Source organism: Pelophylax lessonae, assembly GCF_965119305.1.
Source record: "Pelophylax lessonae genome assembly, chromosome: 10".
NCBI classification, from domain to species: domain Eukaryota; kingdom Metazoa; phylum Chordata; class Amphibia; order Anura; family Ranidae; genus Pelophylax; species Pelophylax lessonae.
In genome coordinates this window covers 236,325,325-236,469,503 of record NC_138777.1, presented here as the reverse complement: position 1 = coordinate 236,469,503, position 144,179 = coordinate 236,325,325, and the positions used below count along the sequence as shown (strand labels likewise).

Sequence of the window (144,179 nt, the reverse complement as noted above, 5' to 3'; positions counted from 1 at the left end):
AGTACATATATAGTCATAGTACATATATAATCATAGTACATATATAGTCATAGTACATATATAATCATAGTACATATATAGTCATAGTACATATATAGTCATAGTACATATATAATCATAGTACATATATAATCATAGTACATATATAATCATAGTACATATATAGTCATCATAGTACATATATAATCATCAGTGGCGGCTGGTGCTCAAAATTTTTGGGGGGGGGGCGCAAAAAGAAAAATGTAATAGGTATTGCTTCGCGTCAAAAAACGCAGTAAAAAATTGCGTGACTTTGAAGTCATGGTACAGGCATGGCACAGATATGGTATAGGCATGTCACAGGTCATGGTACAGGAGATGGTATATGCCCCCTTCAATGCAGTGACCAGCGTACATGCCCCCTTTCAATGCAGTGACCAGCGTACATGCCCCCTTTCAATGCAGTGACCAGCGTACATGCCCCCTTTCAATGCAGAGACCAGTGTACATGCCCCCTTCAATGCAGAGTTCAGCGTGCGTGCCCCCTTCAATGCAATAAACACTGTGCTGTGCCCCCTTCAATGCAATAAACACTGTGCTGTGCCCCCTTCAATGCAATAAACACTGTGCTGTGCCCCCTTCAATGCAATAAACACTGTGCTATGCCCCCTTCAATGCAATGAACACTGTGCTGTGCCCCAACAATGCAGAGTTCAGCGTGCATGCCCCCTTCAATGCAACACTGTGCTGTGCCCCCTTCAATGCAATAAACACTGTGCTGTGCCCCCTTCAATGCAATAAACACTGTGCTGTGCCCCCTTCAATGCAATAAACACTGTGCCCCCTTCAATGCAATGAACACTGTGCTGTGCCCCAACAATGCAGAGTTCAGCGTGCGTGCCCCCTTCAATGCAACTGTGCTGTGCCCCCTTCAATGCAATAAACACTGTGCAGAGTTCAGCGTGCGTGCCCCCTTCAATGCAACTGTTCCGTGCCCCCATCAATGCAGAGTTCAGCGTGCGAGCCCCTTTCAATGCAGAGCGCCACAGCATTGTCCCCAATCACTGCAGAGCGCCACAGCATTGTCCCCAATGATTGCAGAGTGCCACAGCATTGTCCCCCAATGATTGCAGAGCGCCACAGCTTTGTCCCCCAATGATTGCAGAGCGCCACAGCATTGTCCCCCAATGATTGCAGAGCGCCACAGCATTGTCCCCCAATGATTGCAGAGCGCCACAGCTTTGTCCCCCAATGATTGCAGAGTGCCACAGCATTGTCCCCCAATGATTGCAGAGCGCCAGCATTGTCCCCCAATGATTGCAGAGCGCCACAGCTTTGTCCCCCAATGATTGCAGAGCGCCACAGCATTGTCCCCCAATGACTGCAGAGCGCCACAGCATTGTCCCCCAATGATTGCAGAGCGCCACAGCATTGTCCCCCAATGATTGCAGAGCGCCACAGCATTGTCCCCCAATGATTGCAGAGCGCCAGCATTGTCCCCCAATGATTGCAGAGCGCCACAGCTTTGTCCCCCAATGATTGCAGAGCGCCACAGCATTGTCCCCCAATGACTGCAGAGTGCCACAGCATTGTCCCCCAATGATTGCAGAGCGCCACAGCATTGTCCCCCAATGATTGCAGAGCGCCAGCATTGTCCCCCAATGATTGCAGAGCGCCACAGCTTTGTCCCCCAATGATTGCAGAGCGCCAGCATTGTCCCCCAATGATTGCAGAGCGCCACAGCTTTGTCCCCCAATGATTGCAGAGCGCCACAGCATTGTCCCCCAATGACTGCAAAGCGCCACAGCATTGTCCCCCAATGATTGCAGAGCGCCACAGCATTGTCCCCCAATGATTGCAGAGCGCCACAGCATTGTCCCCCAATGATTGCAGAGCGCCACAGCATTGTCCCCCAATGATTGCAGAGCGCCACAGCATTGTCCCCCAATGATTGCAGAGTGCCACAGCATTGTCCCCCAATGATTGCAGAGCGCCAGCATTGTCCCCCAATGATTGCAGAGCGCCACAGCTTTGTCCCCCAATGATTGCAGAGCGCCACAGCATTGTCCCCCAATGACTGCAGAGTGCCACAGCATTGTCCCCCAATGATTGCAGAGCGCCACAGCATTGTCCCCCAATGATTGCAGAGCGCCACAGCATTGTCCCCCAATGATTGCAGAGCGCCACAGCATTGTCCCCCAATGATTGCAGAGCGCCACAGCTTTGTCCCCCAATGATTGCAGAGTGCCACAGCTTTGTCCCCCAATGATTGCAGAGCGCCACAGCATTGTCCCCCAATGATTGCAGAGCGCCAGCATTGTCCCCCAATGATTGCAGAGCGCCACAGCATTGTCCCTCAATGATTGCAGAGCGCCACAGCATTGTCCCCCAATGATTGCAGAGCGCCAGCATTGTCCCCCAATGATTGCAGAGTGCCAGCATTGTCCCCCAATGATTGCAGAGCACCAGCATTGTCCCCCAATGATTGCAGAGTGCCAGCATTGTCCCCCAATGATTGCAGAGTGCCAGCATTGTCCCCCAATGATTGCAGAGCGCCAGCATTGTCCCCCAATGATTGCAGAGCGCCAGCATTGTCCCCCAATGATTGCAGAGCGCCAGCATTGTCCCCCAATGATTGCAGAGTGCCACAGCATTGTCCCCCAATGATTGCAGAGTGCCAGCGTGCGTGCTCCCTTCAAACTTACCTGGCGGCGGGGCGGCTCAGCTTCTTCCTCTTCTGCGGCGGGTCCTTCTCCCTCGTCTCGGCGGCGGGAACCGGCGGGCGGCCTGCTCCCTTCAAACTTACCTGGCGGTGGCGCGGCTCAGCTTCTTCCTCCTCTTCTGCGGCGGGTCCTTCTCCCTCGTCGTCTCAGCGGCGGGAACCGGCGGGCGGCCTCTCCTCTTCTCTGAGCGGCGGTGACAGTGAGTGACTGACGCACGCACCGGCACCGCCCCCATTGCGACGTCAGCGATATCCTGGATGATGATTGGTCCAGGCTGTAGACTGGACCAATCACAGCCAGGATATCAGAAAGTGGGGGTGTCCAACCGCAAAGACTTGCGCCCAGGATACCCCCCTACCCCCCCAGAAGGCAGCCAATCGGCGCCTCTTCTGGGACGTAACCCCCCCCAGCCACCAGTTCCTTGGGTTCAGGCCGGCGAACCCAATTTTTTTTTTTTGAACAACTTTATTTGTTCATTTTGTTTTTTTTTTTTCTTGTTTTTTAGGGGTAGGGGGGCGGCGCCCTGGCGCCCCCTATGCACGGGCCGCCACTGATAATCATAGTACATATATAATCATAGTACATACAGTATATACACGGCTCAAATAAATTAAAGGAACACTTTGTAATCAGAGTATAGCATCAAGTCAATTAAACTCTTGGGATATTGATCTGCTCGGTTAAGTAGCAGAGGGGGTTGTTAATCAGTTCCAGCTGCTTTGGTGTTTATGAAAATAACAACAGGTGCACTAGATGGGCAATAATGAGGCAACCTCGAAAACAGTTTGGAGGCACTGACATTTTTTTCCCCTAGTCATCTTTTCTGACTGTTTGTCACTAGTTTTGCATTTGGCTGGGATCAGTGTCACTACTGGTAGCATGAGGCAACACCTGGACCCTATAGAGGGTGGTCAGTGTCCCTACTGGTAACATGAGGCCATACCTGGACCCTATAGAGGGGGTCAGTGTCACTACTGGTAGCATGAGGCAATACCTGGACCCTATAGAGGGGGGTCAGTGTCACTACTGGTAGCCTGAGGCCATACCTGGACCCTATAGAGGGGGTCAGTGTCACTACTGGTAGCATGAGGCAATACCTGGACCCTATAGAGGGGGTCAGTGTCACTACTGGTAGCATGAGGCCATACCTGGACCCTATAGAGGGGGTCAGTGTCACTACTGGTAGCATTAGGCAATACCTGGACCCTATAGAGGGGGGTCAGTGTCACTACTGGTAGCCTGAGGCCATACCTGGACCCTATAGAGGGGGTCAGTGTCACTACTGGTAGCATGAGGCAATACCTGGACCCTATAGAGGGGGTCAGTGTCACTACTGGTAGCATGAGGCCATACCTGGACCCTATAGAGGGGGTCAGTGTCACTACTGGTAGCATGAGGCCATACCTGGACCCTATAGAGGGGGTCAGTGTCACTACTGGTAGCATGAGGCCATACCTGGACCCTATAGAGGGGGTCAGTGTCACTACTGGTAGCATGAGGCCATACCTGGACCCTATAGAGGGGGGTCAGTGTCACTACTGGTAGTATGAGGCCATACCTGGACCCAATAGAGGGGGTCAGTGTCACTACTGGTAGTATGAGGCCATACCTGGACCCAATAGAGGGGGTCAGTGTCACTACTGGTAGTATGAGGCAACACCTGGACCCTATAGAGGGGGGTCAGTGTCACTACTGGTAGCCTGAGGCCATACCTGGACCCTATAGAGGGGGTCAGTGTCACTACTGGTAGCATGAGGCCATACCTGGACCCTATAGAGGGGGTCAGTGTCACTACTGGTAGCATGAGGCCATACCTGGACCCTATAGAGGGGGTCAGTGTCACTACTGGTAGCATGAGGCCATACCTGGACCCTATAGAGGGGGGTCAGTGTCACTACTGGTAGTATGAGGCCATACCTGGACCCAATAGAGGGGGTCAGTGTCACTACTGGTAGTATGAGGCAACACCTGGACCCTATAGAGGGGGGTCAGTGTCACTACTGGTAGCATGAGGCCATACCTGGACCCTATAGAGGTTGCACAGGCAGTCCAACTCCTCCAGGATGGCACATCCATACATGCCATTGCCAGGTTTGCTGTGTGTCCCAGCACAATCTCAAGAGCATGGAGGAGATTCCAGGAGACAGGCAGTTACTCTAGGAGAGCTGGACAGGGCCATAGAAGGTCCCCAACCCATCAGCAGGACCGGTATCTGCTCCTTTGTACAAGGAGGAACAGGATGAGCACCGCCAGAGCACTACAAAATGACCTCCAGCAGGACACTGGTGTGAATGTCTCTGACCAAACAACCAGAAACAGACTTCATGAGGGTGGCCTGAGGGCTCAATGTCCTCTAGGGAGCTTGATTGGCATTTGCCATTGACCACCAGAATTGGCAGCTCCACCACTGGCACCCTGTGCTTTTCACAGATGAGAGAAGGTTCACCCTGAGCACATGTGACAGATGTGAAAGGGTCTGGAGAAGCCGTGGAGAACATTATGCTGCCTGTAACATCGTTCAGCATGACCGGTTGGTGGTGGGTCAGTGATGGTCTGGGGAGGAATATCCATGGAGGGGAACACAGACCTCTACAGCCTAGACAATGGCACCCTGACTGCCATTAGGTATTGGGATGGAATCCTTGGACCCATTGTCAGATCCTACGCTGGTGCAGTGGGTCCTGGGTTCCTCCTGGTGCATGACAATGCCCGGCCTCATGTGGTGAGAGTATGCAGCCAGTTCCTGGAGGATGAAGGAATTGATACCATTGAATGGCCCCCATGCTTGCCTGACCTAAATCTATTAGAACACCTCTGGGACATTATTTTTCGGTCCATCCGACACCACCAGGGTGCACCTCAGTCTGTTCAGGACCGCAGTGATGTCCTGGTCCAGATCTGGGAGGAAATACCCCAGGACACCATCCGTTGTCTCAATAGGAGCATCCCCTGACGTTGTCAGTCATGCATACAAGCACATGGGGGACATACAAACGAATGAGGACCATTCTGAGGTCCTGCAATGACATTTCAGCAAAATGGACTCGCCTGCTGCATCATTTTTTCACTTCGATTTTCAGGGTGTCTTTGAATTCAGCCCTCTGTAGGGTGATAATTTTCATTTCCATCAAATGATGTGGCATCCTTTCCTTCCTAACACATTACCCAGTCCATACCAGTATAGATCCTAACACATCACCCAGTCCATACCAGTATAGATCCTAACACATTACCCAGTCCATACCAGTATAGATCCTAACACATTACCCAGTCCATACCAGTGTAGATCCTAACACATTACCCAATCCATACCAGTATAGATCCACACACATTACCCAGTCCATACCAGTATAGATCCTAACACATTACCCAGTCCATACCAGTGTAGATCCTAACACATTACCCAATCCATACCAGTATAGATCCACACACATTACCCAGTCCATACCAGTATAGATCCTAACAAATTACCCAGTCCATACCAGTATAGATCCTAACAAATTACCCAATCCATACCAGTATAGATCCTAACACATTACCCAGTCCATACCAGTATCGATCCTAACACATTACCCAGTCCATACCAGTATAGATCCTAACACATTACCCAGTCCATACCAGTATAGATCCTGACACATTACCCAGTTCATACCAGTATAGATCCTAACACATTACCCAGTCCATACCAGTATAGATCCTAACACATTACCCAGTCCATATCAGTATAGATCCACACACATTACCCAGTCCATACCAGTATCAATCCTAACACATTTGTATTTCTAAACTTTTTTACTCATAATGTCTCTATGGTCATTTCGCAAGTCCCTCCCCCCACAGTTAGAAAACACCCCCTAGGCTCACAATTAACCCTTTGATCGCCCCTAGGTTAACCCTTTCCCTGTCAGTGTCAGTAGTACAGTGACAGTGCAAATTTTTAGCACTGATTACTATAGTAATGTCACTGGTCCCCCCCCCAAAAGTGTAAAAAATATCAGTTAGGGGTCCGATCTGTCCACCGCAATGTCGCAGTCCAGCTAAAAATCGCTGATCTCAAAAAATAATAAACAAATAAATAAAAATGACATAAATCTTTCCCCTAGTTTGCAGACGCGATAACTTTTGCGCAAACCGATCAAAATACGCTTATTGCGATTTTTACATTTATTTTTATTGGGAATGTTATGTAGTAGAATGTGAAATATATTGTTTTTTTTTTTCAGAATTGTCACTCTTTTTTTGTTTATAGCGCAACAAATAAAAATTGCACAGGTGATCAAATACCACCAAAAGAAATCTCTATTTGTGGGAAAAAAAGGACATCAATTTTATTTGGGTACAGCGTCGCACGACCGTGCAATTGTCCGTTAGAATAATGCAGTGCTGAATCGCAAAAAAATGGCAAAAAAATGGCCTGGTCATTAAGGGGGAAGATCCTTCCGGTCCAGAAGTGGTTAAGGTAGATTTAAACCCAATCACTAAAATATCACACGAGTCTTCACACATTAAAATAGTTTTTAATATTTTCGAATCTATAGTTTCCATGAAAAAAATCCAAGGTGATCCTGCCATGAAGGTCCTCATTTAGGCACTTCCAGTTATAGGGTGACAACGGTCTCACAATTGGGCTCCCGAATTTGCACAGGGACAGTCCACTGTGGTCACTTTTAGGAAGCTGCATTATTGTCAGCTCCATCTAGTGGCTATAATGCAGTATTTTCCTGAAATACCTCAGTCAAAAAAAATAAAAAAAATAAAATACTGCTTATGGCCACTAGATGGAGCTGTTGATCATAGGTGAGAATCATATTACAAATAATACAGCAAACTATTGTGGTGCCCGTGAGAACGGATAAAAGCAGGGATTTTTCTTCCCCCTGAGAATAGGTGCAGGTGCCCCCCACCAAGTCACCCCTTGTCTCCGCCCCCTACCCACCTCTAAGCACTGTCCTTTGGTTCCACCCTCTTCCCTGTACCCCCCCCCCCCCCCCTTTACAGAATACAGAAGCAAGTATCATTTTTTGGTGCTAAGTAATTTGTATGGAATTAGCTAATGATACCAAGAAAAGAAGTAACATAGTTGCCCTGCAGACAGCAACAATAAATCTCCCATCAACAATAGATCACCCCAGCAACAATAGATCACCCCAGCAACAAAAGACCCTCACAATGAAATACCCTCTACAGCAACAATAGATCCACTCCAGCAACAATAGATCACCCCAGCAACAAAATACCCTATACAGCAACAATAGACCCCTCAATGTAACAACAGACCATCCCAGCAGCAAAAGACATGCACAATAAATACCCCCTCCAGCAACAATAGATTCACCCCAGCAAGAATAGATCAACACTGCAACAATAGCCTCCCCCCCCCACAACAACAGATCCCCCATCAACAATAAACCACCCCAGCAACAAAAGAACCTCACAATGAAATACCCTCTCCAGCAACAATAGATCCACTCCAGCAACAATAGACCCCTTATGCAACAATAGACCACCCTAGCAGCAAAAGACACGCACAAGAAATACCCCTCCCAGCAACAATAGATCAACCCTGCAACTACAGACCCCCCAGCAACAATAGATCCCCCATTAGCTATAGACCACCCCAGCAACAAAACACCCTTGCAATGAAATACCCTCTCCAGCAACAATAGATCCACTCCAGCAACAATTAAAACCCCCGATGTAACAATAGACCATCCCAGCAGCAAAAGACACGCACAAGAAAAAGCCCCGCCAGCAACAATAGATTAACCCTGCAACAATTCATGACCCTGAGCAACAATAGATCCCTCAACAGCAACAACAGCTCTCCCAGAAGCCAGCATCAAAAGACCCTCCAGCAGCCAGCTTAAAGAGGAAGTAAACCCTCATAAAAAAAAACGAGAAAAAAAAAACCCTGTAAACACAAAGGCATAATGAGCTAGTATGCATCGCATACTAGCTCATTATGAAATACTTACCTTAAAACGAAGCCCTCGTAGTGCGTCCCACTCAGCGACCGGGCGGCCGACATGTCCGGCCGTCCTGCTTCCTCGTTTGCGTCCTCCGGCCATCTGATTGGCCGAGGGCGCGATTACATCACTCCCGCACATGCGCACGGGAGCCGCCATTCACGGGATAGTGCTCTGAAGGAACGGCACGGGATGGGGGGATTTGAAAGTGTCCTGTATTTAAGTGGTTAAGGGGAAACCTATGACAGAATGTAAAAGAAAATGGCATGGGCTCCCCCCCCCCCCAAAATCCATGCGAGGCCCTTTGGGCCTGGAACAGATTTTAAGGTAAACTCCACGCCACAATTTAAAAAAAAAAAAGGCGTGCCACCCCCTCAAAATCCATACCAGACCCTTATCAAAGCATGCAGCCTGGCAGGCCAGGAAAGGGGGGACGGAGGAGCAAGCGCTCCCCCCCCTCCCTCCTGAACCATACCAGGCCGCTTTCCCTCAAAAATATATATTATTTTGCATTGATACATGTCCCCCAGGGCAGTACCCGGGTCCCCATACACTTTTTATGGCAATAACTTGAGGACTTTAGATTTTTCATGTTCGTGTCCCATAGACTTTAATAGAGTTTGCGTGTTCGCTAGAACTTTTTCCCTGTTCCAGATGTTCTGATGCGAATCGTACAGAGGGGTGTTTGGTACCCATCAATGAGATACATTCAGTACTGGAGGTTCGCCCCCCCCCCCATCATCCTGGTGAAAATAAGCCCTGGATAAGAGTCAGACCTCAGCACAAGGAATGTTTTATACATAGACCCCTAAGGCCCTTTTCACACTTGTGTGACTTGTCCTGCGACATGACAAGTCATACCAGTGCCTACAAGGCCCAGGTCTAGGGCGGCACTTTGCAGGGGGGCAGCAAAAAAGCTGAACCCCACACGAAAAAAAAAAAAAAACAGCCTCCTCCCAGATCCTGCACGAAAGGGGTCCCCGCCGGCTTTTGCTACACTTTTAGTATAGTGCCAGTCTTATGGGGCGAATTGGGCTGGAGGGCAGGGTCCAGGAGGCATATCACTAATAAGGCAGCACTGATGGGCACTGATGAGGCTGCACTGATGGGCACTGATGAGGCTGCACTGATGGGCACTGATGAGGCTGAACTCATGGGAACTGATGAGGCCGCACTGATGGGCACTGATGAGGCTGCACTGATGGGCACTGATGAGGCTGAACTCATGGGAACTGATGAGGCAGCACTGATGGGCACTGATAGACTGTGGTTGTGGTCTGTGGTTTACAGATGACAGGGCGGGTCATAAACAGGAAGGGGGTGTGGCCTTTACAGGAAGGGGCGGGTTATATTTAAATTTGGGGGTGCACAAGTTTAGTCAGGCCTAGGGCAGCAGAAAATCTAAATACACCACTGAGTCGTACCCCATGATTTCCAATGAGTACCGTTCATATCTGTGCAACTTCAAGTCACAGCGACTTCAAAGTAGTCCCTGCACTGCTTTGGTCCGACTTTGATGCAATTTGAGTTCCATAGACCCCAAGATTACACCGGCATTGCTTCAATTGGTGTCAAATTTGTGAGACTTTCAGGTCATACAAGTGTGAAAGGGGCCTAAGTGTTGATTGGTATGGGATGAAGTGGTTCAGCAAAGTAAACGTCCTCCAGTTAGGGGTTTGCATATTCTTGTCCTCATGGATTCGGGTTAGAGTTCTTCCTCAGGCTTGGACCGCAGAGGTCACATTTGGTGTCGGGATAATATTGGCGTTCTTCGTTTCTGCCGCGCCCTTGATGTGGGGACTGTGACTTGCTTTCTTTCTGTCCGGTAAGGGAAGGGTGAAAGCCTACAATCCGTCCCATGAATGGGACCCTTGTTGGACCGTCTGTGGGGGGAGGGGGGGTGCGGCTACTGTTTGGGGACAGTCACCAGATCGGGACAATGGACCCCCCAGTGAAGGAGAACCAGCTGTGACTTGCAGCACACACTGCGATTGTCCGCTCGCAACATTGGCCTATGTGTCTCACCCACTCTGTCTCTCTTCTGGGTGGGGGGGCGGAGGGGGGGGGTATCTGCTGAATTCACTGGAATGGAGCTTCAAGCACTGCGGCAGAAAACGACGCCAAACACAGAGGCTGTACGGCGCCAGTCATTGTGGAACTACAACTGCGTGCAAACAGGAGGCTCTGTACCCACCAAAGCATTTGTAATTCCGCCCGGCTACCTTTATACACCTCTGCCAGACAGTGCAGTCAGGAGGGTGACACCGCTTCCTTCTTTAGGGCTCCTTCACACCACTTGTGGGACATGAAATGTGTTGCCATGCGCATTTCTAACACCGCATGGGAATGTGCTCCCCTATTTTTATTGCATAGTACCGTGCGGTTTGCTGTGGCGTGGTTTAAAAACTTGCTCATGCTGTACTTTTTGTGTGTTCCCGCACATTGGGCAGCCTATTGAAATGAATGGGCTGTCAGGAATGTGACGTGCAAAAAGAAAAAAAAAGTGCATGCGTGTTCTGGTGTGAACTGGCCCATAGAGTTAAAGGAGGACCTCAACCTGGTGTGAATCTGGCCACGCCCCTACGTTTCTGCGTCACACAGATGTGCCGCAGGTCTTGGCCAGGTCCTTTTTGTCACATTTTGTTCACAAGTTAAAATCAGTATCTTTTTGCTAGAAAACTACTTAGAACCCCCAAACATTATATATATTTTTTAGCAAAGGCTCTGGAGAATAAAATGGCGGTCATTGCAATATTTTTTGTGATCCCTCTTTATGAAGGGATCCGGGGGAATGTGACAGTAATAGGCAGTGACAGGTACTCTTTATGGAGGGATCGGGGAGGATAGGAGTGACAGGTACTCTTTATGGAGGGATCGGGGGGAATGTGACAGTAATAGGAGTGACAGGTACTCTTTATGGAGGGATCGGGGGGGAATGTGACAGTAATAGGAGTGACAGGTACTCTTTATGGAGGGATCGGGGAGGAATGTGACAGTAATAGCAGTGACAGGTACTCTTTATGGAGGAATCGGGGGGGGGGGGGGGGGAACGTGACAGTAATAGGCAGTGACAGGTACTCTTTATGGAGGGATCGGGGGGGGGGAATGTGACATTAATAGGCAGTAACAGGTACACTTTATGGAGGGATCGGGGGGATGTGACAGTAATAGCAGTGACAGGTACTCTTTATGGAGGAATCGGGGGGGGGGGGGAACGTGACAGTAATAGGCAGTGACAGGTACTCTTTATGGAGGGATCGGGGGGGGGGGGGAATGTGACATTAATAGGCAGTAACAGGTACACTTTATGGAGGGATCGGGGAGATGTGACAGTAATAGGCAGTGACAGGTACTCTTTATGGAGGGATCGGGGGGAATGTGACAGTAATAGGCAGTGACAGGTACTCTTTATGGAGGGATCGGGGGGATGTGACAGTAATAGGCAGTGACAGGGACTCTTTATGGAGGGATCAGGGGGAATGTGACAGTAATAGGAGTGACAGGTACTCTTTATGGAGGGATCGGGGGGAATGTGACAGTAATAGGCAGTGACAGGTACTCTTTATGGAGGGATCGGGGGGATGTGACAGTAATATGCAGTGACAGGTACTCTTTATGGAGGGATCGGGGGGATGTGACAGTAATAGGCAGTGACAGGTACTCTTTATGGAGGGATTGGGGGGGATGTGACAGTAATAGCAGTGACAGGTACTCTTTATGGAGGGATCGGAGGGGATTTGACAGTAATAGCAGTGACAGGTACTCTTTATGGAGGGATCGGGGGGATGTGACAGTAATAGCAGTGACAGGTACTCTTTATGGAGGGATCGGGGGGAATGTGACAGTAATATGCAGTGACAGGTACTCTTTATGGAGGGATCGGGGGGAATGTGACAGTAATAGGCAGTGACAGGTACTCTTTATGGAGGGATCGGGGGGGGGGGGGAATGTGACAGTAATATGCAGTGACAGGTACTCTTTATGGAGGGATCGGGGGGATGTGACAGTAATAGGCAGTGACAGGTACTCTTTATGGAGGGATCGGGGGAATGTGACAGTAATATGTAGTGACAGGTACTCTTTATGGAGGGATCGGGGGGGATGTGACAGTAATAGCAGTGACAGGTACTCTTTATGGAGGGATCGGGGGGGATGTGACAGTAATAGCAGTGACAGGTACTCTTTATGGAGGGATCGGGGGGGATGTGACAGTAATAGCAGTGACAGGTACTCTTTATGGAGGGATCGGGGGGGGGGATGTGACAGTAATAGCAGTGACAGGTACTCTTTATGGAGGGATCGGGGGGGATGTGACAGTAATAGGCAGTGACAGGTATTCTTTATGGAGGGATCGGGGGGGATGTGACAGTAATAGGCAGTGACAGGTACTCTTTATGGAGGGATCGGGGGGAATGTGACAGTAATAGGAGTGACAGGTACTCTTTATGGAGGGATCGGGGGGAATGTGACAGTAATATGCAGTGACAGGTACTCTTTATGGAGGAATCGGGGGGATGTGACAGTAATAGGAGTGACAGGTACTCTTTAAGGAGGGATCGGGGGGAATGTGACAGTTATAGGAGTGACAGGTTCTCTTTATGGAGGGATCGGGGGGAATGTGACAGTAATAGGCAGTGACAGGTACTCTTTATGGAGGGATCGGGGGGAATGTGACAGTAATAGGAGTGACAGGTACTCTTTATGGAGGGATCGGGGGGAATGTGACAGTAATAGGCAGTGACAGGTACTCTTTATGGAGGGATCGGGGGAATGTGACAGTAATAGGAGTGACAGGTACTCTTTATGGAGGGATCGGGAGGAATGTGACAGTAATAGGAGTGACAGGTACTCTTTATGGAGGGATCGGGGGGATGTGACAGTAATAGGCAGTGACAGGTACTCTTTATGGAGGGATCGGGGGTCTAAAAGACACCAAACCCCTCCACTGCACTTCAAATATATTCAAAACGCCAAAAACGGCATTTTTTAATGCAGTCACTTTTTAAATCCGGCGCGCCCCAGCAGTACAACCACTTATTACAGCGGTTGTAAGTCTACGTGTACTGGCCGAAACGCGTTAGCACTCTGTATGCTGTGTTATTTTACATGTAGCCAATGAAGAGTACGCAGGGTTGCTTTATTTGCTGTGAATTAGATAGAAATCTTCTTTACAGTCAGTCTATCCTGTGACGGGAACCGAATATTTATTACTTATCGATATCTGGGAACTTTGTACCTGGAAACATTCTGGTGGCTTCCTGAGTCAATGCAAACACAAGGCGGTTGCGGGATGACGTCACGTCCCACCCAGGAATCTTGTATGGATTTTTCTGGGTATGGCTGCTTATCTGACTTTCTCCAATGTAGCTATGTATATATTTTTTAAAAACAGAATTGCTCTTTATCAACTTAATGACCGCCCGCCGCACTTATACGGCGGCAGGCAGCGACTCCTGGGGGAATTGCCGTAGCTGTACGTCGCTCGCTCTCAGGAGGCTAGGGAGCAAGCGTGCGCCGCTGCTGGCGCGCTCCCGCGCCCGCTCATCAGCAGCAGCAGGCAGACGTCTCCGAATGCCGCTTTGCACCCGCGATCGTTCCCCGCTGAGAGAGAAGGACGGTCGGATGTTGTAAACACAGCTGACCGTCCTTCTCTCTGGAATGATCACAGAGCTTCTGTGATCCTTCTATATAGGAACACAGGTCTCTATGATCATTTCACAAGCCACGCCCCCCCCACAGTTTGAATCACTCCCCTAGGGTCACATTTAACCCCTTGATCACTCAGTGTGTTAACCCCTTCCCTGCCAGTGTCATTATTACAGTAACAATGAATATTTTTATCACTGATTACTGTAGTAATGTCACTGGTCCCCCAAAAGTGTCAAAAATGTCAGTTAGGGGTCCGATCTGTCTGTCGCAATGTCGCAGTCCCACTAAAAATCGCAGATCGCCGCCATTACTAGTAAAAAAAAAAAAAAAAAAATAAAAATGACATTTTGAAATTGAAATTGAACATGACATTGAAAACTCTGAAGACGTCACCGGATGTGACGAAACTCGTCAGTTTGGAACGCATGAGCGTCATCACGTTGAGTCAGCTGAAACGCAAGCCAGAAGTATTGCTCGCCACTCTGCAAAGGGGACGCGCAGCCCGCACAAGCCGACCGCTGACCACCACGGATGTATTTTTATATAAACTCCTTGCCTTTTAACCCATTGTAGTGGGTAATAAACTTCTTATAAACTTACTACACTATATGGAGCCTTTTGTTTCCTTCACAAATTGCCATACTTCCCTGATGTGAGGAGGACCCAGTTTACTAATCCAGGCCAGCCTATAGAAAGTAAGGGGGAATCCATTCCAGCCCAGGTGGCCACCTAAGCGCGAAAGGTCCTAGTGCTGTCAAGCACATTGGACCCACTGGTTCTGGTAAGAGATTTTATCTAGCCACAAATCACAGCAAAACGGATTGATGTCACAGAATATTAACCACTTGCCGACCGCTGCACGACTATTTACGTCGGCAGTCAGCCCCTCACAGGCAGAGTGACGTAGATCTACGTCGCTAGCCTGTGAGGGTCTAGGGAGCGAGAGCGCGCCCCCGGAGGCGCGCTCCCGCTCCCGCATGGTCACGGACCCCCCCCCGCGCGTGTCCGCCGGTCACTCGGCGATCGTCGCTGCAGAGGGAGAAAGGCAGGCGGCTGATGTAAACAAGCCGCCTGTCATTCTCCCCTGTGTAGAAACACTGATCATACGGTTCTACTATGTAGGACCGTTGATCACTGTTCCTACAGCTCAAGCCACAGCCAATCACAGTTAGAATCACGCCCCTAGGGACACACACCACCCCTCCCTCTAAAAAAAAAAGTTAACCCCTTCACTGCCAGTGTAATTTTACAGTAACAGTGCATATTTATAGCACTGATTACTGTAGAAATGTCACTGGTAACCCCAAAAGTGTCAAAAATGTCAGTCAAGGGTCCGATCTGTCCATTGCAATGTCGCAATACCGCAAAAAAAATTGCAGATCGCCGCCATTACGCGTTAAAAAAAAAAACAACAAAAATGACAAAAATCTTTCCCTTTGTTAGTAAACGCAATAACTTTTGCGCAAACCAATCAAAATACGCTTTTTACGATTTTTTTTTACCAAACATATGTAGCATAAAACAAATTGGCCGAAAATGTTAAAAAATTTAGATTTTTACATTTTTTTGGGGGGGAATTTCATATAAAAAAGTTTGAAAAATATTGTTATTTTTGCAAAATTGTCGCTATTTTTTTGTTTATAGCGCATGATCAAAAAATCGCACAGGTGATCAAATACCACCAAAAGAAATCTCTGTTTGTGGGAAAAAAAGGACGTCAAATTCGTTTAGGTACGGCATCGCACGACCGCGCAATTGTCCGTTAAAGTCACGCAGTGCCGAATCGCAAAATAGGCCCTGGTCAGGAAGGGGGTAAAATCTTCCGGGGCTTAAGTGGTTAAGGACAATCACGTCCAAGCACCTGCACCTTGAATTCCATTTGAACTATATAAGGATTTTTTTGATCTTCTTGAGCACCAAGTCACTTTATATATATTGGACTTTTATATACCAACAGTCACGTTTATATATTTATTTAATTTATTTTATTTACCATTCTTCACACATTTATATACAATTTATGGTTTCTGATTGTTACAATACTGCTACATCTATTTACTGTATCTATTTATTCTTGTGATTACCTTTATCCTTGAGATATTCACTTGGCATTATCTATCCATCAGCAAGCGCTGTAGTTAGCTTATTTTTAAAGCTAATCCCATCCAATAAAAATGACATAAATCTTTCCCGTAGTTTGTAGATGCGATAACTTTTGCCCAAACCAATCAAAATACGTTTATTGCAATTTTTTTTTTTTTTTCACCAAAAATGTGTAGCAAAAAACAAATTGGCCTAAAATGTTAAAAAAATTTGATTTTTAAATTTTTTTTTTGGAGAATGTAATAAAGCAGAATGTGAAAAATATTGCTTTTTTATTTTTTTTCCAAAATTGTTGCTCTTTTTTGTTTATAGCGCAAAAAATAAAAATCGCAGAGGTGATCAAATACCACCAAAAGAAATCTCTATTTGTGGGAAAAAAAGGACATCAATTTTATTTGGGTACAGCGTCGCACGACCACGCAATTGTCCGTTAAAATAACGCAGTGCTGAATCGCAAAAAATGGCCTGGTCATTAAGGGGGCAAATCCTTCCGGTCTTAAAAGTCGTTAAAAACACAGATGACAAACACAGCAGGCATTCAGGGTTGCAGATACATGGATGAGGGAGGATGAGGGAGGATGAGGAAGGATGAGGAAGGATGAGGGAGGATGAGGAAGGATGTGGGAGGATGAGGGAGGATGAGGAAGGATGAGGGAGGATGAGGAAGGATGAGGGAGGAGAAGGGAGAATGAGGAAGGATGAGGGAGGATGAGGGAGGATGTGGGAGGATGAGGGAGGATGAGGGAGGATGAGGAAGGATGGGGGAGGATGAGATATGATGAGGGAGGATGAGGGAGGATGAGGAAGGATGAGGAAGGATGAGGGAGGATGAGGGAGGATGAGAAAGGATGAGGGAGGATGAGGAGGGATGAGGGAGGATGAGGGAGGATGAGGAAGGATGAGGAAGGATGAGGGAGGATGAGGAAGGATGAGGGAGGATGAGGGAGGATGAGGAAGGATGAGGGAGGATGAGGAAGGATGAGGAAGGATGAGGGAGGATGAGGAAGGATGAGGGAGGATGAGGGAGGATGAGGAAGGATGAGGGAGGATGAGGAAGGATGAGGGAGGATGAGGGAGGATGAGGGAGGATGAGGAAGGATGAGGGAGGATGAGGAAGGATGAGGGAGGATGAGGGAGGATGAGGAAGGATGAGGAAGGATGAGGGAGGATAAGGAAGGATGAGGAAGGATGTGGGAGGATGAGGGAGGATGAGGAAGGATGAGGAAGGATGAGGGAGGATGAGGAAGGATGAGGGAGGATGAGGGAGGATGAGGGAGGATGAGGAAGGATGAGGGAGGATGAGGGAGGATGAGGAAGGATGAGGGAGGATGAGGGAGGATGAGGAAGGATGAGGAAGGATGAGGGAGGATGAGGAAGGATGAGGAAGGATGAGGGAGGATGAGGAAGGATGAGGGAGGATGAGGGAGGATGAGGGAGGATGAGGGAGGATGAGGAAGGATGAGGGAGGATGAGGGAGGATGAGGAAGGATGAGGGAGGATGAGGAAGGATGAGGGAGGATGAGGGAGGATGAGGGAGGATGAGGGAGGATGAGGAAGGATGAGGGAGGATAAGGGAGGATGAGGGAGGATGAGGAAGGATGAGGGAGGATGAGGGAGGATGAGGAAGGATGAGGGAGGATGAGGGAGGATGAGGGAGGATGAGGAAGGATGAGGGAGGATGAGGGAGGATGAGAAAGGATAAGGGAGGATGAGGAAGGATGAGGGAGGAGATATCGCAGCAATTTAGAAGATGTGACAGAATATTATCTAAAGAACACGGCCATGTTGATTTTAATTTTGAGGCGCTTAGTGGTTTAGTGATGTAAAATTATGGTGCTTATAACATGAAAACATATAAACCTTAAGGCTCCATGCACATGTTATGTTATAAAAACGCCAGGAGTTTTGTAGTGAGTTTTTCAGCGTTTTTTTGCATTTTTTTGCATTGACGTTTTTCAGCGTTTTTTTGGCGTTTTTAGCTAAAAATCACCTCTTTGCTATGAGAGCGTGCACTCTGTCCTGGCTTTCCCTCCGGTGGTTGGGATCTTTCCAACGGTTTGGGCTCTTCTCCTCTTGGGACCCGCATGGTATCCGGCATGTATAACCAATGTTATGTCAAATATCCTGGATATTTATTATTATTTTCTTCTTTCATGTTTCATGTAGCATCATGACCACTGTTGTACCTCATTATACGCCCCTGAAGAAGCCTCCGGCGAAACATGTTGGGCGCTGAATGCTGCCACAGTGGAAGAACATTGGCATATTCACTTTTAGCAGCTATCTGCCTATTGTTGCTATATGGTCTTGTATACTTATACATGATTCATTCTACTATCTATGTACATTTATGTGTGTTTTGTCTTTTTTTGATTATGTTATTTTTGGTTTTCTGTATGTTACAACACTCATTACGCTCTTTAGCAAGATGAGTTTTTACTTATATGAATAAAGTTCAAATATTTTAATTTTTCATGCTCATATTCTTATTGGTACCGGTAAAATCCCATTCAAATTGGTTTGACCAAGCCCTCCCTCTTTTTCTCGTTTAGACGAGGACTCTGCATTTTCAGAGTTATACTTCTTTGCTATTTTAGTAACTCCGGCTTTCCCACAATGCAATGCTTGCCAGAATTGTGAACACCCATGTGATACGATTTAGGTGCGGGAGGAAAAAAGGGTCCTACAACATTTTAATGCAAATGTGGACCCTTTTTTCCCCGCATCAAAATCGCATTGCGGGGGTGTGAACACCCCCACAATGCGATTCTGTCAAGCTTACTGTATTTTGCAATCTGTTTCAGGGTGTCGTTCATGGAACATTAAACCCCCTGTTCACAGATTTGACATGCGATTTGACATGCGATTTGACATGCGATTTGACATGCCAAATTAGAACCTATTGCCGGCAGTGTCACTGTCCCAATTGGTGCAACCCTGACTTTGTGGCGCCGCACCGATTCCCAAAAGTAGTTCCTGCACTGCTTTTGGCGACTTCATGGCGACTTCAATAGACATGTGAGCATAAACCCATACAGACGTCTGTCAAATCACCCCCCAAAGTCGCACTGACATGCGAGTTTGAAATTGTGCGTGTTCAGCTGAATGATTTCGAACCCGCCCTCAGTGTGAACCAGTGTCTTTGCCGGCAATAGGCTCTGATTCGACATGCGATTTGACATGACAAATCGCATGCCAAATCAGCACAATGTCACTGGGGGCTTCATGTTCAATGGTTTTTTTTTTTTTTTTTTTCAAAACTGTTGTTTTTTTTTGTTTATAGTGTAAAAATAAAAATCACACAGAAAGAAAAAGAAATCTCTATTTGTGGGGAAAAAAGGACATCGATTTTTTTTTCGGGTACAGCGTTACATAACTGTGCAATTGTCAGTTAAAGTAATGCAGTGCTGTACTGCAAAAAACGAAGGGGGGTAAAACCTTCCGGGACTGAAGTGGTTAAATATATATATATGTGTATGGTGAACAAGATCGGCGCTAATTCAAAATAGAATCAAATGTATATAAATCCATGTTATATCAAACACAATATAACAATGATACTGTGAATAAATCTGCAACAATGAAAATAACTACAAATATGCTCAAATGTCCAAGAAATCGTGAACCAATGTTGCTTACAAAATAAATGACCAAAGTCAAACCATATAATATGCAGATTCATCTTGATAAAGTCACGTGCGTAGTGACGCAACGCGTCGGGAGGAGCCGGGTGACGTCACATTGAGCAGTGAGATCTTGTCTCTCTCTTCTTGTGCAGGGGGACTGGTCTTGTCTCCGCCCCCTCCTGTTGCTTTCTGTAGTGGGTGGAACTTGCTAGGCCCCTCCCACAGCTCTGCTCTCTCTCCTTGTGCAGGGGGACTGGTCTTGTCTCCGCCCCCTCCTGTAGTTTTCTGTAGTGGGAGGAGCCTTCTGGGCCCATCCCACAGCTCTGCTCTCTCTCCTTGTGCAGGGGGACTGGTCTTGTCTCCGTCCCCCTCCTGTTGTTTTCTGTAGTGGGAGGAGCCTGCTGGTCCCCTCCCACAGCTCTGCTCTCTCTTCTTGTACAGGGGGACTGGTCTTGTCTCCGTCCCCCTCCTGTTGTTTTCTGTAGTGGGAGGAGCCTGCTGGTCCCCCTCCCACAGCTCTGCTCTCTCTCCTTGTGCAGGGGGACTAGTCTTGTCTCCGCCCCCCTCCTGTAGTTTTCTGTAATGGGAGGAGCCTGCTGGGCCCCTCCCACAGCTCTGCTGTCTCTTCTTGTGCAGGGGGAATGGTCTTGTCTCCGCCCCCCTCCTGTAGTTTTCTGTAATGGGAGGAGCCTGCTGGGCCCCTCCCACAGCTCTGCTCTCTCTTCTTGTGCAGGGGGAATGGTCTTGTCTCCGCCCCCCTCCTGTAGTTTTCTGTAATGGGAGGAGCCTGCTGGGCCACTCCCACAGCTCTGCACTCTACACAGGCTATGTAGCGATGATGTCATTGCTATTTTTACAAGGTAATATCTGGGTTTGCAAAGGTATTTGATGCCTTTATGTCTATGAAATAATACAGTTCAGTGAAACTTTGTGTACCCAGAGGTCAGAGTTAGGTGAAGAGATGTCATCCAGGACACCAAGGATTCCTCGGAAGGGTCCAAAGCTTTATTCCGTGGTCACATGATAAATACACGGCACGCAGGGCCCTTCATCAGGCAGGAGATCAGCTCTGACACATCAGAAATGATGTCATATTTCAACCTTACCCCGAATTTCTTCTCAATGCGTTGAAGCGTCGCTCCATCGATCCGTGGAAAACATTTATAAGGCTCCATGCTGATTTTTTGGCCTTTGCGCTGTTCACTATTATAATCCGAAATAGTGGGGGAGGTGGGGGGGGGGGGGGTCTATGGTGCACCCGGCTTCAACATACTAACAAACAATACAAATCAGAACTGTGTGGAGCCTAATTTGTGCTTCTGGCAATATTTTATATATATATACAGTTTATTTATTAATATTATTTAAGTATGTAGGTATTATTATTTATTTATTTATTTATTATATATGTATTTTGTTTTTTATTATTATTTATTTATTATTATTATTTTTTTTATCATTTATTTACTATATACCTACAGTGTAGAAGAAACGTGGCTTTTGTTGTTTTTTCAGAGCTGCAAACAGGGATAAAGAAGCCTCTTTTCAGAGCCAAATTGCGGATCCAAAACCAAAATTCTCTTTCTGTTTGAATTACGGCTCGTAAGGGTTAGAACCCCTGCCAGGTTTTCATTGCTGTCGGAGATTCACCCCCCCCCCCTCTATTGGTTGATCATTGTGGGTGTGGTCCAGGATGAATACAAAAATGAGTGCGCAGACAAGGTGGCTCAGTGATTTGCAGGATTTCAGCAGGTCACCATCAGGACTGAAATTGTGGGAAAAATAAAAAAAATAAAAAAATAAAAAAAATTTTGAGTTGTCACCAGAACAAAAATTGAGGGGAAACTTTCCAGTAAGGACGGTGGTTTTAGCAAAACTAACAAGATATTTTCACTTAGAGAATTTTACTTGCACTTTCTTTTGTGTCTCCTAGACCAGAACCTAAGAGCCGGTCCACACTAGCGCGACTTGTCAGGCGACTTGTCAGCCTGACAAGTCGCGCTCCCTCGCGGTCCATTGACCGCTACAGGACCCGTTCTAATAGGAGCGACACAAGTTGCTCCGACTTAGAAAAAGGGTCCTGTACTCAGTGGTGTATTTTTGTTTTGTGCTGCCCTAGGCAAGACTAAAATTGGGCGCCCCCCCCCCCCTTATGTAAATTTGCCCCACTCCTTTTTAACAGATGTGACTCCCTCCAAAATTTAAGGAATACAAGTCCCAGCATTAACCCCCTGAGATCTCACGAGAGGGGGGGTGAGAGGGGGTGGGAGGGGGTGGGAGAGTGAGAGGGGGGTGGGTGAGGGAGAGAGAGGGGGGGTGGGTGAGGGAGAGAGAGGGGGGGGTGGGTGAGGGAAGGAGAGAAAGAGAGAGGGGGCAGGTGAGATAGAGGGGGGGGGATGAAAGAGAGAGGGGGGATGAGAGAGAGAGAGAGGGGGCAATCAAAGAGAGAGAGAGGGGGGATGAGAGAGAGAGGGGAGATGAGAGAGGGGGGATGAGAGAGAGAGGGGAGATGAGAGAGGGGGGATGAAAGAGAGAGAGAGGGGGATGAGAGAGAGAGAGGGGGATGAGAGAGTGGGGGGGTTGAGAGAGAGGGGGAATGAGAGAGAGGGGGGGATGAGAGAGAGAGAGTGAGAGAGAGAGAGAGAGAGGGGGGATGAGAGAGAGAGGGAGGACGAGAGAGAGAGGGGGGATGATAGAGAAAGAGAGAGGGGGTGAAAGAGAGAGAGGGAGTTGAGAGAGAGGGAGAGAGAGAGGAGGGGTGAGAGAGGGAGAGAAGGGGGTGAGTGAGAGAGAGAGGGGGTGAGGGAGAGAGGGGGGGTGAGAGAGGCGGTTCTAGCAACCAGTGGCCAATAGAGTCTCAGGTGGAGGGGGGTGGCTTTTTTGCTGCCCCCCTGCAAAGTGCCGCCCTAGGCCTGGGCCTTGTTGGCCTAGGCCAAAATACAGCACTGCCTGTACTACTTCGGGGCGTCCTCGGAGCGACTTGCATAGACTTCCATTATGTGAAGTCCCTGCAAGTGGCTCCGAAGTCGTGGTGCATGGTAATGCACAAGTCGCCCCCGAAGTAGTAAGGAGTCGTGTCGCCTCAGTGTGAACCGGCTCTAACTCTAAAATCTCCACAATGGGACACGAAGACATTCCCCACCTTATAAATAAAAAAATAAAAAAAGTTTTGGTCTTACATATACAATAAAAAAAGTTATGGTTTTAAGTATACAGTAAAAAGATTTGGTCTTACATATACACTAAAAAAAAGTTTTTATTTAAACTTTGCAGAAAAAAAAATGTCCTACATATACAGTAAAAGTTTTGCTCATGCGTGTACTGTATACAGTTTTTTTTTTTTCATTTCTTACACATACAGTAAAATTATTATTACTTTTATTACATATACAGTAATTGTTTTCTTACATATACAGTAAAAGTTTTCCTCATGTGTGTACAGTGTAAAATTTTTTTTTACACATACAGTAAAAAGTTTTTTATTCTTACATATAAAGTAATAGTTTTAGTCATGCATATACAGTTTAAAGTTTTTTTTTTTCTTAAATATACAGTAAAAAAAAAAAAAAAAAAAATAAAAGGCTTGATCTGGCATATACAGTGAAAAAAAAAAATTCTTACATATACAGTAAAAATTTTGCTAATGCGTGTACAGTATTTATATTTTTTTGTATACATACTCTAATAAGTTTTTTTTTCTTAAGTATACAGTAAAAAGTTTTTTTTTTTTACCTTACACATTGTCCTTTTTGTTGTTACATATACAGTAAACGTTTTGGTCATGCATTTGCAGTATAAAGTTTTTGTTGCTTACATATACAGTAAAAGAAAGTTTTGATATGACATTTACAGTAAAACTTTTTTCTTACACATATAATAAAATATTTATTTTTTTCTTAGACATATGGTAAAAACTTTTTTTTACTGTATATGTAAGAAAAAGAAACACTTTATTCTGTAAATGCATGACCAAATTTTTACTTACGTAAGTAACAAAAAAAAAATTGAAAACAACTTTTCATAGAATATGAAAGAAAAAAATAATTTTTACTGTATGTCAGATTAAAACTTTTTTTTTACTGTATCTGTAAGAACAAAAAAAACTTTATACTGTATATGCATGACCAAAACATACTTTATATGAAAAAAAAATTGTTTTTTAATGTATATGTTAGACCAAAACTTTTTTTTTTTTACTGTATATGTAAGGGGAAAAATATTACTGTATATGTAAGGGGAAAAATATTACTGTATATGTAAGAACATTTTTTTTTCTTTAGGGTATATGATAGGATGAAAAAAATATATTTTTTTTCTTTCATATACTATGAAAAGTTTTTTCTTTTGTTACTTATATAAGTAAAAGTTTTGGTCATGCATTTATAGAATAAAGTATTTATTTTTCTTACATATACAGTAAAAAAAAAAAAAAAAAGTTTTGTGCTGGCATATACAGTAAAAAAAATAAAAATATAATTCCCACATATACATGCATGTACAGTATAAAGTTTTTTCCTTTAAACATACATTTTTTTTGTTTTGTTTTTAGACATACGTAAAATGTTTTTTTTTACTGTATCTGTAAGAAAAAAAAAAACTTTATACTGTATATGCATGACCAAAACTTATACTTTATATGAAAACATTTTTTTTTAATGTATATGTTAGACCAAAACTTTTTTTTACTGTATATATATATATATATATATATATATATATATATATATATATATATATAAGGGTAAAAATATTACTGTATATGTAAAAAAAAAATTTTTCTTTAGGGTATATGTTAGGATGAAAAAAATTATTTTTTTCTTTCATATACTATAAAAAGTTTTTTTCTATTTTTTTTTTTTTTATTGTTACTTATATAAGTAAAAGTTTTGGTCATGTATTTACAGAATAAAGTGTTTCTTTTTCTTACATATACAGTAAAAGAAAGTTTTGATATGACATTTACAGTAAAACTTTTTTCTTACACATATAATAAACTATTTATTTTTTTCTTAGACATATGGTAAAAACTTTTTTTTACTGTATATGTAAGAAAAAGAAACACTTTATTCTGTAAATGCATGACCAAAACTTTTACTTATATAAGTAACAAAAAAAAAAAAAAAAAATTGAAAACAACTTTTCATAGAATATGAAAGAAAAAAATAATTTTTACTGTATGTCAGATTAAAACTTTTTTTTACTGTATCTGTAAGAACAAAAAAAACTTTATACTGTATATGCATGACCTAAACATACTTTATATGAAAAAAAAATTGTTTTTTAATGTATATGTTAGACCAAAACTTTTTTTTTTTTTACTGTATATGTAAGGGGAAAAATATTACTGTATATGTAAGAACATTTTTTTTTCTTTAGGGTATATGATAGGATGAAAAAAATATATTTTTTTCGTTCATATACTATGAAAAGTTTTTTCTTTTGTTACTTATATAAGTAAAAGTTTTGGTCATGCATTTATAGAATAAAGTATTTATTTTTCTTACATATACAGTAAAAAAAAAAAAAAAAAAAGTTTTGTGCTGGCATATACAGTAAAAAAAATAAAAATAAAATTCCCACATATACATGCATGTACAGTATAAAGTTTTTTCCTTTAAACATACATTTTTTTTGTTTTGTTTTTAGACATACGTAAAACGTTTTTTTTTACTGTATCTGTAAGAAAAAAAAAAAACTTTATACTGTATAAGCATGACCAAAACTTATACTGTATATGAAAACATTTTTTTTTAATGTATATGTTAGACCAAAACCTTTTTTTACTGTATATATATATATATATATATATATATATATATATAGGTAAAAATATTACTGTATATGTAAAAACATTTTTTTTTCTTTAGGGTATATGTTAGGATGAAAAAAATTATTTTTTTCTTTCATATACTATAAAAAGTTTTTTTCTATTTTTTTTTTTATTGTTACTTATATAAGTAAAAGTTTTGGTCATGTATTTACAGAATAAAGTGTTTCTTTTTCTTACATATACAGTAAAAAAAAAAAAAAAAAAAAAAAAGTTAAAAAAAAAAAAAAAGTTTTGTGCTGGCATATACAGTAAGAAAAAAAAAAAAAAAATCCCACATATACATGCATGTACAGTATAAAGTTTTTTACTTTAAACATACATTTTTTTGTTTTGTTTTTAGACATACGTAAAACGATTTAATGTATATGTCAGATCAAAACGTTTTTTTACTGTATCTATAAGAAAATAAACTTTATACTGTATATGCATGACCAAAACTTTTACTGTATTTGAAAAAAATGTTTTTACTGTATATGTGAGACCAAATCTTTTTTTTTTTTTTTTTTTTTTTTTTTTTCTGTAAGGGAAAGAAATGACTGGATATGTAAGGCAAAACGCTATTCACTGTATATGTAAGAATTTTTTTTTCCTTTACTATATATGTTATTATATATGAAAACTTTTTTTTTTTTTTTACTGTTTATGTAAGTAAAAACGTCATGCTGCACCCGTTTATGCATGACCAAAACTATTACAGTATATGTAAGACAAAATGTATTACTGTTCTTGTAAGAAAAAAACGTTTCCGTATGTCTAAAAAAATAAAAAAATAAAATGTACGTTTTGGGGAAAAAAACTTTATACTGTAAATGCATGTATATGTGGAGAATTTTTTTATTTTTATTTTTTTTTTCTGTATATCCTAGATCAAAACTTTTTTTTTTTTTTTGCTGTATATGTAAAAAAAAAAAAAACTACTGTATATGTAAGATAAAAAAAAAAAAACATTGTGCTGCGTAGGTAAGATTTTTTTCATTATTCTTACATGTGCAATAATACATTTTTGTCTTCTATGTACAGTATAAAGTTTGTGCATAGTTGGTGTAGTTAGTATCGTGTCCTGAGGGGGGCAGCGTTGCTCCGGGGCGCTCCTTAGTAGAGTAGTGGGCGGAGTTGGCTATGAATATGTAATGATATGTAGATGAGGTAGAGGCTGAGTGGCTGCTGGCCGCTTCTCCCCGGTACTCCGCTCTCTCTATGGCAGGACGCCGGGTGACAGCCGCTGAGCTCCGCGGACAGTGCTCCTCGGGCGCCTGCTGGCTCCTCCGGGGGCGGAAAGTATACGATGTGTCCTCCTTTGTCCGACTGCACCCCGGGGGGGAGAGGCTGCTACTGGACCGAGCCGGGACGGACATCCAGAGGGAACTGGACGGACCCCCCCACCGGCACTCCGACAATGCCCTGCGCTGGCTGGAGCAGTATTATGTGGGCGAGCTGGAGCCCGAGGAGCCCGGACAGCAGGTGAGGGGCCACTGTCTGCTCTATATATGTACAGGTGTATATAGGAGGAGAGTGTACAGGTGTATATAGGAGAAGAGAGTACAGGTGTATATAGGAGGGTGTACAGGTGTATATAGGAGGGTGTACAGGTGTATATAGCAGGAGGGTGTACAGGTGTATATAGGAGGGTGTACAGGTGTATATAGGAGGGTGTACAGGTGTATATAGGAGAAGAGTGTACAGGTGTATATAGGAGAAGAGAGTACAGGTGTATATAGGAGGGTGTACAGGTGTATATATGAGAAGGGTGTACAGGTGTATATATGAGAAGGGTGTACAGGTGTATATAGGAGAAGAGAGTACAGGTGCATATAGGAGAAGGGTGTACAGGTGTATATAGGAGGATGTACAGGTGTATATAGGAGAAGAGTGTACAGGTGTATATAGGAGGATGTACAGGTGTATATAGGAGAAGAGTGTACAGGTGTATATAGGAGGATGTACAGGTGTATATATGAGAAGGGTGTACAGGTGTATATAGGAGAAGAGAGTACAGGTGCATATAGGAGAAGGGTGTACAGGTGTATATAGGAGGATGTACAGGTGTATATAGGAGAAGAGTGTACAGGTGTATATAGGAGCATGTACAGGTGTATATAGGAAAAGAGAGTACAGGTGTATATAGGAGAAGAGAGTACAGGTGTATATAGAAGGGTGTACAGGTGTATATAGGAGAAGGGTGTACAGGTGTATATAGAAGGGTGTACAGGTGTATATAGGAGAAGAGAGTACAGGTGTATATAGGAGAAGAGTGTACAGGTGTATATAGGAAAAGAGAGTACAGGTGTATATAGGAGAAGAGAGTACAGGTGCATATAGGAGAAGAGAGTACAGGTGTATATAGGAGGGTGTACAGGTGTATATAGGAGGAGAGTGTACAGGTGTATATAGGAGAAGAGAGTACAGGTGTATATAGGAGGGTGTACAGGTGTATATAGGAGGAGAGTGTACAGGTGTATATAGGAGAAGAGAGTACAGGTGTATAGGAGAAGAGAGTACAGGTGTATATAGAAGGGTGTACAGGTGTATATAGGAGAAGGGTGTACAGGTGTATATAGGAGAAGGGTGTACAGGTGTATATAGAAGGGTGTACAGGTGTATATAGGAGAAGAGAGTACAGGTGTATATAGAAGGGTGTACAGGTGTATATAGGAGAAGGGTGTACAGGTGTATATAGGAGAAGAGTGTACAGGTGTATATAGGAGAAGAGTGTACAGGTGTATATAGGAGAAGAGAGTACAGGTGCATATAGGAGAAGAGAGTACAGGTGTATATAGGAGGGTGTACAGGTGTATATAGGAGGAGAGTGTACAGGTGTATATAGGAGAAGAGAGTACAGGTGTATATAGGAGGGTGTACAGGTGTATATAGGAGGAGAGTGTACAGGTGTATATAGGAGAAGAGAGTACAGGTGTATAGGAGAAGAGAGTACAGGTGTATATAGAAGGGTGTACAGGTGTATATAGGAGAAGGGTGTACAGGTGTATATAGGAGAAGGGTGTACAGGTGTATATAGAAGGGTGTACAGGTGTATATAGGAGAAGAGAGTACAGGTGTATATAGCAGGGTGTACAGGTGTATATAGGAGGGTGTACAGGTGTATATAGGAGGGTGTACAGGTGTATATAGGAAGATGTACAGGTGTATATAGGAGGGTGTACAAGTTTATATAGGAGAAGGGTGTACAGATGTATATAGGAGGGTGGTGTACAGGTGTATATAGGAGGGTGGTGTACAGGTGTATATATAGGAGGAGAGTGTACAGGTGTATATAGAAGGGTGTACATGAGTATATAGGAGGGTGTATATAGGAGGGTGTGCAGTTGTATATAGGAGAAGGGTTACAGGTGTATATAGGAGAGTGTACAGGTGTATATAGCAGGGTGTACATGTATATAGGAGGGTGCACAGATGTATATAGCAGGGTGTACATGTATATAGGAGGGTGCACAGGTGTATATAGGAGGGTGTATATAGAAAGGTGTACAGGTGTATATAGGAGGGTTTATAGGTGCATATAGGAGGGTGTACAGGTGTGTGTATATAGGAGGAGGGTGTCCAGGTGTATATAATAGGGTGTATAGGTGTATATCATGGGTGCAGGTGTATATAGGAGAAGGGTGTACAGGTGTATGTATAGGAGGAGGGTTTCCAGGTGTATGTAATAGGATGTATAGGTGTATATCATGTGTACAGGTGTATGTAGGAGAAGGGTGTACAGGTGAATTGGGTACAGGTGTATGGGAGGGTGCAGTATTTATAATATGTACAGGTGTGTATATATAGGAGGGTGTACTGTATATAATGGGTGCAGGTTTTTAATGAGTACAGGTGTGTGTATGTATATATATATATATAACAATGAGTGCAGGTATATCTATGGGAAGATACAATGTATACCATGTGTTCAGCTGTATAAATTGTGTATATATTGTGCACAGGAGTAAAGGAGGATCCAATGTATATAATGGGTACAGGTGTATCTGTCTGGTATTTTGTAGCAGAATACAATGTGTGCAATCTGTACAGGTGTGTGTGTATGTATGCATGTGTGTGAGATATATATGTATATATTTATATATATATTATACAATGTGTATATATAATAGGTACAGGCTTATAGAAGGGTTTACAGTGTATATATGGGAGGATACAGTATCTCACAAAAGTAAGTACACCCCTGACATTTTTGTAAATATTTTATTCTATCTTTTCATGTGACAACACTGAAGAAATGAGACTTTGCTACAATGTAAAGTAGTGAGTGTACAGCTTGTATAACAGTGTAAATTTGCTGTCCCCTCAAAATAACTCAACACACAGCCATTAATGTCTAAACCGCTGGCAACAAAAGCGAGTACACCCCTAAGTGACAATGTCCAAATTGGGCCCAAAGTGTCAATATTTGGTGTGGCCACCATTATTTTCCAGCACTGCCTTAACCCTCTTAGGCATGGAGTTCACCAGAGCTTCACAGGTTGCCACTGGAGTCCTCTTCCCCTCCTCCATGATGACATCGCAGAGCTGGTGGATGTTAGGGACCTTGCGCTCCTCCACCTTCCATTTGAGGATGCCCCACAGATGCTCAATAGGGTTTAGGTCTGGAGACATGCTTGGCCAGTCCATCACCTTTACCCTCAGCTTCTTTAGCAAGGCAGTGGTCGTCTTGGAGGTGTTTGGGGTCGTTATGTTGGAATACTACCCTGCGGCCCAGTCTCTGAAGGGAGGGGATCATGCTCTGCTTCAGTATGTCACAGTACATGTTGGCATTCATGGTTCCCTCAATGAACTGTAGCTCCCCAGTGCCGGCAGCACTCATGCAGCCCCAGACCATGACACTCCCACCACCATGGATGACTGTAGGAAGACACACTTGTCTTTCTACTCCTCACCTGGTTGCCGCCACACACGCCTGACACCATCTGAACCAAATAAGTTTATCTTGGTCTCATCAGACCACAGGACATGGTTCCAGTAATCCATGTCCTTAGTCTGCTTGTCTTCAGCAAACTGTTTGCAGACTTTCTTGTGCATCATCTTTAGAAGAGGCTTCCTTCTGGGATGACAGCCATGCAGACCAATTTGATGCAGTGTGCGGCGTATGGTCTGAGCCAGTGATGTTTTGGAACTACATTTCCCATGATTCTAATGCACTCTACTGTGTAGTTGAGCATCATGGGAAATGTAGTTCCAAAATATCTGGAGTGCCAAGGTTCGCCATCACTGGACTCTGAGCACTGACAGGCTGACCCCCCACCCCTTCAACCTCTGCAGCAATGCTGGCAGCACTCATACGTCTATTTCCCAAAGACAACCTCTGGATATGACGCTGAGCACGGCACTCAACTTCTTTGGTCCACCATGGCGAGGCCTGTTCTGAGGGGAACCTGTCCTGTTAAACTGCTGTATGGTCTTGGCCACCGTGCTGCCACTCAGTTTCAGGGTCTTGGCGATCTTCTTATAGCCTAGGCCATCTTTATGTAGAGCAACAATTCTTTTTTTCAGATCCTCAGAGAGTTCTTTGCCATGAGGTGCCATGTGGAACTTCCAGTGACCAGTATGAGAGAGTGAGAGCGATAACACCAAATTTAACACACCTGCTCCCCATTCACACCTGAGACCTTGTAACACTAACGAGTCACATGACACCGGGGAGGGGAAATGGCTAATTGGGCACAATTTGGAGATTGTCACTTAGGGGTGTACTGACTTTTGTTGCCAGCAGTTTAGACATTAATGGCTGTGTGTTGAGTTATTTTGAGGGGACAGTAAATTTACACTGTTATACAAGCTGTACACTCACTACTTTACATTGTAGCAAAGTCTCATTTCTTCAGTGTTGTCACATGAAAAGATAGAATAAAATATTTACATAAATGTGAGGGGTGAGATACTGTATATATAGCCCGGTTTGTATTGGGGGTTTGGTGGATACATATCTCTGTATATAGGGGTAGTTAGATCTATAAGGTATATACTGTATCCTCTCTCTGTATATACAGACAGGTGCACCTTCCTACCTTCCTATTTTGGGGTGCTCAGATCTGTCCTTTATCACTGTCTATAGGGGGGATGTAGAAATGACAGCTTTATCCTATGATATAGGGGCCCGGGGCCCTTGTTTTTCCCTTCGGAAGGTGTATACGGGGCGGACATGTTCCAGAGTTTTCATTAAAGGCGACACCTGTAGGAGTGGCTGGGAGAGGAAGACATGGCACCGGTGGAATGGGGCACGGAATGTGACAAGGGTGTGCCACCCATCACTTTCCATATATTGTGTACACGGCTCACCGATATCATGGTGTGTGGAGGTGACACAGGCTGGGGTAATACGGGTGTTTATTGTGTCCCTGGTGTGTGTGATTCAGGTATGTCCGGGTATGCCCCCTGTAGGTACCCCCCCTGTAGGTACCCCCCCTTTAGGTACACCCCTGTAGGTACATCCCTGTAGGTACATCCCTGTAGGTACACCCCTGTAGGTACACACCTGTAGGTACACCCCTTGTAGGTACACCCCTGTAGGTACACCCCCTGTAGATACACCCCTGTAGGTACACACCTGTAGGTACACCCCTTGTAGGTACACCCCTGTAGGTACACCCCCTGTAGATACACCCCTGTAGGTACACCCCCTGTAGATACACCCCTGTAGGTACACCCCCTGTAGATACACCCCTGTAGGTACACCCCCTGTAGGAGCAGGGACAGGTGTGACACCTCCGTGTGGGCAGACTCTACTCCGGATTGGTGTGTATAGCGGTTTGATGTATATGGGACAGGTTCTCTTATCTATTACAGATGTATAGTATAGCACGTTGTACAATCAGATTGTATGGTGTATGGTCAGCCATTCCTCTTATTAACTATATAATCAGCAGAAGTAACTCTGACAACACACGGATCTGTTTTTGCAAAAGTAAAAGATTCAATATCTGCATCATCGGAACGTCCGAGAGCGAAATGTGCGATTTTAGGGTCAGCTGGTTCAGCATCGGATATTTCTGGGAATTTATTTACTGTATGCTGATTTTTTTTTTTGATTTTTTTTTTTGGGTGGAGCGGAGACGGGTTAGACCGTCTGTCAGGTTTTTTTCCTCTCCCCATTCGTGAGATTTATATTTTCTATTTGTTGAGGTGATCAGCGCCTGTCACTGAGGGGGAGGGGAGATCCGAAATGTTCGAGTTCTCCCCAGAAGAAGGGAGATCACACAGGAACTCAGAAATCCAGAAAGGGTAAAAACTTTGGGCTCTACACAGACTTTCATTCTTTCTCAACCTGTTGATCCTGCCAGTACTTGCTGTGCCAGGAACTTCCACTCCTGGGGTGACAACGCTGCCTTAGTGTGAGTCAATGCTGAGATTTGTATTTGGAAGGTCACAGTATGTTCAGTTTGGTTTACACCATTAACAGCCCCTGCTCACCCCCCCCCCCCATCACCAGGACCAGCCCTGCTTCTCATCCCCCCCCCCCCGGTCACCAGGACCAGCCCCGCTTCTCACCCCCCCCCCCGTCACCAGGACCTGCTTCTCACCCCCCCCCCGTCACCAGGACCAGCCCTCGCTTCTCACCCCCCCCCCTGTCACCAGGACCTGCTTCTCACCCCCCCCCCGTCACCAGGACCTGCTTCTCACCCCCCCCCCCCCGTCACCAGGACCAGCCCTCACTTCTCACCCCTCATCACCGGGACCAGCCCCCACACATCACCCCCCCCCCCCCCATCACCAGGACCAGTCCCTGCTCAGCACCACTACATCACCAGGACCAGTCCCCGCTCAACACCCCAACATCACCAGAGATTGTACAGAGATCAGTGATATGCCAGTGCTGGAGAAGTTGTCTGTAGTTGGGACTGATGAGGGGATGATGGGAGTGATTGTACAGAGATCAGTGATATACCAGTGCTGGAGAAGTTGTCTGTAGTTGGGACTGATGAGGGGATGATGGGAGTGATTGTACAGAGATCAGTGATATGCCAGTGCTGGAGAAGTTATCTGTAGTTGGGACTGATGAGGGGATGATGGGAGTGATTGTACAGAGATCAGTGATATACCAGTGCTGGAGAAGTTGTCTGTAGTTGGGACTGATGAGGGGATGATGGGAGTGATTGTACAGAGATCAGTGATATGCCAGTGCTGGAGAAGTTATCTGTAGTTGGGACTGATGAGGGGATGATGGGAGTGATTGTACAGAGATCAGTGATATGCCAGTGCTGGAGAAGTTATGTGTAGTTGGGACTGATGAGGGGATGATGGGGGTGATTGTACAGAGATCAGTGATATGGCAGTGTTTGGAGAAGTTGTCTGTAGTTGGGACTGATGAGGGGATGATGGGAGTGATTGTACAGAGATCAGTGATATACCAGTGCTGGAGAAGTTATCTGTAGTTGGGACTGATGAGGGGATGATGGGAGTGATTGTACAGAGATCAGTGATATGCCAGTGCTGGAGAAGTTATGTGTAGTTGGGACTGATGAGGGGATGATGGGGGTGATTGTACAGAGATCAGTGATATGGCAGTGTTTGGAGAAGTTGTCTGTAGTTGGGACTGGTGGGGGGAAGGTGTCACTGGTGTCAGGAATGTGGAATTTTTAGGTGTGTCATTGGGACATGGCTGAAGGCAGACTGTGACTCTCGACCCTGACAGATCCAGTCCTACAAGTCCCATCCCTGTCTCAGCATTACTCAGCACAGAGGCAGCAGTGGGGGCATTGGCTCCTGCTTCTGTCAATCAAATCCAGTGAGGAGGGAGTGGGGAAGCTTTTCCAAAGTGTGCTGTGTGTGTCTATGGATGCACACAGCTCAGTGCCCACACAAGTGCCCCTATAGGAAGCAGTTTGTTACGGGGGCAGATAGAGGAGGACGAACGGACAGCGCCAGCGGGGGACCCCAGAAGAGGAGGATCGGGGCCTCTCTGTGCAAAACTATTACACAGAACAGGTAAGTATGACATTGTTTATTATTGCAATAAAAAATAAAAAAACTTTAACATATTGCCCCAAATTCATGGAGCATCTTCAACACTTTTGGTTCTGACATGAACTTGTGCGCCAGGTTCAGGTAGTTCTAAAAAATGCGCCACCTTTACATTGTGACGCGACAAATGTGCCAAATTCTAAATCAAATCCTGACCAATCACATCTCACAAATAGATCTCACTAAGACCAACCGTCTTATGGCGGACTGAGAGGGAGGCCGGCACAAGAATGAGTCTGTAAAAGTGCCTCAAAGGCGTTCTTAAAATGCCGCAAATACAAGTTCTAGACGGGTACAGGAATTTGGCGCACGCTGCAACACTTTTTGAATGCAGATGAGATATTTTTTGCCGGGCTGTGCCAATCTTTGAGTTCCAGGGATTGAGTTTCTGTAAGTTAGACCCTGTTCACTCTTGGCGATTTGGAATTATAGGCAGCATCACCGCGATTCTGCCTGCGATTACAAGTCGCTTGGCATTCCCTGCAAAAAACAAGGCCTTTCTGGGTGGCATTTATTGTAAATAGCACCCCAAATGCTGTGCGATTTTAGAGAGATGACACGCGCAATCGCAGCAAAACGGGCCTTCAAAATATTGCGTGAAGCTCGTCTACTCAAAATGGAGCAGGAGTTTTTTTTTTTTTTGGGGGGGGGGGGGGGGATACGCGCATAGGGCAGCCCATTGAAGTGATTGGTCCTATGCGCGACACGTGGAATCGCGTGGAAATCGCCCACACAATCTTGTGCCCGGGACTGTGAGTTTCCCACAACGCAAAGTGTGAATGGGGCCTTATATTTCATCCAGTTGGAGTTTACATTTCCTGAAGATCTTGTTTATTTATGTAGGAATAATTGTTACAAATTATTTTATATGAATCTGTTGGGAATGAGGCAGTTTTACTATCTTTATGTTGATGTCTCTCTGCAAACAAAGGCAGCGGGATGATTGTCCAGGACACCGGAGTCACCGCAGTCTATTTATAGCGCTTAAAGGTGATACTTAAGGTGTGTTTGGTGTGGTTACCGGGCAGCCATTGTTCTGTGCCCTCAGGTCCATGTTATGTACATCAATCAGATGTCTCCGACTCTGCTCGGCATGCAAACTGCTTTCCAATATTTGAAAACATTCGAGCTAAATGTAGGGGAAAAATAATATATACCTATATATATATATATAATATACAGTATATACAGTACTTACAGTACATTATGTATATATTTGTGTATACAGGGCTTGACAAATTTAATTTGAATTTAGGAACCAGCTAAAAATGTTAGAAGCCAGTTTTTTTAAATTAGCTGCCCAGCACCCAGAACTGCATGTCCAGGGCATCGGACAATAAGAATTGCTCACGCCTGGTGCCAAGCCAAAAAGGACCCAAAATGAAATACAATTTTGCAAATAATTGATTTTTCCCTTGCACTGATGAGCCTGCACTGATGGGCGGCACTGATGAGCCTGCACTGATGGGCGGCACTGATGAGCCTGCACTGATGGGCGGCACTGATGAGCCTGCACTGATGGGCGGCACTGATGAGCCTGCACTGATGGGCGCCCTTGATGAGCTGCACTGATGGGCGCCCTTGATGAGCTGCACAGATGGGCACCCTTGATGAGCTCCACTGATGGGCACCCTTGATGAGCTGCACTGATGGGCACCCTTGATGAGCTGCACTGATGGGCACCCTTGATGAGCTGCACTGATGGGCACCCTTGATGAGCTCCACTGATGGGCACCCTTGATGAGCTGCACTGATGGGCACCCTTGATGAGCTGCACTGATGGGCACCCTTGATGAGCTCCACTGATGGGCACCCTTGATGAGCTGCACTGATGGGCACCCTTGATGAGCTGTACTGATGGGCACCCTTGATGAGCTGTACTGATGGGCACCCTTGATGAGCTACACTGATGGGCACCCTTGATGAGCTACACTGATGGGCACCCTTGATGAGCTGCACTGATGGGCACCCTTGATGAGCTGCACTGATGGGCACCCTTGATGAGCAACACTGATGGGCACCCTTGATGAGCTACACTGATAGGCGTTACTGATGAGGTGACACAGATGGGTACTGATAGGTGGCACTGATAGGCGTTACTCATGAGGTGTCAGCAATGAACACAGGGATACTGTTGATTATATAAGTCCATCCCCCACACAGTTAAAAAACACCCCCTAGGGACACATTTAACCCTTTGAGCACCCCTGATGTTAACCCCTTCCCTGCCAGTGTCATTTGTACAGTAACAGTGAATATTTTTACCACTGATTACTGTAGTAATGTGACTGCCCCCCCCCCCCCCACCAAAAGTGTCAAAAATGTCAGTTAAGGGTCCAAAATGTCCGCCGCAATGTCGCTGTCCCGCTAAAAATCGCCGATCGCCGCCATTACTAGTAAAAAATAAATAAATAAAAATGACATAAATCATTCCCCTAGTTTGTAGATGCGATAACTTTTGCGCAAACCAATCAATATACGCTTATTGGGAATTTTTTCTTCCAAAAATATGTAGCAGAATACAAATTGGCCTAAAATTACGAAAACATTTGATTTTTAAATTTTATTTATTTATATAGCAGAAAGTAAAAAAATATTATTTATTTATTTATTATTTATTTTAGTTGTCGCTCTTTTTTTGTTTATAGCACAAAAAATAAACATTTACACAGGAGATCAAATACCACCAATAGAAAGCTCTGTTTGTGGGGAAAAGAAGGACATCAATTTTATTTGTCGTACAGCGTCACACGACCGCACAATTGTCAGTTAAAGCAACGCAGTGCCGAATCGCAAAAAATAGCCTGGTCATTAAGGGGGAAAACCTTCCTGTCCACAAGTGGTTAACTTTGTATTAACGGTCCCAGCAGTTGGCATAGGGCAGTGTGAACTGCCTGGGAGGCGGGTGCGATGCGGGATTCGGCAGTGGATTCGCAGGGTTCCCGCTTCGCACCAGTGTGAACCGGCACTCAAATACAATGTAACTTGTGTAGCAATTGTATCAATTTTTTTTTTTTTTATTGTCATTTTTTTTCCCAAGATAAGGGAGTTAACCCTTAAGAGCCAAGAAAGCAGCATTTTGAGGCAGCAGTGGCAGGTTACATGGGGGGGGGGGTCTCTGGCTCACTTTCAATGTAAGTTTTGCTCTTCATAATCGGATGAGGATATTGATGGGATCGGTGCCCCTTCCACCGTCAGACCTGCATATCCCAGTAACCGGTACAACCAGCCCGGCGGCTCCCTGCTGAGATCTGTATCTGTTGTTGATGATATTTAGGTGGTTTCTGCCTCGGCCCATCTCTGGTTTCATTGAAGGTAAGAAGATGTAATCATTTGTCTCCGGGCCAACGCTGCATCCACATCCCCAGACTTATATCACAGCTCACGCCCCTTTCACCACATGCTGTCCGTTTGTCCGTGTTTCATCCGACAGATGAAAAATGGACATCAATGCATCTCTATGGAAAAACGGATGTAAATGGAAGATCATCCATCTACAGTCAATCCGGAAAGTATTCACAGCGCTTCACTTTTTCCACATTTTGTTATGTTACAGCCTTATTCCAAAATGGATTAAATTCATTATTTTCCTCAAAATTCTACAAACAATCCCCCATAATGACAAAGTGAAAGAAGTTTGTTTGAAATCTTTGCAAATTTATTAAAAATAAAAAAACATATAATTTTTTTGGAAATTTATTAATAAATAAATACATAAAATAAAAAATGATTTTTTTTTGCAAATTTTTTGCAAATTTAATAAAAATTTAAAAAACGATAAAAAACTATAAAAATCCCATGTACATAAGTATTCACACCCTTTGCCATGACATTCAAAATTGAGCTCAGGTGCCTCCTGTTTCCGCTGATCATCCTTGAGATGTTTCTACAACTTGATTGGAGTCCATCTGTGGTAAATTCAGCTGATTGGACATGGTTTGGAAAGGCACACACCTGTCTATATAAGGTCCCACAGGTAACAGTGCATGTCAGAGCACAAACCAAGCCATGAAGTCTAAGGAATTGTCTGTAGACCTCGGAGACAGGATTGTATGGAGGCACAGATCGGGGGAAGGGTACAGAAACATTTCTGCAGCATTGAAGGTCCCAATGAGCACAGTGGTCTCCGTTAGTGATCGACTGATTATCGGCAAAGCCGATATATCGAGGGCCGATATGCACTTTCCCCGATATATCGGAATAGCCCCCTGAGGTTACCGATATTGCCGATATGCACTTTCCCCAATAGGTTACCGATATTACCGATATTTCGGAAAGTGCTGTACCAAGGTGATGTCTGCAGCTAGAGGCATCACCCCGGTACCGGTGTCCATAGCTGACAGTCGGCTGACTTGTAATGACAACCAATGCGGCTGCCCCGCCTTCCGCGGCTCGCCCGGGTCTCTCGTCCCACCGGGAGACCTGGGCAACCAGCCTGCACGGCCGCTGAAGACCCGATCAAAGCCACATTCGGCTCTGATTGGGTCTCCATGCAAAAACCCGGAAGTGATATGATGACATCACTTCCGGGTACTCGGCCCCAGATTTAAAAAAAATTACAGCATTCAAAACAGCCAAACTTGTCGTTGTAAATGTTTTTAAGTGCAGAGGAGGGGTTTGGGGTCTTTTAGACCCCCAGATCCCTCCACAAGAGTACCTGTCAAGTAAAGAAAAAAAAAATGTACAAAAATATCGGCCAATATCGGCCGATACCGATATGCAATGGCCAAAATATCGGTATCGGAAACGAAAAAAACGATATCAGTCGATCACTAGACTCTCCATCATCCATAAATGGAAGATGTTTGGAACCACCAGGACTCTTCCTAGAGTGGGTTGCCCGGCCAAACTTCTCCCCCTCTGTATGTTCCAATGGGGACACAGACAGCAATAAAAACCAGATATAAGGTCTAACCCCCTCCCCACCACCACTACTCCATCCAAAACAAAAAAAAAAATATTTTGCCTACAGATGTAGCAAGAGAAGACACCAACACATTTCAGGAGCTTCAGTCTCCCTTCATCAGGGCTGTGGGGATGGAGCTGGAAGGTGAAGGGTCCAAGGATGGGTATGCTGGGGTGAGCGGTATCTGCATGCTTGAGGCTGGAGTTGCACTTCATTTAGATTGGCAGCCCTATGCACTAAGGGCCGTACACACTAGGGAAGATCGCTCTTCAGAGAGCATTTGACAGGGGGCGGATACCTTTTTCTGACAGGTACCCACTCCCCTTTTGCCTAGGTGAGAATTACTGGTCCCTAGACCTCGCCCCCAACCCCCTGCTACACTTTACAGGCCCTCAGACGCTGCAGAACTAATTGGACGGCTCTGCGTGGTCCTGTGCATGCGCAATGGGGTTCTGGCTGTGAAAGTCACAGCCAAGATGGCGGTGGTGGGGACCTGAAAACCACCAGAGAACCAGCCCATATGAGGACAGCGCTGGGCTCCTGGGCTGCTGAGTGTCTGTTTTATTACCAGTCAGCAGATTCAGTATTTGTATCGGCTGATTTTTTATTTTCTTAAAAATGACCGGAGTTTCTCTTTAAGCGTATGGGGCAATGAATGACCTTTTTTGATCTTCCAATTGTATTTTTCATGAGACTCACAACCCCCCCAAGGATGTTTCTGCGGCAAGTACAAAAAATCTCCCCAGACCGGCTCTTGGAGCCAACTGCCATTGTTGCTCCTGTGTAGACAATGGAGTCGGGGAGGGGCACGAAAGCAATCTTAGGAGAGGCAATTGGTTGGACAGCATTTTTGAACTGGAAATATTGCTTTGTCCCCCAAGGCCAGGCTCCCAGGGGTCAGCTCCGGATCCAATGATAATGGCTTGATACGGCCATCTTAAAACTGTGAACTCTATTGGCTGTAATGTCATCGCACATATTACCTGAATATACACTGCTCAAAAAAATGAAAGTAGCACTTTTTATTCAGAGTATAACATCAAGTCAATGAAACTCCTGGGATATTGATCTGGCCAGAAAAGTAGCAGAGGGGGTTGTTAATCAGTTTCAGCTGCTTTGGTGTTAGTGAAATTAAAAACAGGTGCACTAGATGGGCAACAATAAGATGATCTCCCAAACAGGAATTGTTTTACAGGTGGGAGGCCACTGACATTTTTTTTCCCCAATCATCTTTTCTGGCTGTTTTTCACTAGTTTTGCCTTTGGCTGGGGTCAGTGTCACTACTGGTAGTATGAGGCCATACCTGGACCCTATAGAGGGGGGTCAGTGTCACTACTGGTAGCATGAGGAGATACCTGGACCCTATAGAGGGGGTCAGTGTCACTACTGGTAGTATGAGGCCATACCTGGACCCTATAGAGGGGGTCAGTGTCACTACTGGTAGTATGAGGCCATACCTGGACCCTATAGAGGGGGTCAGTGTCACTACTGGTAGCATGAGGCCATACCTGGACCTTATAGAGGGGGGTCAGTGTCACTACTGGTAGTATGAGGCCATACCTGGACCCTATAGAGGGGGTCAGTGTCACTACTGGTAGTATGAGGCCATACCTGGACCCTATAGAGGGGGGTCAGTGTCACTACTGGTAGCATGAGGCCATACCTGGACCCTATAGAGGGGGTCAGTGTCACTACTGGTAGCATGAGGCCATACCTGGACCCTATAGAGGGGGTCAGTGTCACTACTGGAAGTATGAGGCCATACCTGGACCCTATAGAGGGGGGTCAGTGTCACTACTGGTAGCATGAGGCCATACCTGGACCCTATAGAGGGGGTCAGTGTCACTACTGGTAGCATGAGGCCATACCTGGACCCTATAGAGGGGGTCAGTGTCACTACTGGAAGTATGAGGCCATACCTGGACCCTATAGAGGGGGTCAGTGTCACTACTGGAAGCATGAGGCCATACCTGGACCCTATAGAGGGGGTCAGTGTCACTACTGGAAGCATGAGGCCATACCTGGACCCTATAGAGGTTGCAGCACAGACAGTCCAACATCATTGCCAGAAGGGTTGCTGTGTCTCCCAGCACAGTCTCAGGAGCATGGAGGAGATTCCAGGAGACAGGCAGTTACTCTAGTAGAGCTGGACAGGGCCGTAGAAGGTCCTTAACCCATCAGCAGGACCGGTATCTGCTCCTTTGTGCAAGGAGGAACAGGATGAGCGCTGCCAGAGCCCTACAAAATGACCTCCAGCAGGACACTGGTGTGAATGTCTCTGACCAAAAAATCAGAGAATTTCAGTGAAATTCTCTCACCAAATCCCCCCCCAGCACAAATCTGCCCCCCCCCCCCAAAAAAAATCACTCTTATTAGCAAAAATCCTCTACCCCTTAAAATTTCCCCTCCTCGCACAAATCTTCCCCAATGATTTCTCCTAGCACAATTTCTCTCCCCCCTCTTCCATATCACCCCCCCCAGGTCCTCTTCCTCCAGTTCCCCTCCCAAAACACAACCCCCCCCCCCCCAAATCATCATCATTCCTACCACCCCTCCTAATTTCCCTTCCTATTCCTGTCCTCTGCCACTCTCCAACTTTACCCTCCCAACACAAAAACCATCCTCTCATCCCCTTGTGCTGCCCCCCCCCCCTCCCCCTCACATTATATTGCAATGCCCAGGGTAGCCGCCCTTTCTGTCCTATCCCTTGTCCTGGCCCTGCCAGACACTTTCCTCATTAGAACCCTGCAGCTGATTGATAATTATAAAAACCACTCCTATTAGACTCACTAAGCACAGAGGAACAAACAGGGATTTCTTCAGGATAACAAAAGGATTTTTTATTTTATTTGAATAAGATATTGTTTTATTTTAATTTAATTTTATTTTTATTTAATCAAATTTATTTTAATAAAATGCCTTTGGAGTAAAAATGTATCTAAAGATAGTTTTTCTATTTAAGACACATTGATAATTTAGTTTATTCAGCATGAAATGGAGCTTAGTTATGTAGCATGAGGCTGTATATTCTGCAATATTTACAAATTTTGGTAAACGCATTCAATGAATCCAAGCTGAGATAACACGCACTGCATTGATGCATTCACACAATTTCATACTAACGACCAGTAAGTTTGAGTCCTTACATGTAAAGAGCCCCTGTCATTTCAGATCCAACATGGCAGCGCTTGTTAGCGGGCATCCACTCACCTGCTGCCGCCACGTCCCTCACCTTGTTGTGTCACTGCCGCATCACCAGCCGTCCCATTAGTGAATGGGACTGATGGTGAGTCAACAGCGGGTCAGAGGAGGAAACTCTGCGGGACAGATGACAATTGCTCTTTAACCGCTTGCCGAGCGCCGCACGACTATTTACTGCGGCAGTCAGCCCCTGCTCGTTCCCTGACATCCCTGCGCGAGTGACCAGCGGCTCCGATGTCCGCCGGTCACTCGTGATCTCCCACTGGAGAGGGAGAAAGGCAGGCGGCTGATGTAAACAAAGCCGTCTGTCATTCTCTCCGGTGTAACTGCAGAGATCATACAATCCTGCTATGTAGGATCGTATGTCTCTGTGGTTACATCACAAGCCACGCCCCCCACAGTTAAAATCACGCCCCTAGGGACACACTTAACCCACTGATCACCAATAAAGTTAACCCCTTCCCTGCCAGTGTCATTTTTACAGTAACAGTGCATATGTATAGCACTGATTACTGTAGAAATGTCACTGGTACCCCCAAAAGTGTCAAAAATGTCAGTCAAGGGTCCGATCTGTCCCCGCAATGTCGCAGTCCCGCAAAAAAAAATCGCAGATTGCTGCCATTACTAGTTAAAAAAAAAAACAATTAAAATGACAGAAATCTTTCCCGTAGTTAGTAAACGCAATAACTTTTGCGCAAACCAATCAAAATACGCTTATTGCCATTTTTTTTTAACCAAAAATATGTAGCAGAAAACAAATTGGCCTAAAATGTTAAAAAATTTTGATTTTTACATTTTTTTGGGGAATTTCATATAAAAAAATGTGAAAAATATTGTTGTTTTTTAAAAATTGTCGCTCTTTTTTGTTTATAGCGCAAAAAGTAAAAATCGCACAGGTGATCAAATACCACCAAAAGAAAGCTCTGTTTGTGGGAAAAAAAGGACGTCAATTTCATTTGGGTACAGCGTCGCACGACCGCGCAATTGTCCGTTAAAGTCACGCAGTGCCGAATCGCAAAATAGGCCCTGGTCTTTGAGCAGCCAAATCCTCCGGGGCTTAAGTGGTTAAAAATTATGACTTAAATCAAGCAGATTTAAATTAATCCTTTTTATTAGTGATTTAAATCAAATCCACCCTATCTAGTTCCCCAGTTTAGTCACCCCAGCCTGTGACGGGTCAGTGAAGGATCAGAGGTTGGATTGACCCCTTGCTCTTGAAAGCATCCTCCCAGTGTTGGTGCGATAGCACTGTGCAATGTAGTAGTCCTCCCCTCCAGTGTTGTGCATGACAGGAAGCTAATGTAATGTAAAATAATATAATATATAATGGACTTTCGTCTTTATTCAACCTCAACTACTATAAGTACAGACATAACGTTGAAAAAGCATTGAAGGATTATTTATAATGAAAGCGTAAGATGGAATGGTATTTGTGGTGTGCGGATTTCCCCGCGGCGCCGTGTTCCTGTCCTCGTTGTCCCTGTCCTGTGATCTTTGCACTGCCGTGCCACGTGTAGATTTTGGTGTAGTGGATTTTTCAGTGACAGTTGACGGGGATTCTGTTGCAATACCTAATATTCCATCTGTATCAGTTCCCTAATTTAATGACACGGCTGTTTTTGAGCCTTTTGTTTTTTTTGTTTGTTTTTTCTGGACGGTTGAAATATGCAGATATGACAAAAACTCCCCAGAACTTCGAACACAAAACAAAACACGTTTCGAACCGGGGTCCCCAACTCTTCCCACAAAAGGAATTTTTTGCCAAAATTGTGCTTTAAATGTGGAATTGTGTGTTTATAACTGCGGCTCTGCATGGGCCGGCTGGATGAAGGGCTGGGGAGACATTTGTAATGTTTAGTTGATTGTCCCACCAATGAGGACCTTTTGTGAGTATAAATTGACTTATTTCAAGCATTGTTGCCTGTAACATTACCAGTGATTGGTCATTGGCCTGCAGGACATGGATATTGAGGGACAGGGATGCTGCGGGACATGGACACTGCGGGACAGGGACACTGCGGGACATGGATATTAAGGGACATGGACACTGCAGGACATGGACACTGCGGGGCATGGATATTGAGGGACAGGGACACTGTGGGACATGGATATTGAGGGACAGGGACACTACGGGACATGGATATTGAGGGACAGGGACGCTGCAGGACAGGTACACTGCGGGACATGGACACTGCGGGACAGGGATATTGAGGGACATGGACACTGCGGGACATGGATATTGAGGGACAGGGACACTGCGGGACAGGGACACTGCGGGATATGGACACTGCGGGATATGGACACTGCGGGACATGGACACTGCGGGACATGGACACTGCGGGACATGGACACTGCAGGACATGGATATTGAGGGACATGGACACTGCGGGACATGGACACCGCGGGACATGGACATGGCGGGACATGGATATTGAGGGACATGGACACTGCAGGACATGGACACTGCTGGACAGGGATATTGAGGGACATGGACACTGCGGGACATGGATATTGAGGGACAGGGACTCTGCGGGACAGGTACACTGCGGGACACGGACACTGCGGGACAGGGATATTGAGGGACATGGACGCTGCGGGAAATGGACACTGCGGGACATGGATATTGCGGGACAGGGACACTGCGGGACATGGATATTGCGGGACAGGGACACTGCGGGACATGGATATTGAGGGACAGGGACGCTGCGGGACAGGTACACTGCGGGACACGGACACTGCGGGACAGGGATATTGAGGGACATGGACGCTGCGGGACATGGACACTGCAGGACAGGGATATTGCGGGACAGGGACACTGCGGGACATGGATATTGAGGGACATGGACACTGCGGGACATGGACACTGCTGGACATGGACACTGCGGGACATGGACACTGCGGGACATGGAAACTGCAGGACAGAGATATTGCGGGACATGGACACTGCAGGACAGGGATATTGCTGGACATGGACACTGCAAGACAGGGATATTGCGGGACATGGACACTGCGGGACAGGGACACTGCGGGACACGGACACTGCTGGACAGGGACACTGCGGGACATGGATATTGCGGGACAGGGACACTGCGGGACATGGATATTGCTGGACATGGACACTGCAAGACAGGGATATTGCGGGACATGGACACTGCGGGACAGGGACACTGCGGGACACGGACACTGCTGGACATGGACACTGCGGGACATGGATATTGCGGGACAGGGACACTGCGGGACATGGATATTGCGGGACAGGGACACTGCGGGACATGGATATTGAGGGACAGGGACGCTGCGGGACAGGTACACTGCGGGACACGGACACTGCGGGACAGGGATATTGAGGGACATGGACGCTGCGGGACATGGACACTGCAGGACAGGGATATTGCGGGACAGGGACACTGCGGGACATGGATATTGAGGGACATGGACACTGCAGGACAGGGATATTGCGGGACAGGGACACTGCGGGACATGGATATTGAGGGACATGGACACTGCGGGACATGGACACTGCTGGACATGGACACTGCGGGACATGGACACTGCGGGACATGGAAACTGCAGGACAGAGATATTGCGGGACATGGACACTGCAGGACAGGGATATTGCTGGACATGGACACTGCAAGACAGGGATATTGCGGGACATGGACACTGCGGGACAGGGACACTGCGGGACACGGACACTGCTGGACAGGGACACTGCGGGACACGGACACTGCGGGACAGGGACACTGCGGGACACGGACACTGCGGGACACGGAAAACTGCGGGACATGGACACTGCGGGACACGGACACTGTGGGACAGGGACACTGCGGGACATGGACACTGTGGGATAAGGATATTGAGGGACATGGACGCTGCAAGGCACAGACACTGCGGAACATGGATACTGTGGGACGGCATCTCCAATTCCGGGACTGTCCCGCAAGATCAAGGAAACAAGAATGGCAAAAGTCACACCTGCTGTACTTCGTGGCCTGTCAATGTCTACACATTGCATAGCTTCTGACAATGCCCCACTCATAGGACCACCGGGGGAAGGGACACATTTAGGTAGGTGAACATTTTGTCTGCAGTTTTTAGCAATTCTGTTGTTGGCGTGTACTTACCAGTTACAGGATCAGTAGTGTGATATGGGCCTTAGTTCAGACAGAAGTCAGGCATGTTCAGGGGGGGCGGGGCTGTGACACGCAGTGAAAAAATAGCAAACTCCAATAACAGTTTCTGACTAACTGGCCTATAAAAACCTCAGATTGGCTGTGCAGAGAAAGGAAACCGGCAGCTTGTAACTTCTTGAAACAAGTTTTTGTTTTATTTTGGTTGGTGCGGAGTACACTGGTCAGGGGACATAAATAGTATTTTCTTGTTCAGTTTTTGCATGGACTCTGCAGCTGACATAATGGAGCTTCTGCTTTCAGTCTGACGACTCTGGATGTAATCCCATGGCCAGGCCTCTGACACCACACTGTGCCCAGGCGGTCATTCACACCATAAAATGTGACCACATATTTGTTTTCTGTTTTACTTTCCGAAGGGACTGAGAACAGAGTGATGAAGAAAAGAATTTGGAATAATTGTATTGAAGTATTGTGTAATCAATCTTACCTAGTCCTCCAGACCTTCTATACCAAGATCTTCCAGCCCATGGTTATTGTATGTATGCTGGATCTTACCTGGTCCCTCCAGACCTTCTACTACCAAGATCTTCCAGCCCAGAGTGTGCTGGATCTTACCTGGCTTCACCAGACCTTCTACTACCAAGGCCTTCAAGCCCAGAGTAATGTATGCTGGATCTTACCTGGTCTCACAAGATCTTTTACTACCAAGATCTTCCAGCCCGGAGTGTGCTGGATCTTACCTGGTTTCACCAGACCTTCTACTACCAAGGCCTTCAAGCCCAGAGTCATGTATGCTGGATCCTTCCTGGTCTCATAAGATCTTTTACTACTAAGATCTTCCAGCCCAGAGTATTGTGTGCTGGATCTTGCCTGGTCCCACTATACCTTCTACTACCATGATCTTCCAGCCCAGAGTATTGTGTGCTGGATCTTACTTGGTCCCACTATACCTTCTACTACCAAGATCTTCCAGCCCAGAGTGTGCTGGATCTTACCTGGCTTCACCAGACCTTCTACTACCAAGATCTTCCAGCCCAGAGTATTGTGTGCTGGATCTTACCTGGTCCCACTATACCTTCTACTACCAAGGCCTTCAAGCCCAGAGTCATGTATGCTGGATCCTATCTGGTCTCACAAGATCTTTTACTACCAAGATCTTCCAGCCCAGAGTATTGTGTGCTGGATCTTTCCTGGTCCCACCAGACCTTCTACTACCAAGATCTTCCAGCCCAGTGTACTGTGTGCTGGATCCTATCTGGTCCACAAGATCTTTTACTACCAAGACCTTCCAGCCCGGAGTATTGTGTGTTCTAGATCTTACTTGGTCCATCAGACCTTCTACTACCAAGATGTTGCTGCTCAGTGCTCACCACTTAAAGTCCAACCCCAGCTAGAACTTTATTTTAAGTAGATACCAAAAAACATTTTTTTGCAGTTAGGAAATGAGTATAGGTTGCAGGTTAGGTGTTCTGCCCTGGTGTTCAGGGATCCATTCATATTTCTCAGGACTGCTACAGTCTGCCAATATGAGCATGCTAATGTGCCCTGTGTTAAGACCAATTCATTATGAATGGGCTGCCACCACATGGTGAAGGCCCAAAGATCAGACATGACCCATTTTTTAAATGCGGCGCACCACATCGCATGGAATTGAGATGCCAGTGGAAATGAATGTGCATCTTATGACTTGACACCATAGTGCAGCTTTGTGAATGAGCTCGGAGGCTTTGCCCATTGTTTGGTGTGCGTCTGGTTTGGTCTTCCACTTTAAGTGGCCATGAAATGCCTTAGACTTCTGTGGGACCATCTACCTCAGTTCAGACGATGCAGAGTGAGATATAATGAACGCAAGCACACCATACAGCATAGGAAGACAACATTTTACAGTTAATGAGGAAAACTGGGGAGGAAAGCAGAATTTCTACGTTTTATAGGGCTTATTCACACCAGTTGCCTTGGGTAGTGTTGTCTAATACAGTTCCAACGCTAGAACAAGGCCAAAGCATATCTGGAGGCAGTTGCATAGCTGCACATGTAAAGTTGTTCTTTAAAGTGTGTCCAATGCCAAACCTTTTTGGATTTGGATACAGTAGGGAAGGGTTGGAACCTCTGTACGACTCGTTCACTCATGGCCAGTTGGCCACTGGTTTGTAAAAGCAGGCCATTGAACTGCAGTTTTACTGCTCCTGACCACCCAACTAAACAGGGACATGTTCAGGGATGTATAAATACTGGGGTGCTCTGCGGCAAAAATAAACCCCCGTGTGGTGTTCAGCAGGCAGTACCATTGCTGATTGCAACCTGGGCTGCTAAGCATCTGCCTTTCAACAACATGCCCATCTGTGCCTCAATCATACCTCAGTCATGCCTCAATCATGCCCATCCGTGCCTCAATCTTACCTCAGTCATGATTCAATCAGGCCCATCCGTGCCTCAATCATGCCTCATCCACTGACATGGGTTGGATGTGGCAAGAATGAGCACTGATGTGGCATGGGTGTGGCACGGATGAGCACTGATGTGGCATGGGTGTGGCACGGATGAGCACTGATGTGGCATGGATAAGCACTGACATGGCATGGATGTGGCATGGATGAGCACTGATGTGACACGGATGAGCCACGGATGAGCACTGAGGTGGCATGGGTGGGCACAGATGAGGCATGGATGAGGCATGATTGAGGCACGGATGGGCCTGATTGAATCATGACTGAGGTAAGATTGAGGCCCGGATGGGCATGACTGAGGTATGATTGAGGCACAGATGGGCATGATTGAGGCATGACTGAGGTATGATTAAGGCACAGATGGGCATGATTGAGGCATGACTGAGGTATGATTGAGGCTTAGAGGAGGCATGGGATGAGTTCTGCTGTAGTCTCTCTCCTCGCACGCTGTACCGATCGCTGTGTACAGCATGAGAGGAGAGAACTGAACCCGGACATGCACTGGTTTGTTGACAACTGATCGCCCATCATTAGACGAAGCGATCACGTGGTAAAGGGCCGCTGTCATTGGCCCTTTCCCACGATCTGTGATGCACCTGGTCCGAGCACGAACACTTCCAGGAGGCACGCGGGAAGTGCAATTCTGGGAGGATGTCATTGTACACCCTGTGCTGTAGCCGTCATTTGGTTATTGCCCGGTCGGCAAGTGGTTAAGCTGGTTCTAATGTGGCAATCTTAATTGGTTTGGAAGGATTGAATCGGATTGGATCATTTCTAGCGGTTGTACATAGAACTAATGGAAAGGGACGTGTACAGACATGTGACCCCTGATTGAATGTGTATGTAGAGATTGGGAAACATGAGACTTTACAGGCACTAATTAAAATTTCACATTTTATTGGTAACAAAAACATAAGAATGTTTTTATACAAAATACAGTCCTGGCATAGACCCAAGCAGATAAAATAAAAAAAAACAGCCCTGACACCGAATGTCAGAGCCTGTAGATTTATAGAACCTGGAACATAATGAAAATCTAGTCGCTCTACATGTTTCGCTAATTATCGCTTCTTCAGGAGCTTGTTTGTATATACATTTTCTCTACAAAAAAACAACATATATTATGCATGTACACCAATAAATGATGTCATAAGAGAAATTGTTACCTCAGGAGGTTTCCATTATGCCCAGAAAATCCAAAACCAGACCAGCATGCACCAATTAAAAGTCCAGGAATGTGAAGGTAAACAATTGTGGCTGAATTACCAGGTAAGAAAAGAATTTCTGCAGAGCAAAGCCACCAACCATTGAAACAATAGAGAGAGAAACAGAACAAGGAACCAAACCCTAACCTATCCAGGTCGTGTGTAAGAAACCCGGTATATTCAACGATCGAATCGTGTTCAACTTATGTTAAAAGTTCACTGACAAAGATCTGGACTGTATTCTAAAACAAAAATAGATGTATTGATTAAAGAAATATATATATATATATATATATATATATACAGTATCTCACAGAAGTAAGTACACCCCTCTCATTGTTGTAAATATTTTATTCTATCTTTTCATGTGACAACACTGAAGAAATGACACTTTGCTACAATGTAAAGTAGTGAGTGTACAGCTTGTATAACAGTGTAAATTTACTGTCCCCTCAAAATAACTCAACACACAGCCATTAATGTCTAAACTGCTGGCAACAAAAGTGAGTACACCCCTAAGTCAAAATGTCAGAATTGGGACAAATTAGCCATTTTCCCTCCCCGGTGTCATGTGACTCGTTAGTGTTACAAGGTCTCAGGTGTGAATGGGGAGCAGGTGTGCTAAATTTGGTGTTATCACTCTCACTCTCTCATACTGGTCACTGGAAGTTCAACATGGCACCTCATGGCAAAGAACTCTCTGAGGATCTGAAAAAATAATTTTTGCTCTACATAAAGATGGCCTAGGCTATAAGAAGATTGCCAAGACCTTGAAACTGAGCTGCAGCACGGTGGCTAAGACCATACAGGGGTTTAGCAGGACAGGTTCCACTCAGAACAGGCCTCGCCATGGTCCACCAAAGAAGTTGAGTGCTGTGCTCAGCGTCATATCCAGAGGTTGTCTTTGGAAAATAGACGTATGAGTGCTGCCAGCATTGCTGCAGAGGTTGAAGGGGTGGGGGGTCAGCCTGTCAGTGCTCAGACCATACGCCGCACACTGCATCAAATTGGTCTGCATGGCTGTCGTCCCAGAAGGAAGCCTCTTCTAAAGATGATGCACAAGGAAGCCCGCAAACAGTTTGCTGAAGACAAGCAGACTAAGGACATGGATTACTGGAACCATCTCCTGTGATCTGATGAGACCATTGGTGTCAAGCGTGTGTGGCAGCAACCAGGTGAGGAGTACAAAGACAAGTGTGTCTTGCCTACAGTCAAGCATGGTGGTGGGAGTGTCATGGTCTGGGGCTGCATGAGAGCTGCCGGCACTGGGGAGCTACAGTTCATTGAGGGAACCATGAATGCCAACATGTACTGTGACATACTGAAGCAGACCATGATCCCCTCCCTTCAGAGACTGGGCCGCAGGGCAGTATTCCAACATAAAGACCCCAAACACACCTCCAAGACAACCACTGCCTTGGTAAAGAAGCTGAGGGTAATGGAGTGGCCAAGCATGTCTCCAGACCTAAACCCTATTGAGCATCTGTGGGGCATCCTCAAACGTAAGGTGGAGGAGCACAAGGTCTCTAACATCCACCAGCTCTGTGATGTCATCAACCTGTGAAGCTCTGGTGAACTCCATGCCCAAGAGGGTTAAGGCAGTGCTGGAAAATAATGGTGACCACACAAAATATTGACACTTTGGGTCCAATTTGGACATTGTCACTTAGGGGTGTACTCACTTTTGTTGCCAGCGGTTTAGACATTAATGGCTGTGTGTTGAGTTATTTTGAGGGGACAGTAAATTTACACTGTTATACAAGCTGTACACTCACTACTTTACATTGTAGCAAAGTGTCATTTCTTCAGTGTTGTCACATGAAAAGATAGAATAAAATATTTACAAAAATGTCAGGGGTGTACTTACTTTTATGAGATACTGTATATATGTGTAAATAAACACACATACTGTATATTAATCCAGATGAAGTGAGAATACACATATATGGCAAAATCTCCATAAAGTATTCATGTTTAGTGTTTAGTTCCTTGTTCGGCTCTCTCTATTGTTTCAATGGTTGGTGGCTTTGCTCAGCAAAAATTATTTTCTTACCTGGTAATTCAGCCACAATTGTTTACCTTCACATTCCTGGGCAGGTAATTTTACCTAATATCTTTTAGTAGCAGTTGTGTGTCTCCACACCTGCCTTTGTTCCTCTGCATGCTGGTCTGGTTTTGGATTTTCTGGGCATAATAGCAACCTCCTGAGATAACAATTTCTCTTATGACATCATTTTTTGTGTGTACATGAATGATATATGTTATGTTTATTCGTAAAGTAAATGTATATACAAACGAGCTCCTGAAGAAGCGACTAATTGCGAAACATGTAGAGGGACTAGCTTTTCATTATGTTCCAGGTTCTATGAAATTACTGGCTCTGACCTTTGGTGTCAGGACTGGTTTTGTTTTTATCTTCTTGTGTCTTAGGCCCCTTTCACACAGGCGGTGCGCCCAATGGACTCCATTTTGCTCAGTGGGAATCGATCCGCTGATCCCCGCTGAGCAGGCGCATGACAGGTCCGTCTCCTCTTACTTTGCAGAGACTGGGCTGTCAGATCCCCGCTCTTCTCTATGGGAGATCGGATGAAAATCGAATCGGATGAGATCGGACCGCCTGTCCGTTTCCATCCAGTCTTATCCGATCCGATCCTCCAGACGAATGGAAAATAGGGTTTCCATCCGCCTAGATTTCACGGACAGGATTGGATCAGATAGCAGCAGGTGTCAGCGGAGATGTCTCCACTGACATTCCCCGCTCCATAGGGCTGCATGGAGCATCCGATCCGGTCTGCCTGAAAAACTGACAGGGACCGGATCTGAAAGCCCGTGTGAAAGGGGCCTATGTCGGCACTGTATTTTGTATAAAAACATTTTTTTTAGGTTTTTGTTACCAATAAAATGTGAGATTTTAATTTGTGCCTCTAAAGTCCATGTTTCCCAATCTCTACATACACAATTATTAGGATATGTCACAGATCTTTATTTTAGCTATACACTCGCAGCACCGCTCTGTGATGGTGCCCCTATAATTTTCATGTGACCCCTGATGACGTCAGACGCACACTGACGAAACACGTAGGGTGGAACTAAACCTGACACGCCACTTCCGCTTCCTGGAATGCAGATGGAACGCATTGCGGCGTCCCCTGGTTCATGATTATGCTTGAAAACTTTCATACATTGTAAGGGTATTTTTTTTAACCTTTTTTAATAAATATACTTGAACTTACTGCACTTTGAGAGGCTTCTCTCTTTTCACCTCCAGATGGTTACTTTGAGTATCTAGAATCAAACTACGGCCCTCCAGCTGTTGCGGAACTACACATCCCATGAGGCATTGTAAAACTCTGACATGACTAGGCATGATGGGAATTGTAGTTCCTGAACATCTGGAGGGCCGTAGTTTGAAGACCCCTGTGATGGACATATAGGACCACCGTCATTGATAGGCTCTCCCGGATCCATCATTCCATAAGTGGAAACTCCTATTTCATGCTGGTTTAGACTACCTGTAATGGGGGGGTCAATACTGTCTGGTGAGTGTGATGCAGATATGAATGTTGGTGGAGAGGAGACACACCATATACGGGTGACCCATCAGTTTCGGGTCTTTAGGGGATAACAATCACATGTGGGACTGTGTTTGTTTGTTTTTCATGAATTGATTGAAATTGGGACTTTATGCACTTTATTTCACTTTTTCACTTTATTAATTTGCACTGAAAGCACAATCAATTATTTGTTTCAATTTTGTTAAGCTTTGCTTTATGATGGGTAGCTTTCTATTTATATCATTTTTGGGTATTTGCACAGGTGTAGGTAGGGGCATTCATTTATTTAACTGTGTGTCTTAGAGCTGCAGGATTAATTGTTTAAAAATCACGCTCTCGATTCACCCCCTCTTACGTTCTTAAAATGGTATGTCCCCGATTCTTAGGCCCTTTTCAGCTCGTAAAACGCTCATCTCTGAAGTCCCAAAACGCCCAACAAGCAAAATTCCATTCATTTTAATGGCCCCTGTTCACATCTAAGCTTTTTCACACCCGAAGCTCAAAAAATGACATGAGCTTCTTTTTGGGCAGATTACAAGCGTCTATGTTAGATGTTAATGCCTGCCTCCAAACACCTGCAAAAAACGCCTGAAAACAATACGCTCAGGTGCGAATAGAGCCTTATGCCTCATACACACGATCAGATAATCGTACGAAAAAAATTGCTTTCAATTTGATCGCACGGTAATCTGATGGTTAGTACACAACTTTTGGCAGCCAATCACGACATTTCGTCCAACAAAATCCGAAGGGACAAACACGAAGACTTTAGACGTACGATAGACTAACAAACAAAAATTGTTTAAATCAGTACAGTGTGCGTCCGCTAAAAAATCGATAGACAAAGACCACGCATGATCAGAAACACGAAAATAACCCGGAAAAGCCTGGCCGCCATTGTTTTTGTCTTTGGCACCATCCGATACGTAGCTACGCAACCAGGAAGCTTTTCCAGAATCGTACGAAAAAAATCCTACGTTTAGTGCACAGTGTTGAATTCGATACAAGTATCATGCAGCAAAATGTGAACGATAAGTCGTCCGATTATCTGATCGTGTGTACGAGGCGTTACAGAGCCGTTCTTTGCTCACTTAGGCTACGTTCACATGTGGGCGTAGCGGATTGCGGGCAGAATCACCCCGATTCTGCCCTCGATCCGGAATCGTTGCAAATCGTGGGACGCCTGTGTGTTGCCCGTGATTTGCAATGGCACCCCAAACGCTGTGCGATGTTGCCGCAATTTCCACCTGCCAAATCGCGGTAACACCGTGCAAACAGAATCGCGGGACGCATGACGCCCAAAAGGGTACAAGAGCTTCTTTTGTGCGTCATGCGATTCTGTTTGCACGGTGTTAACGCGATTCGGCAGGCGGAAATCGTGGCAACATTGCACAGCATTTGGGGTGCCATTGCAAATCACGGGCATCACACAGGCGTCCCGCGATTTGCAATGATTCCGGATCGCGGGCAGAATCGCGGTGATTCTGCCCGCGATCCGCTACGCCCACATGTGAACGTAGCCTAAGCTGTCAAAAAAAAAAAAAAAGAGCCTCCAGCAAATGTTTATCAACATTGTTAAAGCTGTGAGTTACCGATAAACACAATGTATTACAATGTATCATTTCATTCTTTTACATCAAAGGAATGAACTTCCGTCTGTAATGCCCCTTTCACACTCAGTGCCGGTTCACATTTCTGCGACCCTGGATTGCCGCGAATATACAGCGTGTTCTCACATCGCATCTGCACCCCTGGCAGTTCACACTGCCATATGCGATACGCTGGGGGTGTCAATTAAAAGTTAATGACACCCCCAGATCAGATTGCATATCGCAGTGCGATCTGAAAGTTTGCACAGAATCTGATTGGACTTGTGTGAACCACCATGCAATCCAATTCTGCTGCGAACCAAAAAAGGTCCTGTGCGTGTTTCAGTGCGATTGCGGTGCGAATTCAGCCATATAAACTGTATGGCTGAATTTGCACCGCACAGAGATCACGTGTAATTTTAGCAGCAGTGCGCTCCAAATTACATGCGATCTCTGTGATCGCACAAATGTGAACCGGCACTCATGCAACCTAAAAGTCATGCGATTTTACCATGATTTTGACTGGACTTGAAGCAATGCCTATGTCTATGGACCTCAAAACGCATTAAAATCATCCCAAAGTAGTGCAGGGACTACTTTGAAGTCGTTGTGACTTGAAGTAGTGCAGACATGAATGGTACTCTTTGGAAATCATGGATTACGACTTGTCATGCGACTTTGCAGTCCCAAATCACAGGACAAGTCGCACAAGTGTGAAAGTGGCCTAAGTGAGGGCAATTTAACCACTTAAAGACCAATGCTGGCCATACACTATACGAAAAATCATTCAAACTAATTTTCGAAAAACGAACACTCGGCCGTGAGAGCAAACGATCGTGCCATCATGTAATGACCAATAAATCGTTCAATGGACATAAATTAATCCTTTTTTGTTTGTTTTTTCACATATACCGAGTGCAAACAGTTTGGACGAGAAACACATTAACCTTTCAATTCATCGTTCCTTTTGCAGAAAATTTCCAAACTTGTCCTTAGTTTTTTCTGCTCAAAAACATCATAACCGATTACCGATTCGTGCCCAATAACTGGCCAAAAAAGGAAAGCACTGTCCAAATGATCGCATTTCGGCCGATTTTTCGTATAGTATATGGCCAGTATTAGCCTATTTCGGACACTTATTGTTTACAAGTTATAATCAGTATTTTTTGCTAGAAAATTACTTTATATACCTGTGTATGTATATATATATATATTTTTTTATGCGGAGACTCTACAGAATAAAATGGCGATTGTTACAATATTTTATGTCACGTGGTATTTGCGCAGAAGTCTTTCAAACACAGTTTTTTTTGGGGGAAAAAATACACTTTAATGAATTAAAAACAAACTAAACAGTAAAGTTAGCCCAATATTTTTTGTGTAATGTGAAAGGTGAGATTCCTGATCTTTATTCTAAGCAAAAATATTGCGAGTCTCGTTTTATCCAGAATCGTGCAGCTCTACTGTGTGTGAATGCTCGTTGTTTTCTGTTTAGTCCTCCATGTGACATCCGTGTGACAACCGAGATACTTCCTAATTATAGAGAAAATCTTTTTGTTTTCTTTTCTTGAAACTACATTGTTATTCCTTCACAACCCGCCACCCGGAAATTTATACATGGAGATCATATCCCCCCTTATGTATTTATACATGGAGATCATATCCCCCCTTATGTATTTATACATGGAGATCATATCCCCCCCCCATGTATTTATACATGGAGATCATATCCCCCCTTATGTATTTATACATGGAGATCATATCCCCCCTTATGTATTTATACATGGAGATCATATCCCCCCTTATGTATTTATACATGGAGATCATATCCCCCCTTATGTATTTATACATGGAGATCATATCCCCCCTTATGTATTTATACATAAAGATCATATCCCCCCTTATGTATTTATACATGGAGATCATATCCCCCCTTATGTATTTATACATGGAGATCATATCCCCCCCTTATGTATTTATACATGGTGATCATATCCCCCCTTATGTATTTATACATGAAGATCATATCCCCCCTTATGTATTTATACATGGTGATCATATCCCCCCTTATGTATTTATACATGGTTATCATATCTCCCTTATGTATTTATACATGGTGATCATATCCCCCCCCCTATGTATTTATAAATGGTGATCATATCCCCCTTATGTATTTATACATGGAGATCATATCCCCCCTTATGTATTTATACATGGAGATTATATCCCCCCTTATGTATTTAAACATGGTGATCATACCCCCCCTTATGTATTTATACATGGAGATCATATCCCCCCTATATATTTATAAATGGTGATCATATCCCCCTTATGTATTTATACACGGTGATCATACCCCCCCTTATGTATTTATACATGGTGACCATATCCCCCCTTATGTATTTATACATGGAGATCATATCCCCCCCCCCCCTTATGTATTTATACATGGAGATCATATCCCCCCCTTATGTATTTATACATGGTGATCATATCTCCCCCTAATGTAGTTATACATGGAGATCATATCCCCCCCTTATGTATTTATACATGGAGATCATATCTCCCCCTTATGTAGTTATACATGGAGATCATATCCCCCCTTATGTATTTATACATGGTTATCATATCCCCCCCCCCCCTATGTATTTATAAATGGTGATCATATCCCCCTTATGTATTTATACATGGTGATCATATCCCCCCTTATGTATTTATACATGGAGATTATATCCCCCTTATGTATTTATACATGGAGATTATACCCCCCCCCCTTATGTATTTATACATGGAGATCATATCCCCCCTTATGTATTTATACATGGAGATCATATCCCCCCTTATGTATTTATACATGGAGATCATATCCCCCTTATGTATTTATACATGGTGATCATATGACCATCAATGTAGGGAGCCCTTCTCCTTGTAGGATAATGTCGCAGTATCGCAAAGAAAAATCGCAGATCGCCGCCATTACTCGTTAAAAAAAAAACAACAAAAATGACAAAAATCTTTCCCTTAGTTAGTAAACGCAATAACTTTTGCGCAAACCAATCAAAATACGCTTATTGAGATTTTTTTTTACCAAACATATGTAGCAAAAAACAAATTGGCCAAAAATGTAAAAAAAATTTGATTTTTACATTTTTTGGGGGGAATTTCATATAAAAAAAATTTGAAAAATATTGTTATTTTTGCAAAATTGTCACTCTTTTTTTGTTTATAGCGCATGATCAAAAAATTGCACAGGTGATCAAATACCACCAAAAGAAAGCTCTGTTTGTGGGAAAAAAAGGACGTCAAATTCATTTGGGTACAGCGTCGCACGACCGCGCAATTGTCCATTAAAGTCACGCAGTGCCGAATCGCAAATACCCCCTGGTCAGGAAGGGGGTAAAATCTTCCGGGGCTTAAGTGGTTAAACACTATATAAAAGTGGAGGGAAAAAACAACGCGTTTCAATGGCTCACAACTTCCGGTTTATCTGGGCTGGAAAAAGACATGTAACAAGGAAGTATATAAAAACACATTTATGAGCTAGAAAAGAATGATCCCGCCATTGCTCCTCGAGTTGATCACCTGGCACACGTGCTATATTCCCATTTTGCCATGCATGCCTCATGTACCTATGCTGTTCCACTGACCATTGTTGCCGGTGTTATTTATGATACGTTTTATGTTCACTTGAATTTGACATGTTTGATTTGTTGGTGATTGTTACCCTTGTTTTTGGAAACTTAATAACAATTATTGCAAATGAAAAGAATGATCCCTACAGTCCTAGGCACGGGGTCTTCAAACTTTCTAAGCAAAGAACCACTTTACTGTCCTGCAGACTGTGACCGGTGGGAGAGGAAAATGCCCCAGCATCAGTGCAATTAAATATTGCTTCAGGGTTGGTGGTCAGTGGGAGTAAAAAAGGTTACATAGCACCTGTGGCCAATGAGAGGAGGAATAGTGCCCCATCATTGGTGTCAGTGGGAGGAATGGTGCCCCATCATTGGTGTCAGTGGGAGGAATGGTGCCCCATCATTGGTGTCAGTGGGAGGAATAGTGTCCCATCGTTGGTGTCAGTGGGAGGAATAGTGCCCCATCATTGGTGTCAGAGGGAGGAATAGTGCCCCATCATTGGTATCAGTGGTAGGAATAGTGTCCCATCATTGGTATCAGTGGTAGAAATAGTGCCCCATCATTGGTGTCAGTGGTAGGAATAGTGTCCCATCATTGGTATCAGTGGTAGGAATAGTGCCCCATCATTGGTGTCAGTGGGAGGAATAGTGTCCCATCATTGGTATCAGTGGTAGGAATAGTGCCCCATCATTGGTGTCAGTGGGAGGAATAGTGTCCCATCATTGGTGTCAGTGGGAGAAATAGTGTCCCATCATTGGTATCAGTGGTAGGAATAGTGCCCCATCATTGGTGTCAGTAGGAGGAATATTGTCCCATCATTGGTGTCAGTGAGAGGAATAGTGCCCCATCATTGGTGTCAGTGGGAGGAATAGTGCCCCATCATTGGTGTCAGTGGGAGGAATAGTGCCCCATCATTGGTGTCAGTGGAAGGAATAGTGTCCCATCATTGGTGTCAGTAGGAGGAATAGTGCCCCATCATTGGTGTCAGTGGTAAGAATAGTGTCCCATCATTGGTATCAGTGGAAGGAATAGTGCCCCATCATTGGTGTCAGTGGGAGGAATAGTGTCCCATCATTGGTGTCAGTGGGGGGAATAGTGTCCCATCATTGGTGTCAGTGGGAGGAGTAGTGCCCCATCATTGGTGTCAGTGGGAGGAATAGTGTCCCAACATTGGTGTCAGTGGGAGGAATAGTGCCCCATCATTGGTGTCAGTGGGAGGAATAGTGTCCCATCATTAGTGTCAGTGGGAGGAATAGTGCCCTATTATTAGTGTCAGTGGGAGGAATAGTGCCCTATTATTAGTGTCAGTGGGAGGAATAGTGCCCTATTATTAGTGTCAGTGGGAGGAATAGTGCCCCATCATTGGTGTCAGTGGGAGGAATAGTGTCCCATCATTGGTGTCAGTGGGAGGAGTAGTGCCTCATCATTGGTGTCAGTGGGAGGAATAGTGTCCCATCATTGGTGTCAGTGGGAGGAATAGTGCCCCATCATTGGTGCCTTAGTAGCTCAAGTATAATGAAGAATAACAGAACGGGGCAGGGACTATAAAGATAATTGTCTCCATATATAAATCGCAGTAGAAAGCGATGTGTGTGGCGGCTGCATTAGTTCTCCTTTTTTTCTCAGCCTATAAACATTTTCTGCAAGTACAGAACACTTGTCGGTCCTGCCAGAAATCCAGTGTCCTTGTTCCCTTCCTGTGCACTGAGCTGACCTCTCATGCAGTGTGATCCGCTTTCCCAGCCGCCTTCTGTAAGGAAACCCCCCCCCATGTAATGAAGATGGGGAGGAGAGGGGGAGGTTTTGTAGTCCGAATCGGTAAGGCAACCTTTAGGTGACAGCCCTGCTCCTCCATAGATACAGTAAGTCCCGGTTTACGCTTGTGCAACTTGAGATGCCACTTGGGACACAAATGCGAGTCACATGACAAGGGAATTTACATTATTTTCAATAGTGGCTGTTGTGAGCAGTGCGACTCAAGATGCTGCGACTCTGAAAAAGGTTCCTGCACTGCTTTGGTGGGACTCCAGTGCGATTTCATTCCCATTGACTCTTATATTAACTCACAGAAGTTGCATCAGCATTAGATAAGAATCCATTGCTATGCGACTTTGATAAGGCTGGTGGCTTTTTTTTAACCCTCACCTCTCCTCTCCTTCCAAGCACATTCCATTCACACCTGAACGTAGCAGAAAGACGCATTTCTGCACTTTTTATTTTTTTGATTGGGTCGCTCTGTGTTTACCCATAAAGAAAGTGCAAAAAAAAAACGCAATTGGGAATTCTATGTGTGAATGGGAGGAGAGGTAAGGGTTAAAAAAAAAAAAAAATCAAAGTATCACAGGAGTCGCTTCTTATCTAATGCTGATGAGAATTCTGGGAGTAAATTTGCATTGAAGTCAGATCAAAGTCGCATTAAAGGTGCTCTACATAGTCGCACTGGAAATCGCATTAAAGATCTCATTGCGTTAGTCCCAGTTCACGCTGATGCGGTTCATTTTGAATGAGATTTTTATTTTTTTGTTTTAGCAATTATTATAGTATGACACTGTCTCCCGGAAGTCACCTGCCCCCCCCCCCCAAATGTGGCACCGAAGGGGGGGGGGGGGTTGCCGATTAGCAGAAGTTCCACTTCTGGGTTAAGAAAAAGGGGGGGGGGGGAGTGCACTGGCCTGCATCAAAAACGCACATGCAGAAAAGCTTCTGGAACGCATCCGGACTGCTTTTCTATGGTGTGAACTGACCCTGAGAGTGGAAAACGAATGCAGCCGCCAACATCTAAGGAGCGGTAAGCTGCGATTTGTTACATTGTTTCATTATGGTGTCTCAGGCGCATCATTGTTGCCTTTTGAATGACCTTTTTATTTTTTTGTTGTAGCAATTATTATTGTATAACGTGGTGCCGTGGCGCTGTCTCGTGGAAGAGGGGAAGGGTACCTGTCAAAAATATCTGAAAGGTGCCAAATGTGGCACCGGAGGGGGGGGGGGGTGTAAGCAGATGAGCAGAAGTACCACTTCTGGGTTAAGAAAAAAAAGGGGGGGGGGAAGCAGATGATCAGAAGTACCACTTCTGGGTTTGAAAAAAGGGGGGGGGGTTGGTGGGAGGAGGAAGCAGATGAGCAGAAGTACCACTTCTGGGTTAAGAAAAAAAAGGGGGGGGGGAAGCAGATGATCAGAAGTACCACTTCTGGGTTTGAAAAAAGGGGGGGGGGGTTGGTGGGAGGAGGAAGCAGATGAGCAGAAGTACCACTTCTGGGTTAAGAAAAAAAAAAGGGGGGGAGAAGCAGATGAGTAGAAGTATCACTTCTGGGTTAGGAAAAAAAGGGGGGGGGGGAGCAGATGAGAGGAAGTACCACTTCTGGGGGGGGGGGGGGTTGGTGGGAGGAGGAAGCAGATGAGCAGAAGTACCACTTCTGGGTTAGTAAAAAAAGGGGGGGGGAAGCAGATGAGAGGAAGTACCACTTCTGGGTTAGGAAAAAAGGTGGGGGGGGGTGGGGGGGTGTTCGAATGAAGCAGATGAGCAGAAGTACCACTTCTGGGTTAAGAAAAAAAAAGGGTGTGGTGGGGGGAGAAGCAGATGAGCAGAAGTACCACTTCTGGGTTTAAAAAAAAAGGGGGGGGGGGTGGTGGGAGGAGGAAGCAGATGAGCAGAAGTACCACTTCTGGGTTAAGAAAAAAAAGGGGGGGGGGAGAAGCAGATGAGCAGAAGTACCGCTTCTGGGTTAGGAAAAAAAGGGGGGGGAAGCAGATGAGCAGAAGTACCACTTCTGGGTTAGGAAAAAAAGGGGGGGGGAAGCAGATGAGAGGAAGTACCACTTCTGGGTTAGGAAAAAAAGGGGGGGGGGGGAAGCAGATGAGAGGAAGTACCACTTCTGGGTTAGGAAAAAAAGGGGGGGGGGGAAGCAGATGAGAGGAAGTACCACTTCTGGGTTTTGAACAAAGGGGGGGGTGGTGGGAGGAGGAAGCAGATGAGCAGAAGTACCACTTCTGGGTTAGGAAAAAAAGGGGGGGGGGGAAGCAGATGAGAGGAAGTACCACTTCTGGGTTTGGAATAAAGGGGGGGGGGGGTTGGTGGGAGGAGGAAGCAGATGAGCAGAAGTACCACTTCTGGGTTAGTAAAAAAAGGGGGGGGGAAGCAGATGAGAGGAAGTACCACTTCTGGGTTAGGAAAAAAGGTGGGGGGGGGGTGGGGGGGTGTTCGAATGAAGCAGATGAGCAGAAGTACCACTTCTGGGTTAAGAAAAAAAAAGGGTGTGGTGGGGGGAGAAGCAGATGAGCAGAAGTACCACTTCTGGGTTTGGAAAAAAAGGGGGGGGGTGGTGGGAGGAGGAAGCAGATGAGCAGAAGTACCACTTCTGGGTTAAGAAAAAAAAGGGGGGGGGAGAAGCAGATGAGCAGAAGTACCGCTTCTGGGTTAGGAAAAAAAGGGGAGGGGGAAGCAGATGAGAGGAAGTACCACTTCTGGGTTAGGAAAAAAAGGGGGGGGGGGAAGCAGATGAGAGGAAGTACCACTTCTGGGTTAGGAAAAAAAGGGGGGGGGGAAGCAGATGAGAGGAAGTACCACTTCTGGGTTAGGAAAAAAAGGGGGGGGGGGAAGCAGATGAGAGGAAGTACCACTTCTGGGTTAGGAAAAAAAGGGGGGGGGGAGCAGATGAGAGGAAGTACCACTTCTGGGTTTGGAACAAAGGGGGGGGGTGGTGGGAGGAGGAAGCAGATGAGCAGAAGTACCACTTCTGGGTTAGTAAAAAAAGGGGGGGGGAAGCAGATGAGAGGAAGTACCACTTCTGGGTTAGGAAAAAAGGTGGGGGGGGGGTGTTCGAATGAAGCAGATGAGCAGAAGTACCACTTCTGGGTTAAGAAAAAAAAAGGGTGTGGTGGGGGGAGAAGCAGATGAGCAGAAGTACCACTTCTGGGTTTGGAAAAAAAGGGGGGGGGGGGTGGTGGGAGGAGGAAGCAGATGAGCAGAAGTACCACTTCTGGGTTAAGAAAAAAAAGGGGGGGGAGAAGCAGATGAGCAGAAGTACCGCTTCTGGGTTAGGAAAAAAAGGGGAGGGGGAAGCAGATGAGAGGAAGTACCACTTCTGGGTTAGGAAAAAAAGGGGGGGGGGAAGCAGATGAGAGGAAGTACCACTTCTGGGTTAGGAAAAAAAGGGGGGGGGAAGCAGATGAGAGGAAGTACCACTTCTGGGTTAGGAAAAAAAGGGGGGGGGGGGAGCAGATGAGAGGAAGTACCACTTCTGGGTTTGGAACAAAGGGGGGGGGGTGGTGGGAGGAGGAAGCAGATGAGCAGAAGTACCACTTCTGGGTTAGTAAAAAAAGGGGGGGGGAAGCAGATGAGAGGAAGTACCACTTCTGGGTTAGGAAAAAAGGTGGGGGGGGGGTGTTCGAATGAAGCAGATGAGCAGAAGTACCACTTCTGGGTTAAGAAAAAAAAAGGGTGTGGTGGGGGGAGAAGCAGATGAGCAGAAGTACCACTTCTGGGTTTGGAAAAAAAGGGGGGGGTGGTGGGAGGAGGAAGCAGATGAGCAGAAGTACCACTTCTGGGTTAAGAAAAAAAAGGGGGGGGGAGAAGCAGATGAGCAGAAGTACCGCTTCTGGGTTAGGAAAAAAAGGGGAGGGGAAGCAGATGAGCAGAAGTACCACTTCTGGGTTAGGAAAAAAAGGGGGGGGGGAAACAGATGAGAGGAAGTACCACTTCTGGGTTAGGAAAAAAAGGGGAGGGGAAGCAGATGAGCAGAAGTACCACTTCTGGGTTAGGAAAAAAAAAAAAGGGGGGGGGGGAGAAGCAGATGAGCAGAAGTACCACTTCTGGGTTAAGAAAAAAAAGTGGGGGGGTGGGGGGAGACGCAGATGAGCAGAAGTACCACTTCTGGGTTAAGAAAAAAAAAAGGGGGGGGGGAGAAGCAGATGAGCAGAAGTACCGCCTCTGGGTTAGGAAAAAAAGAGGGGGAGAAGCAGATGAGCAGAAGTACCGTTTCTGGGTTAAGAATAATAAAAGGGGAGCACTGGAACGCATCAAAAACGCACATGCAGAAAAGCACCTGGAACGCTTCCAGACCACATTTCTATGGTGTGAACTGACCCTGAGAGTGGAAAATGAATGCAGCCGCCAACATCTAAGGAGCGGTAAGCTGCGATTTGTTACATTGTTTTATTTTGGTGCCTCGGGTGCATCATTGTTGCCTTTTGAATGACCTTTTTTGTTGTAGCAATTATTATTGTGTGATTGAGTACAATGTAGTAATCACATGTTGCCACTCTTGGGTTATATAATGAAAGGCAGCAGCTGATAGGCCGGCGTGGATCCCCCCCCCCCCCCTTGCAGCCCTGTGAGCACGTTCCCCCGGCGCTGTCACTGCACGGACCGGTATTTCCAGCCTGTGTGAATGTACTGAGATTGGTTTGGGTGGGTTGAGGCAGCGCCGGGCGTACATTGGAAGGATTGTTCCTCCCGTAGTGTCACCTTTCCTCCACATCGCCGTTTCACACCCGCCTGCGCCGCGGAATGTCCGCGCATTGTTCCCACACAGCCAGCATTGTAATGTGACTTAAAGGGACAGAGCGCTGCGATCCCGTTCAATCCGCCCAAAACTGATATTTCAGGTCTAGAAAGGTGTCAGAGAAAGAAATAATAATTCTGCACGGCTCCCTGCATGTTGACGCTTTAACCAGTTCTGGACCGGTAGGATTTGCCCCCTTAATGACCAGGCCATATTTTGCGATTTGGCACTGCGTTACTTTAACTGACAATAGCGCGGTCGTGCGACGCTGTACCCAAATAAAATTGATGTCCTTTTTTTCCCACAAATAGAGATTTCTTTTGGTGGTATTTGATCACCTCTGCGATTTTTTATTTTTTTGCGCTATAAACAAAGAAAAGAGCAACAATTCTGAAAAAAAAAAAAAAAACAATATTTTTCACATTCTGCTATATAACATTCCCAATAAAAAAAAATTAAAAATCAACATTTTTTAACATTATTTGTTTTCTGCTACATATTTTTGGTAAAAAAAAAATCGCAATAAGCGTATTTTGTTTGGTTTACGCAAAAGTTATCGCATCTACTAACTACGGGAAATATTTATGTCATTTTCATTTATTTTTTTCATTAGTAATGGCGGCGATCAGCGATTTTAAGCGGGACTGTGACATTGCGGCGGACAGATCGAACCCCTAATTGACATTTTTGACACTTTTGGGGGGACCAGTGACATTACTACAGTAATCAGTGCTAAAAATATGCACTGTCACTGTAAAAATGACACTGGCAGGGAAGGGGTTACCCTATGGGTGATCAAGGGGTTAAATGTAAGCCTAGGGGAGAGTTTCTAACTGTGGGGGGCGGGGCTTGTGAAATGATCATAGAGACCTGTGTTCCTATATAGAAGGATCACAGGCACTCTGTGATCATTCCAGGGAGAAGAACGGTTGGCCATCCTCGGGGAACGATCGCGGGTGTCAGGCGACAATCGGAGCCGCCTGCCCCGTACATCGGAGTCCCTGCTGACGAGTGGGGGCGGGAGCGTGCCGCCGGTGGCACGAGCTTGCCCCCTAGCTGCAGGTGCGCGACCGACATAGCCCTACATCGGTTCGCGCAGGAGGGCCGCCCTGCCGCAGTATATATGCGGTGGGCGGCCCGGAACCGGTTAAAGAGAAGCTGTGACCAGAGGTTGTGTACAGTGAGGGGAAAAAGTATTTGACCCCCCCTGCTGATTTTGTACGTTTTCTCGCTGACACAGAAACGATCAGTCTATAATTTTATTGGTCGGTTTATTTTATCAGTGAGAGACAAAATAACAACAAAAATATCCAGAAAATCGCATTTACAGAAAGGAAAAACGAATTCATGGCTAGTTCACAGCGGAACGCGGTGCAGGGAGGGAAGGAGCTGTGAAATAACTCTTCCTGGAATCGCCAAACTTTCTGACTTTCTTTGCGCATCGCAAGCAAATAAAAAATTGTTTTTTGCACATTGGTTTGTGGACTACAGAACCCTTCCCCCAATGTTATGGAGAAGATGAGGGTGGGGGTGTTCTGTAGTCCTGTCCTAGGGTGACAACGCTGCTCCTCCATAGATGCAGTATTGTGAACTTTCAATGAAAAGAAAAAAAAAAAAACATCTAGGAGGCGCCGGGACTTTTTTTTATTCATTATTTAAGTTTGTATAAAGTAGTGGGAGGAACATCTGAAGACCCCACCCACTCAGGTTAGACCCCACCCACTCAGATAAGGCTGTTCACAACTGACAAGGCCACCCTCCAGGGGGCACCCCAGCAAGTTGCCCCAAAAAAAGAAAGCGCATACATGAAAGGAGCGCCAGACCAAAAGATAAGAGTTCAAACTCTTTTATCGTGCCAAAAGACGTCCGACGCGTTTTGGCATTCCTGACGACCGACACGTTTCGTCATTCCTGACGTCCGACACGTTTCTCATTGTATATCTTTCAGCACAATATCAATACAAGAATTTTGGACTCTTTTTATCTTTTGGTTTGGCGCTCCTTCCATGTATTCACGTATAGTGAGGGTTGTCACCCCAGGACAGGAATCGGGGTCACCAGGTGAAAAAAATCGAGCCTGAAAAAAGAAAAACAAATGCAGCCACCGCATCTACAGATGACATTCGTGTTGTTGGGTTTAGATGTGTGATAATTCAATGCCCGGGCAGGTCGCACTGCCTGCAGGGAAATTTTAATATTTGGGAGTCAATTAAATATAAATATTCAAGAACGCATCGAATTAGCATGGGATTAGCGTGCCGCACTCTGCCTGCAATCTGCTTATTTTACTTATAAAGGCAGAAAAGTTACACAATGTGCGGGAAAAGGATCCCATGAGCCGCACATTGCTGCAGGTCCTCTGTACAGGAGTATGTGGCAGTCTCAACCAGGGGTGCAAACAGGCCACACCCCCAATGTGTTTTGCTCCACCCCCGAGAGCTTAATCATGGGGAGCAAATACATTTTGTTCTTGTGTCCTCGTCCGGCTATTTTTAGGGCCGCTGATAAAGCCCCATGCACACTGACGCGTGACGCCGCACGTTGCGCATGAGCGAGCTGTTCGATTCCTGGCAGCCTTAACTTCAATGGGCAGCTTTATGCGTCGCAGACATGGTGAAGTTGCTCATGCAAATGTATGAGCGTCACGCATTTTTTTTTTTAACCGCAGTTTGTCGCGTTTCGTGCACATTTTTTTTGCATCTGCTTTTCCGCATTTAAGGTGCCATTAAGAAAGAATGGCACTGGAGGAGCGACGTGCCTTTTTTGCACGCGTTCACGAATATAAGGTAAACACAGTGTAAGGCTTGGGTCACATCATTGCGAAACGCGTTCTGTGCCGATTCATTTCAGCAGCCTGCCCTACCTGCAGAAACGCGGGGGAAAGAAGACCCCCGACCCGTTTAAAATTGCCCTGCTGTGGGGAGGTGCGCATGAAAACGTTGGCACTTTGCCGATGCGATTAATTGCTAACAGCACCCCTGTACGTCTCCTAAAGTGCGACGCGTTTCTCTTGCGTGTTGGGAGCGTGTGCGATGGTGCGCACATTCCAGAATGCAATCATGTGAACCTAGCCCAGGACCCTGATCAGATATCGCTTTGCGGAAATTAGCGATTTTTAAAGTGCGATTTATGCATTTTTCCGCGCGTTGCGCGTAGGGCAGTCTATTCACTTCCTGTTCAGGCAAACACGCTACGTTTGCGACCTGCATTTGGGGTGTCGTCAACAAAACATTGACACTCGCTGCAGATTGCAGCTGCTGTGTGTTTGGAATGCGGTGCGGGAAAGCTGCACAGAACGTGGGTTTCCCGTAACGCGTTTCGGTGTGAAAGGAATCTCAATGGGTCGCTCTATGCCTGTTTGTTGCCCAAAATAAGCTGCTGCTCCTTTTTGGGTGGCAAGTCTTTAAACGCGTGTTTTGCTGCAATCACCATGCGATTCTGTTGCGCAACAATCACGCCAGAATCGCATCGCATTTGGGGTGCCAATAACAAAAAGGCCTCAGCCACATACGGGCGATTAGGAATCGCGGGCAGATTCTGCGCCATTCTGACAGCGAATCCAAATCAAGGAAAAATGCGTGATTGGGTGCCATTTATCTTGAATGGCACCCCAAACGCAGTGTGACTTTGCCATTATTCATCTTGAATGGCACCCCAAACGTGGCGTCACTTTACCACGATTTATCTTGAATGGCACCCCAAAATGCAGCATCACTTTGCCACCATTCTTCTTGAATGGATCCCCAAATGCGTCAGAATTTTACCACCATTCATCTTGAATGGCACCCCAAAACGCAGCATGACTTTGCCACCTTTTATCTTGAATGGTACCCCAAATGGGGCGTCACTTTGCCAACATTCATCTTAAAAGGCACCCCAAATGCGGTGTCACTTTGGCACCAACCATCTTGAATGGCACCCCAAACGCGGTGTGACTTCGCCACCATCGTCAAGCGTGGAAACATGCGAGAATCTCGGCAAACTGTGAGTGCAAAATCATCACTTCTGCTTTAGGGCCAACAGTCCGGTCCCCGAGCTTCTTTGGAGTGACAATCACGCCTTCACCTGAATTGTCTGCCCAATGGGTGACACGCCTTTCGGCATGAAAAACAAAATCGCAGTCGCATTGTGGCAACGGGGCCCGAGACCCCCATTCACACCAGAACCCCCTGAGCACCAAGGCCCCGCTCACAATAGACAATTGCGGCAATTCTGCCCACGACCTCAAATTGCGGCAAAACACAAGACGCACGTTATGGGTGCCATTATCGCATTCCCTGTGCGCGTTTGTTGCCCAAAAGACGCTCCTGCTCCCTTTCGTATGGAAAGTTTGCGTGATTTTTAAACAAGTGTTTTTAAGGAATTTCTGCACAATTCTGTTGCGCGACAATCACAGCGGAATCGCACTGCGCTTGGGGTTCCATTGAGAATAATGGCGCCTAAACTCGCATCAGCGATTCGCTGCGATTCCAAATGATCGTAATGTGATCGGGGGCCTCAGTGCTCAGAGGGTGGACAGCGTTCTGGTTCCCACTCCTGTTTGGCAAGATTTTTTTAACGCTCATTTTGCCGCGATTGCTACGTAATTCTGTTGTGCGCGGCAATTGCAGCAAAATGGCGCCATGTTTGGGGGTGCCATTAGGAATATTGGCACCCCAACTCGCGTCTCATGTTTTGGCGTTTCGGAATCCGCCTGCGATCGTCTAATGTGAGCAGGTCAGAGGGTTGGCAGTCCAGCGTTCGGGAAAGGAATGTTATTTTGCAGCTGATGCGATGAAGGGATTCGCCATGGGTAGGCGGTGACACGGCCTGACGCAGATCTGCCGGGACAGAAGCGCGTGTCGCTATCTACAGCTCAGTGGCCGGGTGATACCGGGGCCGCAGTGACCCAACCCCTATCGACCGCGCCGCTACCTGGGAGTGAACAATGGTTAAATATTGATTGCAGAGCAAACATAAAGTTCTGATCAGTGCCAGGTACAACGATCGCAAGGGCAGCGGCACGCTCGTCCTTCTATTAACCCCTTCATCACCGCCAACACACCGCATTACCAGACACCCGTTATTTATTTTTTCTTTCTTTTTTGACTTAACATGGTTGAGGCAAATGGACGTTTTTATTTATTTTCAAACCAACTATAAAAAAAAAAAATCTCAATAAGCGTTTATTGATTGGTTTGTGTGAAATGTATAGCATCTACAAACTATGGGATATATACCGTATATACTCGAGTATAAGCCGACCCGAATATAAGCTGAGGCCCCTAATTTTACCACAAAAACTGTGAAAACGTATTGAGTCAAGTATAAGCCTAGGGTGGGAAATGCAACAGCTACTGGACCACCACGAGACCCAAAACAGGGGCTGCGGGCATGGTACAGGAGATGCAGGGCTGTGTGCATGGTACAGGAGATGCAGGGCTGTGTGCATGGTACAGGAGATGGCACAGGTGATGGTACAGGCATGGCACAGGTGATGGCACAGGTGATGATACAGGCATGGCACAGGTGATGATACAGGCATGGCACAGGTGATGATACAGGCATGGCACAGGTGATGGTACAGGCATGGCACAGGTGATGGTACAGGCACGGCACAGGGTGATGGTATAGGCATGGTACAGGCATGGTACAGGTGATGGTACAGGTGATGGTACAGGCATGGTACAGGCATGGTACAGGCATGGTACAGGTGATGGTATAGGCATGGCACAGGTGATGGTATAAGCATGGCACAGGTGATGGTACTGGAATAGCACAGGTGATGGTACAGGCATGGCACAGGTGATGGCACAGGTGATGATACAGGCATGGCACAGGTGATGATACAGGCATGGCACAGGTGATGGTACAGGCATGGTACAGGCATGGCACAGGTGATGGTACAGGCACGGCACAGGGTGATGGTATAGGCATGGTACAGGCATGGTACAGGTGATGGTACAGGCATGGTACAGGCATGGTACAGGTGATGGTATAGGCATGGCACAGGTGATGGTATAAGCATGGCACAGGTGATGGTACTGGAATAGCACAGGTGATGGTACAGGCATGGCATAGATGAGGGTATAGGCATTGCACAGACCATGGTACAGGCGATGGTATAGGCAAGGCACAGGTGATGGTATAGGCATGGCACAGGAGATGCAGTGCTGCGGGCCGATGCTCAGGAAAGCCCGTACAGGTTCGGCTATTCCTGGGCAGATGGCGCATGCGCGGTGACATGTTGGCACCGGGCGGTGCAATTTTTACAAAGTAAGTGAGCCATTGACTCGAGTATAAGCCGAGGGGGGCTTTTTCAGCATAAAAAAACATGCTGAAAAACTCGGCCTATACTCGAGTATATACGGTATTGGAATTTTTATTTATTTTATTTTTTATACTACTAATATAAGCGACTTATAACGGAACCAGGGAAGGCAAGATATATGCAGATTAACTACTTCAGCTTTGGAAGATTTACCCCCCCCCCCCCCCCCCCATTCATGACCAGGCCATTTTGTGCTATACGGCACTGAATTAAATTAAGTTACAATTGCGCAGTTGTGCGACGCTGTACCCCAAAAAAAAAAAAACATCCTTTTTTTCCCCACAAACAGAGCTTTCTTTTGGTGGTATTTGATCACCTCTGCGATTTTTATTTTTTGCGCTATAAACAAAAAAAGAGCAACAATTCTGAAAAAAAACAAAAACAATTATTTTTAAATTCTGCTGTAAAACATCCAATAAAAAAAAAAATTTAAAAATCTAATTTGTTTATCAATTTAGACCAATATGTATTCTGCTATGTTTTTGGTTAAAAAAAAAACCAAAAACCAAAAAAAAAAATCCCACTATATTGGTTGGTTTGTGCAAAATTATAGCGTCTTTTTTTTTTTTTTACTAGTAATGGTGGCAATCAGCGACTTATAGGGGGACTGCGATACTGCGGCAGACAAATCGGACATGAAGTGACACTTTTGACACTTTTGGGAGGACCAGTGACCCTATAACAGAGATCAGTGCTAAAAATATGCACTGTCACTGTACTAATGACACTGGCTGGGAAGGGGTTAACGGTGTGCCTAAAATGTGCTTACTCACTGTGGGGGAGGTGCTTTGACTAGGGGGAGACATGAATCTGTGTCCCTGCTTTGCAGAAACACAGGATCACTGCCTTCCTTACTGACAGATGGCCATTGTGCCTGTGTACTGTGTAATCGGCGGGTGGCGTCGGATATGGAGTCTGCGTTACCCCCCCCCCCCCCCCCCCGCTGGGCTGCCGCTCTGATCACACGCATTGTGGCAAATCGCCGGCAGCGCGCGTGCGCGCCCCAGACACGGAGGTGTCAGAATACACGCTAGGTACAGGATTCGGCACAGAGCGGCCGCCCTGCCGCAGTATATGTACAGTGGGTGTCCCCAATGTGGTTAACTAGCGGTTGCACGGTCATGCAACACTGTACCCAAACAAAATTTGTGTAGATGAGCTCATCAGTGTGCTGCTTCTCCTTTCCCTGTCCAATCACAGGCTAAGGGGGCAGGTTTAGAATGACCTGGGCTCACAGGAAGTGGGTTGAATGAAGCTGGAGTGTGAAAGGAAAACACAGCACAAGGCCCCACTTCTTCAGTGTAAGGACAAGAAGCAAGCTGATAGGAGGAGAGAGCAGAGTGACCGAGAGATGTGCTCATCACTGTGCTGCTTCTCTTTTCCCTGTTCAATTACAGGCTAAGGGGGCGGGTTTAGAATGCCAAAAAAGATAAGTGCTATACAGCACCCCCTTTCCTGCGCTCGGAACCTGGTCCTCAGGCTGCCTCAATCCCGGAACTCGTGCTGATAATAGGCATCCATGATGGCTAGGCTTTGCTGCCCCTTACGACCAGGGCGGTCGACCAAACACTGAAAATACAAAGCAAAGAAAGGGCGCACCAGCCTAGCGCATTATCCTCAGCGAGTTTATTAAATAAAAAATTAAAATCAGCTACTCACAAACAATCGTGAAATTCAGGCACATCAATTCCATAAATCTGCCTCATGCCAGAGGATCAACGTCTTTACTGGAAGCAGAGGGCTGACGCGTTTCGAGGCCGTGCCTCTTCCTCAGGCTCTGAGGAAGAGGCACGGCCTCGAAACGCGTCAGCCCTCTGCTTCCAGTAAAGACGTTGATCCTCTGGCATGAGGCGGGTTTAGAATGACCTGGGCTCACAGGAAGTGGGTTGAATGAGACTGGGGTATAAAAGGAAGAAGCAGCGCAGGGAGCCAATCAGTTCATGTGATGAAGGCTGTAGAATGACCCGGGCTCACAGGAAGTGGGTTGAATGAAGCTGGAGTGTGAAAGGAAAAAGTAGCAGAAGGCCCCACTTCAGTGTAAGGACAAGAAGCAAGCTGATAGGAGGAGAGAGCAGAGTGACAGAGAGATGTGCTCATCAGTCTGTTGCTTCTCCTTTCCCTGTCCAATCACAGGCTAAGGGGCGGGTTTAGAATGACCTGGGCTCACAGGAAGTGGGTTGAATGAAGCTGGAGCATGAAAGAAAGATGCAGCACAAGGAGCCAGTTCAGTGTGATGGCAAGAAGCAAGCCGATTGGAGGAGAGAGCAGAGTGGAAGAGAGATGATGTCATCAGTGTGCTGCTTCTCCTTTCCCTGTCCAATCACAGGCTAATGCGGGTGGGTTCAGGATGATCTGGGCTCACAGGAAGTGGGTTGAATAATGCTGGCCATTAATGACGTTGAACATTTCAGCTGGTTTTATTTTATTTTTTATTGGGCCATTTATGTTGATCTCATTGTTTTTGCCTGGAGTTCTGCTTTGAGTTGGGAACTTTGCTGGAACCCTCGGCAGGATTTGGGCGTATGAAGACAATGCCTCGATGTCACCCGACCAGATCTGGTCCTACCAGTTCCTGGAGATGAACTGTCACCGTCCTGTGAGAGCCAATCACTGCTCTCCGTATTGTTATTTCTGCCGTCTTTGTGCAACTTTGTATCATCCCGAGTTCCATTCTATGATTCCAAATAAACATTTCATGAATCATCGGCACTCAGGAAAATCACTAAAAATATCAGCCGTGACTCCGCCTACCAGTTTTATGGTTTGTCTACGTGCTCAGAGGTGACATGTGACCCTCCCATGTTATAGGTGACACCCCCGGGTTTGTCCTTTCTGCCTGTCCCCAATTATATAGGGTGCAGCCGGATTTTATAGTCATGGTGTGTTAGATACTGTGCCAGGTTTTTATTCCTTACTCTCTGTGTTCATCTTCATTGTGCACCCCCCAGTCCCTCCATCCCCTCATTATGCCCCCCAACTCCATACACCCCATCATTGTACTGCCCAAACTTATACACCCCCATTCCTGCACTCTCAGTTCCTCCACCCAATTATTGTGCCCCCCCAACCTTAATAAATCCCCCTTATTGTGATCACCCAGGACCTCCACCCCTTTATTGTGCACCCCCCCCCAGAAATACACCCCCTCATTTATCCCTTCATCCCTTCATATCTATACACCCCCCACTGTGCCCCTCCAACTCTATACACTCCCTCATTGTTCACCCCCAATCCCTCCACTCCTTTATTGTGCCCCTAACTCCATATACCCCCTCATTGTCCACCCCCAGTCCCCGCAAACCATTATTGTGCCCCCAAATCTATACACCCCCCCCATTGTACAACCATATTCCTCCACCCCCTTATTGTTCTCCCAACTCCATTAACCCCCTTATTGTGCACCCCCAGTAACTCCACCCCCTCATTGATCCATCCAAATCTATACACCCCCCACTGTGCCCCTCCAACTCTATACACCCCCCTCATTTTACACCCCCAGTCCCCACACACCATTATTTTGCCCCCAAATCTATACACCCCCCCATTGTACAACCACATTCCTCCACCCCCTTATTGTTCCCCCAACTCCATTAACCCCCGTATTGTGCACCCCCAGGAACTCAACCCCCTCATTGATCCCTCCAAATCTATACACCCCCCACTGTGCCCCTCCAACTCTATACACCCCCTCATTGTACACCCCCAATCCCTCCACTCCTTTATTGTCCCCCTAGCTCCATATACCCCCTCATTGTCCACCCCCAGTCCCTGCAAACCATTATTGTGCCCCCAAATCTATACACCCCCCCCCCCATTGTACAACAATATTCCTCCACCCCCTTATTGTTCCCCCAACTCCATTAACCCCCTTATTGTGCACCCCCAGAACTCCACCCCCTCATTGATCCCTCCAAATCTATACACCCCCCACTGTGCCCCTCCAGCTCTATACACCCCCCTCATTGTACACCCCCAGTCCCACCACTCCTTTATTGTGCCCCCAAATCTATACAACCAAATCCCTCACCCCCTTATTGTGCCCCCAACTCCATTAACCCCATCTGTTCAAATCTATACACCCCCACGGTGCCCCCCCCAACTCTATACACCCGCTCATTGTACACCCCCAATCTCTCTACTCCTTTATTGTGCCCCTAACTCCATATACCTCTACATTGTGCACCCCCAGTCCCCGCTCATCATTATTGTGCCCCCAAATCTATACGCCCCCCCCCCATTGTACAACCATATTCCACCACCTCCTTATTGTGCACCCAACTCCATTAACCCCCTTATTGTGCACCTCCCGGAACTCCACCCATTCATTGATTACTCCAAATCTATACACCCCGCACTGTGCCCCTCCAACTCTATACACCCCCTCATTGTACACCCCCAGTCCCTTCACTTCTTTATTGTGCCCCTAACTCCATATGCCCCCTCATTGTTCACCCCCAGTCCCTGCACACCATTATTGTGTCCCCAAATCTATACACCCACACCCCACATTGTACAACCACACTCCTCCACCCGCTTATTGTGCCCCCAACTAGATTAACCCCCTTATTGAGCACCCCCATCTCTCCACCCTCTCATTGTCCTCCCCAACTCTATACATACACTCATTGTGCCCCCCCCCCCAAGTCCCTCCACTCCCTGATTTTGGCTCCCAAATCTGTATACCCCTCTGGGCACTCCCAGTCCCCCCCCTTGTGCTCCCCAACTGCATATAACCCCCTCTCCCCTCCCAGGCTTAGTGGTATTTGGGGTTCCAGTGCATGGCATTTTAGTTGGCATTGTTCCTGGGGAGGAGAGGTCAGAGCCAGCCAAGCCAAGTGCACTGAGGAGCTTATCAGCGGGAGCACGCCACTCGCTCTCTTCATCTTGCCCACTCCAACCTAGAACCACCCAGCTTGTCCTACCTCCATAGTGTAAGAGGAAGAGAGAGGAGGGAGTGTGCCGCTGACCAGACCATAACAGATTGATCTTCTCACCCCAAATCCCTACTAATTTTGTGTCCCTATGAATTTTGTGCCCAGAGTACCTGACCCTGTGGCCCCGCCCATGCTACGCCACAAACCTGGCCCACCCCTTTTTATTTATTGGATTATAGTCCTGTTAATCATAGAAGTCAAGAAATACCTATGGTGGCCTGCATGTAAACGCCCACTCCTCCAGTCCAGCAACCAACCACCCACCCACCCATCGAGGCATTTTTGGCTCCAAAAATGGGGGGCCACAGCTTGCACCAGGGCTGGGGGTTCCTAAGAGGAGTAGTAAGGTCAGGTGCTGTGATGTTTTCAAGAATCTATGCGCAGCCACAGTTCAAAGAACCCCTGGTAACCTCTTGAAGAACCCTAGAGTTCCTTGGAACTCTTAATGTGAATGGCTGATTAGAAAAAATATTGGTGCCATACTTACTGGATCTGCCAAGTAGTGTTGGCCCAAGGACTATGCAGGCACCATTAGATGGGAGATCAATCAGCCACAGCTTAAGGTACCCCTAACATCCTTGGAACTTTGGTTGAGAATGGCTGATCAGAAAGATCATTGGTGCCGCCATGTCTCTGGTTCTGCCAAGTGGTGCTGGCCTCGGAACTATGCAGGCCCCATCAAAAGGAAGGTCAATTAGCCACAGTTCAAGGAACGCCTAGCAACCTCTGGAGGTAGCATAGGGTTCCTTTGCAGCCACAGTTCAAAGAACCCCTGGTAACCTCTTGAGGAACCCTAGAGTTCCTTGGAACTCTTATTGGGAATGGTTGATCAGAAAGAAGATTAGTGACATGTTTCTTGTTCTGCCAAATGTTGTTGGCCCAAGGACTATGCAGGCACCTTCAGATGGGAGGTCAATCAACCACAGCTCAAGGTATTCTTAACAAACTCTGGAGAAACCCTAGGGTTTCTTGGAACTCTGGTTCAGAATGGCTGATCAAAAAGAGCATTGGTGCCATGCAGCAGGTTCGGCCAAGTGGTGCTGGCCCCGGAACTATGCAGGTACTATCAGATGGAAGGTCAAGTAATCACAGCTGCTCAAGGAACCTCTAGCAAGCTCTGGAAGAAGGCTAGGGTTGATTGAAACTCTTTTTGGTAATGGCTGATCAGAAAGAACATTGGTGGCATGTTTCTGGTTCTGCCAAGTAGTGTTGGTTAAAGGACTATGTAGGCACCATAAGATGGGAGGTCAACCAGCCACTGCTCAGGGTACCCTTAACAACCTCTGGAGAAACCCTAGGGTTTCTTGCATCTCTATTTGAGAATGGCTGATCACAAATATCGTTGGTGCTTTGCTGCTGGTTCTACCAAGTGGCACAAGCCCCTGAACTATCAGATAGGAGGGCAATTGGTCACAGCTCAAGGAACCCCTACCATATTTTGGAGAAACCATGGTTGAGAATGGCTAATCAATAAGATCATTGGAATATTGAATACCTAAGATAGTTTACAGAAAAATGGTACCAACTTCCAGAGAAGTATCAATGTGAAATTGGGGTATAGGGGTAAATGAGACCTCAAACTCCCCAGATATAGAGGTACTCACTGGGAAAGGGGAATGGGAAAGGAGGGTTGACTGGATTTTTGGGTACCAATACCTTTATAGTTAATATAGCTTAGATATCATTATTTAAAAAATAGCTTTATTAAATGTAAAAAAAACAATTGGCAGATACTTGATTACAACAATTATGACATAAATGACATACAATTGACACAATTAGTGTCCACTAAAAATTGACTTAGGATGTGAAGAGTAGTCAGAATATCTCCACAAATTTTCTCTACATGTTTCGCGGACTAGGCCGCTTCTTCAGGAGAATATAGTACATGAATTTTTACTCTTTAGATTCTGGTAAAAATTCATGTACTATATTCTCCTGAAGAAGCGGCCTAGTCCACGAAACATGTAGAGAAAATTTGTGGAGATATTCCGACTACTCTTCACATCCTAAGTCAATTTTTAGCTGACACTAATTGTGTCAATTGTATGTCATTTATGTCATAATTGTTGTAATCAAGTATCTGCCAATTGTTTTTTAATTTTAATAAAGCTATTTTTTAAATAATGATATCTAAGCTATATTAACTATAAAGGTATTGGTACCCAAAAATCCAGTCAACCCTCCTTTCCCATCCCCCTTTCCCAGTGAGTTTGAGGTCTCACTTACCCCTATACCCCAATTTCACTCTAATCAAAAAGATCATTGATGTAATGCTGCTGGTTCTGCCAAGTAATGTTGACCCTGGAACTATGCAGGCACCATGAGATAGGAAGTCAATTCATCTCAGCTCAAGGAACCTTTAGCCACATCTTGAGGAACCCTAGTTGAGAATGGCTACTACAGAGTATCACTTGAGCCTGCTGGGGTTTCTGACATCACATCCAAGATGGCGGAGTCCAACAGCAGTTTTTTGACTCTGGGATGTCTACACAGGGAGGTGTGATATATTTAATGCACATAGGTATCATTTAAAAACATTGTTGTTGATATAAATGGGGCCTCTTTAAGTGCCGATATATAGGTCCCTCTTTTATGAAATCCTTCCAATGTATCTTGTTTCTTTCTCTGCCTCCCTTCCATACATAAGTAATGAAGATAACTTTGTGACATCGGTGTACACGATAAGGGTGTTGGAAGTCACCTTGGAGATCAGGAACCTGGAGGAAAGCACTTGACCCTTGTAGCTCCTGATAAACTAATCTTGGTTTAATTGTATCCAGATTTTCAAAGACACACACAAGGAAATTATAAAATGGAGCAAATAATTATACGTCAAATCTCTCAGGCTATAAAAAAAAAATGTAATTAGTAAAATGTAAAAAAAAAGGCAAATCTTTTTTTGGACTTTTTGGTGGACATCACATTACCACTATTCTTGTTTTCCTAATGCGCTGGGCTGTGGGAGGAGACAAACCAGAGGGCCGCCTTCCTGCCCCTGATGTCATCACCTTCTATAAATCGGAGGGCAATAATGCCAATCTGGAAGAGGGGTGGGGCTGGGTGTGGCACACCTATGTAAACATGTCCAGCCTCTTTCTCCAGAGTGGCAATGCCATGCAGATGAGGGAAGAGGTAGCATCATCCCGCAGTATGAACTACAAAGCTGCTGCCTGCACCAGTACACCATGAATGAAGGATGCTGTGGGGCCATGACATCTTGCACTGAAGGGTTCAAGCCCCCAAAATCAGGCCCACTTGTGGCCTTCTCCCCTCCCAGGCTGCATTTTGTGCTGCTTTTTTTTTTTGTTTAGACCCACAATTTCCCAAGTTTTCGGGTTGGTCATGGGATTCCTCCTTTTCTTTAAGCTGGGTGATCCTTACTGATATAGAAAGGGGTGGTGGTTTGATGACATCAGAGCACCAGTACACCATGAATGAAGGATGTTGGGATGACACTACCTCAGGGGGGTGGGGCTGATACACTCTGTCCTCACAGTATGTGCTCAGTCTTCTGGGTTGAGTGACATTGGGTGAGGACATTCTTTGGAAAAGAAGAGGTACTGCGAGGGATAGTGCCAGATTGAAGGTAAGTGTTGCAACCTGAGCGGCTTTCTTTTTTTTTTTTCTTAACTAGAGGTAATGGAAAATCCAAAGATAAAAGCTGGTCATACATTATTCAATTTTCTTGTTCAAATTCCTTTACATTTACCTTCAACTATGTAGTACAAGGGCCTGCCTGATTGCATACAAATTGAAAGGGTTTAGGTTTCACCTCATATTATATGGTTTTGGTAAATCTAAAGGAAAATTGTGCAAGAAGATTGTATAAAGTATGACCAGCCTTCTTCTCACTGCCTGCTGTGTCTCTTGGACAGGAGGTCAGGATATATTTTGCCCCAATGGGACATTTAACCGCTTGCCGACTGCCCACAGTATATTTACTGCAGCAGTCAGCCCCTCACAGGCAAAGTGACGTAGGTCTACGTCACTAGCCTGTGAGGGTCCCGATCGTCCGCTGGTCACTCGGCGATCGTCGGTGGAGAGGGAGAAAGGCAGGCGGCTAATGTAAACAAGCCGCCTGTCATTCTCCCCGGTGTAAGAATGGTGATCATACGGTTCTACTATGTAGGACCGTTGATCACTGTTCCTACAGCTCAAGCCACAGCCAATCAGAGTTAGAATCACGCCCCTAGGGACACACATAACCCCTCCCTCTCTAAAAAAGTTAACCCCTTCACTGCCAGTGTAATTTTACAGTAACAGTGCATATTTATAGCACTGATTACTGTAGTAATGTCGCTGGTACCCCCAAAAGTGTCAAAAATGTCAGTCAAGGGTCCGATCTGTCCGCCGCAATGTCGCAGTACCGCAAAAAAAATCGCAGATCGCCGCTATTACGTGTTAAAAAAAAAAACAACAAAAATGACAAAAATCTTTCCCTTTGTTAGTAAACGCGATAACTTTTGCGCAAACCAATCAAAATACGCTTTTTGCGATTTTTTTTTTTACCAAACATATGTAACATAAAACAAATTGGCCGAAAATGTTAAAAAATTTTGATTTTTACATTTTTTTTGGGGGAATTTCATATAAAAAAATTTGAAAAATATTATTTTTGCAAAATTGACGCTCTTTTTTTGTTTATAGCGCATGATCAAAAAATGGCACAGGTGATCAAATACCACCAAAAGAAAGCTCTGTTTGTGGGAAAAAAAGGACGTCAAATTTGTTTAGGTACAGCGTCGCACGACCGCGCAATTGTCCGTTAAAGTCACGCAGTGCCGAATCGCAAAATAGGCCCTGGTCAGGAAGGGGGTAAAATCTTCCAGGGCTTAAGTGGTTAAACAAATTACCTTGAATTTAAACCAGTGGTTCTCAACAATTTGTAAAACCGGGTTCTGTAAATTGTTCCATAGTTTTCCATGCCCCAACAGTTCGGCATAAAGTTTGTACTCACACAATAAAATTATGGGAATGCAAAACATGTATGAAAATGCCAGAAGGCTCTGGATGAGGCTGGGTGCCACTGTGGGGGGGATGGAAGATATGGAGAGGGTTAGGGGATTCACTGTGGGAGGTTGGGGGGCACTCTGGGACACTGTTAGAGGTTTGGGGAACTATGGAGAGCTAAAGGCTGTGTAACAGGCTGGGGGGCACTATGGAGGATGGTTGCACTGTGGGAGGTTAAGGTATATGCTGTTGGGTGGAGGCCAAGGCCCAGCAGTGGGCTATGGCCCGGTTGTTGAAAAATGCTGGTTTAAACCACAGTCTATGCAATACTAAAAATTTTTTTTATAAAGGCTTTAAATTGCTGCATGCTTGCTTAAGATCAGAGGCTGGTTGGGGGGGCACTTTGGGACACTGTTGGTGGTTGGGAGCACTATGGAGAGCTGGAGGCTCTGCAGCAGGCTTGGGGGGGGGGGGATCTGTGGAGGCTGATGGCTCTTAGGTGGCACTATGGACCACTAAGGGAGGCTGGGAGGGGCACTATGGCAACTGGGTGGAAGTCCAGGTGAAGAGAGGTCGCGGACTGGTTGAGGAGCCCCACTGGTTTAACCCATTCCATACGCTATGCAAAGCTGAAAAAAAATGGCCGGCTTTAACTTGCTGCATGCTTGCTCGAGATCAGAGGCTCAAAGTATTGAAGCCAGAGACAGACGGTCAACTAGCATTTTCAGGAAGAGGTGAACAGTAGGAAATTAGTTGTCTTGTGTATCAGCAAACCTTTTTTGGCGTCAAAAACTGAGACGCCAATGAGGTCATTTTCAAAGAATGAAATGGAATAGCCACTATAAGCTCGAGGAACGTTCTTGGTTAGAGTGGTGCTGGTCGAGTGAAAATGAGTCACGTCTGCAGGTTAGCTGAACAATAGGAGCCATGACACCAACCCGTGTAGTACAAGCTTGACTTATTACACCCCACATAGCATACAACTATGAGAAGTGAATGCACGTGGGACGGCGCTGAGGTGTAGGCCGTGTAAGCGTTTGTCTGTGCAGCCACATGCGCAGCGAGAGCGGAGGGAGGGGAGGTGGGTGATGGAATCTCATGAATGTTCAGAATGAGGACACAATATATGCAATGAGCACAAAGCAGAATTTTGACAATGTCATTGTGCTGACTCTCACAGAAGGCGAGGATGTCAAATGGCCTTTTGTTCTCGCAGGCTTCCCATTAAGTCATACATCATTTTTTTTTTCCTGGTTAGTTAAATGTACCTACTACAAACCTCCTGAAAGATAACATTAGGCTTTCAGAGGGAGTGTCTACACTGTAAAGGGGATACTAAGATGGGGTGCACAATGGGAGAGAATGCAGGGCTTCACCAAGGTTCATTGCTTGACCGGTTGGCAGCCAGAAGGTGGGGCAGTGACACTATGGGGTTGATTTACTAAAGGCAAATACGTCTAGGGTGCTGCAAAAAGCATTTTTATTTATGCAATCCTCTGCTCCTGCCAGCCCTTTGGTTGTAAGACTGGTTCCTGCAGCTCCTTTATGCTGCTGCGGTTGCATGTCTACTGTCAAAATACAGAGCCCATAGCCCTGCATTGGGCATGAGGATGCAAAGGGACAGTCCACCGCTGAAGCATGGGGGTGTAGAGGAGAGTACCGGTTGCCAAAGGAGCATAGGATGGGGTAACTAAAGTGCTTTTGCCACAGCAGAGAAAACTTTCGGATAGAGTGGTGAGGGGTTGGAACACTTGTCAGGGTTTATTTGCTCAAAATGCTTGAAAATATTCCAATGTGCAGAGTTTACTTAGCACAGCATATCGTAATAGAAACAGAAACCACCAATGGTTCAAGGGCACAGATTTCCTCTTGATCAGGGTGACAGATTTAGTGTTTTTCTGTTATAATGTGTCTCAGGAAAAACACAGGTCCCCTTTATCAGGGTGACCGACATGGTTATTGGGGAACCTCTACGTCCCAATACATTGGTGGTTTCTTCTCCTGTGACGTCTCTCAGGAAGAACACAGGTCCTCTTTAGCAGGGTGACAGACATGGTGATCAGGGGGACCTCTATGTTCCCCAATATATTGGTGGTTTCTTCTTCTATGACATCTCTCAGAAAGAACACAGGTCCCCTTTATCAGGGTGACAGACAAGGTGATCAATGGGACCTCCATGCCTCAATACATTAGTAGTTTCTTCTCCTGTGACGTCTCTCAGGAAGAACAAGGATCCCCTTTAGCAGGGTGACAGACAAGGCGATCAATGGGACCTCAATGTTCCCCAATACATTGGTGGTTTCTTCTTCTATGACGTCTCTCAGGAAGAACACAGGTCTCCTTTAGCAGGGTGACAGACATGGCGATCAGGGGGACCTCCATGTTCCCCAATACATTGGTGGTTTCTTCTTCTATGACGTCTCTCAGGAAGTACACGGGTCCCCTTTATCAGGGTGACAGACGTGGCGATCAGGGGGACCTCCATGTTCCCCAATACATTGGTGGTTTCTTCTCCTGTGACGTCTCTCAGGAAGAACACAGGTCCCCTTTAGCAGGGTGACCAACATGGTTACTAGGGAACCTCTATGTCCCAATACATTGGTGGTTTCTTCTTCTATGACGTCTCTCAGGAAGAACACATGTCCCCTTTATCAGGGTGACAGACAAGGTGATCAATAAGACCTCCATGCCTCAATACATTAGTAGTTTCTTCTCCTGTGATGTCTCTTAGAGAGAACACAGGTCTCCCTAGGACAGTGGCTCTCAACTCTAGTCCTTGGGACCCACTAACAGGCCAGATTTTAAGTATTACCTTGGGGAGATGCAGACTAGAACACTGCAATCACTGAGCAACAAATGAGATCACCTGTGATGTAATTTAGTTATCTTGCAAACCTGACCTATTAGTGGGCCCCCGAGGACCGGAGTTGAGAAACTGCCCTAGGATGATAGACATGGGGATTTGGGGCCCTCCGTGTCCTGATACATTGGTGGTTTCTTCTCCTAGGATGTCTTTCAGGGAGAACACTAGACTGACTTGTGTCTTTTTTCAACCAGACTATGTAATACAGGGTCCCTTTTATCAGGGTGACAGACATGGCAACAATGAGGACCTCCATGCCCCCGATACATTGGTGGTTTCTTCTATAAAATCTTTCATGGAGAAAAAAGGTCCCCTTTATCAGCAGAGTGACAGACATGGCAATTAGGAGGACCTTGGTGTCCTCGTTACATTGGTGATTTCTTCTTCCTTTGATGTCTTTCAGGGAGAACGGAGCTCTCCTTTATCATTTTATAGGTTATAAATGCATTAATCTCCTTCCCAAAATATAAATATTGTTTTTATTTTTAAGTCAGCATGTAAATGCCTCAGTACAGTTGTACCCAGATGCCCTTTCACTTGGTAAACCTGTGTGTGTAGAGTGAGTCACAGTAGTGAGATGGGGAAATAACATAATGATTATACTGCAGTGGACACATAATAATGGGCTGGGCCACCTTAAATCAATACTTTGGTTTCTGGTGGAAATGGTAGAGTTAAACCTTCTGAGATTCTTTTCTGTCTTCTGGGGGGGCTCTTTTGGTGCTCTGCGTTGAGTTCCAGGGTCTGGACGCCTGGTATGCTCATGAGGGGCTACCTCCATCCCTGCTGGATTTAATTTATTGTATGTTATGGAGAATGGAACAGAGAGAGTCAGGAACATGCCATGGTGGGCAGGAACATGCCATGGTGGGAAGGAACATGCCATGGTGGGAAGGAACATGCCATGGTGGGAAGGAACATGCCATGGTGGGAAGGAACATGCCATGGTGGGAAGGAACATCCAAAACTTCTAGGTGGACAGAGATTGGAATTATGGCAGGGAGATCTCACTGCTTGAGCAACTAAGACATGCAAGAAGCCAAGGGAATGACTAAGCCCACAAGGATCCACCAACAAATAAAATAAAACTCCTAAATGTACTGGCACTTGTCAGGACAGCTCTATTCATAACTGATATGTCTGCCTTCTATGGTGGCTAAAAAAAATTAAATCACATACTTTGTGTCTTAATAATAACGCCCTTTGGAGCATTTTACAGTAACCATTGGATTATTTGCACCAATGCCTCCATCAGAGCTACTTACTATTGATGTTCATGTCCAGTTGGGGATATCCCATTTCACTTTATGTCCTCTTAGGCAGTTGTGAACGGATGTCCCCATTAGAAGATTTCCCCTGTATGCGTCTTCTGCTGAAAAACCGTAAACAAATTGGATTCCTCGCCACTTTCAGCCCTTTGCTGCTCCAACAGTCTTCACTCTTCTGGGAAGGCTTTCCACTTGGTTTTGGTGTGTGTGGGAAATTATGTCTATTTGGCCAAATAGACTTTTGTGAGGTTAGGTACTTATGTTGGCGAGGAGACCTGGCTCACAATTGGCATTCCAGTTCATCCCAAAGATGTTCAGTGGAGTTCTAATTCATTTAGGGTGCTCAGTAGGGTTGGGGTGGGTGCTATGTACAAGTCACTTGAGTTCCTCTACACCAGTGGTCTCCAAACTGCGACTCACAGGCCAGATGCAGCCCTTTGTTTGCCTTAAACTGGCCTTTGGTGCACCGTTCCTCCCACTGATACAAGGCACTATTTCTCCTACTGACATGCACAATGAGGCACCATTCCTTCCACTGACACCAACAGTGGCACATAATTCCCCTCACATCCACTGACACCAACAATGGGGCATAATTTCTCCCATTGACACCAATGATGGGGTACAATTCCCCTCACTGATACCTACGGTTGGGCACCATTCCTCCCCTTGACACCAAGAATGGGGCACTATTCCTCCAATTTATCACCAGTGATGGAACACTATTCCTCCAATGTATCACCAATGATGGGACACTATTCCTCCAATGTATCACCAATGATGGGGCACTATTCCTCCAATGTATCACCAATGATGGGGCACTATTCCTCCAATGTATCACCAATGACGGGGCACTATTCCTCCAATGTATCACCAATGATGGGGCACTATTCCTCCAATGTATCACCAATGATGGGGCACTATTCCTCCAATGTATCACCAATGATGGGACAATTTTCCTCCAGTTTATCACCAGTGATGGGGCATTATTTCTCCCATTGACACCATGAATGGGGCACTATTCCTCCTGCTTATCACTAATGATGGGGCATTATTTCTCCCACAAACACCATCGATACTATACCTCCTCCTACTGAATACAGAGATGTAATTTTCCTACTCCCAAGCCTGAGCCATTGTTTACTCCCTCTGATATTTTCTACTACCACTGGCCACAGTCTGCCCCCTTCCTAATGTTTGAAGGACAATAAACTGACCCTTTATTTGGAAAGTTTGGAGGCTCCTGCTCTACACCAAACTCATCAAACCTTGTCTTTATAGAGAAGACTTTGTAGACAGCGGACAGTCATGAGGGTACAGAAAATTACCTTCCCCAAACTGTTACCACAAGGTTGGAAGCGCACATTTGTCTTTGTATGATGTAGAAATAACTAAACCCTTCGCTGGAAGCACCATAATTGTCTTTTGGAGGGTTACATACACACATACACTATATTGTCAAAAGTATTGGGACACCTGCGTTTACACATACATTAAATTTAAAGGCATCCCAGTCTTAGTCTGTAGGGTTCCGGTTCAATATTCAGTTGGCCCACCCTTTTGCAGCTATAACAGCTTCAACTCTTCTGGGAAGGCCGTCCACAAGGTTTAGAAGTGTCTATGGGAATGTTTGACCATTCTTCCAGAAGCGCACTCGTGAGGTCAGGCACTGATGTCAGACAAGAACGCCTGGCTTGCAGTCTCTGTTCAAATTCATCCAAAGGTGTTCTATCGGGTTGAGGTCAGGACTCTGTGTATGCCAGTCAAGTTCCTCCCCCTCAAACTCACTTGCCTGTCTTTATAGACCTTGTAATGTGCACTGTTCCAAATCATTTGGTGGAGGGGGAATTATGGTGTGGGGTTGCTTTTCAGGGGTTGGGATTGGCCCCTTAGTTCCAGTGAAGGGAACTCTTAAGGCGTCAGCATACCAAGACATTTTGGACAATTTCATGCTTCCAACTTTATGGGAAGAGTTTGGGGATGACCCCTTCCTGTTCCAACATGACTGCACACCAGTGCACAAAGCAAGGTCCATAAAGACATGGATGAGCAAGTTTGGGGGGGACAGAGCCCTGACCTCAACCCAATAGAATACCTTTGGTATGAGTTTGAATCCAACATCAATGCCTGACCTCAAAAAAATGCACTTCCGGAAGAATGGTCAAACATTCCCATAGACACACTCCTAAACCTTGTGGACAGCCTTCCCAGAAGAGTTGAAGCTGTTATAGCTGCAAAGGGTGGGCCAACTCAATATTGAACCCTACGGACTAAGACTGGGATGCCATTAAAGTTCATGTGCCTGTAAAGTCAGGTGCTCCAATACTTTTGGTAATCTAGTGTATATATGTTGTGGTGGAAGGAACTCTGGGTGTACTGATGGTTCACTGGTTAGCAGGCGGAATACTTGCCTTGCTCTGTGCACTGGCAACCCGCTCTATGCCACTGGCAGGCGTCCCAATACTTTTGACAATATACAGTATTTTTGGTCTTATAATGTAGGTCTGATGGACAGGTGTCCACAACCTTCTGGCCACAAAGTGTACTTTTATAAAAAAAAATAATTTAGATAGAATTCTGCAACACTTACAACCATTCACAGCAGCCACTGCACCAGAGGAGCTCACACTTTAATCTTCCCATTATGGTCACTCAACCTTTTAGAGTCCTGATAATGGACTGCGATGTTTTCAGATTACAGAGGGACACTAATATCGAGAGTGCGTACAAACTCCATGCATGCGGTGCCCCTGCTTGGAACTGACCCAAGGCTTTAGCTCTGGCCCCTGTGCTGCTCTTAACCACTTGCCGACCAGCCGCCGCCTATATATGGCGGCAGGTTCCCACAAATCGCCGTCCCCCCAAAAGTGTCAAAAATGTCAGTCAGGGGTCTGATCTGTCCGCCGCAATGTCGCAGTCCTGCTATAAAATCGCTGATCACCGCCATTACCAGTAAAAAGAAAAAAAAATATGACATAAATCTTTCCCTTAGTTTTTAGACGCGATAACTTTTGTTAAACTACACTTAGTGGGATTTTTTTTTTTTACCAAAAATATGTAGCAGAATACAAATTGGCCTAAAATGATGAAAAATTTAGATTTTTTTACTTTTTTTATTGGGAAGGTTATATAGCAGAAAGTAAAAAATATTGTTTTTTTTTTTTTTTTTTTTTATAATTATCGCTCTTTTTTTTGTTTATAGCACAAAAAATAAAAATCGCACAAGTGATCAAATACCACCAAAAGAAATCTCTATTTGTGGGGAAAAAAAGGACATCAATTTTATTTGAGTACAGCGTTGCACGACCGCAAAATTTTTAGTTAAAGTAACACAGTGCCGAATCGCAAAAAATGGCCTGGTCATTAAGGGGGTAAATCCTTTCCGGTCCAGAACTGGTTAAGAAAAACTAGCGGATATTGAAAAAAAAATAAAAGAAATTGTAAGAAGAGGAGTGAGCTGTACAAAGGAGATGGATGTGCTTCTGATCTGGGTGGTACAAGAGTGTCGGGTGATGCAGTGTGAATGTGCTGAGCGGATGGCCACCAAACAATGGCCGCTCTGTCCGCAGTGACATTATGCTTTCCTGGCTCGTGCCACCCCCGAGGGACAAAGCGTTTCACACAAGGCATGCTGTTTGTGCTGATTCTTCACTATGAATTATTTGGCTTTAATTAATAAGGCCAGACAAACAGCGGTGATGATCTGCACAATACACTGACCAATCAGAAATCATCTTTAATACAGACCATGGCATGGATTGATATGAATGTTTCAGCACTGGAATCTTTTAGTGTGAAGCTCTCAGGAGGATTTTGAGGATTCGGTGTGGTAGTGCTGAGTAAACAGAAGGGGTTAATCCGGGATTCTTTTAGTAAAATGTAGGAGTTCGTTGTATTTAGTGATTGGATCAGCTGTTTCGGAAAGGTTTTATGTGGTATGTTAATGCGGAGTTGTATAAAGTACTCGAAACCCATACTTGAGTAAAAGTACAAGTGCTCGATCAAAAAGTGACTTGAGTAGAAGTAGTAAAGTATTCAACATTTTTTGTACTTAAGTATTGCAAGTAGTTTTTTTAAAAATGTTGCTACTCAAGTACTGAAAGTAAAAGTACAAGTACTGTGTTATGTAGTTATTAAAGAAAGAAGTCAAAAGTTTGAACATCATATTGTTTTTTATTATTTCAAATGCAGCTTTTATTTATACATACAGTAGCTTTTATTTTCGTATGCGCTGATAATACACAATGTTTTGAGCTTCATGAAACCTGCCATCTACTGTTCTGGCAGTGGTAATTTTTATAATAGTAACGAGTAACTATGCAGCACAAAAAAAAAATATCGGAGTAGAAGTATTGAAATCATTGAAAAAATGCAGTGAAGTAAAAGTGGAAGTAGGAGAAAAAAATTCTACTCTAGGAAAGTACAGATACCGCTTTTCGGTACTTAAAGCGGAGTTCCGGGCACAAAATCGGTATTTTTTTTTTGTGCCCCTCCGCTAGCTACACATAACCTGAAAAGGAATTGGATAGTTATTTTTTTTTTTTGTACACTCACCTTGTAATCGAAGATCGTAAATACTCACCTCAGGGTACTTCCTCCTCCAGCGCCGAGGCTCACCCTATCACTTCCTGCCTCGCGATGATTCCTGGGAGCTGAACGTCATCGTTCCCAGGAATCAATGCGACGGCAACGGCCCCGCACGTCACTTCCGGGCGACGCCGCAGTATTATTAAATACACGGAACAAAATTATAAACGCAACACTTTTGTTTTTGCTCCCATTTTTTCATGAGCTGAACTCAAAGATCTCAGACTTTTTCTATGTACACAAAAGGCCGATTTCTCTCCAATATTCTTCACAAATCTGTGTAAATCTGTGTTAGTGATCACTTCTCCTTTGCCCCTCCTCTTTGTTTTTCTCTACTTTCCTTTCCTTTTCTTTCCTTCTTTTTATCTTTTAGATTTTTTGATTTTTTTTAACCTTAAAGCGGTAGTATACTCCGCCAATAAACTTTTACCTACAGGTAAGCCTATAATAAGGCCTATAATAAGGCTGACCTGTAGGTAAAATGAATATCTCCTAAACCTGCACGGTTTTGGTGATATTCGCCCTGCATGCAGCTGCTGACACCAGTGGAGCATGCGCGGTCCAGCGGACCTTCAAAGCTTCTTGCCGGATCCTTGCCGGAAAGTAAACTTCCGCGCTCATGCGCGAGAGTGATGTCATCGCGGCTCCGGCCACTCACAGCTCCGAACCCGGAAGAGACGCCGAGGGAACATGACAGCTCCCTCAGCGGTGTCCGGACAACCGTGTCGGGGCTTCGTTTTAAGGTAAGTATTTCATAATGCGATGCACACTAGCTCATTATGCCTTTCTCCTGCAGGGTTTTTTTTTTGTTTAGGAGGATACAACCGCTTTAAAGTGCTCTGGTTGTCAAAGGTTTAAAGTAGAACTAAAGGCAACACTTTTTATCATTTTGGATAGTTATAATTCCTGTCATTTTTAATTTTGTACTTCCTGTCCCATTGGGGGAGATTTTCTTTCACTTCCTGTCCCATTGGGGGAGATTTTCTTTCACTTCCTGTCCCATTTGGGGAGATTTTCTTTCACTTCCTGTCCCATTGGGGGAGATTTTCTTTCACTTCCTGTCCCATTGGGGGAAATTTTCTTTCACTTCCTGTCCCATTATGGGAGATTTTCTTTCACTTCCTGTCCCATTGGGATAGATTTTCTTTCACTTCCTGTCCCATTGGGGGGGATTTTCTTTCACGTCCTGTCCCATGGGGGAGATTTTCTTTCACGTCCTGTCCCATTGGGGGTGATTTTTTTTTCACTTCCTGTCCCATTGGGTGAGATTTTCTTTCATGTCCTGTCCCATTGGGGGAGATTTTCTTTCACGTCCCGTCCCATTGGAGGAGATTTTCTTTCATGTCCTGTCCCATTGGGGGAGATTTTTCTTTCACGTCCTGTCCCATTCCCACAACAGGAAGTGAGGGGAAATCCCTCCAAAGCTGGTTGTCACTAGTGTCCCAATTGGAAGATATTCCCTCTATTCCTGTTCTGATAACAAACCAAAAAATGTGGGAATCTCTTTCACTCTCTATGATAACAGCAAACAGAACCAATGGAGTGGATGAAGCTCTTTTAAAGTCTGTCATTTTTTATTTTGTTCTTCCTGTCCCATTGGGTGAGATTTTCTTTCACTTCCTGTCCCATTGGGGGAGATTTTCTTTCACTTCCTGTCCCATTGGGGGAGATTTTCTTTCACTTCCTGCCCCATTGGGGGAGATTTTCTTTCACTTCCTGTCCCATTGGGGGAGATTTTCTTTCACTTCCTGTCCCATTGGGGGAGATTTTCTTTCACGTCCTGTCCCATTCCCACAACAGGAAGTGAGGGGAAATCCCTCCAAAGCTGGTTGTCACTAGTGTCCCAATTGGAAGATTTCCCCTCTATTCCTGTTCAGATGACAAACCAAAAAAATTGGGAATTTCTTTCACTCCCTGTGATAACGGTAAACAGGACCAATGGAGAAGATGAAGCAATTTTTAAAGGGGAACAGACAGCAATAAAATCCTGACAGGAGTTCTAATCCCTCTCCACTCCATCCAAAACCAAAATCATTATCCTTGCTGTAATGGGGTCACTCTCAGTATGTGTAAGGAGATTATTCTGGAATGAGTTGATTTCTCAGTCTCTCTATGTTATATGATGGGTCATGCACAGAGGCTGTGATATTTATACATTTATTATAGGAAGATTTCGGAATATTCTTTATTTTTGGGGATGTTTTCAGTTTTTTGCTGGCTCATGAAATCTCTTCTTTAGTCCAATATGGCGGCTCCCTGCTGATACCGATATTTATTTGTATTTTTGCAGCACTTGAGGGAGCGCGTGAAGCAGCACACATCCACAGACAGCCATAGTTCTACATCCGGGGTCCAGTTTAAAACGTTCGATCCAGCAAAGGTAAGATAACATTTATTACATGTGTTCTACATTCACAGCATTAGCTTACAATCTAAGATCCCTGACTTACATACTAGGGCCAATTTAGACCGGAGCCAATTAATTCCCAGTATGTCTTTGGAGTTCGGGAGGAAACTGGAATACCCGGAGGAAACCCACACAAGCACAGGGAGAACATGCAAACTCCATGCAGGTAGTGCTGTGGTTAAATTTTGAACTGACAACCCTTATGCTGCCAGGTGGAAGTGCTACCCGCTTAGCCACTGTGTTGCCAATATAACATACAATATACAGTACCAACCTAGCACTAAGCTGGAGGCTGAAATGTGTACATCACACCACGCTCCTCATAAAGTGGAAAAAGTAGGGGAGTGTTAGAACCTCTTGTAGGTATTATAAAATAAAAGCATGAAAGAGGATGAAAGCCCTGGTTCACTGGTGCAGCTTTGAAATTATGCAACTTCAGCACGATTTCAAAGCCGCAGATTTAAGTGCGATTTGCACCTTGGATTTCATTGCAGCTTGCAACTTCGTTTAACAGAAGTCTATGCAAGTCGCAATGAAATCGGAAAAAAGTAGTGCAGGAACCTTTTTTCAAAGTTACTGCGACACGAGTCACGGCCATTTGAACAGTTCCATCGCCAACAATGGGGTGTGACTTGTCATGCGATTTGGAACTGACAAATCACACCAGAGGGAACGGGGGCTGACAATCCTTTTCAGTAAGTAAATAAACCAAGAAGAATACCAGCTGAGAGCCCCGCAGTCCTCCCACAGCTGGAACCCGGCTATAAGCCTAAACCTCACACCTGCATTCTCCCACCATTGCATTGCCGGTGGCCCATTGCCAGTCCCGAGAACGGTGACCCGGGAGAGTGCCGAGCACCAATCAAATTCCAACCTTCATGAAGTCTCCATTTACACAGGAACATTGGATATTGGTGGGTTGCGGTGCGGGAAAAGGTAGGTGGGTGGCAGTGTTAGGTTAGGAGTGGACGCCTTATGATGCCGCACTTTGCTTGGATCAGTAGAAACTGTTTACATTTTATTTTACATTTTCTTCTTCCTTTTCTTCTCCCTTCTTCCCCTTCTTTTCTTTTTTCCTTCTTTTCTTTCCCCCTTCCTGCCTTCCTTTCCCCCTTCCTTCCTTTCCCCCTTCCTTTTTCCCTTCCTTCCTTGCTTCCTTTCCCCCTTCCACCCTTCCTTCCTTCCTTCCTTCCTTTCCCCCTTCCATCCTTTCCCCCTTCCTTCCTTCCTTCCTTACTTCCTTTCTTGCTGTCTTGTTCTACTTTTTCAATTTCTTTTTCCTTCCTTCCTCTTTTCTTTATTTTTTCCCTTTTTTTTTTTTTTTTTTATTTTGCTTCATTTCTTTCTCCTCTCCCTCTCCCTCTCTCCTCTTCCCTCTCCTCTTCCCTCTCCTCTCCTCGTCCCTCTCCTCTTCTCTCTCCTCTCCTCGTCCCTCTCCTCTTCTCTCTCCTCTCCTCTTCCCTCTCCTCTTTCCCCTCCTCTCCTCTCCTCTTCTCTCTCCTTTCCTCTTCCCTCTCCTCTCCTCTTCCCTCTCCTCTTCCCTTTCCTCTTCCCTCTCCTCTCCTCTTCCCTCTCCTCTCCTCTTCTCTCACCTCTCCTCTTCCCTCTCCTCTTCCCTTTCCTCTTCCCTCTCCTCTCCTCTTCTCTTCCCTCTCCTCTCCTCTTCTCTCTCCTCTCCTCTTCCCTCTCCTCTCCTCTCTCCCCTCTCTCCTCTCTCCTCCCCTCCCTTCTCTCCTCTCCTCTCCCCTTTCCTCTGTCCTCCTCTCCTCTTTCCTCTGTACACCTCTCCACTCCTCCCCTCTCCTCTCCTCTCCTCTCCTCTCTCACATCCCCTCTTCTCCCTCCTCTCCTCTCCTCTTCTTCCTCCCCTCTTCTCTCTCCTCTTCTCTCTTCTTTTTCCTCTCCTCTTCTCTCTCCTCTCCTCTCCTCTCCTCTCTCCTTCTCTCCCATCCCTTCTCTTCTCTCCTCTCTCCTCTTTTTTTTTTTAAACTCTTTTTATTAAAGGAGATAAGACATTTGGTACAGTAAACAAAGCGCTCAACATTGAGCATATAGAATAATAAGGTACAATACAGTACAAATAAAATTCAAAACAGCAAATATGCAGCGCTCCTCCTCTCTTTATTATTTCTCCTCCTTCCCTTTTCATTTTACCAGCATTTATCTTTCACTTTTCCTTTCCCTTCTTTTTTTTTTTCTCTTTTTTATCTCCTTTTTCTCTTTTTCCTCTCTTCCTTCCCTTCCCTTCCTTTCTTTCTTTCTTTCTTTCTTTCTTTCTTTCTTTCTTTCTTTCTTTCTTTCTTTCTTTCTTTCTTTCTTTCTTTCCATTTTGTGTTTACTAAAAGTCAGCAGCTATAAAAAGTGTAATTTCAGACATTTAATAAACACTCCCCTGTCCCAGGATCCAGCAATGTGGTTTCAACTGTTGGCACCCGGCTGGGACAGCTTGTGGCTTCACAGCCGGATGCGCATGCGCTAGTCATGCTGCACCTCTTTAATGGTCTTGCAGTCTTCTGGGACCTGTGACGTGTCCCAGAAGACTGCAGGGGGGGGGGGGGGTTCCTGTCAAAACTAGGTACCCGCTCCTCCCCACAAAAAAATGACATGCAAATGTGGCGGGGGAGGAGAGGAGGAGTACTTACAGCAGAACCTCTGTTTTATTGAATATTAGTGCTGAATAAGAGCCAATGGCAGGACAGGATGGATGAGGTCCAACCATTGTTTTGTACTTTGACAAAATATATTTAGGATCAAACTGACACAATGGCGTTCCCTTCTTGGCTTCTCTGAGCCTTTATACAGATGCAGAATCCTAGCTCCATTAGTTCCAAATGTCCCAACAAATCGCTTGTTTAGGTGGTCTTGAGCAAAAAATTCTCCTTTGCCTAAAGTGGTCCTAAAACTGTACATTCTAATATTCCACCTCAGCCCTATAGGAAGTGTGTGAGGAGGACTTGAAGGTGCAAGGTATTCTTTTGTCTTCTCTGTCTTCCTAGTCTTCTCTATCCTCCCTAGTCGTCTCTATCTTCCCTAGTCTTCTCTGTCTTCCCTAATCTTCTCTGTCTTCCCTAGTCTTCTCTGTCTTCTTTATCTTCCCTAGTCTTCTCTGTCTTCTTTATCTTCCCTAGTCTTCTCTGTTTTCCCTAATCTTCTCTGTCTTCCCTAGTCTTCTCTATCTTCCCTAATCTTCTCTGTCTTTCCTAGTCTTCTCTGTCTTCCCTAGTCTTTTCTGTCTTTCCTAGTCTTCTCTATCTTCCCTAGTCTTCTCTGTCTTTCCTAGTCTTCTCTGTCTTCCCTAGTCTTCTCTGTCTTTCCTAGTCTTCTCTGTCTTCCCTAATCTTCTCTGTCTTCCCTAGTCTTCTCTGTCTTCTTTATCTTCCCTAGTCTTCTCTGTTTTCCCTAATCTTCTCTGTCTTCCCTAGTCTTCTCTGTCTTCCCTAGTCTTCTCTGTTTTCCCTAATCTTCTCTGTCTTCCCTAGTCTTCTCTGTCTTCTCTATCTTCCCTAGTCTTCTCTGTCTTCCCTAGTCTTCTCTGTCTTTCCTAGTCTTCTCTATCTTCCCTAGTCTTCTCTATTTTCCCTAATATTCTCTGTCTTCCCTAGTCTTCTCTGTCTTCTCTATCTTCCCTAGCCTTCTCTGTCTTCCCTAGTCTTCTCTGTCTTTCCTAGTCTTCTCTGTCTTCCCTAATCTTCTCTGTCTTCCCTAGTCTTCTCTGTCTTCCATATTCTTCTCTGTCTTCCCTAGCCTTCTCTGTCTTCCCTAGTCTTCTCTGTCTTTCCTAGTCTTCTCTGTCTTCCCTAGTCTTCTCTGTTTTCCCTAGTCTTCCCTAGTCTTCTCTGTCTTCCCTAGTCTTCTCTATCCTCCCTAGTCTTCTCTGTCTTCCCTAGTCTTCTCTGTCATCCCTAGTCTTCTCTGTCATCCCTAGTCTTCTCTGTCATCCATAGTCTTCTCTATCTTCCCTAGTCTTCTCTATCTTCCCTAGTCTTCTCTATCTTCCCTAGTCTTCTCTGTCTTCCCTAGTCTTCTCTATCTTCCCTAGTCTTCTCTGTCTTTCCTAGTCTTCTCTGTCTTCCCTAGTCTTCTCTGTCTTCCCTAGTCTTCTCTATCTTCCCTAGTCTTCTCTGCCTTTCCTAGTCTTCTCTGTCTTCCCTAGTCTTCTCTGTCTTCCCTAGTCTTCTCTGTCTTCCCTAGTCTTCTCTATCTTCCCTAGTCTTCTCTGCCTTTCCTAGTCTTCTCTGTCTTCCCTAGTCTTCTCTGTCTTCCCTAGTCTTCTCTGTCTTCCCTAGTCTTCTCTATCTTCCCTAGTCTTCTCTGTCTTTCCTAGTCTTCTCTATCTTCCCTAGTCTTCTCTGTCTTTCCTAGTCTTCTCTGTCTTCCCTAGTCTTCTCTGTCTTCCCTAGTCTTCTTTGTCTTCCCTAGTCTTCTCTGTCTTCCCTAGTCTTCTCTATCTTCCCTAGTCTTCTCTGTCTTTCCTAGTCTTCTCTATCTTCCCTAGTCTTCTCTGTCTTCCTTAGTCTTCTCTATCTTCCCTAGTCTAGTGAGGATTTGAAGGCTCTCAGTCCATACTCAGTCAGGACAGACCAAGAAAACCATAGTCAGGGATATATTGTATCTTCCAGGCTGTCTGGGAAATATCACCTTTCCAGGGTGTTCTGTATTTGTCCTCCTGGCAAACCCTCATCACAGCGCTAAGTGAATACTAATTACCACGGGTACAATCTGCTCATATGTAGATAATGTGCAAACTAATCATATATACATCATGTGCACACATAACATGACCTTCGCTCCCAGTGTGACAGTGAAAAGTGAGGGAAACCATAGATTGACAATTGCTGCTGGAGCAGAAGTCAAGATGATGACCCGCAATGATGATCTCTGTCCCAGTAACAGCTGCCTAGGGAGGGTTCAACCTCCTGGAAAAAAAAAACATCATTACACAAGACCCCCTCCCCCATACTACCCCCATCATTACACAAGACCCCTCAACCATACTACCCCATCATTACACAAGACTCCCTCCATACTACCCCCATCGTTACACAAGACCCCTCCCCCATACTACCCCCATTATTACACAGGAAACCTCCCCCATACTAACCTCATCATTACACAGGATCCCCTCCCCAGAACAATATACAGGACCCCCCTCCCCCATACTACCCCCATCATTACACAGGACCCCTCCCTCCATACTACCCCCATTATTATTATACAGGACCCCCTCCCCCTACAACCCCCTATTATTACACAGGACCCCCTTCCAACAACATTAAAAGGACCCCCTCTACATACTACCCCATCATTGCATAAGACCCCTCTTCCCAAATACTTCCCCCATCATCACACAAGACCCCTCCCCAAACTACCCCTTTCATTACACCGGACCCCTCCTCCATACTACACCCATCAATAAACAGGACCCCCCCCCATACCCTCACTATAACACAGGACCCCTCCCCCATGCTACCCCCCATCATTACACAGAATCCCCCTCCCCCATACTTACCCCCAGCATTACACAGGATCCCCCACCCCCATACTGCCTTTATCATTACACAGGACTCCCCTCCTCTATACTATCCCCTTTATTACACAAGACCCCCCCCCCCCCATACTATGGTTATTATTACACAGGACCCTCTTCCCCCAATACTACCGCCATTTTTACACAGGATCCCTTCCCCATTTTACCCCCATCATTAAATAAGACCCCCTCCCCAATGCTACCCTCATCATTTCATAGGACCCCTCCACCCATACTACCCCTAATTTTACATAGGACCCCCTTCCCTCCCCCCACAGACCTCTGCATTCCCCCCTCCCCAGTGGTCTCACCTTGATAGTGTCCAGAGGATGTCAGGCGAAAACCAGAGCCCACCCCATTAAACCCTCTGGAAACAGGTTCTTCAGTGGGCGGATGGTCTGCAGCTTGTTGGACGTGGTAAGGGAGAGGGTTGGTGTGACTGTGCCTGGGACTGACAGGAGATCTCCCTGGACAAGGTTTACCTTACCAAGCTGACCTATCACAGTAAAGGCTGAAGACCTAACACCCAACCAATCACCCCAACATTCAATTCCACCCCTCATCTCTTGACTGATAGCCAAATCCACTTATCAACAATTTGTGGTCAGCGTGTGCCCAAAAAGCAGCTGCTTTGGGCTCCACAGCAATGACCGGGCACGGGGCAGCTGCGCTTTTTGCCCGTGTTAAAGATGACCCTGGCTATAACAGCCTCCACTCTTGGAAGGTTTTCCACAATATTTCGCAGTATGTCCTATGGGAATTTGTGAGGTCTGGTTGGATGGAAAGACCTGGCTCTCAATGTGCATTGGAATTCAACCCAAAGGTGTTGAGTAGGGGTGAGGTCAGGACTCTGTGTAGGTGAGGTGTAGGACACTTGAGTTCCTCCACACCAAACTCACCAAACCATGTCCTTATAGAGCTGGCTTTGTACACAGGGGCACAGTAATGCTGGAACAGAAAATAACCTTCCCCATACATTTCTCCAAAGTGCACAATTGTCTAAAATGTCTTAAACCCTTCATTGAAAACACCTGAAGTCAATAATTTGGAGGTGTTTCCTTCTAATTTTAGCCATAAAGTGAAATTAGTGCCATTCAGAACGAGTTCTGGTCAGCAAGGGTTAAGCTTCCACGCTCTGACAGATGGTGGTTAGGGAGTCTAAGGTTCAATTGGATGTCAATGATAAAACAGGTGCGATGATAAGATAAATCTTTTAAACTGGGGGCAAGGGTTCCTCTCTTCGGTACCCAACGTCATTCTCCTATATTGACCAGATATTGTTGTAATCCAGGGTGCGGCTTTCAGTCTTCAGGGCTGTGATAGGAAGGCCCAGGATTTATACCCTCGTATACCTAAAGAGCACGAGGATGGAAATTTGGGAATTGCCATTGCTGACCTATCTTTAATGTACGGCTCCTGGGCTGTCATCCTGATCCAGGTTACTTACCTGATAAGTCACTTACCTGGAACAAACATCCAGAAGTCATCATTTTTCTAGCCCTGGAACCTGAACCTTTAAGAACAGGCCAACAATGGCAGCGCCCATACTTCTCCCCTCACAGGTTTACTTTAATACTTTCAAATTTATTTTTTGGTTGATTACATTCTTAATGCTGAATGAATGTAACTCTGTTCTTGGGGGGGATAAAAAGTAATACTCATTAGGATACTGACTTAATTTTTTTCAGTTGACTTTAGAAGAGGTTTTGCATCCTTGGGGTTGATTTACTAAAGGCAAATAGACTTTGCAGGTGCAGTTGCACTCTGCAAGGGCATTTGTGGACAGTGTCAGTAGGGAATGGATGGTGTCAGTTGGGCAGTGGACGTGTCAGTAGGACAGAGGTTGGTGACAGTTGGGCTGTGGATGGTGACAGTGGGGCAGTGGATGGTGTCAGTTGGGCAGTGGATGGTGTCAGTCAGTACAGCAGTGGACAGTGTCAGTAGGGCAGAGGTTGGTGTTAGTAGGGGAGTGGATGGTGTCAGTACAGCAGTGGGCGGTGTCAGTAGGGCAGTGGATGGTGTCAGTCAGTACAGTAGTGTACTGTGTCAGTATAGCAGTGGATGGTGTAAGTCAGTACAGCATTGGGTGGTATCAGTAATGCAGTGGATGGTGTCCGTCAGTACAGCAGTGGGCGGTGTCAATAGGGCAGAGGATGGTGTCAGTCAGTACAGCAGTAGACTGTGTCAGTAGAGCAGTGGAAGGTGTCAGTCAGTACAGCAGTGGACAGTGTCAGTAAGGCAGAGGTTGTGTTAGTAGGGGAGTGGATGGTGTCAGTCAGTACAGCAGTGGGCGGTATTAGTAGGGCAGTTGGCGGTGTCAGTAGAGCAGTGGATAGTGTCAGTCAGTACAGCAGTGGATGGTGTCAGTCAGTACAGTAGTGGACTGTGTCAGTAAGGCAGTGGATGGTGTCAGTCAGTACAGCAGTGGGCGGTGTCAATAGGGCAGAGGATGGTGTCAGTCAGTACAGCAGTGGGGGGTGTCAGTAGAGCAGTGGATGGTGTCAGTAGAGCAGTAGATGGTGTCAGTAGAGCAATGGATGGTGTCAGTCAGTACAGCAGTGGGTGGTATCAGGAGAGCAGTGGAAGGTGTCAGTCAGTACAGCAGTAGACAGTGTCAGTAGGGCAGAGGTTGGTGTTAGTAGGGGAGTAGATGGTGTCAGTCAGTACAGCAGTGGGCGGTATCAGTAGAGCAGTGGATGGTGTCAGTCAGTACAGTAGTGGACTGTGTCAGTAAGGCAGTGGATGGTGTCAGTCAGTACAGCAGTGGGCGGTGTCAATAGGGCAGAGGATGGTGTCAGTCAGTACAGCAGTGGGTGGTGTCAGGAGAGCAGTGGATGGCGTCAGTCAGTACAGCAGTAGACGGTGTCAGTAGGCCAGTGGAAGGTGTCAGTCAGTACAGCAGTGGACTTTGTCAGTAGGGCAGAGGACGGTGTCTGTAGTTTTTATTTTTATTCCGTTTTTCTATTATTTTTTACAATTTTGTTTTATTGATTATTTTTTAAAATTACATTTTTGTATTGCTTGGGCGACTAAGCAGGTTACAGACTGCTGCATGGCTTATGGGCACCCCTTGCATTTTGGAGGGCAAATGACCAGCCATATTAGAGTTCTTCCCGCATTGAGTTAGGTATATTATATATTTTTCTCTCTGCATTCCCTGATTTACATCCTCGGCTGAACCCCCTCCTTGTTGGTATTTATCTTCAAACAGCCAGTTGTTGTAACTACAGTCACAAGACTATACCTACTATTAGGATTTATTTTGGGGGCCTTGAATACATACTATATACCAGCTAATACTTATCCTTGTTCTCATTCGACTGCCCCTTCTTCTGCATCCTGATATTGGAAGATATATATCTGGCAATTTTTTCTTCCGTTAAAAATTTGAGAATAGAATCTGGTGTTGTGCCCTAAGCCTTGACTGCTCCCTATGTCCGCCCAAAGCCAAATGTGTCCTGTGTCAGTTGGAGAAGAATATTCTTATTTGTCTGTGGTCCTGATGAAGCTTGCCGCGAAACGCGTCGACCTTTAATCAGACCTATTCTTCCAATCAAGTATTTATGTGTCGATGTATTATTGTAGCCCTGTAGGCGCAATTTTTATACAATTATGATGTATTGAACCCCGTTGTTTGGATTGAGGTTCATCACCTCAAATGCTGACATGTTATTTTAAATTTTTCAATAAAATGTGTTAATTTTATCAGTTGTATTTCATGTCTGTCTTATGATGTGCCCTTAAAGTCCATATTTTTGTCTGGTTTATTTCTCATCAGACATTTTCTTCGCTCTGGGATTGTGTCTGTATTTTCTCCCGTAATTTTGTTAAGCACTCAGCAAATTGTTGGTTCTATATACATCCTTTATAATAATAACATTCTCTAAGTTTGTGTGTCTTTCCCTCTGATTTCAGGATTTGGTGGACTGGGAGAAGCCGCTGCTATGGCAAGTGGGTCACCTACGAGAAAAGTACGATGAGTGGGTGCACCAGCCTGTGGACCGGCCAATACGACTCTTCCACTCAGACTTCATAGAGTGGTGCTCCAAAACCTCTTGGTAAGCGTTCTACTTAAAGGAACATTCAACCCCTCATTAGTAATTAGGATTCTGGGACATGTCCTGCTTTTGCATCCCTCTGTCTTGCTGGAGGCAGGTTCTCCACATACATTCTCTTTATACTGTACATTATAATATATTTTAAATATTAAATATATTAAATATATTTATATTTCAGAGATCGGGGGTGGGATTCACACCCCCATGTTCTGGAATCCTAAGAACAAGATAAGAATGCAATGTTTTTTTTTGTAGGACATTGACTATTGAATGTGTGACTGATAATGAAATTCCCTCCGCACAATCATTAACCACTTAAGCCCCGGAAGATTTTACCCCCTTTCTGACCAGGGGGTTTTTTGCGATTTTTTACTGCGTGACTTTAACGGACAATTGTGCGGTCGTACCTAAACTAATTTCACGTCCTTTTTTTCCCACAAACAGAGCTTTCTTTTGGTGGTATTTGATCACCTGTGCGATTTTTTGATCACGCGCTATAAACAAAAAAAGAGCGTAATTTTTGCAAAAATAACAATATTTTTCACTTTTTTTTATATGAAATTCCCCCCAAAAAAAATGTAAAAATCAAAATTTTTTAACATTTTCGGGCCAAATTGTTTTACGCTACATATGTTTGGTAAAAAAAATCGCAAAAAGCGTATTTTGATTGGTTTGCGTAAAAGTTATCGCGTTTACTAACAAAGGGAAAGATTTTTGTCATTTTTTGGTGTTTTTTTTTTTTTAACGAGTAATGGCGGCGATCTGCGATTTTTTTTGCGGTACTGCGACATTGCGGCGGACAGATCGGACCCTAGACTGACATTTTTGACACTTTTGGGGGTACCAGTGACATTACTGCAGTAATCAGTGCTATACATATGCACTGTTACTGCAAAAATGACACTGGCAGGGAAGGGGTTAACTGTATTGGAGAGGGAGGGGTTAAGTGTGTCCTAGGGGCGTGATTCTAACTGTGCAGGGACATGTCTCCTAGTGTAAAAACAAAGATCAACGGTTCTACATAGCAGAACCGTCTGATCTTCATTTTTACACAGGGGAGAATGACAGGCGGCTTTTTTACATAAGCCGCTCTGTCTTTCTCCCGCTGTACCGGCGATCGTAGTGTGACCGGCGGACATCGGATCCACCAGTCACACTCCCGCACTCCTCCGTGAACGAGCCTCAGCGGGTGCGCGCCTCAGCGGGCACGCGCTCGCCCGCTATTGGCTCTAAAAAGAGTGACAGGCAAGTGACGTTAATTAACGTCACTCTGCCTGGCCGGGGCTGACGGCAAGTAGTTAAACCCGTGTGTATGAATGCAGGAACTACCGTGAGCACCGATATGTGCTCCCAATAAAATAAATATATTGATTAAAGTAAAAAAATTAACAAGGTGGGTGGCTGGCTGGCACAGGGCCTGTGCGTGGCTGGCTGGTACAGTGCCTGTGGCTGGCTGGTAAAGGGCCTGTGAGTGCCTGGCTGGCTGGCACCCTGTCTGTGGGTGGCTGGCTGACTGGCACCCTGTCTGTGGGTGGCTGGCTGTCTGGCACCCTGTCTGTGGGTGGCTGGCTGTCTGGCACCCTGTGGTGGGTGGCTGGCTGGCATAGGCTGGTACAAACCCTGTGGATGGCTGGCTGGTACAGGGCCTGTGGGTGGGTGGCTGGCTGACTGCTACAGGGCCTGTGGCTAGCAGGTACAGGGCCTGTGGGTGGCTGGCTGGTACAGGGCCTGTGGGTGGCTGGCTGGTACAGAGCCTGTGGGTGGCTGGCTGGCTGGTACAGAGCCTGTGGGTGGCTGGCTGGCTGGCTGGTACAGTGCCTGTGGCTGGCTGGTACAGTGCCTGTGGCTGGCTGTGTTAAGTTCATGTTAAGTTCAAATGTTAAGTTTGAGCCATGAAATAATCTACGCCAATCAGGTTTGCATCTGTTCAGGTAAGCTTTACTGAGATTACTTGCGCAAGGACCACATCTCATACAGAGAGCATGTGATGCCTTATACATTTTTGATACATCCTTTTATACACAGTAAAACCTATGGCGGGCATAGGTCCAAAAACATAGTCATACAAGATTACACAATATTTTATAAAACAGCCATAATACAGCCTTTGTTGATTATTTAGCAAAGTTCTTGGTCATCTTGCTCTAGAAGCAGGATGAGAGTATGACAATTAAAAATGATGGATAATATGCAATTAATGGCCGGTTACTGGAACTATATTTATCTAAGCCAATATATATTTGTTTATCTGTTATCCCGGAAAGTTAGGGACGTTCTCTTGGCAGAACATCTCATGTTATAGTTGACACATATTCATAATAAAGACAACATAACAGACTAAAGACTGAATTTCTAAAACTATGATGTTTAAATATATTCAGGGATTAAGAGGGGACTCTAGACTGCTATAGTGAATATGGATACATGAATACATAATATAAAAGTCTTTAAGAGTCCTCAATATGTTCTCATCTTTACAGCTGGTACAGGGCTGCTGTGGGTGGGTGGGTGTATGGTGGGTGGCTGGCTGGCACCAGGCTGCTGTGGGTGGGTGTATGGCTGTGATACACTCCCGCGAGACTAGTCCCGACTCCAGACGAGGCTGTCCAAGGCGAGGGAGGCAGCCTAAGAAGGCAGAATGAAAAATATCGGCCAGTTCCGGGCCGATACCGATATATTGGGAAAGTGCATATTGGCCCCCAATATATTGGCCTTGCCAATAATTTGTCTATCCCTAGACCGAAGTGATGTCATGAAGTCACTTCTGATCTAGGGCAAAAGTAAGCGATTTTTTTTTTCCTTTTTAAAGCAAAAGATTAACATTTTTTTTTTGATCTTTTGCTTTTAAAGGTAGAGGAGAAATTTGGGGTCTTATAGACCCCAGATCTCTCCATAAAGAGGACCTGTCATCCCATATTCCTATTACGAGGGATGTGTACATTCCTTGTAATAGGAATAAAAGTGATAAAAAAATGAACATAATGAAATAAAAAAAAGATGTAAAGCCCCCCCCCCCCCATCCCTTTGTGTTAGCATGCAGAAAAAAGCAAACGCATACATAAGACGCGCGAATGCATACAGTGGGTACGGAAAGTATTCAGACCCCCTTAAATTTTTCACTCTTTGTTATATTGCAGCCATTTGCTAAAATCATTTAAGTTCATTCTTCTTCCTCATGAATGTACACACAGCACCCCATACTGACAGAAAAACACAGAATTGTTGACATTGTTGCAGATTTATTAAAAAAGAAAAACTGAAATATCACATGGTCCTAAGTATTCAGAGCCTTTGCTGTGACACTCATATATTTAACTCAGGTGCTTTCCATTTCTTCTGATCATCCTTGAGATGGTTCTACACCTTCATTTGAGTCCAGCTGTGTTTGATTATACTGATTGGACTTGATTAGGAAAGCCACACACCTGTCTATATAAGACCTTCCAGATCACAATGCATGTCAGAGCAAATGAGAATCATGAGGTCAAAGGAACTGCCTGAAGAGCTCAGAGACAGAATTGTGGCAAGGCAGAGATCTGGCCAAGGTTACAAAAAGATTTCTGCTGCACTTAAGGTTCCTAAGAGCACAGTGGCCTCCATAATCCTCAAATGGAAGACGTTTGGGATGACCATAACCCTTCCTAGAGCTGGCCGTCCGGCCAAACTGAGCTATCGGGGGAGAAGAGCCTTGGTGAGAGATGTAAAGAAGAACCCAAAGATCACTGTGGCTGAGCTCCAGAGATGCAGTCAGGAGATGGGAGAAAGTTGTAGAAAGTCAACCATCACTGCAGCCCTCCACCAGTCGGGGCTTTATGGCAGAGTGGCCCGACGGAAGCCTCTCCTCAGTGTAAGACACATGAAAGCCTGCATGGAGTTTGCTAAAAAACACCTGAAGAACTCCAAGATGGTGAGAAATAAGATTCTCTGGTCTGATAAGACCAAAATAGAACATTTTGGCCTTAATTCTAAGCGGTATGTGTGGAGAAAACCAGGCACTGCTCATCACCTGTCCAATACAGTCCCAACAGTGAAGCATGGTGGTGGCAGCATTATGCTGTGGGGGTGTTTTTCAGCTGCAGGGACAGGACGACTGGTTGCAATCGAGGGAAAGATGAATGCGGCCAAGTACAGGGATATCCTGGACAAAAACCTTCTCCAGAGTGCTCTGGACCTCAGACTGGGCCGAAGGTTTACCTTCCAACAAGACAATGACCCTAAGCACACAGCTAAAATAACGAAGGAGTGGCTTCACAACAACTCCGTGACTGTTCTTGAATGGCCCAGCCAGAGCCCTGACTTAAACCCAATTGAGCATCTCTGGAGAGACCTAAAAATGGCTGTCCACCAACGTTTACCATCCAACCTGACAGAACTGGAGAGGATCTGCAAGGAGGAATGGCAGAGGATCCCCAAATCCAGGTGTGAAAGACTTGTTGCATCTTTCCCAAAAAGACTCCTGGCTGTATTAGATCAAAAGGGGGCTTCTACTAAATACTGAGCAAAGGGTCTGAATACTTAGGACCATGTGATATTTCAGTTTTTCTTTTTTTAATAAATCTGCAACAATGTCAACAATTCTGTGTTTTTCTGTCAGTATGGGGTGCTATGTGTACATTCATGAGGAAGAAGAATCAACTTAAATGATTTTAGCAAATGGCTGCAATATAACAAAGAGTGAAAAATGTAAGGGGGTCTGAATACTTTCCGTACCCACTGTATGTAAACCGCGTACACACCACACATGTGAGGTATCACCACGAACGTTATAGCAGGAGCAATAATTCAAGCACTAGACCTCCTCTGTAACTCTAAACTGGTAACCTGTAACATTTTTGAAAGTGTCGGCTATGAAGATTTTGAAGTATCGTAGTTTGTCGCCATTCCACGAGCGTGCACAATTTTAAAACATGACGTGGAGCCCGCATGGGAGAGTTTGTTTACATTTTCTGCTCAGCCTTTCAAAATGGGCTCTAAAAAAAAGGCCATCTTACAATTTTACACGATGTGGAGTCCGCTCTCCGTTTTTGTTTCCTATCCCCCGCATCCAATTTGGAGCTCTCACCCACTGTGAGGAAGGGGGACCGATGGACCGGTTGGAGACCACATCCTGGTCAAGGAGACCATTAAAGCTTTCTTTCATACTATTGCCATACGGTAAGGAGGATCAACATCATCTGGTGAGTGGGAATTTTTACACTCACTGTACGCGCAGGGTGTCGTATTCACTTTTGGGATGCACTAATTCATCACGGCAGGAAGAGTGTACAGTTTCCTCTGAAAGATACGGAAGACCTTCTCTTTGGACTGTTGTCACTGGACATTTATGTGCACTGGGCACATTTTCTTTTCTTCCTTTGTTGCACTATTATATATATACACTGGTTTTTATATGTTACATTCATATTGATTACAGTGCCTTGCAAAAGTATTCACCCCCTTGCCATTTTTCGTGTTTTGTTGCCTCACAACCTGGAATAAACATGGATTGTTTGAGGATTTGCATCATTTAATTTACAGAACATGCCCACAACTTTGAAGATGTTGGTGGTTTTTTTATAGCAGGAGAGAAGAATTGTCTCCCCGCTGCCCTTCCCTACCCCTGGACAGCATTCAGTCTTTATTGTTAAACTACTAGCTAAATACCGTTTTGAAGGAATGGAATGTAACGATCCCTTGACTGCTCCAGTGGCATTCAGCTACTTCCTGTGGTATGGTGGTGGGCACAGAGCAACAGCCATTCAGAGACTACTAGTCCCAGAAGTCTATGTGGTTCCGGCTGCCATGGGCATAAAGACTACTAGTCCCAGAAGTCTATGTGGTTCCTGCTGCCGTGGGCATAGAGATTACAAGTCCCAGAAGTCTATGTGGTTCCAGCTGCCGGGGGCATAGAGACTACAAGTCCCAGAAGTCTATGTGGTTCCGACTGCCGTGGGCATAGAGACTACAAGTCCCAGAAGTCTATGTGGTTCCAGCTGCCGGGGGCATAGAGACTACAAGTCCCAGAAGTCTATGTGGTTCCAGCTGCCGGGGGCATAGAGACTACAAGTCCCAGAAGTCTATGTGGTTCCAGCTGCCGTGGGCATAGAGACTACAAGTCCCAGAAGTCTATGTGGTTCCGGCTGCCGTGGGCATAGAGACTACAAGTCCCAGAAGTCTATGTGGTTCCAGCTGCCGTGGGCATAGAGACTACAAGTCCCAGAAGTCTATGTGGTTCCGGCTGCCGTGGGCATAGAGACTACAAGTCCCAGAAGTCTATGTGGTTCCGGCTGCCGTGGGCATAGAGACTACAAGTCCCAGAAGTCTATGTGGTTCCAGCTGCCGTGGGCATAGAGACTACAAGTCCCAGAAGTCTATGTGGTTCCGGCTGCCGTGGGCATAGAGACTACAAGTCCCAGAAGTCTATGTGGTTCCTGCTGCCATGGGCATAGAGACTACTAGTCCCAGAAGTCTATGTGGTTCTGGCTGCCGTGGGCATAGAGACTACAAGTCCCAGAAGTTTATGTGGTTCCTGCTGCCATGGGCATAGAGACTACTAGTCCCAGAAGTCTATGTGGTTCTGGCTGCCGTGGGCATAGAGACTACTAGTCCCAGAAGTCTATGTGGTTCAGACTGCTGTGGGCATAGAGACTACAAGTCCCAGAAGTTTATGTGGTTCCGGCTGCCGTGGGCATAGAGACTACAAGTCCCAGAAGTCTATGTGGTTCCGGCTGCCGTGGGCATAGAGACTACAAGTCCCAGAAGTCTATGTGGTTCCAGCTGCCGTGGGCATAGAGACTGCAAGTCCCAGAAGTCTATGTGGTTCCGGCTGCCGTGGGCATAGAGACTACAAGTCCCAGAAGTCTATGTGGTTCCGGCTGCCGTGGGCATAGAGACTACAAGTCCCAGAAGTCTATGTGGTTCCAGCTGCCGTGGGCATAGAGACTACAAGTCCCAGAAGTCTATGTGGTTCCGGCTGCCGTGGGCATAGAGACTACAAGTCCCAGAAGTCTATGTGGTTCCAGCTGCCGTGGGCATAGAGACTACAAGTCCCAGAAGTCTATGTGGTTCCAGCTGCCGTGGGCATAGAGACTACAAGTCCCAGAAGTTTATGTGGTTCCTGCTGCCATGGGCATAGAGACTACTAGTCCCAGAAGTCTATGTGGTTCTGGCTGCCGTGGGCATAGAGACTACTAGTCCCAGAAGTCTATGTGGTTCTGGCTGCCGTGGGCATAGAGACTACAAGTCCCAGAAGTCTATGTGGTTCTGGCTGCCGTGGGCATAGAGACTACAAGTCCCAGAAGTCTATGTGGTTCTGGCTGCCGTGGGCATAGAGACTACTAGTCCCAGAAGTCTATGTGGTTCCGGCTGCCGTGGGCATAGAGACTACAAGTCCCAGAAGTCTATGTGGTTCCAGCTGCCGTGGGCATAGAGACTACAAGTCCCAGAAGTCTATGTGGTTCCGGCTGCCGTGGGCATAGAGACTACAAGTCCCAGAAGTCTATGTGGTTCCTGCTGCCATGGGCATAGAGACTACTAGTCCCAGAAGTCTATGTGGTTCTGGCTGCCGTGGGCATAGAGACTACAAGTCCCAGAAGTTTATGTGGTTCCTGCTGCCATGGGCATAGAGACTACTAGTCCCAGAAGTCTATGTGGTTCCAGCTGCCGTGGGCATAGAGACTACAAGTCCCAGAAGTCTATGTGGTTCCAGCTGCCGTGGGCATAGAGACTACAAGTCCCAGAAGTTTATGTGGTTCCTGCTGCCATGGGCATAGAGACTACTAGTCCCAGAAGTCTATGTGGTTCTGGCTGCCGTGGGCATAGAGACTACTAGTCCCAGAAGTCTATGTGGTTCTGGCTGCCGTGGGCATAGAGACTACAAGTCCCAGAAGTCTATGTGGTTCTGGCTGCCGTGGGCATAGAGACTACAAGTCCCAGAAGTCTATGTGGTTCTGGCTGCCGTGGGCATAGAGACTACTAGTCCCAGAAGTCTATGTGGTTCCGGCTGCCGTGGGCATAGAGACTACAAGTCCCAGAAGTCTATGTGGTTCCAGCTGCCGTGGGCATAGAGACTACAAGTCCCAGAAGTCTATGTGGTTCCGGCTGCCGTGGGCATAGAGACTACAAGTCCCAGAAGTCTATGTGGTTCCTGCTGCCATGGGCATAGAGACTACTAGTCCCAGAAGTCTATGTGGTTCTGGCTGCCGTGGGCATAGAGACTACAAGTCCCAGAAGTTTATGTGGTTCCTGCTGCCATGGGCATAGAGACTACTAGTCCCAGAAGTCTATGTGGTTCTGGCTGCCGTGGGCATAGAGACTACTAGTCCCAGAAGTCTATGTGGTTCAGACTGCTGTGGGCATAGAGACTACAAGTCCCAGAAGTTTATGTGGTTCCTGCTGCCATGGGCATAGAGACTACAAGTCCCAGAAGTCTATGTGGTTCCGGCTGCCGTGGGCATGGCCGCTCTACTGTTTGGGCCAATATTCAAGACCACTGGCTGCATCATTACGCCAACCCTTTAGTACTGAGAACTACAGGAGGCGTTAAAGCGACAACTGGCTGTGCTGAGGAGCTTTTGTTGAGGCTTAGTGTTGCGCTACCGGAAGTTTGATAAAGACAGAGAGGAAAAGATAGAAGATGCAGAACATGGAGCTGTACTGCATAGGAAAAATAGAAGTGGAGTCAGGTCCCCCGCCTGCAGCAAAGATGAGCAAAAAAAAAAATCCAGGCTTGTGCATTAATTCCACAGCAGGCAGACTAAGGCCGGGGTTCTTAGTGCACTGGTCCAAATCATTTGTTGATGGGGGATCATGGTGTGGGGTCGTTTTTCAGGGGTTGGGCATGGTCTCTTATTTCCAGTGAAGGGAACTCTTAAGGCGTCAGCATACCAAGACCTTTTTGGACAATTTAATTCTCCCAACTTTGTGGGAGGAGTTTGGGGATGTCCGTTTCCTGTTCCAACATGACTGCACACCAGTGCACAAAGCAAGGTCCATAAAGACATGGATGAGAGAGTTTGGGGTGGAGGAACTTGACTGGTCCTGACCTCAACCCGATAGAACACCTTTGAGATGAATTAGAGCGGAGACTGCGAGCCAGGCCTTCTCGTCCAACATCAGTGCCTGACCTCACATGTGTGCTTCTGGAAGAAAGGTCCAACATTCCCATAGACACACTCCTAAGCCTTGTGGACAGCTTTCCCAGAAGAGTTGAAGCTGTTATAGCTGCAAAGGGTGGGTCAACTCAATATTGAACCCTATGGACTAAGACTGGAATGCCATTAAAGTTCATGTGCGTGTAAAGGCCGGCGTCCCAATACTTTTGGTAGTAGAGTGCAGGGCTTTTTTCCTCAGAGAATAGGTGCAGGAACTCCTTCCTTATGAGCCACCCTTCGCCTCCGCCCCCTACCCACCTCTGAGAGCAGTCCCTTGCTTCCACCCCCTACCCACCTCCATGTATTGCACATTTTAAAGAATACAGAAGCAAGTATAATTTTGTGGTACTAAGAAGTTTGTGTGGGATTTAATAGACCTTGACCCCAGCAACAACAGACCCCCAACACAACAATAGATCCACCCCAGCAACAAAAGACCCCCGACACAATGATAGATCCACCCCAGCAACAATAGACCCCCCCCCAGCAACAACAGATGTCCCAGTAGCCATCATCAATAGACCCACCAGGAGCCAGCAGCTGCTCCCCCTCCCTTAACAATAGAATCCTAGCAGCAACATAAGACACCCCCTGCAAGCAACAATAGACCCCCAACACAACAATAGATCCCCCAGCAACAATGGACCCCTGCGACAGAATACCTCCTCAGCAACAATAGACCATCAACAGCAACAACAGATGTCCCAGTAGCCATCATCAATAGACCGTCCAGGAGCCAGCAGCTTCTCCCCCTCCCTTAACAGTAGATTCCTCCCAGCAACATAAGACACCCCCTGCAAGCAACAACAGACCCCCAACACAACAATAGATTCCCCCCCCCAGCAACAATGGACCCCTGCGACAGAATACGTCCTCAGCAACAATAGACCCTCAACAGCAACAACAGATGTCCCAGTAGTCATCATCAATAGACCCTCCAGGAGCCAGCAGCTGCTCCCCCTCCCTTAACAGTAGATTCCTCCCAGCAACATAAGACACCCCCACCAGAAACAATAGTCCCCCACACAAAAATAGATCCCCACCAACGACAAAAGATCCCCCATCAGGCAGTATTAATAGACCCTCCAGCACACACCAGCACTCATTGCCATAAAATCCATTGAGTGCTGAAGGTGCCGAAGCTGCGTTCTCCCACGTTCCCACTGGAAAAAAGCCCCAATATAGTGTAAATAAGAAGCCGGGGCTGACAGATTGTCTACATCGAGGCTGAAGAAACTCAACAAATCCGTGTCTGCTGATGGTGTGCAAAAGAAACCAGATTCCGAATGTTTACAGCATGGCTGAGGACAACGAACTCCTAGCAACTGGCAATCCAGATATGCTGAGTGACCGCTCACCCGTGCGCTGAATTGGTGGTGGAGGCAATCTATGAACCATTACTGCCGGCTTAGGTAAACACAAGAGGAGCCCTATTCTTGGGTTCATGCACACTGGCCTTTAGGGCTCTACAACGTACATAAGGGAAATCTCCCAATCTATAAACCATTACTGCTGGCTTAGGTAAACTCAAGAGGAGCCCTATTCTTGGGTTCATGCACACCGGCATATGGGGCTCTACAACGTACATAAGGGAAATCTCCCAATCTATGAACCATTACTGCTGGCTTAGGTAAGCTCAAGAGGAGCCCTATTCTTGGGTTTATGCACACCGGCGTATGGGGCTCTACAACGTATGTAATGGAGGTCTCCCAATCTATGAACCATTACTGCCGACTTAGGTAAACACAAGAGGAGCCTTCTACTTGGGTTCATGCACACCGGCATATAGGGCTCTACAATGTACCTAACGGAGGTCTCCCAATCTATGAACCATTACTGCCGCCTTAGATAAACACAAGAGGAGCCCTATTCTTGGGTTCATGCACACCGGCTTATAGGGCTCTACAACGTACGTAATGGGGATCTCCCAATCTATGAACCATTACTGCCGGCTTAGGTAAACACAAGAGGAGCCCTATTCTTGGGTTCATGCACACTGGCCTTTAGGGCTCTACAACGTACATAAGGGAAATCTCCCAATCTATAAACCATTACTGCTGGCTTAGGTAAACTCAAGAGGAGCCCTATTCTTGGGTTCATGCACACCGGCGTATGGGGCTCTACAACGTATGTAATGGAGGTCTCCCAATCTATGAACCATTACTGCCGACTTAGGTAAACACAAGAGGAGCCTTCTACTTGGGTTCATGCACACCGGCATATAGGGCTCTACAATGTACCTAACGGAGGTCTCCCAATCTATGAACCATTACTGCCGCCTTAGATAAACACAAGAGGAGCCCTATTCTTGGGTTCATGCACACCGGCTTATAGGGCTCTACAACGTACGTAATGGGGATCTCCCAATCTATGAACCATTACTGCCGGCTTAGGTAAACACAAGAGGAGCCTTCTACTTAGGTACATTGTAGAGCCCTATATGCCGGTGTGCATGAACCCAAGTAGAAGGCTCCTCTTGTGTTTACCTAAGTCGGCAGTAATGGTTCATAGATTGGGAGACCTCCATTACATACGTTGTAGAGCCCTATATGCCGGTGTGCATGAACCCAACGGAGGTCTCCCAATCTATGAACCATTACTGCCGGCTTAGGTAAACACAAGAGGAGCCCTATTCTTGGGTTCATGCACACCGGCATATGGGGCTCTACAACGTACGTAACAGAGGTCTTCAGACTGTCCTCATCTATGGAGAATGTGTCCAACTGTCCACTGATGGATGTCTGAACACTTTGAGACCGCATGCACACCGGATGTTTATTCTGCTGCTCCTAGGGGGGGCATTTGGTGTATTTTTTTCCTATATGCCCCAGCATGTTAGCCTATGTATAGAAAAAAATACCGCTTTAGGCAGAAAAAAATGCTTGATGCGTGTAAACGTGCAAATAACGATTGGCGCGTTTGGCACTTAAACGTTCATTATTTAAGTGGCCAGGTTAAATTATTATTCCGGCCAATTAACTAAATTAATGCCCAAATGCTTGATGTGCCTACAAGCCTCAAATATTTTTCTGCCAAAACGTCTCTTCCTGGAGGAAAGGTGTCAAGGAGAGCCAAATGCAGCCCAAAGCAACCCAACTTGCATTAATCACTTCAGCTTCGGAAGGTTTTACCACCCCCACCTTCATGACTAGGCCATTTTTTGCGATATGGCACTGCGTTACTTTAACTGGTAATTGCACAGTCATGCGACTGAATGAAGTTTTATTTATGTAATTTTCTTTTTTTTTTTTTTTTTTTTTTTTTTTAATACAAATAGAGCCTTATTTTGGTGGTATTTGATCACCACTGGGTTTTTTTTATTATTTATTATATAAATAAAAAAAGACCAAAAATATATATATATATATATATATATATATATATATATATATATATATATATATATATATATATATATATATATATTACTTTCTGCTATAAAACAAAAATAAAAAATTTGTTTCTCTATCGTTCATTGACAGACACAGCTCCATATTCTTCTTGACCATTGGGTTATGCTGCTCCCTACAGGAATAGGACACTAGGCAGGAAAAAACTTTGCCACGCCTATGGGGCCGTCCCTGCAGGCATAACCCCACACACTCTGTTATAGGCTTCAGTTTGTTTCTGCCTAGTTAAGGAGTAGGATCTAGTTCCCTGCTGGGACTTTGGTCTTAGCTTATTTTTTTGGGAATCTTTTTGTAAGACTTTATTTTTTAGTTAGTTTTGTTCCTAAAAGAACTACAAGCAACAGCCGGCTGGGTTTCGGACTGGATATTCTAGATCCTTAAGGTCTCCCAGGCCGGCCAGCGAGCATGAGCAGGTTATAGTCCAGCACTAGGCCTCGCCACAACAGAGCCCCGATGGACAGGGGCTGGCCTGCAAGTGAAAGACCTCGCCGGGACGCACGCGACCTGGGTCGCCCTGAGACGCAGCGTACCCTGTGGCCATCAGCACCCCCACCCTGGGTGGAAAGGTATTCTGTTTGGAGTGGTGCCCACTTGATGCTGTTGGTATGGTGACTAAGTGTCCCCCGATTTCTCTGGTGGTCTCGGGGTTTACGTGCGCCCCCTCCCTGGGAAAGTCGGGCCCTCGGGTAGCCCTCAGTTCCCCTGGCCTCTCAGTGATACCAGGCTCCCCCCCCCCCCCCACAAGCAGGTTCCTACCTCAGGGGGGCTGATGTATTGCAGCCGCTGTGTCGGTTCTGGGGGGGGGAGGTTTCTCCTGTTGGGGTCTCCTCCTGGGGACCCGCCGATGCCACTGTCTGATAACCCCCCCTGGGGGATCCTGGAGACCTCATAGCGCGTCATGGGAGCCGCCATTTTGCTGTAGTTTGCGCTCTGCATCAGTGTAAATTGTTCTCATTGGAATGCATGGGCAGCCATGTTTTGGTAGTTCCCCCATAGGAATGCATGGGGCAGCCATTTTCTTAGAGTCCACAATCGCTGGACAGCAAGGGAAATGCTGGGGTGAGTCTAGTTCATGACCCAGGTGCAGTAAATTAAACGGTCATGCGACACTGTACCCAAATTAAATTGATACTCCATAAAGAGTACCTGTCACTGCTATTACTGTCACATTCCTCCCCGATCCCTCCATAAAGAGTACCTGTCACTGCCTACTACTGTCACATTCCCCCCGATCCCTCCATAAAGAGTACCTGTCACTCCTATTACTGTCACATTCCCCCGATCCCTCCATAAAGAGTACCTGTCACTGCCTATTACTGTCACATGCCCCCCGATCCCTCCATAAAGAGTACCTGTCACTTCTATTACTGTCACATTCCCCCCGATCCCTCCATAAAGAGTACCTGTCACTGCCTATTACTGTCACATTCCCCCCCCATCCCTCCATAAAGAGTACCTGTCACTCCTATTACTGTCACATTCCCCCCGATCCCTCCATAAAGAGTACCTGTCACTGCTATTACTGTCACATTCCCCCTGATCCCTCCATAAAGAGTACCTGTCACTCCTATTACTGTCACATTCCCCCCGATCCCTCCATAAAGAGTACCTGTCACTTCTATTACTGTCACATCCCCCCCGATCCCTCCATAAAGAGCACCTGTCACTGCCTATTACTGTCACATACCCCCCGATCCCTCCCTAAAGAGTACCTGTCACTGCCTATTACTGTCACATTCCTCCCGATCCCTCCATAAAGAGTACCTGTCACTGCTATTACTGTCACATTCACCCCGATCCCTCCATAAAGAGCACCTGTCACTACTATTACTGTCACATTCCCCCCGATCCCTCCATAAAGAGCACCTGTCACTGCCTATTACTGTCACATACCCCCCGATCCCTCCATAAAGAGCACCTGTCACTGCTATTACTGTCACAACCCCCCCCCCCGATCCCTCCATAAAGAGTACCTGTCACTGCCTATTACTGTCACATTCCCCCCCGATCCCTCCATAAAGAGTACCTGTCACTGCATATTACTGTCACATTCCCCCCGATCCCTCCATAAAGAGTACCTGTCACTGCTATTACTGTCACATTCCCCCCGATCCCTCCATAAAGAGCACCTGTCACTGCCTATTACTGTCACATACCCCCCGATCCCTCCATAAAGAGCACCTGTCACTGCTATTACTGTCACATCCCCCCCCCCCGATCCCTCCATAAAGAGTACCTGTCACTGCCTATTACTGTCACATTCCCCCCCGATCCCTCCATAAAGAGTACCTGTCACTGCCTATTACTGTCACATTCCCCCCCGATCCCTCCATAAAGAGTACCTGTCACTGCCTATTACTGTCACATTCCCCCAATCCCTCCATAAAGAGTACCTGTCACTCCTATTACTGTCACATTCCCCCCGATCCCTCCATAAAGAGTACCTGTCACTGCCTATTACTGTCACATTCCCCCGATCCCTCCATAAAGAGTACCTGTCACTGCTATTACTGTCACATTCCCCCCGATCTCTCCATAAAGAATACCTGTCACTGCCTATTACTGTCACATTCCTCCCCGATCCCTCCATAAAGAGTACCTGTCACTGCTATTACTGTCTCAAGGGATGTTTACATTGCTTGTGACAGCAAAAAAAGTGATCAGATTTTTTTTTTAAAACAGCGCTAAAAATAAAAAATTAAATAAAATAAATAGGTAAAAAAAAACATTTTTAAAGCGCCCCCCCCCCCCTGCCGTGAGCTTGCATGCGAAAAGTAAACACATACGCAAGTCGCGCTCGCAAATGAAAACGGTGATCCAACCACACGGGAGGTATCGCCGCGATCGCCAGAGCGAGAACAATACTTCTAAAAAAAAAGACCTCCTCTGTAACTCTAAACTGGTAATCGTTTAAAAAATGTTAAAGCGTCAGCTATGGATATTTTAAAGTACTGTAGTTTTGTGAGCAATTTTAAACCATAACATGTTAGGTATCTATTTACTCGGCGTGACATCATCTTTCACATTAAAAAAAATTGGGCTAACTTTTTTTTTTTTTTTTCTTAAATGCAGTGAAATTTATTTTCCCCCCCAAAAAAATTTCATTTAAAAGACTGCTGCGCAAATACCGCGTGACAAAAAATATTGCAATAACTGCCATTTTATAGATATTTTTGCCACTTTTATCTATCTATCTATATATATATATATATATATATATATATATACAGTGCTTTGCGAAAGTATTCGGCCCCCTTGAACTTTGCGACCTTTTGCCACATTTCAGGCTTCAAACATAAAGATTTAAAACTGTAATTTTTCGTGAAGAATCAACAACAAGTGGGACACAATCATGAAGTAGAACGAAATTTATTGGATATTTCAAACTTTGTTAACAAATAAAAAACTGAAAAATTGGGTGTGCAAAATTATTCAGCCCCTTTACTTTCAGTGCAGAAAACTCTCTCCAGAAGTTCAGTGAGGATCTCTAAGTCCCCGTTCACACTGGGGTGACCTGTCAGGCGACCTGGTCGCCTGACAGGTCGCCGTAGGTCGCCTTCCATAGAGAAGCTGCGGACCCGTTCTAATAGGAGCGACACAAGTCGCTCCGACTTAGATAAAGGGTCCGGAGCTTCTTTGGGGCGACCCGGAGCGACCTGCATAGACTTCAATGTTATGAAGTCCGTGCCGGACGCTCCGAGGTCGCGGTGCGAGCAGCGCGCCGCGACCTGTGAGGTCGCCCCGCGAAGTCGGATCGCCCCAGTGTGAACGGGGCCTGAATGATCCAATGTTGACCTAAATGACTAATTATGATAAATAGAATCCACCTGTGTGTAATCAAGTCTCCGTATAAATGCACCTGCACTGTGATAGTCTCAGAGGTCCGTTTAAAGCGCAGAGAGCATCATGAAGAACAAGGAACCTCACCAGGCAGGTCCGAGATACTGTTGTGGAGAAGTTTAAAGCCGGATTTGGATACAAAATTATTTCCCAAGCTTTAAACATCCCAAGGAGCACTCTGCAAGCGATAATATTGAAATGGAAGGAGTATCAGACCACTGCAAATCTACGAAGACCTGGCCGTCCCTCTAAACTTTCAGCTCATACAAGGAGAAGACTGATCAGAGATGCAGCCAAGAGGCCCATGATCACTCTGGATGAACTGCAGAGATCTACAGCTGAGGTGGGAGACTCTGTCCATAGGACAACAATCAGTCGTATACTGCACAAATCTGCCCTTTATGGAAGAGTGGCAAGAAGAAAGCCATTTCTTAAAGATATCCATAAAAAGTGTCCTTTAAAGTTTGCCACAAGCCACCTGGGAGACACCAAACATGTGGAAGAAGGGGCTCTGCTCAGATGAAACCAAAATCAAACTTTTTGGCAACAATGCAAAACGTTATGTTTGGTGTAAAAGCAACACAGCTCATCACCCTGAACACACCATCCCCCACTGTCAAACATGGTGGTGGCAGCATCATGGTTTGGGCCTGCTTTTCTTCAGCAGGGACAGGGAAGATGGTTAAAATTGATGGGAAGATGGATGGAGCCAAATACAGGACCATTCTGGAAGAAAACCTGATGGAGTCTGCAAAAGACCTGAGACTGGAACGGAGATTTGTCTTCCAACAAGACAATGATCCAAAACATAAAGCAAAATCTGCAATGGAATGGTTCACAAATAAACATATCCAGGTGTTAGAATGGCCAAGTCAAAGTCCAGACCTGAATCCAATCGAGAATCTGTGGAAAGAACTGAAAACTGCTGTTCACAAACGCTCTCCATCCAACCTCACTGAGCTCGAGCTGTTTTGCAAGGAGGAATGGGCAAAAATTTCAGTCTCTCGATGTGCAAAACTGATAGAGACATACCCCAAGCGACTTACAGCTGTAATCGCAGCAAAAGGTGGCACTACAAAGTATTAACTTAAGGGGGCTGAATAATTTTGCACGCCCAATTTTTCAGTTTTTTATTTGTTAAAAAAGTTTGAAATATCCAAATAAATTTCGTTCCACTTCATGATTGTGTCCCACTTGTTGTTGATTCTTCACAAAAAATTACAGTTTTATATCTTTATGTTTGAAGCCTGAAATGTGGCAAAAGGTCGCAAAGTTCAAGGGGGCCGAATACTTTCGCAAGGCACTGTATATATATGTATCTCTCTCTCTCTCTCTCTCTCTCTCTCTCTCTCTCTCTCTATATATATATATATATATATATATATATTTATATATAATGTTTGGGTGTTCTAAGTACAAAGTAATTTTGTAGCTAAAAATACGCTAATAAGTGTCAGAACTAGGCTTGGTCCTTAGGTGGTTAAGGGTAACTCTTTAACCCCATTAGTTCCGGGATCAGTATAGACATTAATAAATATCCGTCTGCCTTTCTCACGGGGTGTGTTAGAGCTCCTCGTGGCCTTTGATAGATGTGAAATCTGGTGACACTGGTCCTTGGGTGTGTCGGGTGTGAATTTACACGATGACACAGATAGAAGTACGATACCAGAAAAGGGAGGGGACCGAACGTATCCCTGTCACACTCCACAGACACCAAGGAAACACACAATCCTATTAGGATTCAGGGAGGGGGAGGGGTATCCACAAATCATATAATGTCTTCATTAACCACTTTTGGACCGGAAGATTTTCCCCCTTAATAACCAGGCCGATTTTTGCGATTCGGCACTGCGTTATTTTAACTGACAATTACGCCGTAGTGCGAGGCTGTACCCAAATAAAATTTATGTCCTTTTTTTCCCACAAATAGAGGTTTCTTTTGGAGGTATTTGATCACCTGAGCGATATTTATTTTTTTATAATCAATAAATAGAGACAATTCTGAAAAGAAAAATAATATTTTTTTACTATCTGCTATATAACATTCCCAATAAAAAAAAATTCAAATTCAAATTTTTTCATCATTTTAGGCCAATTTGTATTCTGCTACATATTAAAAAAAAATCCCAGTAAGCGTATTTTGATTGGTTTGCGCAAAAGTTATCGCTACAAACTAGTAGGAAAGATTTATGTCCTTTTTTATCTATTTTTATTTTTTTACTAGTAATGGTGACGATCTGTGATTTTTAGCGGGACAGCGACATTGCAGCGGACAGATTGGACCCCTAACTGACATTTTTGACACTTTTGGGGGTACCAGTGACATTACTACAGTAATCAGTGCTATACATATGCACTGTTAATGTAATAATGACACTGGCAGGGAAGGGGTTAACACCAGGGCGATCAAAGGGTTAAATGTGAGCCTAGGGTGTGCTTTCTAACTGTGAGGGGGGATGGGCTTGCTGCATGAACACAGAGACCTGTGTTACTAAATAAGAGGATCCCTGTGTTCATCACTGACAGAACAGCGGTCTGCTGTGTTTATAATGGCAGACCGCCGTTCTGTCTCCATGGGAAGCGATTGCGGGTGCCCGGCAGCAATTGTCAGACCCGCTAATTGGCTCCCCCTGTAGCCAATTGGCGCGTGCGCTCCCCCCACTAGCGGTCCCATGAAACGATGTACAGCTACGTAGTTTCGTGGGACAGAGCCGACTTGCCGCAGTATATGTACTGCTGGCGATCGGCAAGTAGTTAAAAATAATTCTGGAAGACATAAATACATAAATCAAGGTATGACTGACAATCCAAGTATATATGATAAATTTCTCTACGCGTTTCGGGAGTCAATGCTCGCTTCCTCAGGAGAAACATTTATAAAAGCCTTTCTGTATAATGATCCTAACGACTAATCTGGCAGATTTTAGCTTTTCTGTTTTAAATGAAATATAAATAATAACACCAAATCCTGATTTCCTCTTCTCCAGGTACATCGTGTTGGCAGTGTGGGCGCCCATCGTTCTATATTTAACCTGGTATTGTCTCTCAGAACTTTCCCGGGGGGACATCAGACTCTTCTCATCCTTCACAACAGGTATGAAACGCGTCGCACGTCATCTGATAACTCTCTACGGAGACGGTTCACCTCTCCACCGCAAGTCACCTGACGCCAAACACCTGAAGATCAAAAAAGTTCTGGAGCTTTTTTTGTAGCTCGAATCGGGCAGAATTGCGCATATTTGAAGCATTTTTTGTTCTATAGAAATGCATAAAAACGTTTGATTCGAGCGTTCTAGTGCGTTTTGTTGCACATTTTGAGCATTTTAAATGAAAAATAAATTGTTAAATTAAATTAAATAGATTAAAAAAAAAACAACCCTTAACCCTAATATTAACCTCTAACCCCAACCTTTCACCCTATTAACCTTTAGCCCCATCCCTTAACCCTAATATTAACCCCAACCCTAATAACCTCAGACCTTAACCCTAATATTAACTCCTAACCCAAACCATTAACCCCTAACCCCTACCCTTAGCCCTAATATAAACCCCAACCCTGAACCCCAATATTAACCCCCAACCCTTAACCCTAATATTAACCCCCAACCCTTAACCCTAATATAAACCCCCAACCCTTAGCTCTAATATTAACCCCAACCCTTAGCCCTAATATTAACCCCCAACCCTGAACCCCAATATTAACCCCCAATGCTGAACCCCAATATTAACCCCCAACCCTTAACCCTAATATTAACCCCAACCCTTAGCCCTAATATTAACCCCAAGCCTGAACCCCAATATTAACCCCCAACCCTTAACCCTAATATTAACCCCCAACCCTTAACCCTAATATTAACCCCAACCCTTAACCCTAATATTAACCCCTAACCCTAATAACCTCAGACCTTAACCCTAATATTAACTCCTAACCCCAACCCTTAGCCCTAATATTAACCCCCAACCCTTAACCCTAATATAAACCCCCAACCCTTAGCTCTAATATTAACCCCAACCCTTAGCCCTAATATTAACCCTGAACCCCAATATTACCCCCCAACGCTCAACCCCAATATTAACCCCCAACCCTTAACCCTAATATTAACCCCAACCCTTAGCCCTAATATTAACCCCAAGCATGAACCCCAATATTAACCCCCAACCCTTAACCCTAATATTAACCCCCAACCCTTACCCCTAATATTAACCCCAACCCTTAACCCTAATATTAACCCCTAACCCTAATAACCTCAGACCTTAACCCTAATATTAACTCCTAACCCCAACCCTTAGCCCTAATATTAACCCCAACCCTGAACCCTAATATTAACCCCCAACCCTAATATTAACCCCAAGCCTAAACCCTAATAATAACCCCCAACCCTTAACCCTAATATTAACCCCTAACCCCAACCTTTAACCCTAATACCCTCAGACCTTAACCCTAATATTAACTCCTAGCCCCAAACATTAACCCCTAACCCCAACCCTTAATCCAAATATTAAACCCCAACCCTTAAACCTAATAACCTCAGACCTTAACCCTAATATTAACCCCAACCCCGAACCCTAATATTGACCCCCAACCCTTAACCCTATCATTAACCCTAATAAGCCCAAACCTTAACCCTAATAACTTCAGCCCTTAACCCTAATATTAACTTCTAACCCCAACCATTAACCCCTAACCCCAACCCTTAACCCTAATATTTTTTTTTTACTAGTAATGAAGGTGATCAGCGATTTTTAGCGGGACTACGACATTGCGGTGGAAAGATTGGACCCCTAACTGACATTTTTGACACTTTTTTGGGGACCAGTTACAAAAAATATGCACTGTCACTGTACTAATGACACTGGCAGGGAAGGGGGTTAACATCAGGGGTGATCAAAGGGTTAAATGTGTTCCCTGGGAGTGCTTTCTAACTGCGGGGGAGGTGCTCTGACTGGGGAAGACAGAGATCCATGTTCCTGCTTAGCAGGAACACAAGATCTCTGTCTTCTCCCCGGTCAGAGCGGTGATCTACTTTGTTTACATAGGCAGTCCGCCATTCTTCCTCTCTTGGGTGGCCAGACCCGCTCATTGGCTCCCCCTCTGTCCAATCACTCGTGATCATGCCTCCAGTGGCGCGCCTGCGCCACCTAGTGGCTATTGCACGAAATTAAACAGGTTTGTGATTTTGCGCAATAGAGCCACTTTACCGCAGTAAATGTACGTTAGGCAGTCGGCAAGTTGTTAACTTTACCACCACCCCTCCGATGGAGTGACGTTGTAGGTGGAACTGGTATAACTGGGGAGTAAATTCCACCTTCTTACCAGGAAAGAGACTTCCCTAGTTACTCCCAGTACTCCCCAGTTATACCAGTTCAACTGCAGACCAGGAAAGAGTGCAACTCCCAGCTTATAAAATGCTAAGATTATATTTGACCGCTGTACCTTGTTGGTTGACTATTAAACTTGATAAACTCGTTATCATAAAAACCGTTCCAAGCCATACCATCTCGTAATCCTTTGATAAGTTTAGTACGCCACTTAGGCTCCGCCTACATGTTTACACCATGCATGCGCTGTGGAGTGTATTGCAAAAATGCACCATCTCTTTACACAGTGCAGCTATGCATAGAGTTAAATGGAATATTTTTTTTTTTTTTTTTCATTTTTTAAAAAAAAGGGGAAACAGTGACTTGCATTGTTACAGTGCAGAGCCCCACCCCCTCACCGCCCCAACGCAACGGACACCAGCCGGCACGTGTACTCCGAGAAGGAAGATAATACAGTTATCAATCAGATAGCCCGGCATTGCAGGCCTCACCTTGCTACTCTTTTATTTGTTCACCTTTTGTATACAACGCCGCGCCGGCTGTGTTATCTCCGTTCTCTAATAAACATGTACAGGACGCTGAGCTGTGGAATGGAATGGCGCTCCGCTAACCGCAGTGTTTGCCCTGCAAGGAGGGAGGGAGGGTTGGTCTACATTCCGAGATCCATGGGGTGGCTATGCATTCTTTATTCTCAGCCCCCCCCAGATCTGAGGCTACTGACTGCAGGGATACAGAGCAGAAGAGGGGAGCTGGGCCAGCACAGGTAGGCAGTTGCATAGTTAGGCTGGACATAGAGGATTATTATTTTTTTTTTCAAACAGCCAGAGGACTTATGGGAAAAAAAAATTATAGATTTCCCCCATCCAAGGAAAGCCTCACTGGATAGAGGCTTAACTAGAACCTTCAGGGCCCTGAAGGATCCCCCCTGACCCCCAAACCCAGGCTCTTCCCTACCATTGTGGGACCCTTTATTATAGTCCCGCAGCGGGCTACCTTGCGATCTACTCATGGTGGCGGAATGCCAGAGCCCAGTCACAAGTGCGACCTTTGCAACCCTGGTTGTTCTGCCACAGGTGTCTAGTTTTTTAATATATTTTTTTTTTTTTATTTTTTTTTTTTTTTATTTTATTTTATTTATTATTATTTTTTTTTTTACAATTTTTTATTTTTTGTTTACAATTTTTTTGGACCCTCCTTTGGGAGGCTTTGGTGAAATATTAGGGGTCTAAACAGACCCCTGATGTCTCACTTTGGAGGCAGAGAAAGTGATTGAGGACAGATTCATCAGTCTCCATCTCTGCAGCCTCAGCTGCACAGAATGAATGAACAAGAATAGCTCTGTACAGAGACTTCCCATTCATTTGTAAATGGCCTCAGCTATAAATGAATTTAAAAAAAAACAAACTCAGTAGTCAATATGGATCATTGACTCTATTAATTAACACAAGGAAGGAGGCGGTGAATGACACATTCACCAGCTCCCTCCCTGCTCTCCATCCTGACAGATCCACCCAGCAGCTGGCGGGAGGTGGGGGGAGGGAACCCGGCAGCGCTGTGGGGGGCGGGGGGCAGGAGAGAGCACACAGGGGCCTGGGGCAGCTGGACAGCGATAGGAAGGCGACAGGAGGGGCATGTGGCGGAACCAGTGTCCTCCATTTTCCTCCTGCAGTCACTGAATGTCTGCAGGATGAAGAGGAGGAGAAGTGTCTGCATGGAGGGATCGGCTTCTCTACCTGCCGCCACCCCTGCCGCCCTTCTATACAGGTGTACAGGGGGGGCCGCATAGGTTCCCTGGACCACGGGGCCGGGTCACAATGGCAAACCTTGCGACCCCTGTTGATACACCCCTGCCACTGGGACACTCTATTCTGATACTGGAACTTCTCTGCTGTCAGAATACACTGATCACCCCTGCAGTCTATTGGCTGCAGCCGCTGATCGAACTCAAGTTTTCCAACATTCTCATTTGACAAAAGTCAATGATTAGATCAACTTCTGTTGAGAGGCAAAGGCTATAGATGGATCAAAATTCAGCCAATCCCTGCTGAACCGGCCAAATTTTGTCCATCTATGGCTGGCTTAACTATTCTCCTACCAGACATTTCTCTCCTAAATGTAAAAATCATAATTTATTTTGCTAAAAAATTACTTAGAACCCCAAGTAATTTTTTAGCAAAATAAGCAAAATAAACTATGATTTTTACATGTAGGAGAGGAAAAAATCTCTCTCTCTCTCTCTCTCTCTCTCTCTCTCTATAAATATATATATATATATATATATATATATATATATATATACACACACACACACACACATATATATGTATGTGTGTGTGTGTATATATACAGTGTGGTCCATAAATATTGGGACATCGACCCAATTCTAACCACCACAATGGATTTGAAATGAAACAAACAAGATGTGCTTTAACTGCAGACTTTCAGCTTTAATTTGAGGGTATTGACATCCAAATCAGGTGAACGGTGTAGGTATTACAACAGTTTGTATATGTGCCTCCCACTTTTTAAGGGACCAAAAGTAATGGGACAGATTAACAATCATAAATCAAACTTTCACTTTTTAATACTTGGTTGCAAATCCTTTGCACTCAATTACAGCCTGAAGTCTGGAACGCATAGACATCACCAGAAGCTGGGTTTCATCCCTGGTGATGCACTTCCAGGCCTCTACTGCAACTGTCTTCAGTTCCTGCTTGTTCTTGGGGCATTTTCCCTTCAGTTTTGTCTTCAGCAAGTGAAATGCATGCTCAATCGTATTCAGGTCAGGTGTTGGTGATTGCATAACATTCCACTTCTTTCCCTTAAACTCTTTGGTTGCTTTCGCAGTATGCTTCGGGTCATTGTCCATCTGCACTGTGAAGCGCCGTCCAATGAGTTCTGAAGCATTTGGCTGAATATGAGCAGATAATATTGCCCGAAACACTTCAGAATTCATCCTGCTGCTTTTGTCAGCAGTCACATCATCAATAAATACAAGAGAACCAGTTCCATTGGCAGCCATACATGCCCACGCCATGACAATACCACCACCATGCTTCACTGATGAGGTGGTATGCTTTGGATCATGAGCAGTTCCTTTCCTTCTCCATACTCTTCTCTTCCCATCACTCTGGTACAAGTTGATCTTGGTCTCATCTGTCCATAGGATGTTGTTCCAGAACTGTGAAGGCTTTTTTAGATGTTGTTTGGCAAAATCTAATCTGGCCTTCCTGTTTTTGAGGCTCACCAATGGTTTACATCTTGTGGTGAACCCTCTGTATTCACTCTGGTGAAGTCTTCTCTTGATTGTCGACTTTGACACACATACACCTACCTGCTGGAGAGTGATCTTGATCTGGCACACATACACCTACCTCCTGGAGAGTGATCTTGATCTGGCACACATACACCTACCTCCTGGAGAGTGTTCTTGATCTGGCACGCATACAACTACCTCCTGAAGAGTGTTCTTGATCTGGCCACTTGTTGTGAAGGGTGTTTTCTTCACCAGGGAAAGAATTCTTCGGTCATCCACCACAGTTGTTTTCCGTGGTCTTCTGGTGTTGCTGAGCTCACCGGTGCGTTCTTTCTTTTTAAGGATGTTCCAAACAGTTAATTTGGCCACACCTAATGTTTTTGCTATCTCCCTGATGGGTTTATTTTGTTTTTTCCAGCCTAATGATGGCTTGCTTCACTGATAGTGACAGCTCTTTGGATCTCATATTGAGAGTTGACAGCAACAGATTCCAAATGCAAATAGCACACTTGAAATCAACTCTGGACCTTTTATCTGCTCCTTATAAATGGGATAATGAGGGAATAACACACACCTGGCCATGGAAAAGCTGAGCAGCCAATTGTCCCATTACTTTTGGTCCCTTAAAAAGTGGGAGGCACATATACAAACTGTTGTAATTCCTACACCTTTCACCTGATTTGGATGTAAATATCCTAAAATTAAAGCTGAAAGTCTGCAGTTAAAGCACATCTTGTTTGTTTCATTTCAAATCCATTGTGGTGGTGTATAGAGCCAAAAAGATTAGAATTGAGAGAATAAAATGGTGGGTTTTAAATTATTTCTTTTATGTCACACGGTATTTGTGAAGCAGTTTTTTTACATTTACATTTTAAGGGAAAAATAAAATTTATCGAATTTTGGTGCACATAAACACCACATAATATCAATTTTTTGAGTAAAATATAAAAGATGATGCTAAATAGATAACTAATATGTCATGCTTTAAAAAAATGTACGCCTGTAGAATGGCGCCATACTACCTAAAAATCTCCATAGGCAACACTTTAAAAGCTTTTAAAGGTTACCAGTTTAGAGTTACACAGGAGATCTGGTGCTAGAATTATTGCTTTCATGTGTGGTGCAAACACCGTTTACATATGTGTGCTGGGGGGCTAATTTTTTACTATTTTTAATATTTATTTTATTAAAAACATATTTTTACAAAATATTTTATATTTTGTTTCAGATTATTCTATTCCAGTGCCAGCTTTATGTTTCTTCCCTCTATTCATCGCCGGCATGATGGTCTGGAGCTTGATGGAATACGGAATTCACCGATATATATTTCACATGAACCCCCCGGGCAGCAACTACTTTCTCATCACTCTGCACTTTATGCTGCATGGACAGCACCATAAGGTGAGAATGGCGGGGGTGTCACCTTGGCTTCCATAGACTTTAAAGGATCAGTCAGCACAAAACTGTTATGGGAGCTATGGATGGACGTGTCTATTGCCAATCTATCTCTGGCACCCTTTAGGAAGGCTCATCCCACCCGAGGTTATGTCCGTGCTCTGAAATCTTACTCCTCTTGATGCCTTCTAGCAGCCTTTCTCAACCTTTTTTACACTGAGGAACCCTTGAAATAAATTTCTGGTCTCGGGGAACCCCTGCTAAAAATGTAAAATCTACAACTCATGAGACATTAGTGCGACAGTCAGTGGGAAGAATGCTCCTTACTCTTGTCATCATTGGGAAGAATTACCCCATTACAGATAGCTAAAAGGAACAATGGTGTCATTGGGAACTTATCTGAGAGGCAGAAATTGCTCAAGGAACCCCTAGCAACCTCAGGAGGAACCCTATGGTTCCATGAAACCCTGCATTCTAGTGTAACAAAAACAGTAATCCTAACAGGGAGGGTGAAATCCCTCTGTAGTTCCTGGGGGGTGGAGCCAAGAGCCCAGAGCTGATATTATACTAATGGTTGGATGCTGGGAGCTTGAATCAGTTATTGGTTTCCTATAACACAGAGGGATTCCTGATCCGTTACAGTAGAGTTCCTGGTTCTACCCCTCCCTCCTTTCCATGAAGTCTTACTTCTTTTTGCAAACAGCAGTCCCAACAGGGAGAGTGAAATGCCTTGGTAGTGCCTCAGGGGTGGAGCCAGATAAAATATAGCCGATATACCTATAGTATGGCTGGATGCTGGTAGCTTGAGTCAACATTTATCTTACTAAAACTCAGAGGAACTCCTGATTATTACAGTAGCATTCCAGGTTCTGTCTCACCTACCTCTCTATGAAGTCTTACTTCTTTTGTTGCATTTAGTGTAATAAGAACAGAAGTCCCAACAGGGAGAGTGGAATCCCTTGGTAGTTCCTGGGGGGGGTGGAGTTAGGTACCAAAAGCTGATATTATACCTATGGCAGGATGCTGGAATCTTGAGTTAACCATTGTCTTCATCTAACACAGAGGGACTCCTGATCGTTACAGTAGCGTTCCTGGTTCTACCTCCTCTACCTTCCCATGAAGTCTTACTTCTTTTTGCAAACCGCAATCTCAACAGGGAGAATGAAATCCCTTGGTAGTGCCTCGGGGGTGGAGCCGGAAAAAATATAGCCAATCTACCTACAGTACAGCTGGGAGTCAACGTTTTGCCTTACTAAAACTCAGAGGGACTCCTGATCATTACATTAGATTTCCTGGTTCTGCCTCCTCATAAAGTCTTACATCTTTTGCTGAATTCTAGTGTAACAAAAACAGTAATCCCAACAGGATGATGATATCCTTTGGTAGTTCCTAGGGGTGGAGCCGGGAACCCAGAGCTGATTTTCTACCAGTGGTTGAATGCTCGTAGTTTGAGTCAACCATTGTCTTCCTATAACTCAGAGGGTCTCCTGTTTATTAGAGTTCCCTTTTCTACCTCACCTACCTCCCTATGAAGTATTACTTCTTTTGCTGCATAACAAGAGCAGTAATCCCAACAGGGAAAGTGAAATCTTGGTAGTTCCTGGGGGGTGGAGCCAGGAACCCAGAGCTGATATTATACCTATGGTTGAATGCTGGTAGCTTGAGTCAACCATAACTCAGAGGGACGCCTGATCTTTAGAGTAGAGTTCTTGGTTCCTCCTCACCTACCTCCCAATGAAGTCTTGCTGTATTTTTCTCCATTATAGTAACAAGAACAGTAATCCCAACAGTGTTAGTAAAATCCCTTGGTAGTGAGTGCCTCAGGGGTGGAACTAGGAACGCATAGCCAATATTACATCTATGTCTGGATGCTAGGAGCTTGAGTCAACCTTTGTTCTGGGACACCTGATCATTACAGTGGAGTTCCTGGTTAGGCCTCACCTTGAAGTCTTCCTTCTTTTCCTGCATTCCTTGTAATATAAAGAAACCTGATAGAATTAACAATGCCCAATGGAAGGGGGTGGAGCTGAAAGCTCAGATGCAGAAATCAAACTGTTGGAGTGATTCCACCACCATAAACATCCCGGGCCCTTTACCATGCAATAGTTCTAAGTACACACGCTTGAGTTTTTATTATTTCTACTGCATTTGCTTTTAAATTAAAGGCCAATTCCACCTTTTGGAACACGCTTTATTATATACCCATGATTACAGTGTAACATGAAACAGAGTAACATTCCCAGGCCCCCCAATCCAAAACCATCCCCCAATTACCGGAATTGTGGGGTTCCTTTCCCCGTAGGCTTCGGTTTAGTTATGAATTTGGCTTGACTGTGTGTGGCTCCACCCGCACAATCATGTCACCCATTCAAAAAAGATCTGTAATTTGAGAAACAAGTTCTATTTGCCACACCGGCAGAATGACTTCAAGTCCTCAATAGAGCACAAGCGTGGTGACGTCAGTAGAGCACAAGCATGGTGGCGTAAATGGCACACAAATGCACAAATGAGGTGACGTCAGTAGAGCACAAGGGTGGTTACATCAGTAGAGCACAAGGGTGGTGACGTCAGTAGAGCACAAGCGTGGTGACATCAGTAGAACACAAGCGTGGTGACGTCAGTAGAACACAAGCGTGGTGACGTCAGTAGAACACAAGCGTGGTGACGTCAGAAGAACACAACGTGGTGACGTCAGTAGAACACAAGCGTGGTGACGTCAGTAGAACACAAGCGTGGTGACGTCAGTAGAACACAAGCGTGGTGAGGTCAGTAAAGCACAAGCGTGGTGATGTCAATAGAGCACAAAGTATGGTGACGACAGTAGAGCAAAAGTGTCATGATGTCAGTAGAGCACAAGCGTGGGGACGTCAGTAGAGCACAAGCGTGGGGACGTCAGTAGAGCACAAGCGTGGTGACATCAGTAGAGCACAAGCGTGGTGATGTCAGTAGAGCACAAGCGTGGTGAGGTCAGTAGAGCACAAGCGTGGTGAGGTCAGTAGAGCACCACGCTTGTGGCCTACTTCCTCCAGCCCCGTAACTTGCAGTCAGTACCTTTGCAGGAGCCATTGTCTGCAGGAGCCTGTGCATTGTACACGTGATCCAATGATCGCAGTTGCAATGCTCTGCAGCTTCAAAAGCAAAAAGATAACAAATGCACATTAATTTATTAATATGGATTTCAAACAGATTCAGCAGCATTCAAGTGAAAAAGTCAACCAGCATATTGTTGGGATGTAGGGCCATTTTTCATTTCTCTCAATCAGTATTTTCTCATTCGACTTCCCAGGCTCCTTTCGACAGCTCGCGGTTGGTGTTTCCTCCTGTCCCGGCATCCTTTGTGATCCTACCCCTCTACGTTATCCTGCAGATGGTGCTTCCTCCTGTGGTGGGTCTCTCCCTCTTTGTAGGAGGTCTGTTTGGATACGTGGTATATGATATGATGCATTACTATCTACATTACGGGTCGCCGACGAAGGGCTCCTACCTCGCTTGGCTCAAGTCTTACCACGTCCGCCATCACTTTGAGCATCAAAAATCAGGTACGTTCTATGGACCCTATTGTCTTTGCACACTTATAGCCATTATTCTATTGGTGGGTCTATGACAGCGGGTGGAGGATCTTCTTCCTGCACACGCTGTCACAATTTAAAAAGAGTGCTCAGGCTCAGCCCACACGGGTTGCGTCATTCATTCACAGGGATCTCTGAATGAATGAACTACAAGTCCCGTCTTCCACCGTGGCAGATGGCTTTGAGTTCTCAATGAACTGCGGGGGCGCTGGTGAGCACTCTCATAGTTCATTGATCTTCCTGCTCTATAACTGTCTGCCTGTATGGGAGGTACGAGCTATACTGAGATTCTTCAGGAGCCTGATATTGCACCTGTGATCAGCTGAGTGTGGGTGCAATACTCTGCAGGCGCCAGAAAAAAAATTTAAATGCACATTTTTACCTGCAAAAAATATATAATTTTTTTTTTTTTTTAATTTTAACCATTTGACCTCCAGAAGGTTTTACCCCCTTCATGACCAGGGCATTTTTTGCTATTCAGCACTGCGCTACTTTTCCTGGATACAGCACTGTAACCAAATTAAATTTTTATATAATTTTTTTTCACACAAATAGAGATTTTTTTTGGAGGTATTCGATCACCACTGGGCTTTTAATTTTATTATATAAATTAAAAAAGACAGAAATTAAAAAAAAAAACAAATGTTTTTCATACTTTCTGTTGTAAAATTTTACAAATAAATAATCTTTCTTCATAAATTTAGGCCAAAATGTATTCTGCTACATTTCCTTGGTAAAAATAACCCAAATCAGTGTATATTCATTGGTTTGTGTGAAAGTTAAAGAGCGTACAAACTATGGGATAAACATATGAAAATCAATCCTGACGGCCGAACTCATTTCTTGAGGCCTATAAAACTCCAGGTCAGTACAGATTAGTGATCGACCGATATCCTTTTTTACTGCCAATACTGATACCGATATTTTGTTCATCGGATATCGGTATCGGCCGATATCTGCCGATATTTTTGGACATTAACATTTTTTTTTTTTTTTTAATGTCTACAGGTACTGTGGTGGAGGGATCTGGGGGCCTAAAAGATCCCAAACCCCTCCTCTGCACTTAAAGCATTCAAAACGCCAAGTTTGGCTGTTTTGAATGCTGTAAGATTTTGAATTCGGCGCCACCAGTACCCGGAAGTGATGTCATGGCATGACATCACTTCCAGGTACTCAGCGGCGCTGAATTCAAAGAAATGGAGACTCGGTCAGATGGCAGCGGTGCAGATGGAGAGCCGGTCAGACGGCGGCTGTGAAGGTAGGATGCCCGGGTCTCCCGGTGGGACAGGAGACCCGGACGAGCTGCGGAAGGCGGCGGGAGGGGGGGACGTCCCCTTCCGCTCCTTGGAATGACAGCTGAGCAGCTTCTCAGCTGCATGGGTTGTCATTACAAGACAGCTGACCTTTGGGTATGGACACCGGTACCGGGGTGATGCCTCTAGCTACAGATATCACTCCAGTGCATGCACTTCCCCGAAATATCGGCAAAATATCGGTAAGTCAAAAGCCGATTCCGATATATCGGGGAAAGTCCATATCGGCCCTCGATATATCGGCTTTGCCCATTATCTGTCGATCCCTAGTACAGATACCCCCCAAATGACCCCTTTTTGGAATGTAGACAGTCCTAGGTATTTAGTAAGAGGCATGGCAGGTTTTTTGAAGTTGTAATTTTTTTTCACAATTTTTTGGAAAATGAGGAAATAAAATAAAAAAAAAGTTTACAAATTTTTTTTTACATACCGTCACCAGTGCAGTACAGCGTCAATATATGACTGGTTTGGGGTACTGACTGGTGATAGTATGTATGTAAAAAAATAAATATTTTTTTATTTAATTTTTTTTTACAATTACCAACGTAACAATGTACTACTGGGGGAAGGTGATCAGGGTTTTTTTTTTTTTTTTTTTTTTTTTTCTTGTACACTGTGATTGCTGTTACAGTGATGGTTTAAACTAGCGATACCATTTTTCTTTTTTTTTTTTTTTTATGTACCGATATCTACCACAACTGTTTTGTTTACACTTCATCAGTCAGCAATGACGCAAAGCATTGAAAAGTTATTTACTAATGAAATACATTTATTTTTTTTTAATTTTGTGCTTTTTTTCAATGTGAAACATGTAAATATATGTTAAAGATGTAAAAATATTAACGAACAAAGCAAACAAAAAAAAAGTTTTGATTATTAATAGTTTATAAAAAAAGTGAAAAAAAAAAAAATCAGCAGGAAAATAATTAAATGGAGAAGGAGAATAAGGAGTTAATGAAGGCTGATTAGTAAATTAATGGTTAATAAGGGACTAAACAGAAGAACATTTTAATTAAAAAAAAATGTGATCAGCGGCTCCTGCGCGCATGTGCGGGAGTGATGTCGTGCGGCTCCTGGCCAGTAGCATAGCCGGAGTCCGCAGACCAGGAAGGAAGATAGCTGAAGATGGATGCAGCCAGCAGCGGGGACAACGAGGGCTTAGTTTGGAGGTAAGTGTCACATAATGTGCTAGTATGGAGAAAGATCTGGGAGTCTTGGTAGAGGATAGACTAAGCAATAGCATGCAATGTCAAGCGGCAGCTACCAAAGCCGGCAGAATATTAGCATGCATAAGGAAGGGGTGTATTCCAGAGATAAAACTATATTCCTTCCACTTTATAAAACTCTGGTCCGACCGCATCTGGAGTATTCTGTCCAGTTCTGGTCGCCAATCCTCAGGAGGGATGTGTTGGAGCTGGAGAGAGTCCAGAGAAGGGCAACTAAACTAATTAGGGGATTGGAGGACCTTAATTATGAAGAGCGTCTGCAATCACTTGATTTATTCTCTCTGGAGAAGAGACGCCTGAGAGGGGACATGATAGAAATTTATAAATACCTCAACGGTGATCTCAGCATAGAAAAAAAGGTATTCAGTCGAAAGGATTGCATGAGGACTCAATGGCATACAATGCGATTAGAGGAGAAGCGTTTTAACCTCAGGCAAAGCAGGGGGTTCTTTACTGTTAGGGCTACAAGATTGTGGAATTCTCTACCACAAGAGGTGGTTTCTGCGGGAAGTATGGTGGCTTTCAAAAGACTCTTAGACGTAGATCTCAAGGAGCAGAACATTCAGGGGTATGTGAGATGATTACAGCCGCACACACCTACACAGGTTGAATTGGATGGACTATTGTCTTTATTCAACCTCACCTACTATGTAACTATGTAAGTAACATCATAGGTTTAACTGGATGGACCGGTGCATTTTTTCAACCTCACTAACTATGTAACTATGGTACAGGGTGCTGTGATTGGCACAGATACCATGTGATAGCTGTGGGCCAATCACAGCCTCATTATTGGAATCATAGCTGTTATGAATGAAACTTGAGTTTATGTGATCACATGATCCTCTGGCTGCACAATGTGGCTGGGTACCAGGAACCGTAATCCGCTGAGCCATGTGGACGCAGCGGTCATGGGAGCGGCATGCCTCAGAGGGTGCTCATGCGCTCAGCTACTTATATTTACTGTGGGTACTTTTAAATAGTAAGTGGTTAAATAACACAGCTTGGCCACTTACCCAGGGCCAGCCTTAGGTGTTCAAGCGCCCTGTGCGAGCTAATCCTGTGGTGCCCCCCCCCCCTCACAGAGCCCTGCCTACATCAGAGACCCTCACAGAGCCCCCCTTAAATCACAGACCCCCACAGAGCCCCCCTAAATCAGAGCCCCCCCACAGAGCCCCCCTTACATCAGAGACCCCCCCACACAGAGCTCCCCTTACATCAGAGACCCCCCCCACAGGTGACCTACCTACCCCAGCCTAGGAAAAGGAGCAGCAATGGACCAATGAGATAATCTGTCCACCTGTCACATATGCATTTAGCTTAATGGACTGGTTCGGTACTGCACTTCCCACTCCCAGTCTGAGCTCTGTTGTACAGGAGATAAGGCTGATAGCCAGTTAAGTGTAGGCATTTTCACATGCATTTTATAATACCTGTAATTTTTTTGTAATGATTACCTGCACTGCAATAAAAACCAGTTATAAAACTTCCCTTTAATCATCATGTCCTCTTTTCTTGCTTAGGATTCGGCATCACTAGCACTCTCTGGGACCGTCCGTTTAATACCCTGATCCCCGAAGACGCCATTACGGATTACTAGGAACCCCACGCTGCGGAGAATCACTGCGTCGACTCGGACAACCTGCTGAGATGAGGGGGGGAGGAGAAACATCGTATTTCAGTCTTCTTTGTATTTTTAATTATATTTTATTTTTTATTTTTTTTCTGTATCTTTTTTTTTTTTTTTCCTTTGATCCCACGGAAGTTTCTCAGCAGGAATTAATTATTTATTTAAGTGTAAACCAAATCAAAAGGGGGGGCTGAGGAGGCTGTACGTTACCGAGCCCGCCGCGTCTTCTGGAGGCGGCCTCTAATGACGCAGTGCGGGGTGAAGAGAGAGAGAGAGGAGCACGTGACCAGGGGAATGAACTTTTTTTTTAATGACCAAAAATGGCACTGACAGATTAAAAAAAAAAGAAAATAAAAAAAAAAATTAACCAGATGTATGAAACGCTCGCTGTAAATCCGTAATATGTACAAATGCCTGGAAATAAAACTAACTTTTTTTTTTCTCTTATTTTTACAAAAGAGGTGTTATCTGAGTTATTGCATTTAACCGACGATTTACTTATGTATTGTTTGTCTTGGAGAATTGGAAAGGCCGTTGCTGACCCCCTTTTAAAATTCTAGATGCCTGGCTGTCATGCTGACCCACTGGGGGGGAGAAGGGGGGGGGACGAATTCAATAAAGCTGCTGCACCACTTTTTTATAGTGTTAATCCCACGTTAACGTGTGGAGCCAAATTGGTGCATACAGAGTTTGTAAAAGTGCCTCACATGCATAGTAAAAGTGGCTCAGCATGTGCCAAATTCAAGTACAAGTTCTAGACAGGTCCATGAATTTGGCGCATGCCGCACCACTTGCACCCAAGACACTTTTGCAAAATGTGTTTGCTAGATGCCTGGCTGTCATGCTGACCCACAGGGGGGAGAAGGGGGGGGGACGAATTCAATGAAGCTGCTGCACCACTTTTTTATAGTGTTAATCCCACGTGAATGTGTGGAGCCAAACTCATGACGCACCTGCAACACTTTTGGTTCTGCCAGCGACTTGTTCCGGCTCTAAAATGCGCCACTTTACACTGTGGCCCAAGAATGGGTCAAAAAAAAAAAATAGTTTGTTTCTTACGAAAGTGGGGCTACCAACTCTCTTTTGATGTACAGAGAGAGAATTTGGTGCATACAGAGTTTGCAAAAGTGCCTCACATGCATAGTAAAAGTGGCTCAGCATGTGCCAAATTCAAGTACAAGTTCTAGACAGGCCCATGAATTTGGCGCATGCCGCACCACTTGCACCCAAGACACTTTTGCAAAATGTGTTTGCTAGATGCCTGGCTGTCATGCTGACCCACAGGGGGGAGAAGGGGGGGGGGCAAATTCAATAAAGCTGCTGCACCACTTTTTTATAGTGTTAATCCCACGTTAACGTATGGAGCCAAACTCATGAAGCACCTGCAACACTTTTGGTTCTGCCAGCAACTTGTTTCCGGCTCTAAAATGCGCTACTTTACAATGTGGCCCAAGAATGCGTCAAATAAAAAAAAATAAAAATACAGACAGTTTGTTTCTTACCAACTCTCTTTTGACATACAGAGAAATAAATTGGTGCATACAGAGTTTGCAAAAGTGCCTCACATGCATAGTAAAAGTGGCTCAGCACGTGCCAAATTCAAGTACAAGTTCTAGACAGGTCCATGAATTTGCCGCATGCCGCACTACTTGCACCCAAGACACCTTTGCAAAATGTGTTTGCACCAGTCTTTATGAATTCCATGGACAGTGTTGCCTCTACAGCCATCTACAAGAGCTATGGTCTCCAGCCCTCTACAAGAGATACTATATGGTTCCCAGCCCTCTATAAGAAATACTGTATGGTTCCCAGCCCCCCTACAAGTGCTATGGTCCCCAGGCCTCTACAAGAGCTTTGGAATTCAGCCCTTTACAAGAACTTTGGTCCCAAGCCCTCTACAAGAGCTGTGGCCACCAGCCGTCTAAAGATATGGCCACCAGCTGTCTATAAGAGCTATGGCCCCCAGCCGTCTACAAGAGCTATGGGCCTGAGCCCTCTACAAGAGCCAGGGGCCCGAGCCCTCTACAAGAGCTATGGCCCTCAGCCCTCTGCAAGAGCTATGGCCCTCAGCCCTCTACAAGAGCTATGGCCCTCAGCCCTCTGCAAGAGCTATGGCCCTCAGCCCTCTACAAGAGCTATGGTCCTCAGCCCTCTACAAGGGCTATGGCCCTCAGCCCTCTGCAAGAGCTATGGCCCTCAGCAAGAGCTATGGCCCTCAGCCCTCTGCAAGAGCTATGGCCCTCAGCGCTTTGCAAGAGCTATGGCCCTCAGCCCTCTGCAAGAGCTATGGCCCTCAGCCCTCTGCAAGAGCTATGGCCCTCAGCCCTTTACAAGAGCTATGGTCCTGAGCCCTCTACAAGAGCCATGGTCCCCAGCCCTCTACAAGAGTTATGGTCTCCAGCCCTCTGCAAGAGATATGGGGCTGAGCCTTATACAAGAGCTATAGTCTCCAGCCCTGTACAAAAGATATGGTCCCCAGCCCCCTACAAGAGCTACCATTCCCAGCCTTCTACAAATGTTATGTTCCCCAGCCCTCTACAAGAGCTATGGTCCCCAGCTCTCTGCAGGAGCTAAAGTCTCCAGCCCTGTACAAAGCTATAGTCCCCAGCCCTGTACAAAGCTATAGTCACCAGCCCTTTTCAAGAGCTATGGTCCCTAGCCCTCTACAAGAGCTATGGTTTCCAGCTGTCTACAAGAGCTATAGTCCCTAGCCTTTTACAAAAGCTATGGTCCTCAGCCCTCTACAAGAGCTACGGTCCCCAGCTCTCTGCAGGAGTTATGGCCCCCAGACCTCTAAAAGATCTTTGGTCCCCAGCCCTCTACAAGAGCTTTGGTCTCAACTCAAGCCCTCTACAAGAGCTTTGGTCTCAGGCCCTCTCTACAAGATATATGGTCTCAAGCCCTATACAAGATATATGGTCTCAAGCCCTCTACAAGATATATGGTCTCAAGCCCTGTACAAGAGCTATGGTCCCCAGCCCCCTACAAGAGCTAATAGATATAATTAGTATCGAAGCCAGCTAAGCAGGAATAATTATAGGATATTGTGAATGTGGAAGCCACCTGTGCAGTATGAAGATGGAAGTGTGGAAGAAAGCTGTACAGGATGAGTTATAGAAATATGGTTACTATGGAGGTCAGGGTAAAGCATAGAGATAAAGTTAGTGCTGAAGCCAGCTGTTCAAGATGATATATTGGAAGTCCGCTTTAAGCCGGTATAGCCTGAATGAAATTCCTGCTGAACTGGCTGAAATTTGATCCATCTATGTTGATCTATTGATTGACTTCAGTACAACCAGCCTGTCGAGTTTTTTTTTTTTTGTACAATGGCGGCTATAGCCGGCAACAGTGACAATTGTATTCTGTCTGCGGTGAAACTTCCCGCTGTCAGAATACAGTAGTACAGCGGGAGGGGTTTCCCCCATCCAGTGGCGTAGCGTCGGGGGTGCAGGGGGGGCCACTGGCACCGGGCGCAACATTTAGGGGGGCGCATCCCACGCCCACCATCCGCGGGATCATAGTGTCCCTTTACAGACATCTCAAGTCTCCCGCATTTCGCCCTGCACTCACAGACACCTGCGAGCGCAGGGCGATATCCCGGCAGGGCTGAGGACGGCAGTGTCATAGGGGAGCTCAACTGTCATGACTGAAAAGGGAGCCGCTATTTCCCATGTATTACCGGCTAACAGGCGGAGTGATATCAAGTGCACTCCGCCTGTGGAAGGAGGAGCCAGAGGAAGCACACGGCTGGGAGGAGGACCCAGAGGAAGCACACGGCTCTGCTCTCTGACACCTACACTGACCCCCCCATACACTGACACCTACACTGGGGGGGTCAGTGTATTTGGAAATGTAGGGGGATCAGTGTATGGGGGGGTCAGTGTATGTGTCAGTGTAGGGGGGTCGGTGTATGGGGGGGGTCAGTGTATGGGGGGGGGGTCAGTGTCGGTGTCAGTGTAGGGGGGTCAGTATAGGGGGGTAAGTGTAGGGGGGTCAGTGTAAAAGGGAATGTAGAGGTGGTCAGCGTGGGGGGGGGGGGGGGTCAGTGTAGGGGGGTCAATGTGGGGGGGGGGGGTCAGTGAAGGTGTCAGTGAAGGGGGTCAGTGTGTGGGATCAGTGTAATTGTCAGTGAAGGGGTCAATGTATGGGGGGGTCAGTGTAGGTGTCAGTGTATGGGGGGGGGGGGGGTCAGTGTAGGTGTCAGTATAGTAATCAGGTAGGTTAGTGTAGGAATAAGGTAGGTCTCTGTAGTGGTCAGGTAGGTCAGTGTAGGAATAAGGTGGGTCTCTGTAGTGGTCAGGTAGGTCAGTGTAGGAATAAGGTGGGTCTCTGTAGTGGTCAGGTAGGTCAGTGTAGGAATAAGGTGGGTCTCTGTAGTGGTCAGGTAGGTCAGTGTAGGAATAAGGTAGGTCAGTGTAGGTGTCTGTATAGTAGTCAGGTAGGTCTGTGTAGGTGTCAGTATAGTAATCAGGTAGGTCAGTGTAAGAATAAGGTAGGTCTGTGTAGTGGTCAGTTAGGTCAGTGTAGGTGTCAGTGTTGTGGTCTGTGTAGTGGTCTAGTAGATTTGTGTAGGGGGCGCAAATTACTTACCTTGCCCCGGGCGCTGACAACCCACGCTACGCCACTGCCCCCATCCACACTGACTGTTTTGATGGAGGAATCAAGGAGTTTTCTTTCCTTCAACCACAGCCTTACAGGACTAATTACAGGGATATAGTTAGCATGGAAGCTACACGTGCAGGATAAAGTGTATGAATATAATTAGTTCTGAGGGTGGATGAAATATAGGGATATAGTGCTGAAACCAGTTTTGCAGGATTAATAATAGGGAAACCACCCATGCAGCCAGAGCACGGAAGCCACTCATGCAGGGTGAAGTAACGTGATATACAGTAGTTAATTTGGAGGTCAGATTGGCAAAATAAATCATAGGAATATAGATAGGATGGAAACCAGCTGTGCATGGTGTAGTATAGGGGTGTAGTTATATTGGAGGTCAGATGCATAGGTTGAAGCATAGGAATATACACTATATTACCAAAAGTATTGGGACACCTGCCTTTACACACATATGAACTTTAATGGCCTCCCAGTCTTAGTCCGTAGGGTTCAATATTGAGTTGGCTCACCCTTTGCAGCTATAACAGCTTCAACTCTTCTGGGAAGGCTGTCCACAAGGTTTAGGATTGTGTCTATGAGAAGGTTTGACTATTCTTCTATAAGTGCATTTGTGAGGTCAGGCACTGATGTTGGAGAGAAGGCCTGGCTCACAGTTTCGGCTCTAATTCATTCAAAGGTGTTCTATCAGGTTGAAGTCAGGACTTCGCGCAGGCCAGTCAAGTTCCTCCACCCCAAACTCGCTCATCCACGTCTTTATGGACCTTGCTTTGTGCACTGATCCAAACAATTTGGTGGAGGGGGGATTATGGTGTGGGGTTGCTTTTCAGGGGTTGGGATTGGCCCCTTAGTTCCAGTGAAGGGAACTCTTGAAGCGGAGTTCCACTGGATTCTGTGTTTATTAAAAGTCAGCAGCTACAAAAATGATATCTGCTAACTTTTATTAAACACACACCCACCTGTCCCACGATCCAGCGATGCGGCCACCCAATGCCTGGATCCTCTCCCTCTCCTCTCGGCGGCGCCGGCATCACTAGTGTGGGCACCCGGCTGTGACAGCTTGTGGCTTCACAGCCGGGTGCACACTGCGCCTCCTGAATGGCCGGGCAATCTTCTGGGACCTCTGACGTGTCCCAGAAGATTGCAGAGAGGGAGGGGGAGAGGAGAACTTCCACCCGAGCCGCCTAGGCGGCCCAAACGGAAGTGGGAGCGGGTACCTGTCAAAACTAGGAACCCACTCCTCCCCCCCCCCCAAAAAAAAATGACATGCCAAATGTGGCATGTCAGGAGTAGGGATCAACCGATTATCGGTAAAGCCGATATATTGAGGGCCAATATGCACTTTTCCCGATATATGGGAATCGGCCCCTGAGGTTACCAATATTGCCGATATTTCGGGAAAGTGCTGTACCGGAGTGATGGCTGCAGTTAGAGACATCACCCCGGTACCGGCGTCCATAGCCGACGGTCGGCTGACTTGTAATGACAACCAATGAGGCTGAGAAGCCGCTGGGCTGTCATTACAAGGAGCGGGAGGGGGCGACCCCCCCCTCCCGCCGCCTTCTGCGGCTCGCCCGGGTCTCCCATCCCACCGGGAGACCCGGGCAACCAGCCTGCAGGCCGCCGAAGACCCGATCAAAGCCGCATTCGGCTCTGATCGGGTCTCCATGCAAAAACTCAGAAGTGATGTCATGAGTGACATCACTTCCAGGTACAGCATTAAAAACAGCCAAAACTTGGCGTTTTGAATGCTTTTAAGTGCAGAGGAGGGGTTTAGGGTCTTTTAGACCCCCAGATCCCTCCACAAGAGTACCTGTCAAAAAAAAAAAATATATATATATATATATTTTTTTTTTAAATGTACAAAAATATCAGGCCATATCGGCCGATACCGATATGCATTGGCCAAAATATCGGTATCGGCAACGAAAAACCGATATCGGTCGATCACTAGTCAGGAGCACTTTTGAGTGGAACTCCATTTTAAGGCTTCAGCATACCAAGACATTTTGGACAATTTCACGCTCCCAACTTGTGGGAACAGTTTGGGGGTGGCCCCTTCCAGTTCCAACATGACTGCGCACCTTCCAATAGGGTTTCTAAGAAAAAAAAAAAAATAATTGGAAAATTGAATTGAAACAATAATAAAAATGTAAAAAATAATAAAGTAAAATAATACAAATATCAAAACTACTGACACTATTTAGGTTTTAATACAATTTACACCTACACATACATACTGTATATACTGTACAGTATATATACAGCATCTCACAAGTGAGTACACCCCTCACATTTCTGTAAATATTTTATTCTATCTTTTCATGTGACAACACTGAAGAAATTACACTTTGCTACAATGTAAAGTAGTGAGTGTACAGCTTGTATAACAGTGTAAATTTACTGTCCCTTCAAAATAACTCAACACACAGCCATTAATGTCTAAACCGCTGGCAACAAAAGTGAGTACACCCCTAAGTGACAATGTCCAAATTGGGCCCAAAGTGTGAATATTTTGTGTGGCCAGCATTATTTTCCAGCACTGCCTT

General features: G+C 45.5%; 1 protein-coding gene across 1 annotated transcript; it reads left to right on the top strand.

The window, feature by feature from the left end:
- The first annotated feature begins 27,018 nt into the window (after positions 1-27,018).
- Positions 27,019-137,462, top strand: FA2H (fatty acid 2-hydroxylase). Its single transcript, XM_082269611.1, has 7 exons — positions 27,019-27,337; positions 93,223-93,312; positions 102,782-102,924; positions 122,293-122,399; positions 129,109-129,281; positions 132,562-132,814; positions 136,907-137,462. The coding sequence occupies exons 1-7, from the start codon at positions 27,074-27,076 to the stop codon at positions 136,981-136,983; spliced, it is 1,107 nt and encodes a 368-aa protein (XP_082125737.1). The 5' UTR covers positions 27,019-27,073; the 3' UTR covers positions 136,984-137,462.
- The last annotated feature ends 6,717 nt before the right edge of the window (positions 137,463-144,179 follow it).

Coding starts and splice junctions, on each gene's coding strand:
- FA2H (XM_082269611.1), top strand. CDS start 27,074: ATGGCAGGACGCCGGGTGACAGCCGCTGAGCTCCGCGGACAGTGCTCC. Junction 122,400..129,108: donor CTTCTCATCCTTCACAACAG/GTATGAAACGCG, acceptor ATTTTGTTTCAG/ATTATTCTATTCCAGTGCCA. Junction 132,815..136,906: donor CTTTGAGCATCAAAAATCAG/GTACGTTCTATG, acceptor TTTCTTGCTTAG/GATTCGGCATCACTAGCACT.